This window comes from Lepidochelys olivacea, assembly GCF_965140295.1.
Source record: "Lepidochelys olivacea isolate rLepOli2 genome assembly, chromosome: 1".
NCBI lineage: Eukaryota > Metazoa > Chordata > Testudines > Cheloniidae > Lepidochelys > Lepidochelys olivacea.
Genome location: NC_140411.1, coordinates 38231242 through 38357224, shown reverse-complemented (window position 1 = coordinate 38357224; position 125983 = coordinate 38231242). Strand labels below are relative to the sequence as shown.

Genomic DNA, 125983 nt, shown 5'->3' with positions numbered 1-125983 from the left:
CAGTATCCAGCAGCAGTTGCACCAGTGCCAAATATAGAGGTAAAATAACTGCTCAATTCTTACTTTAAATTCCTCTGATTATGCATCCTAGAATTGCAATAGTTCTTTTGGACACAATGTCACACCGGGAGCTCATGTTCAGCTGATTATCCACTGTGACCCCCAAATCTTTTCCAGAGTCACTGCTTCTCAGGAGAGAGGCCCCCTTCCTGTAAGTATGGGCTACATTCTTTTTTCCCACATGCATTCATTTGCAAGTAGCCATCTTAAAATGCATATTGTGTGCTTGTGCCCACTTTAGCAAGTGATCCATATCGCTCTGTACCAGTGACCTGTTCTCTGCATTATTTACCAACCCCCAATTTTTGTGTCATCAGCAAACTTTATTGATGATGATTTTGTTTTCTTCTTTTTGTTTGGTCTATGTCAGGGGTTCTCAAACTGGGGGATGGGACCCCTCAGGAGGTTATTACCTGGGGGGTCGCGAGCTGTCAGCCTCCACCCCAAACCCCGCTTTGCCTCCCGCATTTATAATAGCGTTAAATATATTTAAAAGTGTTTTTAATTTATAAGGGGGGGTCGCACTCAGAGGCTTGCTGTGTGAAAGGGGTCACCGGTACAAAAGTTTGAGAACCACTGGTCTATGTTTAATATACAAAGAGTGGGACAGAATCCTATAAACGCCTTGTCACTCAATCAGAGGGGCTTGAAAATGCCCCATCTGAAATAAAATACATCCTGCAGAGACTAGTTTCCTGCTTTTCTGTGGCAATGTGACCTGATGAATAACTATCAGTGCTGAAGATGTGAGAAGCACAAGTGTGACACTGGACATATACTCTGGGCGTGCCCCTGCCTAAACTTAATATAGAACTAGATTAGTGAAGTTCTGAAATGCCTACTAGGACTCAACTCACAAGCCTCTCTGCCCCAAGAAAACAGTTGGTAGTTAGTGCAATATAATGCGTTAAATGATTAATGCTGCCCAGGTGGCGCATCCTCTCCCGTACACTAAGAGACTGTAGATGGGAAACAGCATCCTTTGAAAAATTAATAAACCAGCTACATGACAACCTGGCTAAAACCAGGGGGCCCATTTTTGAGCTTTCCATTCCTGTACTGAGCAAAGGAATGGGGAATGGAGGGGAAGGAGGTGGGGGACATGGCTTTAAGCCACCTTAGCACTCAGCCTTTGGGGCTACTTGTGCCCCAGGCAGTTAGTCTCAAGGCTGCTCTTACTTATGTTCCATTTTCCATGCCTCCAAGGAGTCCTGGGTAACTGAGATTAACCATAGGGCAGTTTGCTGTGGCTACCTTCCCATTCTGAGACTTCTTTTCCTTAACTTCAATCCCAATGTGCCCGACACAGGGGGCTGGGAATACTGCCAGAGCAGAATCCTTAAACCAGACCTCAGTCCAGTGCTTGGATTGGGTAATGCAACCTGCATACTTTGTGTTTGGCTGCAGGCTTGTGCTCCAAAGTCTCAGCTTTCATTTAAAAACCAAACTTTCTAGCTGCTGCAGCAAACCCCCTGAAAATGTGACCTGAGTGTCAGGATATGACTGATACTGTGATATGTGCCTGAGTCTGCTGAGAGCCTGAAGCAACAGAGGGTATGAACTGCCCTCTTCACTTCAAGGAGGTGTTAACTCAGGTGCCAATTGACAAAATGTATACACTGTTAATCATTTCACTGCTGCTCAAAGCACATGTGAAAAAGAAAACAGGTTCCCAAAACAGCTTATTTTCCTAATCTAGACAAGGTTGCAGTGAGAAGGTGCAGGGAGAACCCCTAAAAGGTGAGCCTTTCCCTTTCCTACAGGCCATGCGAATGCCTGTTCTCAATTTCAGGTGACATTGTAAATCAGAAGTGGGCAGTATTACCTCCCATAAATGTAAACAAACGTGTTTGACTTAGCGATTGGCTGAATAAGAAGTAGGACTGAGTGGATTGTAGGCTCTAAAGTTTTACATTGTTTTGTTTTTGAGTGCAGTTACATAACAAACAAAATCTACATTTGTAAGTTCTGGACACTCACACCGGGCTTCTGTGTTTGGACTCTGGGCCTATGTGCTTTTTAAAGCACCACTTGGTCACTGAGTAGTCTCTGGCCCACTTCCTTGTCACATTTCAGAGTAGCAGCCGTGTTAGTCTGTATTCGCAAAAAGAAAAGGAGTACTTGTGGCACCTTAGAGACTAACAAATTTATTTGAGCATGAGCTCACGAAAGCTTATGCTCAAATAAATTTGTTAGTCTCTAAGGTGCCACAAGTACTCCTTTTCTTTTTCCTTGTCACAGACTCTCGCTCTGATACCCCTCATTGGAAGTTTGGCCTCACGGCACTCCTGGAGTTTAGGCATATCCTTCCCCAGAGCTCTACCTCAAGGGCACTCTTGTTTACAGCTCCCCTCCTCAAACCATCACACCTGATCAGTTCACCACCCTGGAAGGCTTTGCTTGGATGAAATGGCACAGTATGGAAACCTGTATATTTACAGCATGATGGCAAAAACAGTCAAGTTTAGGCATAAAATTCCATAATTAGCCACCTAAATAAAAGTGACTTGATATTGCTGAGCAACCCCAGCTCCCACTGACTTCAATTGGAGTTGGATTGCTCAGAACCTCGGCAAATCAAGACATTTTTATTTAAGTGCCTTAACATAGATTAAAGTCAGGAGCAGCGGAAGCCCCCTAAAAGTGGGGGGCCACTGGCACCTGAACCATGGCCCCATCCCCCATGCTGCCCCTTTCCATGAGGTCCCACCCCTGCATTACTCCTTCTTCCTGGGCCCCTCCTGTTACATTGCCCTTTCCCCCTGAGACCACGCCCTTGCACCACTCCTTCTCCCTGAGCCCCCACCCTCATGCTGCTTCTTCCCCCCAGAACCCCACCCCCCGCTCTCTTCTCTCCACCCCTTCACACCCTGTCACTCACCCTTACGGCTGGTAAAAAGTGATGGGGCCATGGCCCTCTGGCCCCCTGTTCTGGCACCTTTGATTAAAGTGTCTAACGTTAAGCATCTATATTTGGCTATATGCAGTCATATGTAGCACTATAGATCCTAATTTCTTTCATCAAACAATTAAGGTATCTTTTTGATTTCTTCAGATGTATTTCTCTACTGCATAGGGAGATTTTCGTTGCAGTCCTCAGACCATATATGGACTCATTCTCTTGTCACTTAGGTCAGCCACATCAACTAAGTACATTGTGAGCTGACCCTTTGTAGCTACATTTATTAATACCACATAAGGAAATGAAGGTTTTTCTTCAGTAAAATGTTATAGTGGATTATTCTCGTATACCCTTTGCGGGTCATCTAACCATTCTAATGTTTCTTGACATAGCCTTGTCATCTGAAAGAACAATTAAACCAAACTTTACCTGAAATATTAAACCACAGGTTCTCCACTGTAACAATAATTCATCCAAACAAGTCCTTCTGAAGTCAGATAATGTCCACCTGGCCCTTAATGAGCTCTTGAAGCCGAGAATGACAGGCATTCTGCTGTCTGTGAAATAAATACAAGTTATGAAGTGGTTACCAAGGAAACTTTATAGCGTAAAGAGATACAGTAGCTATGGCAAAAAGATATCACAGAGTGTGCGTTTGCTGCAAGTTGTATTTGTGTTGTCTTTCAGACTTATGGAACTGAACAGTCTGGGAAATCAGCCAAGTCACATGCATATATTGAAATAGACTCAATGTGAATACATGTAACCACAAGCAGCAAAGACAAGGATACTTTGAATGCAGTTCTAACCAAGTACTAAAAGCTAACCTCTCTCTGGGATTTTGGAAGAGGGTTGTTACGAAGATTGATTAGTCATTATCCTTTAGGAATTATTGTTAGGGTTACCCCTTTGTGACTGGAGCGGTTAGCCAAAGTTTGAGGCCCTGCAGGTTGCTTCCGTTAGAAGGAGAAATTGATGACTGGGTCAGGCGCTTTTTTGATGCAATCCTGTTTATTTACAAAGAATATGCCAAGTCTCTCTCTTGAGCACAGGCAGAATGAAACAGCAGGGGTAGTTTCTTTGCTCATAGCTTTAAGACCCTTTCAACAAGCAGAGTGGGCAGAGACTCTGTTCAGTGCAAGTGTATTTAGGTGCTTTCCAGGGAGGAAGACATAGTCTGTGCCCCAGAAGTCTTACAAAGTTGTCACTAGGCTGAAACTGGAGAGTACTAGGCTCACATTGCTTTGGCATAGAAGCCTATACATTGTATTTCTGCCTACTATCTCCTTCAGAGATATGTTCAATGCATTTGATGAAAAATATTGGTTGCAGAGCAGATGCGACGCTGATTCCAGAGTAAGGTTAGAACCCGGACGACTGTCCTTCTTCAATAGCATCTGTTTGCAACATGTGGATTCAGAGTTTCTAAACTCACCACATTGCTCACACTGGCTCTCATCAACCCAGATCACAAAGTCTTAATCACACAGGTAGGTTAAGCAAGAAAAAACCATAATACTAGGTGTTTTTTAATACAATACAGTTTTCTCATATTTTCTTCTGAAGATTCTAGGAAGAAATTTGACCTGGTGCAATGGTTTTATTATCCAAGAACAGTATTTAAGCAGAGGGCTTCCGAGAATCATTTATCATATGGAAAAAGTTATAGCTTGATCTCCGTGGGTGTTCAGAGCCTTTGAAAATCAGGTCATAGATATATTGTGAACTTAAGGCTCTGCAAAAAGAAATAACTTTGCTGTATTTAAAAAACAAAACAATAAAATGTCATTTAATTTTAGGTGCAGCAGCTCAAAGCTTTATTCTTTCTGCCTTTTTGATGTTTTACTGAAACTGTTCCAAAGATTTTGCAAGTGTGAAGAGTAAAACTGAAAGGTTTTTTTCACTTATTTAGTGACCTTTTGGCATCTAGACACATCCAGAGTTTGTAAGACCAGGAAAGGCACAAGTGGCAAACTGAATAAGGACTTAATCCAAAAGCCATTGAAGTCAATGGAAGACAATGAGCTTTGGATCAGGACTTAGAAGAAGGTTATTTTGCAAACTATTCTGTTTTAGCACATCACAAATAAAAATCACACCAAACCTGAACTTTTGCTTTGTTGATAATTTTAGATTTCTCAGGAAGCATAACACCGGCCATACTAGGTCACACCAAAGGTCCATCTAGTGCAGTATATTGTCTTTCGACTGTGACCAATGCCAGGTGCCCCAGAGGGAATGAACAGAACAGGTAATAATCAAATGATCCATCCCCTGTCACAAATTCCCAGTTTCTGGCAAACAGAGGCTAGAGACACCATCCCTGTCCATTCTGGCTAATAGCATTTGAGGGACCTATCCTCCAGGAACTTATCTAGTTCTTTTTTGAACCCTGTTACAGTCTTGGCCTTCACAACACCCTCCGGCAAGGAGTGCCACAGGTTGCCTGTGCGTTGTGTAAAGAAATACTTCCTTTTGTTTGTTTTAAACCTGCTGCCTATTAATTTCATTTGTTGACTCCTAGTTCTTGTGTTATGAGAAGGAGTAAATAACATTTCCTTATTTACTTTCTTCTCACCAGTCATGATTTTATAGACCTCTATCATATCCCTCGTTAGCTGTCTCTTTTCCAAGCTGAAAAGTCCCAGTCTTATTAATGACAGGTTTCAGAGTAATCTTTCCTCATATGGAAGCTGATCATCTAGTTGGATCTCCTGCATAACACAGGCCATAGAATTGCACCCGATGATTTCTGAATCAAGCCCAATAGCATCTGGCTGAGCTAGAATATATCCTTTAGCAAGTTATAAAATCTTGATTTAATATCTCCAAGTGATGGAGAATTCATCCTTTGGCAAGCCTGGGTACTGGTGACTCTTTGTAGAACTTCTATAACCACAAATCAAAATGAGATCACCCCCAAACATGCCTAATTTAAGATTGACTCACAGAGCAGAGGGGAGCACTCCAAATTAAGAATGAGGCAATTGTTTGATATCTAACATTTTTATTTATATAGTTGTATTTACTATATTATTTTCCTGTTGTGGGAGGGAATGTCCTAGATCAGTGGTTCTCAAACTAGGGCCACCGCTTGTCCAGGGAAAGCCCCTGGCGGCTTAGACCGGTTTGTTTACCTACCATGTCTGCAGGTTTGGCCAATCGCTGCTCCCATTGGCTGCGGTTCGCCACTCCAGGCCAATGGGGGCTGAGGGAAGTGGTGCGGGCTGAGGGAAGGGCTGGCCGCCCTTCCCGCAGCCCCCATTGGCCTGGAGTGCTGATCCGCGGCCAGTGGGAGCCGCGATCGGCCGAACCTGAGGACACGACAGGTGAACAAATCAGCCCGGCCCGCCAGGGCCTTTCCTGAACAAGTGGTGGCCCTAGTTTGAGAACCACTGTCCTAGATCATTGTCTGAAAAATATATTGACTTCCTCTAGTCTTTCATCTTCCTTAATGCACGGTTACTTCTGTTCTCTCTTTGCATCGCTCTGCTTAGGAAGTACTCATATTGAAAAGGGGTCTGCCCGGATGATGCTGATGCCTCTGCTGAGTCTCATTAGGGATTAGGATCCAAAATAGGGTGTATCATTATACTAATTGCACAATGTTTTCCTTATTTAGGATAATGTCTCTTTTCTGTAGCTACTAACAATAATCATCATTACGTTCAGGTTTATTTTTAGTCCAGCGGTACCTTTTTGCAATCTATGCACACACTCACTTACCTAGGGTGATAGACAGCAAATGTGAAAAATCGGGATGGAGGTGGGGGGTAATAGAAGCCTATATAAGAAAAGACCCAAAAATCGGGACTGTCCCTATAAAATCAGGACATCTGGTCACCCTACCCTTATCAATCCTTAGTGGAACTACATTTGTTTCCATAAATCTTCCCATGCTCTCTGTGCATCAGAGGGTAGTGAATTACTCCCACATGAAGTTATGTATAGATTTCTATCTACGCCAATCTCTGGCAGGTATTCCTGAGAAAAGATGGAAGCTGTGGGCAGGGGGAAGAGGGCACCACCAGTTCCTCAGGTGGTATACATTGGCATAGCTCTTTTGACTGGCCCATTGTTTGTTTGTGTGAACTGCACACTGTAGTTTAAAGAAGGCAAATTTGGCTGATTGTATTTTTCACACCCTGCCCTCCCTGTTCCCTTTGAAGCAGCTGGAACCCTAAACTTGCCAGGATGGAGCAATCTGCAGCCATCCTCAGGGGAAATAAAGGCTCCTTTTGCTCTCCTCTATCTGCATAATTGTACAAGGGCCAGGAAAAATCAAGCCCTTAATGTATACCTGGTTCGGTGTTCACTTTTTATCTGTCCTTTTAAGCGTATTGATGAGGTCTGATTGGGTCCAGTGTGTATTTCCTAGGAACTCTGTGTAACTGTTGCTGGTTCTGTGTTTGTACAGAGCCTATAAGGGGGCCCATGTCCATGACTAGGGCTCCTTGGCACTAGGGCGATACAAATAATAATAAAAGAGAGCTGAACACAATGTGCTTTCCTTCTTAGTCAGCCTTTCCTGCAAGAGTATGACCTTATGCCTTTCCAGTGCTTCATCCACCAGACGAAGTGCCATCTTACTAAAAATCCTAATCAAAATCCAGAAGCTTATTTTATAAATATTTCATAGATTATAAACAGCTGCTCTCTTGCGGCAATGCTAATAGCATTGCCCCAGTCTGCTGGGATTCTCATTTCCCTGATGCATGTTATGAGCACCGCAGCTCTCTTGTAAACTGCCTCTTACCTGCATTAATAACAAGCACCCAGGGCTGTCATCATCCCCCGGTATAATTTTGTGTCTTGTTTCACTCATCCCCAAAGCATCTACAGAGGAATCAAAAGGTGGGAAACTCTGGGAAATGGACTGGGGAGGGGAAATGCAACCATAGGGTAGATTTGGATTGTGAAACCCACCATCGCCATCACCAAAGGACAGGCGCAGCGGGAGAATTTAGAGCTGAAATTTTGGTTTGGCCTAGGGTAAAATTTGAGGCCATTTGCAAAATTTGTGTCTGGGTTCCATTTTCAACATCCCCTAAACATCATCTGTGGCAAGAGACTGCCCCGGTGTGTTCTAAACTAATCTGTAATTTTTGCCCTAGCCAATCTCTAATATCTAAGCACTGTCTGCAAATCGCAGTAGTTTGTTAGCTGACAATAACGCAGAGAGAGAAGAGAATTGTTTATTTTAATATTTAAATACAAATCTTCAGTTCACATCATTTGGGGCAGCATGTTTCATTTCAGACTTCATGCAGCTCACTCAGGGTAAATGAACTACGTGACTAGACAAACATTAAAATGCACCCCCCACCCCCATGACTTTATCTCTGGGTGTATCTAAACACTTGAAGGATGGCAGAGGGAAGAGAATGACTGCTGAGCTAAGCTCAGCTCCAGCCTTGTTTCCCTTCATACCACTAGAACCTGAGCCTACTTCATGTTACACACACGCTGCATGGCTACAGCTGGCCACGGCTATAAAAGTTCAATGTAGATGTTCAAGCTTGGACTGGAGCCCAGGCTCTGAGACCCCCGCGAGGCTCCCTGCCCCTGTGCCCAGGCTCGAATGTCTGCATTGCAGTTTTTTGCCCCGCAGCCTGAGTCCTGCAGACCTGAGTCAGCAGATACTCAGTGCTGTGGAGATTTTATCACAGTGTAGACATATTCTTAGTGGGCTAAGGAATGGGAGGCAGGCCTATAAGCATGAACGGAAGATAAATGTAGCTGACTGAAACATGGCTGCTTAAATGACGGTCATGTTTGCTATTGCATTTCATATTTCTCTCATTTATTTGGCTTCTGTGTTGCTATAGTTACTTGTTACTGTTGCTCAAAAAAATCCATTTCAGTCCATCAGGGAAATACTGTCTGTAGGCAATTAAAAAACAAAACATAGAAATATGGCTCAAATCTATCAACTGAATACTGCAGGTACTGAGGTAATTTCCCACTTGGTTTGGGCTCATAATATAAGTTATGATCTTTTCTGATTTCTCTGGAGCTATACCCATCTATACCAACTGAGTATCTGGCCTGGTAATTGAAAAGGGAATGTAATAATAACACTGTAATTAACGCCACTTCAGTGAGTGTTGTGAGATACTGGCCTCTCTGGTATTTGGTAGTGTGCTCCGTTTATCACAAGCTTGTAGCTAAGCACTCTAGGGAATCTCACATACTATCTATATTTTTAGGCACAAGTATTTTTCTAAAGCATCTATGATTTTGGTTCCATCTGCCTTTCTCTCCATCTGCTAGCTGTAAGTGCTGACAAATGAGGCAATAGTCCACCCACTTCTGTGTTCGGAGCCACTCTGATTGCCATGCTGTCTTTGTCCAGCCTCTGAGCCACTTCAGGTGGCCTGAAGAAGCTCCAACTTCTCACAGACGTCCCCATGCATTTGCATTGCAGAAGGCAGTGGAATGCTGCTCACAGCCATTATTAATCTGACTCAGTGCCTCCAGACAGCCATAATAAAGCATTAAAGCAGTAGAGAGCTGCACAGAGGATGCCACTTCTGGTGCACGAAAGCTCATGCTCAAATAAATTGGTTAGTCTCTAAGGTGCCACAAGTACTCCTTTTCTTTTTGCGAATACAGACTAACACGGCTGTTACTCTGAAACAGGAAGAAATGTAATTGATCCCAGAAAGCCCATGAACTACGGTACATAGTTCTTCAGAGCCATCTACTGCCACCTTCTCTATTAACGACTTACATATATACCAACACCTCATGTGTAAAGCACTTCTTTAGCACCCCAAGGACTAGGCTAGTCCATTCTGAGTCCAGAGGATACCTTACCTAGGGCTGCCTCAAACTAAAAAGTGCAAATTCCCTAGGCACAATTACTTCAATTACTGTAACAATAAAGATCATCCCAACAGCTCCTAAACCTGTCCTTAGGGCTGTGCAGTACTGGGGTATAAAGGTATCAGAATAATTGGGTTCACCACTGCACTGTCCTCCTGCTGGGCACGTGCATTTGCCCCCCCACCCATCTCCTGTTTGCAGGCTGTGACCTCTGCCCAGCCACGAAGGGAAGGAATGAGCTAGCTGGTTCATTACAACAATATAGGCACCATTAGCCATTCTACTATAAAGTTCTTTGTCTCTGTCCTAGATTCTGGCTCTGCCCTGTGTAGCTGAAAGCATGCCGGCAGTTCTTTCCTTATCCTCTAAAGGTTTTAAGCCAGAAGCCCAGTGTTTATACTCCCTGAGCAGAAGCAGGAGGGGGGATCATAGTAATGTCAATGATGATAGGCACTCCAAAGAGGGGATTGCCTGTGGGGCCATAACCCTCACCCCATCCACATTGGCTGGCAAGCCAGACTGATGCAGACATTACATCTCCAAAACTGTAGGCCCTATTTCTTGGCATGGTCCCTGTAGCACCCTTGAGACATTCTATTTGCCTGTGTCCTCACAGTCAGAATACCTGCAGACACTGTCAGTGGTTTAATGCTCCTCTGAAGTCATCCTTGCAACATGGCTGAGGCTAATCCACCTGCATAATAGCCCTTACATTACAGGCTGAGTGTATCGTACTGCATTGGCACAGCAGTTGGTGGCTACTGTAGCCAAGGATAAAAGGTATCAAGTATATTTAGGATATAGAGGTGAAATATAAGGATTAACTAATGTTGTAACACAGGGCCCACAGGCCTTAGGCCTGTAAGATATTTATCTTAGCAAAATTAGGCCTTAGGGCTTAGGATAAGTTAGCCTAAGTAAGTTAATAACAAAACCTACTAAGCTTATGGCTATGTTGTGGTATGCTGATGTTTTGAAATTAACTGCTGAGTTTGGATAATAATGTCTACGAGAGACCAGCAGACACCACAAGAGGACTGTTGGTAGCCAGGGAGAAATGTTAGAGACTTCCTTAAGGTAACCCACTGGTACTAGGGTGATATGGTCACATAAATGTTAATGAGTATAAGGGGAACTAATGAGTTAGTCTATGAAATATGGGGCATCCCAAAAGTAGTGGGGCTTGGAAGTTCAAATAAGGAAAAGGGGTTAAAACCTTCATAAATATGTATTGACTCCAGTGGGTGTCAGCATAACACATGATAAAAGCTGTTTCCTGGCCTGCATGCCGTGGTGGGGGGAGACACCAGGCTGGCAATCACTGGTGATGATGGTGAGGATGAGAACTAACATCCTCATCAACCCTTGTTGGTTTTTCCACAAGGCATGGTGTGAGTAATGCCTATATTATGCGTTCTATATTGGTCTCGCTCTCCTTTAGCAAATTGCAACGTGTATATTGTTTGTTTGGTTTGGTTGATAAAAGGCATTATTACAGAAAGAGCAATATGCATTCTCTGCTGTGCAGCCAGGGCTTCCCCTTTCTACTGATAACCTCTCTTCTGTAGTCAATCTTGGGGGCTGAACTCTTAGAGACTCAAGTCAGTGTAAACCCTCATCTTTAGGGTGGGTAATTGGTTAAAGTAATCCATAACTATAGATAAGGTTACAGTACACAGTAAAGCAGTGCAAACCTTTCCATGCAGCAAGTACTTACAGGCTGCCTTGTAACTGACTCTGGAGATTTAAGATGCTTGCATGACAGCTGTATGAGTTAGAGCCACACTTAAGAGTAGCAGTAGAGAGCTGCACAGAGGATGTGGCTGCTCATGAGGATAAAAACTGTAATTCCATGTAGTGCCAAAATGTTGTCTGTTAGACACCCACCTTTTGTCCTGTAAAGGAACCAAATCTGTTCCTAGCGTCCTGTTCTTAGTATGAAATCACCTTTTCGATAGCACCACTGCTTCAGTAATTCCAGCATGGTAGTGGAGTGGGCGTTTGGCCTTTTGAAAGGAAGATGGCCCTGTTTGTGGAATAGGTTGGAAGCAAGAGAAGAAACCATGCCAAAGATCATAGCAGCATGTTGTTTTTTGCACTGATTGTGAGAGTAAGGGAGAAAGACCTCGGGATGGGTGGGAGGCTGAGGAGCAGAGACTTGCTCAGCAGTTTGAGCAGCCAGCAAAACATCCAAAAGGAAATAGAAACAGCTGGGGCAATGCTATCGGGGATGCCTCGTGTTCATACTTCGAGTCTCAGGGATGAAAATGTGCAGCTATACATTCAGCCATTAACCTGTGGAGGGGGATTGGGATGGATTGTGAGCAATGCAGTGTTGTTCATGGGTGGTAGAAGTTGAACACTGTGGCAGCCTTTACCTTGTGTCTGTGCCTAGATGCGTTTGTAAAGCTGTATGAGTTATTTAGAATCTATGGATTTTTCTATGTAAAATGCATTGACGACTCTATAAATGAATTTTCAACAGTTTTTATTATTAAATGCTGCATTATATTGCAAACCTCAATAAACCTCAATGAGAACAATAGTGAAACAAACACTGGTTCTCAATCAGGGGTATGCAGAGGTCTTCCAGGAGCTACATCAACTCATCTAGATACTTGCCTAGTTTTACAAGCAGCTACATAAAAAGGAGAAAACCTGGATTTGTGCTGGAAATGGCCCAACCTGATGCTCACTTTAGATAAGCTATTACCAGCAGGACAGTGGGGTGGGAGGAGGTATTGTTTCATATTCTCTGTGTGTATATAAAGTCTGCTGCAGTTTCCGCGGTATGCATCCGATGAAGTGAGCTGTAGCTCACGAAAGCTCATGCTCAAATAAATTGGTTAGTCTCTAAGGTGCCACAAGTACTCCTTTTCTTTTTATAAAAAGGACTAGTGAACTCAGTACAAACTAAACTTTCATGCAATGACTTGTTTATACTTCTCTATATACTATACACTGAAATGTAAGTACCATATTTATATTCCAGTTGGTTTATAATTATATGGTCAAAATGAGAAAGCAAGCAATTTTTTTCAGTAATAGCGTGCTGTGATACTTTTGTATTCTTATGTCTGATTTTGTTAGCAAGTTGTTTTTAAGTGAGGTGAAACTTGGGGGGTCCACAGACAAATCAGACTCCTGAAAAGGGTACAGCGGTCTGGAAAGGTTGAGAGCCACTGGTCTAGAGCTGCAGAACATGGCTGGGTCATGGTTTACAGCACTGCATTGCTTGCTTCCCTAAAGGCTGTATGTGCTGCAACAGAGCATTCTGGCTCTGTATTTTCTCTAGAGTTGCTGCTCCATCTCCCTGTCTTTTTCAATGGTGTCTTCTGCCATGACTGCTCTATACCTGGCCATTACGACACTGTCTCTGGCCACTCTGACAATCTCTCTGGAGAACTCCATCTTTTTATCTCTCTCTGACCTCAAGCACTGCCTCCACCTTTCTGCTGTTTTCGTTTTTCTTTGGGGATCTGCAGTGATGTCCATGAACATTGCATCCTGAGTTTTCAGTTTCCCCTGCCCCAAGGTTAGCCAGCTGCTCAGCCTTGAGGGTCTGGCTGCGGCAGGAGCCATGGCTATGAGAGTAGGAAAAATCCCACAAGTGATTATTGTTCATATTCCAGAGGGGCTGTGATAGCATTTTTATATGCATTTCTGACTTTCCTTCCCCAAGACTCTTCCCAGTCTTGGGGAACCTCAGAGATGGGAAATGATATGTGCATGAAAATGGCTGCAGTGGGATTTTTGTCTGTGCAGTGTGTGCTGTTTGGGTTTGCTGTTGTATCAGGGAGGCTGGGAAGGGGGGCTGGGAATATGTTCTCAGTTTGGGTTTGCTTATATGCTGTCAGGCTAGGATAGTGAGGGACAAACTGGATAGTAATTATCTCTACATCCCCTTTAGGCTGTCCTGACTCTTGAAGAAGTTACACTGAGTCAGGTGACTAGGAGGCAGAGAAAGGCCTTATTCAGAAAGGCAAAGGGTAAACCAGTGAGCTATGCTGTGAAGTTATTCACCAAGATGGTCCCCACAGAAGTGCTGCAGGAGTGGAAGAGAGTTGTGAGCTATATGAGGGAGCCATCCCCAATAATGTTCAGCCCAAACTAGAACAATTTCTCAGTGTTAGATTCTACTTTATCGCCACTGCAGACATGCTGAAAGTGCAGAGAAAAATATGTAGGGTTCTGCAATGATTGTCCGAAGCATTTCAGCGTTCCCAGTGTTTCTCTACATAAGCCTGAGAGAAGCCATTACGTGCTTTGCCATCCCTAAGGTAAACATCTTTTCCTGTAAGAATGCATGTGACAGGGCATTTATACCTCACCAGGTACCTGTAGACTTTGTACCTTTATGGGCACGCAATGTCCATATCTACCTCATTGAAAGTGAAAATACTATATAAGAATGTAAGAATGGCCATACTGGGTCAAACCAATGGTCCACCTAGCCTGGTATACTGTCTTCAAGCAATGGCCAGTACCAGATGCTTCTGAAGGAATGAACAGAACATGGTAATTATCGAGTGAACCATCCCCTGTCGTTCAGTCCCAGCTTCTGGAAGTCAGAGGCTTAGGAACACCCTGAGCAGGGTGTTACATTCCTGAGCATCTTGGCTAATAGTCATTGATGGACGTATCCTCCTGGAATTTATCTAACTCTTTTCTGAAGCCAGTTATACTTTTGGCCTTCACAACATCCCCTGGCTGTCCCAGATTGACTGTGCATTGTATGAAGCAGCCTTCCTTACATTTGTTTTAAACCTGCTGCCTATTAATTTCATTGGGTGACCCCTGGTTCTTGGGTTATGTGAAGGGATAAATCACACTTCCCTATTCACCTGCTCCACACCATTCATGATTTTATAGACCTCTTTCATCTCCCTCCTTCATCATCTCTTTTCTAAACTGAACATTCCCAGTCTTTTAAATTTCTCCTCATGTGGAACCTGTTCCTTAGTTTTTGTACTTTTTACAATTCTAATACATCTTTTTGAGATGGGGCAACCAGAACTGAATGCATTATTCAAGATGCGGGCACACCGTGGATTTATATAGTGGCATTAAAATATTTTCTGTCTTGTTATCTAGCCCTTTCCTAATGGTTCTTAACATTCTCTTCGCTTTTTTGACTGCCATTGTACATTGCGTGGATGTTTTCAGAGAACTATCCACAATGACTTCAAGATCTCTTTCTTTAGTGGTAACATTTAATTTAGACCCCATCGTTTTGTATATATAGTTGGGATTATGTTTTCCAGCAAGCTTTACTTTGCAGTTATCAGCACTGAATTTCATTTGCCATTTTGTTGCCCAATCTCCCTTTGTATCTCTTCACAATTAGCTTTGGACTTAACTATCTTGAGTAATTTTGCATCATCTGCAAATTTGGCCACCTCACTGTTTACCCTTTTTTTCAGATCATTTATGAACAGCACTGGTACCAGTACAGACCCTTAGGGGACACCACTATCTACCCCTCTCCACTATGAAAAATGACCATTTAGTCCTACCCTTTGTTTCCTATCTTTTAACTAGTTACTGATCCATAAGGGGACCTTCCCTCTAATCCCAGGACTGCTTACTTTGCTTAAGAGTCTTTGGTGAGGGACATTGTCGAAGGCTTTCTGAAAATCTAAGTACGCTATATCCATTGGATTACCTTTGTCCACATGTTTGTTGACCCCCTCAAAGAATTTGAGTAAATTGGTGAGGCACGATTTCCTTTTACAAAAGCCCTATTGACTCTTCCCCAACATATCACATTTATCTACATGTCCGATAATTTTGTTCTTTAGTTTCAACCAATTTTCTTGGTATTGAAGTCAAGCTTACTGGCCTGTAATTGCCAGGACTGCCTCTGAAGCCTTTTAAAAAAATTTACATCACATTAGCTATCCTCCAGTCATTTGGTACAGAGGCTTATTTAAATGATAGGTTACAGACTACAGTTAGTAGTTCAGCAATTTCATATTTGAGTTCCTTCAGAACTCCTGGGTGAATCCCATCTGGTCCTGGTGACTTCCTACTGTTTAATTTATCAAATTGTTCCAAAACTTCCTCTATTGATACCTCAATGTGGGACAGTTCCTCAGATTTGTCACTTAAAAAGAATGGCTCAGGTGTGGGAATCTCCCTCACATCCTCAGCCATGAAGAGTGATGCAAAGAATTTATTTAGTTTCTCTGCAATGACCGTATCTTCCTGGAGTGCTCCTTTAGCATCTCGATTGTCCAGTTGTCCCACTAATTGTTTATCCAGCTTCCTGTTTCTGAGGTACTTAAAAAATTGTTGATGCTAGCTTTTGTGTCTTTTGCTAGTTGCTCTTCAAATTCCTTTTTGGCCTGCCTAATTATACCTTTACACTTTACTTACTAGAGTTTATGCTTCTCTCTGTTTTCCTCAGTTGGATTTAACTTCCAATTTTTAAAATATGTCTCTTTGTCTCTAAATGCCTCTTCTTCTCTTATATAGGAGGTCAGACTAGATGATCACAGTGTCCCTTCTGGCCTTGGAATCTATGAATCTGTGAACTATTACAACTTCTTGGACAAATCTTGTAGTCCTTATTCAGTAAAAATGTCTATGAAAACCAAGGACTACAAGACTTGGTGCATAATATTTAGATTCCAGCTAGTGTATAGTAGAGAATGAAACAGGCTATCTACAGAATTTTAAAGACCAGTATTTTGTAAATTTGACTTCTAAAATATGCTATGAGTGGTTCGCAACCCTGTTTGGTCTGACCTAAAGAGTGATTTTAAAAAAATCATCTTATGATCAATTAAATCCCACAATCCTTTGCAGCTGTAAAAGCTTATGGATCATGATAAGAAACCATAGGTGGGGGGATGCTGGTGCTGAAAGAAGGTAGAAAGTCCTCAGGAGGGGATAGCTAATGCTGGGGAATGATAGCTCTTGGGTCAGAATGCTGGTGGAGAGATCTGTCCTACAGTATCATTGGGGAATGGAGATGCTATTGCAATGGTGATGGAGGGGTGCTATGGCCACAGGTGCTGACTTTTATTTTTCCCCGTGGGTGCTCTGCCCCCGCTCTGCCCCTTCCCCTGAGGCCCCACCCTTGCTCTCCCTCTTCCCACCCCTGCTCTGTCCCCTCCCCGAGGCCCCACTCTCATTCTGCCTATTCCCGTCCCGCCCTGTGCCCACCTGCAGCTTGCTGCTCTCCTCCCTCCCCCGAGCACCTCCAAACAGCTGTTGGGCGGCCCCACCGAACAGCTGTGGCTGGTGGCTGCTGAGCACCCACTATCTTTTTTCCATGAGTGCTGGAGCCCCAGAGCACCCATGGAGTTGGTGCCTATGGCTTTGGCTGCTGGAGTGAAGGGGGGGTGAGCTGTGCTGCAAGTGCTTCTCTTCCTTCCCACTCCACACCGTCCTCTGAGCACTCTGCTCAGAGGCAGCAGCACTGCTTCCCCTCCCCGAGGCGAGTATCGTGAGAGTGGGGATGGAGAGGCAGAGGAGCAGCCTCAGGCTTGCATGTAAGTAGAGCTGGTCAAATAATTTTGTGCAGAAAGTTGAAACCAACATTTTTCACAGGAAAATGTCAATTCTGATTAAAAATTTTTATTTTTCTCATGGAAAATCTCAAAACTAAAGGTTTCATTTGGAACTGATCTTTCTAAATGAAACAACGATTTTTCATTTTGACTTAAACTGTTGATTCCTTTTGGCTTTTCAGTTTAAAAAAATGACACAAAACAACATTTTATGATGAAGTGTTGATTGGAAATGACAGTTTTGGTGGAACTTTGCTCTCTCCCACTCTCCGCTTGTGGCACACAGTTTAGTCTCGTGAGGACTGAAATGTTTTAACCTAACTAAAATCTCTAGGGCCAATATGGGGGTATCCGGGTGAAAATTAATGCAGGAGGTCAAGCTAGATGATCTACTGGTCCCTTCTGGCCTCATACTCAATTAAACTATTTTGACTTAAAAAGTTATGTCTTCTTAAAACTGAAAAATGAAATGACATTCTGAGTTGAAATGAAATAAAAATTGTTGGTCTGTTTAAAAATGTTGATTCTAAACAAACATTTTTCGTACAAATTGGTTCAGAACTTCCTGAAGGAAATCCCCAAAATTTTGAACCTAGATTTTTCACCTGAAGTTTCTCACAAGAAAAATGTTGGTTTTAAGACCAGCTCTTGGTGGGAGTCAGAGCAGGGCTGGTGCCGAGGATGCAGTAGCATGCGATCGATGAGGGAGAAAGACAACTCCTTCCCTCCCCTGCCTTTGCTCTTAGTGAATGTTGGAATTTGCTATTTCTCCCTCAACCGGTAGAGTACATCCCATTGGGTGGCTCCTCACAAATCCTGTTCTGGTGATCCCCATACCAGCACCCTTTACAGGTCTTAGAGCATTTCCACTAATTCTCTTTTATTTACTTTTTGAGTGAAAACTTGCTGCACGCGGTCTTAGTAAATAAGACCATTTTAGTTCCAAATTTTACTTATGTAGGCACCCACACACCATTCTGGGTACTTGTAAATAATAACAATGCAAATGTGCCTGCCTGTGAGGCATTACTAGCTTCAGGTGCTAACAGTGAAATCTACCAAGTTTTTTAACTTTGTTCATGAAAATACTTTAATAAATCAGAGCTTAAAAATAACGTTTAGCATTTCCAGAACACTTTACCTGTTCAGAATGCTCTACAGATATTGACTAGTACTGGGGGATAGGTAATTAAGTATTAGTGTCGCAATTGTAAAGTTGTGGAAACCAAGGCCAAGAGGTGGATCAAACCTACAATTAACTGGTGGAGCCAGGATTAGAACTCAGGATCTCGTGACTCCCAGCCCTCACTTCTTCTAGTAAAATAGCACCAAATAGTTGATGATAACATGTAATGGGCACTCCTGCTCTGCCTACTGGTTGGTGGCCATTGTACAATTGCTGAGATTGTTCCTAGTAAGCCCATGTTCCAAGTAACCACCATTGACCAGACCATGTCAAGACAATTGCGACCATTTTTCCTGGATGCAGTAATCTGTGCCTTGGTCCCTTAAATCTGGACTACTGAAACTTGCTTTTCTAAGGGTTAACTCTGAGTGCCTGTCAACAGCTTCAACCAATGCAGCATTCAGCATGCCCGTGTGATGCCAGGAAGCACAGAGGGAGCATCTCACGGCAGTTTTCTGTTCACTCTGCTAACTGAGTGTTACCTTCCAGGGTAAAATTTATGAATTGATCATGATCTATGAAACCTTGAAAGGTCTGAAACCCAGCTATCAGAGAGATTGTTTCCGGCTTATTCCCCCACCAAGAGTGAGATGAGAGCAGGTTTCTGTGCTCCTGGAATTCAGTTCTGCTGGATATATGTAGCTTCACAACATGAGATGTAAAATACATATTTTTGCCTAGACTTTCCACAGCAGGGGAAGCCTCTTCCTCTGATATTTAATTTCCTAAATGCTATCCACTGTCTCAAATTTCCTTGAGGCAAGACAGTTAGCTGCAGCTGAGGGTGAGGCAATATGTGCTTCTTATTCTTGTCATGTCATTTAGTTCTTTTTAACTTGTTTGAAGGGGGGAAAGATAACATATTGGTGGCACCTTAAAATATTTCTGAAGATTTCTTTCTGTTCTCTTAACTGGTGGCACATAAGTTTTCCTGATAAAGAAAAAAATCAATTGGTATAGTTGTGCTTACTTATTATTCTGGAGTCTGAATCTTAACGCTGCAATGCCTGTTAACAGGGGAAAGGGTGGGCACCTTGCAGGAGAGTTACATTATGAAGATGGAGTGGGGGTTTTTCTCCCAGCTATGCCATCTGGGAAATGGGGAGTATTAATGCCTTAGGCATGCCTGGTATTGAATGTAAGTGAATGGCCTGGTGGCTATTCGGTTTACAGGAGTAGGACATATATTGAGTCATGCCTTGCCCATGCCTTGGTCATTTCTGCTGTAACCTCCTACTCTGAGGCTCTCTGCTTCTCACCCTCGTCTCCTCCAGTCTGTTAAAATTACTGCTGCTCCCCCTCCCGCCACTCGGACCACATCACCTTGCCACTTACTCTGAAATTCCACAGGGACAGGGCCTGGCCGTAGCAGGACAGGTCAGAACAAAACACCTATACACAAGAGAAGGGGCATCATAGAATGGGCTGTGGTCTTTGAAACTGTAATGCCTCATACACCGAGAGGATTTTTGAGTAGCTTCCTGAAAGAGAGAGAGGGTAAGCGGCAAACACTAAAGGCCTGCTCGTGTTTCTTTTGAAGTTTATGGGAGTTTTGTTATTGACTTCAGTGGGAGCAAGATTGGGCCCTAATTGTGAGGCTTACAGGTTTATGAGGCTATATAATGGAATCAAATGGACCAGTCAATAAATTATGAAGTACATATACTTCATTTTATCTTATTGACATGGTGGTTTTTCAATAATGTGGTGCTGTCAGCTTAGAAGGACTTTTAACTGTCAAAGCAAATTCAGAGACCTATTGCCTATTGTTAATACGCTGAGTAATCTAACTTGGTGGGTATTTTTATGTGCTTATACCCGGACATGGTAATTATATGCAACATACTCACACCACTGATTTATGTACCTTACAACGGCTTCATGTTTACCTTTGCGTGTATAGTAAGAGGTCATTTTTTCAAGTGGATCTTTCGGCAATACCCTTCTGTTACACTCAGAACAGAGATTCCAAGGCCACCATTGCCCAGACATTGACATTTAAAAAAACCCTCTTAATGAGATTTTATTAAGAAATCTTAAGACAGTCTCCCCCGCAACAATGAATGCAGCCTTGTTATATAAGAATTACTTGGAAAGATTACATGGTACTTGATGTGTAGTCTAGAAAGAATTTGAGACAGACACAGCAACTTTAAATATAGACCAGAGCCTTAAGTTTGAATATGTAAGGCATGAGGAGGGAACTTTGGCAGGGTGTATGTGAAATTTTAGAACCACCAAATCTGTCAAAAGAAAATCAAATGGCCAACAAAAGAACTATTTAATACATCACCAAAACCCAGGACTAGTATTTAAAATGTAATCATTTACCTCATCCTTTGCCTTCCTTCCTCTCTCCCTTCGTCATTAAATGAGGTTAACTCACTAGATTAAATAAAGCATCCTCTTTTGCTACTGCCTTTAAGGTCTTTCACACTTCATAAAGAGCAGGGATATAGTCTAGTGAGATGGCTCAGAGGTTGAACTCAGAGGTGATTTTAGACTGCAGACTAAGCTGTGGCATACATAAGTCAGAAAAAGTGCCAAACATTGCTTGATTTATTTTCTTTCACAGTTCAAGTCAAAAAATGTTCCCCATCTTAATAATATGTAACATGGTGCTCATTAAGCTTAAGGTCTTTTTGCAAGCCTTGTAGGTATCCTGCCAGATGGCACAAAATCTAAATGTAATACAGTAGTTTGTCTCTTCTAAAGTTACTATGGACTATATCTGCCAATCAAAAATGTTCTTCCTTTGCCAGCTGTGTCTTGTGGTGATATAAAAAGTTCTGTCAAATGAGTTGTCTCAACGTTGCCCATTGCAGGAGAAAAAATAAATTCCTTCTGCCTTGATGAACATATAAAGCAGAAAGCCCTAATTAGAGCGTTATTGAATTATATTTTGTATAGTGCCAAAAAGTATGCCCGATACTTTCTAGACAAGCATATATATGGGCAGGGTCCCTGCTCTGGAAAGTTTACAGTGTAAAGCCCCAATCTTGCTAGCAGAGATGCAGGGGTGGGCCCTTGTATTGAATACAATAGGACTCCAGGCGGGCATAAGCCTTGACTCTTGTGCCTCTGATTGCAGGATTGGACCTTAAAATCAGATTCTGTCAACCTTATTTGCATTGACTAGTATTTTATTCTGTAAGCAGTCCCAGCGAAAGCTCACTGAGTAAAGTCCTATACCACACAAATAAGAGTGAAGGATCTGATCCTATTTAGACACTATAGAAATAACGGAAGGAATACAAAAGAAGTGGTGATGTTTAGCATGTGACTGGTTGGTTCCACATTTATAACATTTTGTGTTTCATTAACACTTGGAGGAAGAGAGGGCTAGGTATAGAGATCTTAGAGGAACTGTGGTTTAAAGCAGGTCTAGAGGCAGAAAGGATGGCAGGCCAAATCAGGAAAGGAATTTCAGGAATAGTGTGCAGCACAGAAGATGTGGAGATGAGGGTGGTGGCTGGAGTTGCTTTTATCATCATAATGATGATTTTTGATGGAAAATATAGTTTCTGGCAAATAAACATTTTCCATGGGAAAATTTCAATTTTGCCAAAAATTTTCAATTTCAGTGTTTCCCTATTGGGAAACCAAAATGAAATATTTTGTTTTGGGCTGGTTTGACTCTAATCGAAATATTTTAGTGTGTTGAAGTGACCTGAAATGTTTCATTTTGAGTCAGGTCTACATTAAACTGCATTTCCCTCTGGTGCCATGTGGGAACTATAGTTTGGGTCTCTCATATCCCCCGTCCTCTCCTATGGGCTGGGCTGATGATTAGTTGTGTGACTTGGATGGAACTGTATTACTTGTTCTGAAATGTCAGTAAATTATAGAGTACAAACTGGGAGTCAATAGCTATTAAATGCAAAAAGTCAGTGAAACATTAAAGTTATTAATTTAAATGCACAACAGCCATGTGAGTTTGTAAATAATTTGTGTAATCCACAATATGTAGTTTTTGGAAATAATTGCAAGGGACTGATTTGAATATCCTTCTGAACTTGAACCAGATTCTGATACACTGACTCATGCTGGGTAGCTCCTTATTCAGTAGTGGTCGCATTGACTTAATAGAAATATTTGTGGAGTAAGGTATTCAGTGTAATTGAGGTGTCTGAATTTGGCCCAGTGGAGTGAGGATGGTAGAATCTTGCCCTAATTCTGTATTATGTCATACTGTTCTATTCTCTTTCAAATTTATTTGAGAAAAATGCTTTTCTATATTTTAATAATATTTTTGTTGATGTGTGTCCATTTTTACAGCTGCCAAGGAGCAAAGCTAAGGTAAGGTGGGCAATATAAGTTGGCTGGACTTTAGAGCAGTGTAATTTAGGGGAAGAAATTCCACATTTGGTGAGAATATATTTTATTGCAATTTTTTTTACTGGCAACTCTTTCAAGTAGCTCAGGGGGTTGGAATGTTAGAGTAAGTCCCCGGGGAAATGGGCTAATAGGCAGAGGGCAGGAGAGGCAGTTAATGGGGCATGACTAATGCAACTGTCCATGATTTTCAAATACTTTAATTTATTCCCAAATTCTTATGTCCAGTAAATATTATTTTATTTAATTACTGCATATCCAAGTGCAAAAATATTTTGCTCTAGCTGTCTCTCTCTTAAACTAAATGTATAAGAACATGAGACGTTGTAGAGACTATAATAACTATGTAAGGCAGCAACAGGTGACTGTACTTGTAAAGTAAACAATGTAGCCCGGACTTTGTTCAGTTTCTAAAGACTGGAAAGCGTCTTGTACAGATCCTGAAAATGAATATGGAGTATTTCAAACACCTTTTTTTACAGTACGGATGAAGATACTAACTGGTGAACTTGAAGCACAAAAGAAACATTTGTGAAATCCAGTTGGTTCCAAAGGGTTTGTACATGTCTGACATTAAAGCAACTCATCAGAGGAAGAAATGAAATGGTCATATGCGAATCCATCCATATGCCCAAATGCATAAATAGCCCTAATTGAATCCTGAGGCCCAGCATAGCCTTTTTAAAATATTTAGTTGGTGATGTCATCACTTTTGTTGCCAATACGCTTGTTGCTCTCCTCCCTCCGACTACTTTAGTTCCAACACAGAGACTGGGAATCCAGACTGCACTGGGAGATCGGCAGAAGCTGAGGAAGAAATAGTATCTGATTGACCTAGGGTTCCAGAAGCTGCAATACCATTTCATTTATCCTCGTCAGGTAAATCATGGGCTCCTTTTTAGATCTACTTTTCCTTTGTACAAATAAAATATGATGCTGATAGAGCAACATGAGGACAGGGGAATTTGCATAACTGCATTACCACATATTGAGCTTTTAATATTTCATTAGTAAACTAAGACAATTTCCAGTTAAAGCCTTCTGTCGTCTTCATGGTACGATACTGACCTTGCTCTTGTGTTCATCATAGATGTTACTTTCTAATGTAGCTTCTCCTTTAAGAGTTTGTTTGCATGGCTGCATTTCTTTTTTTGCCCAGAGCTTAGTTCTCTTTGTTTTTTAAAAAAGTTTTCATATTTATTACACAGCACACAAATAGGATTAGGCAACAGGGTACTCATCACAAATGTTATCACTTCTCTGTGTGTGCCCAGGGAAACATACACAAATCTGGACTTTCTGTGATTAAAGTGAATCACATAAAAACAATAGCTGATTAAAAGTTTTTGAATATAGCTCAGGAGGCATTACTATTTAAGAGAACTGTAGCAACTTGAAAGTGCAGACAAGTCAGAAGAGTTCAGAGAAAACCTATTTAATCTACTAGCTTTAGCCCATGAATTTTGATGTTTTTCAGAAACAAAACTGTATAACTGCACCTCTCCCTTTTTAGTCATAACAAAAATCCTTCAAGTTGTTTTCTCTTCCAAGCACTGCAAAGAAATGCTGAATTTAGTGATTCTTCCAAGTTATACTTGCAGTATTAAAGTAAAACTAGTAGTATGGAATGAAGAGAGAGAGAGGAAGAGAGAGAGATGTAGAGTTTAAGATTTGAATATCAGAGAAAAATTTCTAGCTATTTTAAAATGATACAATAACAAATATTTGAATGTTAGTAATTTTAATAGTAATATGCTTACAGTAAGTATCACTTCAAAAGAATATGGCAGAAGTTTTTAAAAAAATAACGGTGCAAGTCAAAGCTGACTTCCAAGGATTGCTTGTTATGTGATAGATGTATTTTGGGGTGACACTGAGAACATGTTTTCTCAAATGGTGGAAATCAAAGAAGGTGATAAGCTGGTAGAGATACTCTTTGCTTTTTAACTTCTGCAGTGCACACTAACTTTTAGCAATAGAAATAACATTTACTTATAGTAATATACATACCTATTAGGCTTCTTAGCTTCATATGTCTGTTCTGTTGGTGTGTTTTTTTCAGGAGAGACTCTGACCTGGAGGCTGATCTCAAGGACACTCTTGGAGGATTCCCTGAGGGTTTCCCTTTGCTTCAACTGTTAGCCTCCGTGCTTCCTCTGATCATTCTTGAAAATGGACCGATCCACGCAAGAGCTTTTCCTCAACTTCATGATTGTCCTCATAACTGTGCTCCTCATGTGGATTCTGGTGAAATCTTATCAGGAATAAAAGACTGTGGCATATTCCGTGAATGCATTTAAGTTTGTGTCTGCAGAAGTATGTGACATCTACTGTATAATTGTGTGATTAGCTTCATGTAGATCTAGAATGTAAACTTTTTTTACTCTAAAACACCTGTTGCCTGAGATAATGTGTGTTTTACATGGGTCTATGATGATGTAATTATTTTATTCTTTGGCAATCCAGCTGTAAAATGTACAAGGCAAGATCTTCAGTAGTTGTTACATGTTATTGTCCCCCCAACAGTTACTGTCTCCATAAACAGAGACAAAAGAAGCACAAACCTACTGAGATGAAAAATGTGGAACCTTTTCATTTGCTCACCATTGTACTCTCCTGAATAAAGAAGAAAATGTAAGACATGTTTTGTAGTAATTTTTATCCTTTCCTTGATCTGATTACTTTTCAGGGAAGGATATAGTGTGTTTACTTGAGAAATACAGGACAACAGCCAGGGAAGTTTGGTGGCTTGATTGCCTTTAGTTAAAAAGTACAAATAAAGTTCCAGTTAATTGCTACTGAGTCCCAGTGGAACTCATACTGAGTCACATGAATACCAAATGACTTCATCACAATAGTTAGTACAGTAAAATGGCCAGAGAATTTTCATGGCTAGACCATTATTTATGCTACCAGTTCTGTGAACTTAGACTTTAAAGAAATCCTTTGCCTTATTGCTGGCATTGCCATATAATTGCATCTTCTAGGGATGGATTTTGGATGTCACCTTTAGGGTCTAATTCTTTGATTTCATAGAATCATAGGGTTAGAAGGCTGTGCAGGGAGCATCTAGTCTAGTCACCAAACTGTGATTGGCACATGAGGTGGAGGGAGCAGAGGCATGGGTTAGTATAAATTATTACAGCAGCCCCAAGGCTGCTCTAACTTCAAGAGTCTGAAAGTTTCCATTGCAGCAGCCAGAGATCACCAGAGCACAGAGGCACTCCAGTTGTGCCTCCTTGCCCTCAGCACCTCCCCTATGCAAAGGGCTGCGAGAGAGTGCTGTAGAGTAGCTTGGCTGGTTTTATGCTGCTTGGAGTCTTCCAGCAGTAGAGGACGCATCAGTTATCTTCTTTGGCCAACTTTGGGACTGTTACACAGCAGTGCTTAGGTTTGGACCCAGGCAGTCCCTTCCAACCCTCTCATCTGTCAATCAGCAGCTAAAGTCTTCCCAAGAATTCAAACATGCCATCCTAATGGCTTCAAAAGATGTAACATTTTAGATAAAATGAGGCTTGCATTAAGAAGTTTGGATCATTTAAATACATCTCATTGTACTTACATTGGCTTGCTTCTTGGCTAGGACACTTAAAGGAATGAATAAAGGTCAGGAGATTAGGTGCATGTTATCCAATGATGATTTGTTATACTTTTATTTAGAAGCATGATGGTAAGCATGTTTTGAGAATCAGGTTAGTGCTTTAAAGGACAACACTGAAAATCTCAGGCTGCATGGCATTATTCCATCTGCTACAGTTATCTGTTGTTTAAAAGTGGATATTAAGTAAGTGTCATTTTTCTGTTTAGTCTGTACTTTCCACACTGCTCTATAGTTTTCCTCCTCTGTTTCAAAGATGATTGCAAAGCTGTTTCTGCAGTTAATAGACTAAAACCTCTCCTGTAAAGAAATCCTCTCTTTAGCAGGACGCTTGTTAAACTATGCAGTGTAGTCGTAGGTGTGTTGGTCCTGGGATATTAGCGAGACAGGGTCGGGGAGGTGATATCTTTTATTGAACCGGCTTCTGTTGGTGAGAGACAAGCTTTCGAGCTCCACAGAGCTCTTCTTCAGGTCTGAGAAAGGTATTCCGTGTGTCGCAGCAAAATGCCAGGTGGAACAGATAGTTTAGCATAAACTATCACATAGCTTAGCATAGCTATCACATAATCCTAAAGGACCATTCAAGGTAGAGAGGCCCGTTAACACCTCTGCTGTCATAGGACAAAAAAGGGAGTTAATGGGTTACAGATTGTTGTAATAAGCCATAAATTCAGAGTCTCTGTTCAATCCATGATTTTTAGTGGCTAGCAGAGTTGTGAATTAAAGCTCCCAGCCTCATCTTTTGAAAGTGTTGTGCATGTTTCCTTTGAGGATGAGGACTGATAAGTCAGATATAGAGTGAGTGTTTTGTGAAAAGCATTCACTCACAGGGTCTTTTTGTCTTTTATTGTTTTCCTGCGTGAGTTCATTTGAGAGGCTAGAGATCGTCTGGTTTCACCCACATAGTTCACTGGGTGAAGTACACCACATGTTGTGATAGGCATGAGTAGGATCCATGGATCTTTAAAAGGGTGTGGTTGCTGGGGTGTTGATCATTTTGCTGTGATGCCCCCAATGAGCAGTGGTAGCTATGTCGGCAGGAGATCATCTCCTGCCAACATAGCATTGTCCACACCAGCGCTTCTGTTGGTGTAACTTATGTCAGTCAGGGGTGGGGATTTTTCACACCCCTAAGTGATATAAGTTTTACCGACAGAAGTGCTAGTGTAGATATGGTCTCAGGCATGTGAAATTTCTTGTGAGAAAGCTGAGATGGCATTAAATTAGCCTGTGCCAACAAAAGCCGCAACCTTGGGTTTTGACCCATCTGACACCAGGAGCTGCCATGATTCCACTAATTTACACAATTTGTTTGCATTCCAGCGGCACATCTGAAACAGGCAGCCAAGTCTGGGGAAGGACATGGAAAATCTATTTTTAAATATAGTGAATACCTGATAATTCAATATGATTCTCATCTTTCACATACTGTGCCTCTCTCATCCGGTATTATCAGATCTACACTGTGGCTTAAAAATAGATTTTCAGATTCTCTCGTGCATCACAGCTTAGGACTTAGGACATTGCAGCTGTACACCCAACTCTTGCCACTTCAGCGGTAAGAAACTCACTGCGCACCACTTGGGTTGGAAGAATCTTTCCTGTTGATTAGTATATTGCATAGCAACACTTTCAGTGGCATACGATACGGAGCCATCTAACAAGACACAGTGATAAAAAATTACAGATACTTCACTGTTGAAGAAGCTGCTAACTATTTTGGCCAGAGTTTGGGAACTGCAGAGCAACCCAACTCTCCCTGAAGTCTATGGGAGCTTTAGGTGCACAGCACCTTTGGACATCAGCCAATATGAGTAAATAGATATGTTATAAGTGCCTCGCTTTTCAGGCATTTCTGACTTTCTGGAAAAATTTGGATGAAATTCCTCATGCACGTTCTCAGCGCAGAGGTGCATTGTCTTTGAAAATGGTCATTTTTTCAAAATGCAGTAGTTCAAAAAAGACCAAATGGAATATTATCAATTGACCAGAGTTAAAGCAGGATGTTTTAGTGGTTAACACTAGGACTCGGATCTACAATCAGTTCTGCCAAGTCACTTAAGCTGTCTGCTCTTCATTTCCCAGTGGATTATTTCTAAAACTTCTGGCCTGACATGGAAAAATACTTTCAGGAAGAAATTTGCTTTACAAACACAGTTTAGCCATTTCCAGATAAAGGTGCTGTGCATGCAGCTATTGGAAGCATTATATACTGAATACAGTGCACACATTTATGTAGTGTATGAGTGTATGCTATCCTCTATGAATCTGAAAACATTCAAATAAACATAAGGCCATTTATTTGAGTCTGAAGTCACAAACTCAGACATGTTTATGGGAAAGCTCCTTCAACTCTATCTAGGCCAAAAATTTCAAACTGGGCATCTGTCAGGGTTCCTTCCCCACTCTGAACTCTAGGGTACAGATGTGGGGACCCGCATGAAAGACCCCCTAAGCCTATTTTTACTGGCTTAGGTTAAACTTTCCCAAGGAACAAACTTTGCCTTGGCCTTGAACAGTATGCTGCCACCACCAAGCGTTTTAAACAAAGAACAGGGAAAGATCCCATTTGGAGACATCTTTCCCCAAAATATCCCCCCGAAACCCTACACACCCCCTTCCCTGGGGAGGCTTGAGAATAATATCCTCACCAATTTGTACAGGTGAACACAGACCCAAACCCTTGGATCCTAAGAACAATGAAAAACCAATCAGGTTCTTAAAAAAATAATTTTAACTAAAGAAAAGGTAAAAGAATCACCTCTGTAAAATCAGGTTGGAAAATACGTTACAGGGTATTCAGATTCAAAACACAGAGGATCCCCCTCTGGGAAAAACCTTAAAGTTACAGAAAACAGGAATAAACCTCCCTCTTAACATAGGGAAAATTCACATAAAACAAAAGATAAACCAATCCGCCCTGCCTGGTTTACCTATACTGGTTGCAATATTGCAGACTTGGATTAGGATGGGTTGGAGAAGATGGATTTCTGTCTGGCCTCTCTCAGTCCCAAGAGAGAACAAACACGTAAACAAAGAGCACAAACAAAAGCCTTTCCCCCCAAGATATGAAAGTATCTTGTTCCCTTATTGGTCCTTTGGGTCAGGTGCCAGCCAGGTTAGTTGAGCTTCTTAACCCTTTACAGGTAACAGGATGTTGCCTCTGGCCAGGAGGGATTTTATAGCACTGTATACAGAAAGGTGGTTACCCTTCCCTTTATATTTATGACACGCCCCCCAAATCACAGATAGGGTGAAACACTGGCTGTGATTTCTTCCTGGAGCTCTAGGAGAAAACAGAGTTAGTAAGACACATGCATCTCTAAATATACTACTAATGTATAAAGACTAACAATATTTCCCACATCTCAAGGATGATTTGGACCAGTTGATTCTGGGAAACTTTCATGGGAGAGTGCATCAGCCACTTCGTTAGAAGCTCCTGAGATGTGTTGTTTGTCGAAATCAAAATCTTGGAGACCAGTGGCTTTCCCTCTCAGACAGCTTCTTGCTGAGAAACACGACAGGATGAAACTCTTCATTCAGTCCTTCCTGCATTAAGACTGCTCCCACACCATGCTCGGACGCATCTGTGGTTACTAGGAATGGTTTGTCAAAGACTGGGGCCCTTAGCACAGGGTCAGACATGAGTGTCGCTTTAAGCTGGTTAAAGGCCTTCTGACACTCTTCAGTCCACTGAACGGCATTTGGCTGTTTCTTTTTGGTTAGGTCTGTCAGCGGGGCGGCGATTTGGCTGTATTGAGATACAAATTGCCTGTAATATCCGGCCAAGCCTAAGAAGGATTGGACCTGTTTCTTTGACTTTGGGACAGGCCAATTTTGGATAGCATGCACTTTGGCCTGTAGGGGGTTGATAGTTCCTTGACCCACCTGGTGTCCAAGGTAAATCACTCTGTTTAGGCCTATTTGACACTTCTTAGCCTTAACAGTTGGTCCTCCTTCCCTTATGTGCTCAAAGACTTTTTGTAGATGTTCCAGGTGTTCTGCCCAGGAATCTGAAAATATGGCTGCATCATCAAGGTAGGCGACTGCATATTCTCCCCATCCTGCCAGGAGACCATCTACAAGTCTTTGGAAGGTGGCGGGTACATTCCGCAGCCCAAAAGGGAGCACATTAAATTCATACAGCCCAACATGTTTAGTGAAGGCTGACCTTTCCTTGGCGGAGTCATATAGCGGTACCTGCCAATACCCCTTGGTTAAGACCAAGGTAGAGATGAACTGGGCCAGTCCCAGTTTCTCCAATAGCTCATCTGTGAGTGGCATTGGATAGTTGTCTGGGTGAGTTACAGCATTTAGCTTACAGTAATCCATGGAAAAACTTATCTCCCCATCTGGTTTGGGAACTAGAACCACTGGAGATGCCCATGCACTGTCAGAGGGGTGGATTACACCCATCTGTAGCATATCCTGGATCTCCCATTCTATAACAGTTTTAGCTTGAGGAGACACCCGGTAAGGTTGGGCTCTAATCGGATGAGCATTACCTGTGTCAATGGAGAGGTATGCCCGTTCAGTCAGTCCTGGGGTGGCTGAGAACATCAGTGCGTAGCTAGTGCACAGCTCCTTGATCTGCTGTCGCTGCATACGCCCAAGGGTCATGGAGAGGTTCACCTCTTCCACGCCACCAGCACTTTTCCCTTTGTAGTAGACACCTTCAGGCCACTCAGCGTCATCTCCTCCCTGGGCTGTAAACTGACAAACCTTTAATTCTCTGAAATAAAAGGGCTTTAGAGAATTAATATGATACATCTTAGGCTTTTGGTTTGAGATTAGGAATGCTATGAGATAATTAACAGCTCCCAGGTGCTCTTGGACTGGGAATGGCCCTTCCCACGACGCTTCCATTTTATGGGCCTGGAGCGCCTTTAAGACCATGACCTGGTCTCCTACTTTGAAGGAACGCTCTCTGGCATGTTTATCATACCAGGCTTTTTGCTCTTTTTGAGCATCCTGTAAGTTTTCTCTAGCAAGGGCTAAAGAGGTTCGGAGGGTGGTTTGTAGGTTGATTACAAAGTCCAGAATGCTAGTTCCTGGAGAAGGTGTAAACCCCTCCCATTGCTGCTTCACCAACTGTAATGGCCCCTTAACCTTTCGGCCATATACAAGTTCAAATGGTGAAAACCCTAAAATGGGATGTGGTACAGCTCTGTAGGCAAAAAGCAACTGCTGCAACACTAGGTCCCAATCATTGGAGTGCTCATTTACGAATTTACGTATCATGGCCCCCAAAGTTCCATTAAACTTTTCCACCATGCCATTTGTTTGATGGTGTTAAGGAGTGGCAACCAAGTGATTTACCCCATGAGCTTCCCAAAAGTTTTCCATAGTTCCTGCCAGGAAATTAGTTCCTGCATCTGTGAGGATGTCGGAGGTCAAACCTACCCTGGCAAAAATGTCTGTTAGTGCCTGGCACACACTTTTAGCCCTGGTGTTGCTTAGAGCTACTGCTTCCGGCCATTGGGTGGCAAAATCCATGAAAGTCAGTATGTACTGCTTTCCTCTGGGTGTCTTTTTTGGAGAAGGACCCAGAATATCCACAGCTACTTGCTGAAATGGAACCTCAATGATGGGGAGTGGCTGGAGAGGGGCTTTGACTTGATGATTGGGGTTTTCCCACTCTTTGGCATACCTCACAAGATCGGACATAGGCAGAAACATCCTTGCCCATTCCCTCCCAGTGGAATGACCTCCCCAAATGGTCTTTGGTCCTGTTCACCCCAGCACGGCCACTAGGATGATCATGGGCTAAGCTCAAGAGCTTGACCCAGTACTTAGTTGGAACTACCAACTGTCTCTGAGGATGCCAGTCTTCCTGGTGCCCACCAGAAAGAGTTTCCTTGTATAAAAGTCCTCTTTTTACAACAAACCTGGATCGATTAGAAGAGCTGAGAGGCAGTGGGTTGCTCCATGCCTCTGTCCAAGCTCTCGGGAGGCTTTCATCTGCTTCCTGTTCAGCCTGGAACTGTTCCCTTGATGCTGGAGACATCAGTTCCTTAATGGATTGTGGACCTGGGCTTGGTCCCTCTGGAAGCGATGCAGGTGATGGGGCTGTTTCCGTTGATGGTGAACTGCTCTCCGCTGGTGCACTATGGGGTATTTCAGGCTCTGGCTGAGCCTCTTGTGTAGGGTCATCTGCTGCTGCTGCCAGTGCAGGTTTGGTGGTGCCCTCTGGTGTTGGAGCTGTGGATGGGGTTGCAAGCACTGGACTCAGTGCTGGCAATGGTTCTGGTGCTGGCTGCTTCACCAGTTTCGGTTCAGGGACTGGCTTTGGCTGGGTCTCTGGGACTGGCTCCACTATGGCCATTGTAGTTGTTGGCAGGGGATCCGGTTCCACCGTCTCCATCTGGGTCTCTGGTAACACAGACAGGGGGCTGGTGGAAGGCTCAGGAACAGGGATAGGTGTGGAAGCTTGCTTAGTCTGGCTGCAGGTGACCATTCCCACCCTCTTGGCCAGCTTTACCTGGTTGGCCAAGTCTTCCCCCAGCAGCATGGGAATGGGATAATCATCATAGACTGCAAAAGTCCACGTTCCTGACCAGCCCTTGTACTGGACAGGCAGCTTGGCTGTAGGCAAATCGGAAGAGTTGGACTTGAAGGGTTGAATCGTCACTTGGATCTCTGGATTGATTAAGTTGCGATCCACTAAGGACTGATGGATAGCTGACACCTGTGCTCCAGTGTCTCTCCACACTGTAACCTTCTTCCCGCCCACACTCACAGTTTCCCTTCGCTCTAAGGGTATCTGGGAGGCATCTGCGCCTGAGGACCTTTGGTGTGACCCCAGTGCAATGAACTGTAATCTGTTGGGGTTCTTGGGGAAGTTGGCCTTCACATGCCCCAGCTCATTACATTTAAAACATTGCCCAGTTGACTGGTCACTGGGGTGAGGTGGGTTGCTGGAGAATGGTGTGGTGGGACGATAAGGTGTCTGGGGTTTTCCTTGGGATGTAGGTGGGGCCTTGGGTTGCCCCCGGTGTTAGGATTTTGTTTCAGGTTACCCCTTCTGATATTCGCTCCAACTGCTACTAGTTTTTTTCTTTTCTGCCACCTCCACCCATTTGGCTCCAATCTCCCCCGCCTTGATTACAGTTGTGGGCTTCTCATCTAGGATGTACCTTTCTATTTCCTCAGGAACACCCTCTAAGAACTGCTCCATTTGCATTAGGAAGGGCAACTCTTCTGGAGATTTAACACTTGCTCCTGATATCCGGGCATCCCAATGTTTCACAATGTGGTAGGCATGTCGGGTAAATGACACGTCTGGTTTCCACCTTAGGGCTTTGAACCACCAACGGGAATGCTCGGGTGTTATCCCCATTCTGACTCTTGCCTGGGTTTTAAAAAGTTCATAACTGTTCATGTGTTCCTTAGGCATTTCAGCCGCCACCTTAGCTAAGGGTCCACTGAGCTGTGGCCTCAGCTCTACCATGTACTGGTCTGTAGAGATGCTGTACCCAAGGCAGGCCCTTTAAAAGTTTTCTAAGAAGGCCTCGGTATCATTGCCTGCCTTGTAGGCGAGGAACTTTCTGGCATGGGAAGCGGTACCTGGAGAAGAATTGCTAGGATTGGTTGGTGTATTCTGCTGAGCCCTTGCCTTCTCCATCTCCAGTGCATGCTTCCTCTTTTTCTTTCTCCTCCACAGCTCTCTTGTGGGCAGCTTCCTCTGCCTCCACAGCTCTCTTGTGGGCAGCTTCCTCTGCCTCCACAGCTCTCTTGTGGGCAGCTTCCTCTGCCTCCACCCTGGCTTTTTCTGCCTCCACCTCCAAGCACCTTAAGGCCATCTTTCTATCATGCTCTTTTTGTTTCTCTTCAGCTTTGAATCTGGCCAGCTCTAGTTTATTAGCTGCTTCACTGGTAGTCATTTTCCTGCTTTCTTGTGCTTAACTCTAGCTATACCTGAGAGTTAGGGGGAAAAACAAACAAACTTGTGTATTTCCCTGCAGGAGGTTAACTACCCTGCCTTTAGGTAGAGAAAACTCCAGCTCAAAAAAGAAAAATCCCTTTGTAAAAAAACTAACACCTCTGTCTCCAGGCAAATAGACAGAAAACCCTCTAGCTGCCCTCAGCTTAAAAATACCTCTTCGGGTGTGTGCTTTTGGTTCAAAATGATCTCTGGTTCAAAATGATCCCACCGCTCTGCCACCATGTCAGGGTTCCTTCCCCACTCTGAACTCTAGGGTACAGATGTGGGGACCCGCATGAAAGACCCCCTAAGCTTATTCTTACCAGCTTAGGTTAAAAACTTCCCCAAGGTATAAACTTTGCCTAGGTCTTGAACAGTATGCTGCCACCACCAAGCGCTTTAAACAAAGAACAGGGAAAGAGACCACTTGGAGACGTCTTTCCCTAAAATATCCCCCCCAAACCCTACACCCCCTTTCCTGGGGAAGGCTTGATAATAATCCTCACCAATTTGCATAGGTGAACACAGACCCAAACCCTTGGTTCTTAAGAACAATGAAAAATCTATCAGGTTCTTAAAAGAAGAATTTGAATTTGAGAAAAGGTAAAAGAATCACCTCTGTAAAATCAGGATGGAAAATACTTTACAGGATATTCAGATTCAAAACACAGAGGATCCCCCTCTGGGCAAAATCTTAAAGTTACAGAAAACAGGAATAAACCTCCCTCTTAACATGGGGAAAATTCACATAAAACAGCCAGGTTAGCTGAGATTCTTAACCCTTTACAGGTAACAGGATGTTGCCTCTGGCCAGGAGAGATTTTATAGCACTGTATACAGAAAGGTGGTTACCCTTCCCTTTATATTAATGACAGCATCCAAATTTAGGCACCTAAATAGATGTGGCTAGATTTTTCTGAGAGGTGCAGAACATCTGCAGCTGCCAATATCAATGGGAATTTACTTTGGAAAATCAGGCCACTTTTATATAAGTGCCTAAATATGGATCAATTAGCCTGTTCCAAAGCCCATTGATTCAATGAGTGTCTTTCTATTAGCTTCAGCAGGCTTTGGATCAGACCCTAGATGTCTAATTGTAGACATCCAGGTTTCAAAGTTTTGGTCTCAGGGCTCAATTTTAAGAAGTGTTGAGCACTCATCACTTCAGCTGAAGTACTCTGGAGCACAGGGTGTTCAGTGATTTTGAAAATCAGTTGACTGATTTGGGTGCCTAAATACGGCCAATCGTTAGGCATCCATATTTGAAAATTTTAGCTTACTTTTTCAATTATGTTTTCCCAAAGGCTATGAAACTGGAGAATAGGAGTGGTCAAAAAATTTCCATGAAAAATATTCATCAATGAAAAATTGTTTTTTTTTTACTAAATTAATTTTTTTGCAAAAAGTGTCTGCTTTCTGTGACAAATTTCACTTTTTCTTTGAAACACTCAATGCCTGAAAACGGAAACATTCGGCTTTGAATATGCTGCCACAGTGCTTCATGGGAATTGTAGTTCAGTTGTCTCATATCCCCATTCTCTTCTATGGGCTGAACCCCCGCAGCCAGACTACATTTCCTGTGACGCAACATGGTCAGTGACTCCCATGATGAACTGCTTCCCTGCTCCAAGAGAAAGAAACCATGACGCATCATGGGAAATGTAGTACAACCAGGGAGCCTCGCCTATAGAGAAGATAAAGGCCATGAAGCATGTAGTCTTTAGCTCCCATGAGGCACTGTGGCAGTATTTCCAAATAGAAACTTTGATTTTTGGCCAAAATTTTTTAAGTTTTCAAAGTTTCATTAAATTTTACCATGGAAATCTTAGGAAAATATTGTTTGTGTGGGGGGGGGGGCGGTTGGCAAAATATTTCACATACAACTCCTTCTGACTCCCAACTTTCTGACCATTTCCACTGGACATATCAAGATAGCACTACAGTTTAGGTATATCATTTCTTTCTGGACCATACCAAGACAATGTTGAGTATCTTGGTCCAGCTCCCCAAAAGGATCTAGACGCCTAATGCCCATTAAAGCCAATGGGAGTTAGGTACCTAAATACCTTTCAGGATCTGAACCATTTAAACTACTGTGGTACAAAACAATGCAAGCATGGTTCTATTTATACAGGTCTGTTTGTAAATGCCTTAAAGGCATTGGAACATTCTTTGCTTTGCAAAGTTGTTTGCTGATTCAATCGATTGTTTTTACTGGGGCCAGGAGTTAAGTAAGATCAGAAGTCTGACAAATGCTGACTCTTTTGGATTATATGGCAAGGGGCATTAAATCATTCTTCACTCATACAGCTGAGATGGTCTGTCCTCTGTGCACAGGGCTTGCTCATAGATTAGCAATTTAATAGTCTGGACTGGAAAACCATTTGGCATTCTTCCCAAGGCCATAAAATACAGATGTGCAAGCCAATCAACTCTGACTTCACAGTTTAAAGGTTCAGCTTCTATTTTTAAAGCAGGAACAGTTTTTTGTGGCCAGTAACTTGCTACAAGACTCTCCTTTCTACTCGCCATGAGTCAGATCTTTGGCTGGTGTAAATCAGCATGCCTTGGAAATGAATGGGGGGGGGTACACCAATTTTATATCAGCTGGCCCTTCATACAGAATGGGTTCTCAATAGTTCTTCATTTTTAAGGATTAGGATGAAGAAGAAGAGTGATAGTTTAGTGCAGATAGAAATTTTAGCTGTGGTTGCTATTATATTTTCTCTTACTGCAGTTAGTACTTTTGCTATATGGGCTTCATATACAAGAAACTCAGGCGCAAAGATCATTTAACTTTGTACACATTTCTCCACATACCCAGAACATGTGTAGAGATAAAATCATAAGGCCATCTTGAATTCCTCTAAAGGACAACTGGGTGTCCATCTTGTAAGCCCTTCTTGTCCCCTCCTAGCTGTAGTTTGGCGCTTTTTCTGTTTTGGCGGGAAATAACAGTAGCTGTCAATCACCTAATCTGCCTAGTGATCAAAAGTCTATATAAGGCAGTGTTCAAATCAGATCGGGGCTGCCCATCTGAGTGGTAGTGTCTGGTGGAGACAAACTCAGTAATTGAGAGTAGGCCATTCACCCCACAAGGGTTACTTGTCATATTTACCTACACACGCCTGACCCACCGGTATAGGATTTACTCACCACACACACAATGACGCAGGATAGGGAGTGGGAGGGTTTAGAAGCACTCATCTGATCCTGTTCCGGGTTCCCTGGTTCCGTCTGAGGGATCCAGCAGTCTTGCTGTGCTGTGCTACCCTAAGGAGAAGACATCAGTGAATCAAGCTGCCAGAAATGGTATAGTAACCATCACTTGGTTGTATCCGCCGTTGCCTTATTGGTACAGCTTGCCTTATTTTGTAATTTGCCTGATCATTATCTGTTTATCTGGTTTATCCTGGGAGTTCTTACCATCCCCTTTAATAAATTCTGTTGTACCTTTATTGGTTTGAGTTTTATGTAAAGATTACAAGCCCCCGGTGATAGATACAGGTAGGAGACGAACCTGAGACTGAAAGATCTGGGCCACTTTTAATTTCAGCTCCTATTTTGGTGAACACATGGGCTGAGCATGAGCTTAAGAAGAACTGTAATCTTGGTCCAAAATGCCCATTTTCATTTTGTTTTATATCCCTTGTCTTTGTAAAGCAGTCAACAGCTCTGTAACTTTCTGCCTTGAGAGGAGGAAATCAGCACATCAGCCAAGAGAAGTATGTGATCCACCCCTTTGAACTACCACATCCCATTCACATCGCTGTACTGATTGCCCTGCCAACTTATAATGAGGTACAGAAGGAGTGCAGCCCAGATGGCATATAGCTTGAAATTCAACTGTATCATAGCACTCATCATTGACCCAGATATTCAGTAACTTTCTCACTTCCTTAAAAGGGGTTTACTAATCTACAAAGTTGTGCCAAGAGCTATGTACTCCTGGAGTGCTTCCCATTGGATGACTGTTGGAATCTGTACATTCCTTCAGACTCACTATGTGACACTGGCATTTCACTATACTTCAGAAACAAACCAGCCTAGGCAAACAATTCTAACTAATCAGCAGGAGTGACCCAACTTTTCAACCTAAGCTATGGAAACAGACTGAGTAATAAATATCTAGGATGAATTACTCTTTGCTGAAGTATTTATACAATTTAAATTAAGTTTCTTGTCCTTATTTACTGCTTTCAGAGTAGTGACATCATTTTTAAAATATCTGACTTGTAGTTTTGCTGATGGCTGCATAACTCAGTATAAATAATCTAAGCCTTTCAAGAGTGATGGGAAAGCTTCATCTCTATGAACAATTGGCCAGATCCTGAGCTAACTTCAGTGGAGCTACACTATTTTATGCCGCTGTGGATCTCTGTATTTGTCTTTTTGTGGTATTGCTTTATTTTCAGTGGAAGTCTATGCATACATCAAATGAAGGAGGTAGTTTGGGCTAGAATGTACTATTAGACTTGTTGCTTAATGCAGTGTTGAATAGAAGGATTTAACTATAGGAACTCTTATACCCTGTGTTCATTAAACTAAATTCATTAATATATTAATGAATGAACCTACTCCTCCTGCCCTGAATCCTTCTTGAATTTCAGATCTTGGCTTATGTCACGGAAGCAAATTCTCATTCAGTTTGCATTGTTTGGTACATGTTTAGATGCTGAATAAAATATGTTCAACTGCAGAGTTTTTGCAATGGCTTCTGGTGGAAGGTGTATCACTATTTATAGTGGGAGTAGATTCATAGCTCTTAAGGCCAGAAAGGACCATGATCATCATCATCTAGTTTGACCTTTTGCATAACCCATTCCACACACTTTCACCCAGTCATTCTTGCATCATGTCCACAACTTCTGGTTGAGCTACATCATATCTCTTAGAAAGATATCCAATCTGGAGTGAAAGACTTCAAGTGATGGGTAATCCACCACAGTCCAAGGTAAATTGTTCCAAAGGTTAATTATCTTCATTAAAAAAAATCTTACCTGATTTCTAATATATTGTGCACTTAATTATATATTATGAGATACTTTGCAGTTCTACCTTCATTACTAAGCATCCATATTAAAACATTAATCTCAAATAACTCTTGGATACCAGTTACAATAAATTTCTTGCCATGGTAAGAACTTAAAATAGCACTGTAGTAATTGTTAATAAATGGCCCATTGACATGATAGATGGCATTGTAGAGCTGGAAAACTACTAGATATATTGATTTCCTAGTATTTTCTTCTTGCATTGCACAAAGAAAAGATAATTTAGGGAAGCATTGTAGGAGTAAGAAATTTCCCAAGGACAAACAAACCACAGCAAGTAGTACACTGGTGAAAAAATATCTTGTAGGGAGATGATTACTATGAATAACCATCATGAAATTGTGATGAATAGTTCTCACTGCACATTGACTGGTGGTGTGGATTGAAAGTGTTTTATGGGTTTCTTTTTCTACCAGCACTAAATGCTTCAGAGAAGCCAACATCATAAGTAAATTAGGAAATGTGTCTGGAGGGGGGCGGGATATGATAGAAGACGATAAAATAATGAATGTAGAGAAAGTGAATAAGGAAGTGTTATTTACTCCTTCACATAACACAAGAACCAGGGACCACACAATGAAATTAGTAGGCAGCAGGTTTAAAACAAGCAAAAGGAAGTACTTCTTCACACAACACACAGTTAACCTGTGGAACTCTTTCCTAGGGGATGTTGTGAAGGCCAAAACTATAACGGGGTTCAAAAAAGAATTAGATACGTTCATGGAAGATAGGTCTATCAATGGCTATTAGACCAGATGGTCAGGGATGCAACCCCATACTCTGGGTGTTCCTAACCTCTTCCTGCCAGAAGCTGGGAGTAGACAATAGTGGATGGATCACTTGATGATTGCCTGTTCTGGTCATTCCCTCTGAAGCAGGTGCCCTTGGCCACTGTGGAAAGACAGGACACTGGGCTAGATTGCCCATTGCGCTGACCAAGTATGACCATTCTTATGTATCGGGGTGGGAAAGTGACTCATTATTCTTGGAGAACACTCTCCCCATAAATATTGCCAGACCACCCCAGTGTAAGCTGATTACAGCCATTACAGTACTCTCTGTGTTCAGAAGTAGGTAGTAAGCATAAAAGGAGATGTTTGATTATTCCCTCTAGACAGCTTGGAAAGAATGAGAGCAGTTTGCTTTGCTCTCACAAACAAAGGATGCTATTGCAGGTGTCATTGTAGCAAATAGCAAGGGTAACCCACTCAGCTTCTTAAAAGGTCCCAGATCCCACCAACTCAGTTAGCAAGAGAGTGAGAGAGGGGAATATTTGAGGCTAGGGAAGTATATGAAGGGAAAGTGGCACTGAATGGGTTAAATCAGAGCACTGAATATTCTAATAGGATGATCAAGGACTGCAGTTTTCTTGATTGTTTGGACAAGCATTTAGCTAATTGACAGTCATTTTCTGCAACCTCAGAAAATAATCTAATTTGACATGGCTGACTTCTTCATGGGACACTAAACAAACAATCCAAAAAGCAACCAGTCTAAGGCAGACGTATTAGCTACAATAGATCCGAACATAATATGTAGCTATAAAATATTCCTTTTCGCATACAACAGTGAAACAAATATTTAGAAATGTGATTGTTCCACCTGCACACAGATTTCCTACCGGTTCGAGATGGTACTGCTGCTCTCATCTTGCAGCAATAAGGCAGAGAGCTGTCCAAGGTACTGAAACAAAACACAACGGCTACCTGGTTATGGCTATTTTTGTAGTGCAATAAATAAGCATGGCACTTTACTGACAAGAGAACAAAATATATATCTCAGCACGATTACAAGATATATAATTGTACACACAAGCATGAGCCATAGAAGGGAAAAAGAGGACAAGGGCTAAGATAATGTGGTTGATAAAAATGTTGCTGCGTGCACCTTGGAGGTGGTGTGTTACATTATTTGCCATACAAAAAATATCTTTTCTTGGACCAACTTCTGTTGGTGAAAGACAAGCTTTTGAGCTTACACCTGAAGAAGTGCTTGAAAGTTGTCTCTTTCATCAACCGAAGTTGGCCCAATAAAGCTATTGCCTCACCCGCCCTGTCTCTCTAATATCCTGAGACCAGCTCAGCTGTAGCACCACTGCAAATTACTTCTCAACACATTCTCAAGTGTATGTGCCCAAACACCCATTCTAAAATGGAAAGAATAGATTTTGGAGCCCTATGAGAGGAAAATGTGTTCTGAGAAGGAACTTACAGATTAGTAGACTCCAAGGCCATAAGGGACCTTTGCAATCATCTAGTCTGACCTGCTGTATAAACACAGGCCATCGAATTTTCCCAAAATAATTCCTAGCTCATATCTTTTAGGAAAACATTAAATTTTGATTTAAAAATGATCCATGAAGAAGAATCCACCATGACCTTTGGTAAATTGTTAATTACCCTCACTGTCATAAATTTATGCCTCATTTCCAGTCTGAATTTGTCTAATTCAGGGGCATGCACAGGAATTTAAATTTGACCCCCTTTTGAAGGGGCACATTCTGCACCCCTCTCCCCGGTTACCCAGAGTTTTCAGAACCCCCAACAATGGTAACTTAACTATTTCACTCCAGGCAGTGTCAGGAATAAATGAACAGCAACTCAGCAATTCTGTCTAATCAAGGATTAAATGCAAGTAAGCGTGCTCTTGTCTAACACTGCAATTTATTAGATTTAAGCACATACAGACATAAGCAATAGGTTTAGAACATCCCAGATATTTACCTAACATCTGGAATGGTATTGAATAATTAACAGCCGGTTCACAGTGGCCAGTTGCTCACCCACCGGGGAAAAAAAGGTGTCAGAAAAACATCTCTCAAGATGGCTTCTTCAGAGTACACTGTGGCTCCAAAGTACACTGTATTAGCTAATCTTTTATAACTAACTTCTACAAACCACATAGGTCATGACGACCTCTACTGGATTATCACTTTCCTAACTTTCAATAAACTCAATATCCGAGGTGTCTAGATTCAAGGTTTTCCAGCCACCAAGGTTTTCAGTCTCAATTGTTTACTTGTCTGTCCCCTCCTCCCATTCTGATTAACAGAAACTGTAGCTAATTTTGACCTTGCTTCTGAAAGTCTCTCTTCAAATTAACCCTTAACTATGTGGTGTTCTATTTCATTAATTCAAGGTGACTGAATGCACATGATATGGTTGCAATTAGCTTCATCACATTCTGGGGTATACACACCTCTCAAACCCAGGGCAACATCCCTGCCCCAAGAAGAACTTACTCTGCCCCCCTCCTCACTTCCGCCTTTGCAGGAGCTCACTCTTCCCTTCCCCACATCCCTGGGGCCAGAGGAGTGCTCTCAATGATTATGTGTGTGTGTGCACGCACACGCCCCTGCTTGTCCCCCCTTGTGCACACCCCTAATGTGGATCATGTTATACCTGTCTCTGTCAGCTTGAAGAGACCATTAACATAGATTTGTTCTCCATGTAGATACCTATAGACTGTAATCAAGTCACCCCTTAACTTCTCTTTGTTAAGCTAAATAGATTGAGCTCTTTGGTCTATCATTGTAAGGCAGGTTTTCTAGTCCTTTAATCATTCTTGTGGTTCATCTCTGAACCCTCTCCAATTTAGCAACATCCTTCTTGAATTGTGGGCACCAGAACTGGACACAGTATTCCAGCAGTGGTCGCACGAGTGCCAAATACAGAGGTAAAAACCTCTCTACTGCTACTAGAGATTCTCCTGTATATACATCCCAGGACAACATTAGCCCTTTTAGCCAGAGTATCACACTGGGAGCTCATGTTCAGCTCACTATCAACCATGACTACAGACTTTTTCAGAGTCACTGCTTCCCAGGATACAGTCCCCTATCCTGTAAGTATGGCTTATATTCTTTGATCCTTGAAGGAGGAGAGGGTGAATCAGTTCAGGCAGCAAGTTCCAGGCATATAGACTACAGGGAAAGGATGTGGCAACAAGAGTGGATGAGAGAGACAAAGAGATAATTAGATTATTATTAGCACTCCAAGAGTATGATGAACAGAAATCATAGAAAGACATGGTCCCGATCTGAAAGATCTTATCTAAATTTTAGATGTTACTCAAGGGAGGGATTCAACTTTGTTGTTTTTTTGAGGGGGATTAAGGAGATAAGGAGTTCTACCTGCCTTAACAATGACTTTTCCAGATGATCATAAAGCGGAACTGATGGCCCTTGAAGAAAGTCCTAATCACTCTTCTTTTCTCATGGCTAAAGCAGTCAGGAATCCTGGGCTTTCGTCCTGATTCTACCAGTGACTCCCTGTACTTTATGGCCAAATTAACCTATAGACTGTAGGTCACTTTGCCCTCTGCCCTCCAACTATAGGCCTGTTAGTTTGACATCTGTAGTATGCAAGGTCTTGGAAAAAATTTTGAAGGAGAAGGTAGTTAAGGACATTGAAGTCAATGGTAAACGGGACAAAATACAACATGGTTTTACAAAAGGTAGATCGTGCCAAACCAACCTGATCTCCTTCTTTGAGAAAGTAACAGATTATTTAGACAAAGGAAACGCAGTGGATCTAATTTACCTAGATTTTAGTAAGGCATTTGATACCATGCCACATGGGGAATTATTAGTTAAATTGGATAAGATGGGGATCAATAGGCAAATTGAAAGGTGGATAAGGAATTGGTTAAAGGGGAGGCTACAACGGGTCCTACTGAAAGGTGAACTGTCAGGCTGGAGGGAGGTTACCAGTGGAGTTCCTCAAGGATCAGTTTTGGGACCAATCTTATTTAATCTTTTCATTACTGACCTTGGCACAAAAAGTGGGAGTGTGCTAATAAAGTTTGCGGATGATACAAAGCTGGGAGGTATTGCCAATTTAGAGAAGGACAGGGATACCCTACAGGAGGATCTGGATGACCTTGTAAACTGGAGTAGTAGTAATAGGATGAAATTTAATAGTGAGAAGTGTAAGGTCATGCATTTAGGAATTAATAACAAGAAATTTAGTTATAAGCCAGGGACGCATCAATTAGAAGTAATGGAGGAGGAAAAGGACCTTGGAGAATTGGTTGATCATAGGATGACTATGAGCTGCCAATGTGATATGGCTGTGAAAAAAGCTAATGTGGTCTTGGGATGCATCAGGAAAGGTATTTCCAGTAGGGATAAGAAGGTTTTAGTACCGTTATACAAGGCACTGGTGAGACCTCACCTAGAATACCGTGTGCAGTTCTGGTCTCCCATGTTTAAGAAGGATGAATTCAAACTGGAACAGGTACAGAGAAGGGCTACTAGGATGATCCGAGGAATGGAAAACTTGTCTTATGAAAGGAGACTCAAGGAGCTTGGCTTGTTTAGCCTAACTAAAAGAAGGTTGAGGGGAGATATGCTTGCTCTCTATAAATATATCAGAGGGATAAATACCAGAGAGGGAGAGGAATCATTTAAGCTCAGTACCAATATGGGCACAAGAACAAATTGATATAAACTGGCCACCAGGAAATTTAGACTAGAAATTAGACGAAGGTTTCTAACCATCAGAGGAGTGAAGTTTTGGAACAGCCTTCCAAGGGAAGCAGTGGGGGCAAAAGATCTATCTGGCTTTAAGATTAAACTCAATTAAGTTTATGGAGGAGATGGTATGATGGGATAACATGGTTTTGGTATTAAATATTCATGGTAAATAGGCCCAATGGCCTGTGATGGGATATTAGATGGGGTGGGATCCGAGTTACCCAGGATAGAATTTTCTGTAGTATCTGGCTGATCAATCTTGCCCATATGCTCAGGGTTTAGCTGATCGCCATATTTGGGGTCGGGAAGGAATTTTCCTCCAGGGCAGATTGGAAGAGGCCCTGGAGGTTTTTCACCTTCCTCTGTAGCATGGGGCATGGGTCACTGGCTGGAGGATTCTCTGCTCCTTGAAGTCTTTAAACCACGATTTGAGGACTTCAATAGCACAGATATAGGTATGAGCTTTTTGCAGGAGTGGTGGGTTAAATTCTGTGGCCTGCGTTGTGCAGGAGGTCAGACTAGATCATAATGATCCCTTCTGACCTAAATATCTATGAATCTATGAAACTTCCCCCTCTGTAAAATGCAGCTGGTACTCATTGAATTAATTCCCGGCTGTAAAGCAAGGTGAGGTCCTTGGTTGAAAGATGCCATGTAAGTGCTCAGTATTATTCTTTATAAATTAACATGCACATTTATGTTTATTTATATTAGCCAGGTTACTTCAAAATCCTGCTTTCTTTTATTGCCAGAGATCCTGCACATGTTTTTCTGCAGCAGGGCTTGCTGCAGGTAATTTAATAAGAAGGAAGCTAATTTTCCACAATCTTTTTTGGTCCTAAAAAGCAGTGAGTTGAAGTGTCCTGGAATTAATTCCTGGCAGTTCAAAGCAGGCATAGAATGGTAACTGTCACATTCAAGCATGCAGATAATACATCACCTGCCATTTCAATTTGCCTATGGATAATTCAAACCTGCCTTCTTTTAAAGACACAAACAATTACCAGAACTTCTGATCTGACCCAAATGGACATCAGATATCAATGGCATGCCATTGTGCATGCAAGGCACACATTGCATGCCCCAGGACTGGCTGTGCCCAGGGGTTAAATCCATATGGCCTCTGAACATACATGGAAGATGCTATTTTGAAGAACAAAATTAATTCTGCAAAATGGCATCCTCCGCACAGTGTGACTTTGCACGCACTGCATATATAAGGTCAGTCTGCATGGAGAATGCCTGTTTGCAAGCAAGGATTTAATTGCATGCCTGACTAAAAATGTCACAGCATGACTCTGCTAGATGTCAATTTTATACAGGTGATTACATTTTTAGTAGTATCAAATTATATTCCCCCAAGTAGAGTAGGCTGCATTTCTTCACATTGCCTTACACACTTACTGCCATTCTATTTTAGGGTTTTTTTTTTCCTATAACACTTGACAATTTACTATCCAAGCACAGTCATCATGCTATCTGTAGAATGATGAACAAGGTCAGCTCCCAGACTGCTGCACTGGGCAGCACAGCATGGGGAGGAGGTGACCAGCCCTCTGTGAAGAAAAAAGTAGTTTGGGACTATTTAGAAAAGCTGGACCAGCACAAGTCCATGGGGCCGGATGCGCTGCATCCGAGAGTGCTAAAGGAGTTGGCGGATGTGATTGCAGAGCCATTGGCCATTATCTTTCAAAAACTCATGGCCATCGGGGGAGGTTCCGGATGACTGGTAAAAGGCTAATGTAGTGCCCATCTTTAAAAAAGGGAAGGAGGAGGATCCTGGGAACTACAGGCCAGTCAGCCTCACCTCAGTCCCTGGAAAACTCATGGAGCAGATCCTCAAGGAATCAATTCTGAAGCACTTAGAAGAGAGGAAAGTGATCAGGAACAGTCAGCATGGATTCACCAAGGGCAAGTCATGCCTGACTAATCTAATTGCCTTCTAGGACAAGATAACTGGCTCTGTGGATGAGGGGAAAGTGGTGGACGTGTTGTTCCTTGACTTTAGCAAAGCTTTTGACAAGGTCTCCCACAGTATTCCTTCCAGTATTTTAAAGAAGTATGGGCTGGATGAATGGACTATAAGGTGGATAGAAAGCTGGCTAGATTGTCGGGCTCAACGGGTAGTGATCAATGGCTCCATGTCTAGTTGGCAGCCGGTATCAAGTGGAGTGCCCCAAGGGTTGGTCTGTGGCTGGTTTTGTTCAATATCTTCAGTAATGATCTGGAGGATGGTGTGGATTGCACCCTCAGCAAGTTTGCAGATGACACTAAACTGGGAGGAGAGGTAGATACGCTGGAGGGTATGGATAGGATACAGAGGGCCCTAGACAAATTGGAGGATTGGGCTAAAAGAAATCTGATGAGGTTCAACAAGGACAATTGCAGAGTCCTGCACTTTGGATGGAAGAATCCCATGCACCGCTACAGACTAGGGACCGAATGGCTCGGCAGCAGTTCTGCATACAAGGACCTAAGGGTTACAGTGGACAAGAAGATGGATATGAGTCAACAGTGTGCCGTTGTTGCCAAGAAGGCTAATGGCATTTTGGGATGTATAAGTAGGGGCATTGCCAGCGGATCAAGGGATCGTTCCCCTCTATTCGACATTGGTGAGGCCTCATCTGGAGTACTGTATCCAGTTTTGGGCCCCACACTACAAGAAGGATGTGGAAAAATTGGAAAACGTCCAGAGGAGGGCAACAAAATGATTAGGGGACTGGAACACATGACTTTTGAGGAGAGGCTGAGGGAACTGGGATTGTTTAGTCTGCAGAAGAGAAGAACAAGGGGGGATTTGATAGCTGCTTTCAACTACCTGAAAGGGGGTTCCAAAGAGGATGGATCTAGACTGTTCTCAGTGGTAGCAGATGACAGAACGAGGAGTAATGGTCTCAAGTTGCAGTGGGGGAGGTTTAGGTTGGATATTAGGAAAAAATTTTTCACTAGGAGGGTGGTGAAACACTGGAATGCGTTACCGAGGGAGGTGGTGGAATCTCCTTCCTTAGAAGTTTTTAAGGTCAGGCTTGACAAAGCCCTGGCTGGGATGATTTAGTTGGGGATTGGTCCTGCTTTGAGCAGGGGGTTGGACAAGATGACCTTCCAACCCTGATATTCTATGATTCTATGGAATAGAACACGTGGAACAGAACATACTTAACATAATACACGAGAATGGTAGATAATCATTATAGACATCCATACCACATTTAAGGAAATTATGTACAATGCTTCTGCTACAAATGGTGTTTCATCTGCATGTACTGTAGAAGAGGTAGCAGAGTAAGTGACAAAGATTCGGTCTCTGCACAATTCCGCAGATGAGACATGTGAGTGCTGTAGTTTTCCAACGGCACTGCCAAGTCTCAAGGTAATGTTTGGTTCTTTATTGAATCTGAAAGGAGTTCCACATTCATACAGCACTGGAATTCCTACAGGATACCTGAATCACTGAACGGCTTTTCAAGGGGGAAATCAAGTATTCATGAGATACTCAACTTTCATACTGCAGCTCAGAGACACTCATTTGCTAATCATGGGATGGGAACTTCTTCTGCCCTATTGAGCAGATATTTGACATTTCTATCATTGCCTGGGAAGGTAACTTTTCACCTGCCCAAGGGAACGAGTGTGCTGTGTTTTGAACGCTGCTCCTTAAATATATTCCTGTGCTTATGGAGCTGCAGCTCCAGGTATGAGCTAAGTCAGGATTACCTTTCCATCACCTGTAGCTGCTGACAAAAGGACAGATCTGCACCTGATGTGAACTGCTCCATTGCAGTCAGTGCTGATTTACACTAGCTGAGGAGTTGGCTCATGGACTGGAAGAATGAGTCTTCTCTTCAGCTGCTGAATAAGGGCTGACATCCCACTACTCAGGGCATGAGGATGCTTGAGGAGGGGCAGGGCAGTACCAAGCGGTGTGTGACCACCAGTACCACACAGCCTGCCGCCTCAGTGATGGAATCCTACCCGACTCCAAGGGAACCTCTGAACTCCTTGAGCTGCCAATGGCCCTTGTGAGGTGGGCAGAACAGTAGGGTACACCAGCCCTGAGAGGAAGTAGGGAACAGAGGGACCAAGGTATTTGAACTGCAGCAGTTCTCCTGCCCACACTACAGCTGTGACCCCCAGGTAGGACTGATGCAGGGTGGGAGGGGGGAGCATCTGACAGCTCCTGCTAAGTAACTGATCCATCTGCTTTAAAGCATCTGATCATTGTGGGAGCAACACAAGAGGGGATGCTGCCCAGACACCCTTTCATGTAGAACTCCTCTTTTCTGCTCCCTCATGGATATGCAGGTGCCCCTCCTCTAGAATGGCTCTCTTTGCAAAGGTTGGGTGGGAAGAAAAAGATCACAGCCACCCTGACACCCAATTCACCATAGTTTATACACACACTCCCTACTCCAAACATCTGCAGCAATCCCAATTTACAATGTGCTGAAAATTCCCTACTGGCTGGGAATTACTCTGGCCAGCATTTCCACTCCACCATCTCCCCTGCAAGGTCTCCTGGGGCAGATGGCACAGCATCTCCCATGTACACCAATCATAGGGGCTCTTTAAAATCAGCTGAATGCTCAAACCTATGGTAGAGCAACATCCTCCACCTTCCTCCCTCCACCCTGGGCAACTCTCAATGCAGCTCTGGTGCAGGAAGAAGCCAAGGGATAGCACATTCCAAGAGCTAAGGCTCCTTCTGGAGACATGTATGTATACACAAAAATAGACTTGTGCCAGCAAATGAGTAAAAACTGCTTTCCCTTGGAAAAGAAAAGCAATCAAAGAAAAGTGAAACTAACTCTGAGCTATTGGACAAAATAGTAACAACTTACTAAAACCCAAAGAAAGCTAGAACTCCAGATGAAAAGCTGATACCTAACAGCAACACCTCCCACTCCCACGCATCATCTATGTGGGGCTATAAGCAAAACAAGAGCCTCACACTGTCATAGCTCTGTAGTAGTCAATTCCCTGCAATGCCGTAGGAGCCCTGACAACAGCTAGAATTCAGAGCACAACCAAATCCATTTAAGTCCAGGGGTTTATGTTGTGGCAGCTGAATTAATCTTGGCATGGTCAGAAAGGTTGGAAACCCCCATGCTATTTCACACGGACTTAAGTTAACGTGATGTCACTTATTTCTTATGGCCCTTTCTTCATTTTCCGTCAGTAGCTCCACGCTTCTGTTTCTGCAGCACACCACACTAAACCTTTCAGTGCCAGGGCGGTTTTCCCATAGCCACAACCTTCCCTGGGTGTGGCATGTAACATGAAGCAGTCTGTAATTATCTGCCAGTGCAGTGACAGAGAAAGAAGCCCTATGGGCACTGAGGCCTTTCACAGCGCTGGGATGCTGCTGTAGAGCACTTGGCAACAACAGCCTCTGGGATCTGTCTCAGCATCCTATTTACTCCAGCACTGGTGGCTGGATATAAAAATACATAGGACTTATTTAGCACTTGTGTTAAACTATGGAATCTAAGCTTGGGTATCTTTTAAAGAGAGATCCTCAATTCAGCCAGAAGTTATAGGTTAAATTCTATAGCCTGTGGTATATAGAAGGGCAGACCAGATGATTACAACAGTCCCTTAAAATCTTTTATTCAAATTGAAGGAGCAAAAGCCATAGATATCGAGAAAGATAGGATCTAAGACATCCGATAATAGTAAGTGAAATTAGCATTTCACAGCTAAGGCTTTTCTCTACTCCATGAGTAAGTTTGAGATATTTTCAGCACAGCAAAATGGGCCCAATTCTGTTCCCATAGAAGGCAACAGCAAAAAATGAGACAAATCCTTTAGTTGCTTACATTCTCTGTTTTCTCTCCCTGCTTATAAGAAGCTAGCATCCAGTCAAACGTCTCCTGTAAAGAAGGTTAACCACAACAGAATAGAACACAATAGGGAAGTGCATAGAACAACAAACTTTCAGCCCCAGAAACAAAGCGCTGAAGAGGTCAGAAAAATAAAAACACAAATTAATTCAAGTCTAATACAAACACCAGAAAGTAAAATCACAGAAAACAAATGGACACCATCAATTTGAATTTGGGCCAATTTTTGCAATTTTTGTTTAAAAAACACAACAAAACCTAAAACCAAGAGGAAAGTTTCCATGATTTTTTATAAACCCTGTTTTCAAAGGTATTCTCCAACACTGTATACACTAAACATTGTACTCCTGGGGGAATTCTGTGCTACTGTGCACACACAATTAATGAGCCATGCATATTTTTAATTTTTTGCGCAGAAAAGAGAGACTGCTGAGTTGTTGCTGCAGTTCTGGCTTTTGCCCACCTATTGCTGTGGCAATAGATCAAAGCAGTTGCTCCCAGCCAGCTAGGGAAGGGAAAGAGCCTGCCTTCTTCACAGTGCCTGCCTGGGCCAGGTCAGGAGACAGGGGCTATTGGGAGACAGGCAGCATGGGGTGCTGTGGGGGGGATTAGACAGGTGCTCATAAGGGCTAATGGGGGAGGACAGACTGGGGCAGGGGCTGAATGGGAGAAGTGCAGGGCCACGTGGTGATGGGCGTGGGGATGCAGGGCCATATAGAGACTGAGGATGGCTGAGTGGGGGCACAGAGACACATAGGGGATGGGGGAGTGGGTGACTGAGTGGGGGGTGCAAAGACACAAGGGGACAGGGGAAGATATACCTGACTGAATGGGAGAGGCTAGGGGTCAGCCAGGGTCTGCATGGGGGAAGCTCCCTAACAATCCCTCTCCGCCCCCCCACCAAAAAACTGTTCCATACTTTCCCCACCCATACCCAACAATCCTTCAAGTTCACATCAAGGCTCCTTCCCAGCAATTTACTTCCCTCTGCCTCAGTTCCTCTGTTACTCCCAACTCCTCCAAACTTTTGAACTACTTCTGAGGGGTGCGGGAAATACAGTTCTGTATTGTAGTTTAAATAAATTATTACTCAGAGTTCTATATTAATATGCCTAGTAAGGAACCTATTTGTCAAAAAACACTTCCTGAATCTTTTTTGTCATCTGTATTGTTACAGACATACTTGCTGACAGGTATTTTGAAATAAATGACCACAAATAATTAAAATTGGTGTGATTATATTGTGTTATTTTGACAAATAAAAGATGCAGAATTTGGCAGAATTTTAAAATAGCGTGTGCAGAATTCCCCCAGGAACACTGCAACACTGAGAACCTGAAAGTGAAAATGATTAGGAACAGAAGCAAAACAAGCTGCAAGAAATGCCAGGAAAACAGTATAATCAGTGACATGGGAATTGAATTTCAAAATTAGTTCAGTCTAATCTAAAAGGTGTTGATATCAAGTCAAGAAATGTGGGTTCACCCCGTCCCCCGTGGTGAAGATGCTGCTTCCTTCACCCATGTTTAATACCACCTTACTCTGCAAATTGTCCCACTGACTTCAGCTGGGCAACTTGTAGGGTAAGGAACGACTCAACAGGATTACAGGCAGCAGAATCTGACCCAATACAATTTGACAGCATCCCTTCAAGTGCAATAGAAACCTCTCTCTTTGTCCTGAGATGCTGAGCACCCACAAATCTCACTGGAATCTATGGGAATTTTGACAGTTCAGCACTTGTCAGGATCAGGGCCAAATGCCATTTTCTATAGTTCATGTTATATCTGGAAAAAGAACATGGTTGAGCTGCACGCACAGTGTGGGGGAATAGAGATACACAGTTGAAGTAGAGGGATTCCACCAGCAAAGTGCTCATGAGGTATCCCTTAGCTAAACACACTCATGTTATAATTTGCGCTGCCAATAGTCTGGCTTCACCACCCTTAGCTCAGCTAAATTGCCACAATACAGTGTGTCATTTAAGCTAAATACTACAAGTAAAATGGTTTGTTTCTTTGCATCAGTAGTAACCCAAGATGATCTAGCTGACCAATTAGTTTTCAAATCATTTAAAGTATTTCCAAGAAAAGAGAGGGACAATGTAGTCTACATAACTCACTCTTACTAGCAAACGTGAAGCTAGTGGCTCAGTTGCAGTGCTCTATGCTGATAGACACAGGGACCCAATGTTACATTTTTAATCAATTCAATCTCTTGGTCCCATGACTGGCAACAAGGACTAGGAATGCTGCAGGAGTGGCTGGAGATTGCAAGGTACCAACAATCAGAACATTTAGCAAATGCAGCATTTTTCTTCTTAGTGTTAGACAAACTTTTTTTTTTTTAATTGTAAGCCATGACCAAGAGTAAGCAAGACCCTCATTTTACAGATTGGGAAACACGGAGATTAAGTGATAGACCCACACAGCCTAAGAGGCAAAGGCACAATTCACACTGGGAAGATCCTGGCTCACAGTCCAGCGCTCATCTTTCCAGTCATCACGGCCTCTCTGGAACGTTGGTGACAGACTGTGATGGAAAACCCTTCTGGGTTAGAAAGATGGTGGCTTTAAGATCTCAATATTTCTCAGTTATATTGTGGTAGCACCGAAAAGGGCACAACTAGGTTGGGACCATTTGTGCAGGGCACTGTGCAAAACAAAATAAATGACCTCTTCTCAGCAAGCTCAGTGGAAAGTCAGCTACTGCACCATTTCAGGGGATGGATGGAGAGGAGCAAGACTGAGCTTGTTTTCTTGTGCGGCAGGATCTGAAGTCAGATCTCAATAGGACAAAGCACACAGAATCCCTGAGCCACCCTCTCCAAATAGCTCACAGTCATCTTGATGGAGCCACTCTGCTGCAAATAGGACAAGAACAGGAAGAACAAGGGTGCTGCCTGTCAAGACTGAGGAAAACATGGACTGCAAAAATAAATAAATAAAATACACAAAACAAAAATAGTGGGGCTTCCTTGGTGACAAAGGGGATATGATGGGTCTCTAAGGGAAAGGGAAATTACATGTTTAGCACCATTGAATCCATCTCTCTGCACACTACTCACTGTTATTGGACCAACTTCTGTTGGTGAGACACACCAGCTTCTAAGCTTACACAGAGCTCTTCTTCTGGTCTGGGAAACTAACCCAGACCTGAAGAAGAGCTCTGTGTAAGCTCAAAAGTTTGTCTTTCTCATGGACCGAAGTTGGTCCAATAAAAGATGTTCTCTCACCCACATTGTCACACTAATATCCTGGGACTGAGATAGCTACAACACTGCATACCACTCTCGCTGGAAGATAGCAGAAGTATCACGAAAGCAGCTGGGTCATCATTATGCTAACACGTAACTGGATGTTATTTTCGGAAGGTATAGGCACCTGGAGAAAAGACATACCATAGCTGTGAAGGTCACACTATTAGGGTGAGTTTACTACTACTGGCATAAGACGACCTAAGTTACGCATAGGTGCTGACTTCTACTGGCGCCGGTGGGTGCTCGACCCTCCCCTGCCCCTGGCCCCGCCCCAACTCCACTGCTGTCCCGCCCCCACCCCAACCCTTTCCCCAAAGTTCCCACCCCAACTCCACCCTCTCCCTGCCTCTATTCCAACTCCTTCCCCAAATCCCCACCCAGGCCCTGCCTCCTCCCCTGAGCACACCACATTCCCGCTCCTCCCGCCTCCCTCCTGGAGCTTGCTACACAGAGGGCAAATGCTGGGTGGGAGGTGGAAGAGCAGGAACGCGTCGCACTCAGCGGAGGTGATGCGGGGAGGGGAGCTTGGCTGCCGGTGGGTGCAGAGCGCCCACTCATTTTTCCCCGTGGGTGCTCCAGCCCCGAAGCACCCATGGAGTCAGTGCCTATGAAGTTAGGCTACTCCAGCTATGTGAACATAGCTTAGGTCGACTTACCTTGGTGTCTTTACTGCGCTGTGTCGACAGGAGACGCTTTCTGGTTGACTTCTTTTACTCTTCTCAGAGAGGTGGAGTACCGGGGTCGACCGGAGAGCGCTCTGCTGTCTATTTAGCGGGTCTTCACTTGACCTGCTAAATTGACCCCTGCTGCACCGATTGCAGCAGTGTCGATCTCCCAGGAGTGAAGACCAGCCCTTAGAAAGGTAACACTGACCTGGATTTTCTCTTGCAAATTCAGATGTAGAGGATCAAATATTGTGTCTTCTTTTAAAATCTCAGCAGGCTGCAACTATGTGCAAAACATTGCAGCCTGAATTTGATTGCTTTGCTCAATTAAATGTGGGGAACGGGGAAGATAGAATTGTAAAGCATCAAAAGTTATAATCCTGACGCTGTTTTAGATGCTTTTTGAGTTTGAGACAGAAAAACATCATTTAAATATAAAATGTTGCTGGCATTAACATGCATTGTCCTCACCAATACTGTAAGTAATCTCTCTCCAAATCAGTGCTAACCAAGAACCAAAAGAATTGAACAAATATTTCTCCCATTTTCATGCAACCTTGTGTGCAACAGTGGGTATTCTGAGTCTCTCTAGTTTCTAAAGTCATTGGGGGAAAATTGCAGCCTCAAAGTCAATGGGAGATTTGCTTTGGATCAGGCCCATATTGCTTTTCATGTAGGCCAGAGAGAAGCGCTGCTGAGATGGGTATGTTCCCTTTCACCCAATGACATCCCTGAAAGCACAGGAACATTCATTTTAATTTATGTGTAGGTACCTTAGAAATAAAATCCCATGCTGTTTCCCTGTTGAGAATGACAGATAATTTATTCATATAATTCACACAGTTGGGCAATACTCTACATTTTATCTCAATACGCAAGTGGTAACAAACTTGGACTGATACTAAAATTGATTGTTCAGAAGGCAAAAAAATATCCAGGGTATGAAATGCCCCGGTAAACACTGGTCAATCACAGTGACAGACACCTTTTTTAAAGTGACCTGGGAAACTTGTGTGGTTTTCTTCTAAACCTTCTAATCAACTAGATCTCTCAGTTCATAGAATCATAGAATATCAGGGTTGGAAGGGACCTCAGGAGGTCATCTAGTCCAAGCCCCTGCTCAAAGCAGGACCAATCCCCAATTTTTGCCCCAGATTCCTAAATGGCCCCCTCAAGGATTGAACTCACAACCCTGGGTTTAGCAGGCCAATGCTCAAACCACTGAGCTATCCCTCACCCCAATTCCCTCCTGGGAATTGAGTTGACAAAACAATAAGTAAAGTTTTCAGTACTTCCAACACATGATCAACTCATGCTGCATTCAGACATGTGACATATTAACCCCTTGCTTTCAAAGCAGTGCACTGGAATTTAGACGGGCTAGTGGGTACTGGGTGGCTATAACCCTATGTAACTTTTTGTAAAGACCACCTGAGATGTTCAGTCATTATGAATATATTTGCTCTTCAGTGGGAATGCAGCAAAGTCTTCAGCTCTTTTCGTATTCATGCAGCTGTGGAGTCCCATTGCAATTCTGCATATTTTAAATAAATTGTTCCCACTGACATTTGTCTCAAACCTCATTAATTTTTCATTAAGCATATATGATTGCATGGAAAAAATTGGTCTTTAATGTGTTTTTGTGCATTAGATTAAAGTTACATACATTATCTTCTAGATGAAATCCAAACATGTACTTTACTTGAAATGTCAGTCGTTATCACAAAACATATCAATAAGTTAAAAGGTTTTCACAATACAAGATTCAGATAATTATTCCACATATACAAAACAATGCTAGAGAAATACAATTCTTCAATGCCGAATTATGGGGAAAAAAAGGTCTAAAAAAATAGAAAACTCTTGATACCTGGACATCAACTCAGAACGTAACACTGCATAATGCCGCAATATGAGCACCCATTTAATGAGAAATCCCCTGGAAAGAGACATGTAAGGGGATCTAATATTTATGACAAAAATAGATGAATACTGCACCAAAAGGCATGCATACAATCGCCATGGTCATTCAATATGTTAGTGATGATCTAAAGTGTGACGTAAGAGAAGAGTGAGGCAGTGTTCTCAAATCAAATCAAGTGAATGACTACATGTTGATTAAGCTTTCTGAGGCAGCAAAGTGAGGGCACAGAGCCATGTCTGGATTCTGGAGCTGTTTTAAAATTTGCTTGTGAAATTTCTCTCGCACACGGTTAAACTCCATTATGTCCAGTGGATCCTCTTCAATCCAGAATTTATGGAATTCATGCATCAAATAGCCTAAAAAAAATTCAATATTTAAAGAATTGGAACACAGGTAAAGATCTTCTCTTGTCTACAGAATAGCAAGCACTGCAATCAGACATCATAATGCATACTGTGGGGTAGGTGAAACTAGTACCATTGAAATCTGATGTATTATTTGATGAAGCTGTGTTAATCATACTAAGAAATAAAGCACTACAGCATACAATATTAAAACAAGCCTCTAAGAGGCATCTTCAAATAATGAAAATGAAATAACTTATCAAGATGTGCTCGCAATAGTAATGGAATTACTATAATGTACTACTTAACAGAAGAAAATATACTAATTCTAGGACACAAAGAGCTCCCATTCAGGAGGACATTTACTCATGTGTTTTAAAGCTTTCCCAAATTGGGATGTTGTCTTGAATTAAGGCCTGAATTTAGAGAAGCACTTTTGAAAGATTACTCAATTGCTAATGCAAACTTTAAATATTTTTATTGTTACCTATATCAATGAAATGGCCTAACTTTACCAATAAATTACTAAAATAAAACTCTAATTACTAGATCTCTCCTCTCTTGATATGCAGTTATAAAATTGTTAACTTACGCCTGGATAAAACAAGTGAAATACAAAATATATTTTAATATTAAACTGCAGGCTAAAAGTATTAAGAGATGACATTATTAATAAGAATCAGTCTTTACCAAATGTCTTTTGTTTATATTCAGTTATTCTCATGCTCAAATATCTATGCAACAACACTTACTCTATATTATAAACAGCCTCTAGGGAAGTGTCGATAATAAAATATTTACTGAACAAGCCCTACACTTAAAAACCATTTAATTTATGAATTGTGAGTGACCTAACTTACAGTCTGAAAACAACTAGTTACTGGATCTTTGCCAGGAACATTCAGTTTTACACGTCTTTCTAAACACGAATAAAGGATTCCACCATATTGGCTTTGCACATAACCGTGGCTAGACAAATGCCAGGGGCAAGAAATAATTGGCCTTGGAAAACCCGCCTTGTGTAGGGAAAAGGCATGAGATAAAACATATACCCTATGATACCTGCCCTGATAAAGGCATTGTTTTTATTCTTTGCTCCCTCTGTGATTTCTGCATCACTTTTCCAGCAGTGGTCTGGAGGTAGAACATTGTCAATAAACAGCTCTGTGTCAAGAAATACTATGGGTTATGTAGTCCAGTTCAGCAAAGCACTTAAGCATGTGCTTGAAGCCAACAGGCCTTACACACAGCCTTATGTGTTTTCCCGAATAGGGATGGACTTAAACATATGCCATGGGCTTTGCTCAATCAGGACTTATTCCAGGACACTTTTGTTATGTACTTTATTCCATCTTTGGTTTGATAAACATCTCACTCAGTCTATTCACTTCCAAAATGGTGCCTTATTGCTAGACTTTACAAGCTACACAGTGGATTCCATGGTTAATTTATAAACAATACCATTTTCATGTACTTGGGCAGACAGATACTCCTCTTAAAGCTGGAAGGTTTTTCTTTGATGGAAAAACCTAGCTCAGCAAAACACCCTTAATAATTATTATTAAAGGGAAATATATCATGGTTGTGATTCTCATGATCCAGGTGTTTCAAAAGTATTATTATTTATACAGCATGAGAAGTGGCTTGGTGTTCAGCATGAACGGTTATTTTTATTACATCAAAAGGAACTTCATATTAATGAACGATACAGAATTGAGTGCATTGCTTGTAGTATCAAGAGATTTCAGTGCTGCCGTGGGAATGGTGAGTCAAATTCTGCACTCAGCTACGCCCAGGCAAACCCACCAAAGTCCAGGTGGACTGGATGGCTGCAGACGAGAGCAGCATTTGGCCCAGTATTGGAGAGGTCAAATCAGTACAGCTATTGTATTCTTTCACCTAGAAAGAGTGCTTGCTGTGCATTGCAATTTTGATTTTCAGATTCAGACATACAGCCTTCAGGCATTTACTGCAGCCTAATTGTGTTTCAATTTTTCTCAGCTGCATTCAATTAGTTGAAACCTAGGATGACTAAGGCCGTGGGGGAAAACTGTCTGAGTGTGTAGTGCGGAAGAATACAGAACTGTGTGAGTGAAAAACTGCGTGAAAAAAACAATTCATAATGCCCCCCACTTCCCAAACAAACAACAATGTATGTTTGGCTTGGTCAGTCTGTCAGATATTTGATCATAGAGAAAGCAGCACTCCTTCCCTACATATATCCTGACTTTCTTCCCACACACAATCCCACCACCTTGGGACCACTCCAGCCACCCCACATCCCCAGCAGCTCCACCATCTCCCCAATCAGCATGGGAAGTCTACTCCACCATGGAATTCTTAGCCTTGTGGTTTTTATCCTCACTGCAGCATTAAGCTAGGAGAGAGGGTGGTAAATGTAATTTCTTAGCGCTATAGTGCCTGCTCCCAAACGGTCTCCATGTCTGGTCAGGGAGCTCCCCTGTTTTTGTAGGCACACAGAACAGGCAGTGAAATAAGATGGAATTGTAGAGTCAGTAAAGATGGGAGCAGAAAGAAGCATCTGCAATGGGATCACCAAGCAGAACAGTGACATCTGGTGGCTGGAGCTGAGCACTGGCAAACAGAAAACAAGCGGTCACCTCTGGAAAGGCCTTTCTAAAGTGTAAAAATTACTTAAAACTTTGTGGATTTCACAAGACTTTGAGGATGCAGCAACACTGGAGATAACAGACAATGTGAAAACAACATGGGCCTATCCAGAAGATCCACTCACTCACTCAAAAAACTAAGGCACACTGGCCAAGAAGGGATTTGCAGAAACTGATGACTGGACAGCGTCAATGAGAAAGTCTCTGAAAGTCCGCTGAAAAAGAGCCTTTGAAATGTTGAAGTATCTATTCCTCTTTGTTTGGCAAACAACTCATTGTAAACTGACCTTAAACACACACATTCAGCTGTAGTCTGCAGAGATTATAGTGGAATCTTTGTATCTGTCACATGCCACACAGTAAGAAGGTTAGCTCCCCTGAATTTATGCTAGCCTGCTCCAGCCAGCTGTGACAACCCAGAATCCATCACAAAACCACAGGGGCTGATCCTTGCTGGTGTATGGAGCTTGCCCACAGGGTAATGAGTCATCTTATACAGGAGCACAGTTCTGAAGAGCATTAGTGAATATTTTAAGCACTTTAAGATTTATTATTTACTATATCTACCAGCCAGAAGCATGTTAGGCACTTTACAGACATAAAATAAGACTGGTCTCAGCCCCAAAGATCTTATTGTAATCTAACCAAAACATTAGAAGGGGGGGAACAAGCAATATAGTTATTGACACTATTTCCATTCCGTTTGTCTCTGATGATCCTACTTGAAAAAAAGAAATCTAACACCTTCAACTTCCTCTTGTCAAATGCTTGCTTATATTATTTTCCATTTTATTTTCAGCTCCTTCTCATTCTAACCCATATCCCCCCGCTCCTCCCCCCACACACTTCATCCATTAATTCATTCCCTTCTCTAACCTCAACCATCAGACGCTACCAAATGCTGCCTACTAGTTAACTCCAGATCTTACTCTTTCGTAGTTCAGGCAGACTCTCCTTTCCCTGTACCATCATCAGGAGCTCCAAACCATTTACAGGATTTCTCATCCTGAAAAGCCCCTTTTTGTAAGTTCAATTTTTAATTTTTCTTTAAAGTTAAATTCAGATCCTAATTCACCAGTTGTGCTGAGGTAGTGGAAGGCCCTATACTTCTGAAAAAGGTCCAGCTGCCAATGCATCAGTTCATCACTCCTATTTACAGTGCTGAGTTCCTGCTCCGTAGTATCCGTATCATAGATGTTCTGCAGGTAAGCACTGCAGAGTGGATAGGAGATTATATCGAGAAAGAGGGGTCTGGCTTGGATAGATGGGAGGAGTCCTTCTGTATGATTCTGTCATTCCCCTCCCCCCCCACATCTTTTTCCTGAACTGGTTCACCTGTCTGTTTTGCACAACAACATACATAGTATGCTCTGGGGTCCAAACATCACAAAGATAAAATAATAAGATTAGGATGATGCCCACCCGTGCTGCACCAACGTTCTTCACTGCAATTCACCATCCGGGAGTGGTTTTAAGGCAGTGTTACTGGTAATGCAAACAAAACGAAAAACTTACAGAACGTTTGTTGGAAATGGGATAACGTCGGAGCCTCTGGAGCAACATTGTAGAAATGGGTCTTCAGCGCGCCACTCACAAGCAGGTTGTACGCAAGGTCAGTTATGTTAATGCCAACAATAGCAAAAGAGTAGCTGGAAGAAAAGTAAAGAGTAGGATTTATTGGAAATGCTGGTGAAACTAAAAGGCTGGGGGAAGTAAATTCCCACAGATTTGGCTTTTAAGAATAATCCTTGACATTGGTTATTTCCCCTTATCTGACAAGGCTCTTAGAACAAAGTAACCGAGAACAAAAAATATTTATCCTCTGTATTCTGTACATTTTAATGGCAGTATTACACCTATGATATCTGCCTGTACCACACTGAAAATAAGAGTTTCATCATCTTGCTAATCATTTCCACAGAAGCACCATGGAAATATTTCTGTGGAAGAAGAGTAAGACCTGCTTATTAACGTCTTGGTGTTCTTGAACTCATTGTAGAAAAGGAGTGCCACACATGACACAGTTTTCATTATGACAAGTAATTTGTTATTATTACTGCCCTGCTACACTTTAAACTACCACTTGTACTATACGTACAGAGTTACCCCGATAGTGAAGAATGTCAGCTCTGGACCAGCACGAGATTAACAAAACTGCCTAGAAGGGTATTACACAGTCTCTTTAAACATTTTAAAAAAAAGCCAGTTGAAAATATGCATAGGTTCCCTGCTTGTCCTAGCAGACATTGGAAATGATAAAAATGGATAAAAAATTCTTTGAATGCCCACAGGTTTACTTTGCTGTTGGAAAAATCCCAAACAACATGTAAATAAATCTCTAGTATAATGATTAAGTTACCTCACTATAGATCAAAGACCTGTTTGAAATGGAAATGAATTATCTGCATAATGGTGCAACATCCTACACAGTCAAGAAAGTGAATGATCAAGGAAGATGTATTTTAATAAGCAGTCAATATGGCCCTTGTGTTAAGAAAAAGGACATTATCCCTTGATTTGTGATCCTCATTAAACAAAGGAAGTAATGCAGTCATGCCTAAATCATGGCTAAGAAATCCCACATCACTTATCCCAGGCCACACATCCTGTTAGTATAGTTGGTGGCAAGTGGCCTGTTAATAAATCACAACTTTGCCTGTGCCACAGTCAAAAGTGAGACCCCCACCTCATGAAGTTTATTCAACCCTTCATATGTGCAGTTACACAGTCACAAGTAAACGCTTATCATTTTAAGAAGTCCTTCCAGTTACTAAGAAGCAATTAGAAAAGTAGTACATTAGATAATCAACGTATGGCTAAGATAAGCATAAAATAGCAAATGGTGTTGTTAATACTGACATTTCATTAAAAATTGAATTAAAAAAGTTTTTTATAAAGAGAACAAATTTTTACATGTACAACATCAATCAGCATCATTGTGCTTATGTCAACTTATTTTTAAAGATCTTGTACTTACCCAATTGCCTTATCAAACTTTTTCTTCTCCCATTCAGCTTTGCTGAATTGGCTGAAAAAATGAATTCAGATGTTACCATACACTGCTTTCCAATTTGTTTTATACTGTAATGTTATCTAGCACAGGCTGGGTACTTTAAGTGCAGCGGAGCTGTCTAGTAGTATTTTTCTTTGCTTCTATGATTTTGCCGCAGTTTGATCAAACTCGTATAATAGGTTTGAAGTGAGATTAGCTTCCTTGACTTATAGCATCATCCGTGTATTGTTCTCATCAGTGCAATCTGAAAGGAGGCTGTGGCTATGCTATTCTCCCAGTCAAAATCAATTTATTCTGTAACCTCTTCAAAAAGATGGTCCACCTCACTTAAACTTGAACAAGTGCTCAAAACCCTACATTTCTTTTTAACTTTGATCAAGGATGACTTTAGCCTTTGGTGTTCTCCAAGATATACATGACATGAACCACTTGAAACAAACATGAAAAATAGTACTTCTCCAATAGAGAATGGATAGGAGAAATGTTACCTTAAAGAATATGTTTTTATTAATCTGAGTAAATTAGCAGCTACAATTTAAGGAACATTCAAAAGCAGCCATATTTAATGCCTAATAATTACAAGTCTAGAGCAGTTTTTAGATGCTTATGCATCACTCAAGAGAGACAATTAACAAAGGAACTTCTTTATCTTTCAGGATGAAAGATAATACAAACGAGGATTTGACAATGGAAAGATTTGTAGAAAAGCTAATTTGATACAGTTTACAGAGTGTCAGTTAACTGAGGTTTCACTGGTCATAGCTGAACTGTATATGCCAAATCCCAATGACATTAATGGGAGTTTTGCCGGAATAAGCACTCAGGAGAGTTTTCATAGTTTGGACCCACTATAGGGAAATATACTTGAGTGCAAACAATACAGCCACATGCCATGTTTAGATTGCACCTGAATTGTGAGAACTCAGACTATATTATACAGTACATACTTCCATGTACATATCATTTAGAATAATTTTTGCATGATTATAAATATCCACATTTAGTCCTTCAAAAGATATTAAAGATATTAGCAGAACAAGGATTCGTGCACACATTCATCAGAATGCTGACCCACTTATCTTCCCAATCTACAAAACTATTTTTCATCTCATGCAAGTGGTGAAAGCCTGAAGGGGGTTTATTCCTGGCCCAGTGAAGGAGACACCATATTTAAAAGGTGTTCACATTTAGTGTCATATCATCATAGTGGAAGGTGAAACAGGCTCAGTGGTGTCTTCAAATGAAGATAATGAATTGCTAAATGAGAAGATAGACCAGTAATACAATTCAATAGAAACAAACAACATTCATCATCATCACACGAACACCAGCACAGCCACTAAAAAAAGCACATCAACAACAAAGAGCATCACTAGAAGCATTTTACTCTCTGTGGGTGCTCTTTCAAGGATGGAGCATGCATTCCAAAAGGTTTCTAAGTAACATAACATATAAATGAAGAATATTAATGGAACTGATATTCCCTGTCTCACAAACGGGCCATTGGAATATACATATTGCTCGCGTAGCTACATTGGTGTGAAATTCCCTAGCATTGAAAGGCTCATAATCCAGATTCAATTTGCCATGTAAACTAATGAAAATTTTAATTAAGATCTTTTTTTTTTCCACATTGAAGGACAAAACCATTTAAAAATAAACACGACATACCCTGTTCATTAGCAAATACAAGTTTCCTTTCATGAAGATGCTAATGGTAAAAAACAAACAAACAAAAAAAAACCCTGTCCCCCATCCACAAGGTGGGCAATATAAAGATTAGGTAGGACCAACTGGAAATGAAGCAAACTCTGCTAAAAATAAAACAAACAAAACTTAATAAAGAGATTAAAAAGAAGTCGCGTACAATAATTAACTGACAGGGTGCCTATAACTTCTGTATGGACTTCCCCCCCCTTATAGCTTAAATCAAAATAAATAAGATATAAAGACTACCGGCCTAGGTGCCAGGTGGTCTCAAATCCTATTCCTGTTCCTACTGCTGGTTCTGACAGGCCTTCATAATACTTTGCGCTTCCATTGTATACAACACAAACATTTAGCGAGGAGATGAATTAAAGGGGACACATGATAGATGTATATAAATTAAGGTATGGCCTAGAGAAGTTAATTGGTCGCTCCAATTTTCATATTCTCTTACTACAAGGGGATGTCCATTGACACAAACAAATTTTAAAATAACACAAACTGCTTTTTTATGCAATGGATGTGGAACTCATTGTCACAAGGTATTACAGAGGCCAAGAGCTTAGCAGGACTAAAAAATGGATTCTTTACGTGGATAATGAGAACACAAGGGATAAACATTTTTGTTCTTTTGGGCAACTAACTACCTGCATGTATGGAGGGTGGGAGTGGGGAAAGAAACTTTCCCTACAGATAGTCTTTTCCATTATTAGCCATTACATTAGCTTTTTGCACCTTCTTCTAATATATCTGACACTGGCCACTGGCCAGATCTGGTATGGCAGTGCCAAGGTAGCCAGGTGATCACAATTAAGGAATACCAGACAGCTGACATGAACAACTTGTAAGCTTAAAATTGTTAGCCCAAACTATTTGGCAAATACATATGACTAGTAAGTCAGGGTCACAGAAGTCTGGAACCATTTGCATGACCTAAGAATTTTAATTAAAGAGCTAAATTTGTACACATTTTATTTTCAACAAATAATTTGACCAGTTGTAGCTACAATATGCAGAATCTTCTATAAATATGAAGCAAGGCTGACATTTGATCTTATATACATCAGCATGTTTAATTGCATCATATCCTTGTGCAGCTAGCAAGATTTGGTGACCACTGCAGCAGTGAGCTGAAGAAGGGAATATATCAAGTAAACCCTTGAAGAATGCTTGCATAAATGATGGGTTTACTCCAAATATGGTTTGATCTTTATTTACATGTAAAATCTTACAAAACTGAAAGGAAAGAAAAAAATACCTTAGCTCCTCTTTAGTGACTTCTCTTCATTGTGAAAGACAAGAGAGAATTAAAGAAAAGCACATAAAAAGATAAGTAGCTTAAAATTAAAAGAATATGGAATAAAATGAAAATATTTAGCAATACAATAAACTATATGTCAGATTCAGTACATGAAATACATGAGTTTGTCCTCTCAATCTGATTAATTTACAGTAGCTAGCCATGTTAATTTAGAGACAGGGCTGGTCTATAAGGCGAGCTAACTTTTCAAACAGCAGTAAGTCAAAGCACACTAGGGAACTTTTAGTACATGACAGGAGGGTCCGTACGGCCACCTGATGTGCAGCAGGCTGGGGTGCTGAAGATTTACACCCCAGCTTGCCGTGCATTAACTCTCCACATAGACAGCCCCAGAGACAGCATATAGCAATACTCAAGCACACAAGTCTAACAAAAATTTATTTGAAGCCAATTTATTGTTAGCCTCAAACATTACCTGTATTTCGGCTGAAGGGAATCGGAGAGAACTTGCTGAGCTATTGCAGCATCCCGTTCGGCAAAATATCTGTAGGTGCACACATTTAAATATTTAATGCAATTTGTGAACAAAGTCAGGAAATTCTTAATGCTGGTAAGCTATACTCATACAATTGTCCCAGTCCTTTCAAATATTGCCAAGGGCAGTTCTGCATAGGTACGATGGTATATAAAATGCTTTAATATATTGATAATCTATTTTAAAAACTATCAGTGTGTATATATAAAGTATCCAGATCTCTTTATGTACATATTAAGGAGTGCGTGTTACATGTCCCACCTCTGTCCCTGATGCACACAGGATAGGAGTCTGTTACAGCCCCAGCTACAGAGCCGTGGCACTTGAGCTCAAAGTGTAGCAGCTCCTGTTTTTAGCTCTGGAGAAGCCCAGTTCTATTCCCAAATTTTCAACTAAGATATTGGCCGTCACAATATCACAATGAGAAGTAGAATGGGAACGATTTCTCTTGTGATTAAAGCTCCGAATTCGGAATCAGGAGCCGGAATTCTAAGATAAGCTCTGCCACAGACCGACATGGCTGAGTCGCTCAACCTCTCTAATTCCCACTCGGTACCATGAAGTAAACACTTCCCTGACCTCACAGGGATGCTGTGAAGCTGAATTTATCAAATAATTGTAAAATACTTAGATATCTTTAGATCGAGGAATGGGAGAAGCACAGGACTTATTTAATACTGACAGAGATGTCAAAAATCAAACGGCCAGATATTATGTTTGCAAATAATGAAAATTTAATGGCTGTTTAAAATTCACCAAAGCAATCATAGCTACATTTCTTTCAGCACCTAATTCTAAGGTTGAATGTGATGTAACTGCAGACAACAACCAACAGGGACTACATTTGATCAGTTCCAACCAAGAAGTCAGAACAAAACTCCCAAAAGGAGAAAACATATGTAGACAGACAGACAAGTTTTTTATATTTTGTACAGAGTGTATCTTTACACACAAAGAATACTATAAAGCAAAATAAATGCTATATGCCTAACGGAAATGTTTCTGAACTCATGTTTAATTAATGTTTCACAAATGCGTCCAAACACAACATAAACACAATTAACAGTAAACCATGGGGGATTGTCTAAATTTCAGGATTCATGGATTAAGTAAAATAGTTTTTTTTTTTTTTAAAAGAAATATTTCCATCTCAAGAGAAAATTGGGTTTTTTTGGCACAGTTTTCTGAGATAAGAGTCTTCAATGTTTCAGGAATTATGCCTACAAACTGTTAACAATATCAACATTTGTGTTATATTTGTATAAATTGCATTACATCTTCAAACTCAGGTATCTGTATATCTACTTACAACAAATTATATAATCCCAGTAGGCCCATCCCTCTAAAATCTGTTTTAGGATCGTCTCCTTGGAAACCAATTTCACACCACTGCTTCGAAATCCGAGCTTCCAATGGGCAATCAGGCTTCAAACATTTCCATAACTAGGAATATTACAGAGAAGTTAATGATTAAGTTTTCGTGCATATAGTTGGTCTTCATTTTTATGAAATTCTCCATGCAACCTAAGTGCATCACTATGCATAGAATTCAGCAACTAGAGCCTGTGGCCAGGTACCAGCCCCTAAAAGTTTTTCTTCAATACTGTGAACAGTTCAAATACTACCCTAGAAAACCCCCTTTGACCTTACACAAGAGTTGTACAAACCCTCACAAGCACTCCTTTCTTTATACTTTATGCTCCCAGCTCCCAGACTGCTGCGCTGGGCATCACAAAATGCGGAAGAGATGGCCAGCCCTCTGTGGAGATAGAGGCGGTTAGGGACTATTTAGAAAAGCTGGACGTGCACAAGTCCATGGGGCCGGACGAGTTGCATCCGAGAGTGCTGAAGGAATTGGCGGCTGTGATTGCAGAGCCACTGGCCATTATCTTTGAAAACTCGTGGCGAACCGGGGAAGTCCCGGATGACTGGAAAAAGGCTAATGTAGTGCCAATCTTTAAAAAAGGGAAGAAGGAGGATCCTGGGAACTACAGGCCAGTCAGCCTCACCTCAGTCCCTGGAAAAATCATGGAGCAGGTCCTCAAAGAATCAATCCTGAAGCACTTGCATGAGAGGAAAGTGATCAGGAACAGCCAGCATGGATTCACCAAGGGAAGGTCATGCCTGACTAATCTAATCGCCTTTTATGATGAGATTACTGGTTCTGTGGATGAAGGGAAAGCAGTGGATGTATTGTTTCTTGACTTTAGCAAAGCTTTTGACACCGTCTCCCATAGTATTCTTGTCAGCAAGTTAAGGAAGTATGGGCTGGATGAATGCACCATAAGGTGGGTAGAAAGCTGGCTAGATTGTCGGGATCAACGGGTAGTGATCAATGGCTCCATGTCTAGTTGGCAGCCGGTATCAAGTGGAGTGCCCCAAGGGTCGGTCCTGGGGCCGGTTTTATTCAATATCTTCATAAATGATCTGGAGGATGGTGTGGATTGCACTCTCAGCAAATTTGCGGATGATACTAAACTGGGAGGAGTGGTAGATACGCTGGAGGGGAGGGATAGGATACAGAAGGACCTAGACCAATTGGAAGATTGGGCCAAAAGGAATCTGATGAGGTTCAATAAGGATAAGTGCAGGGTCCTGCACTTAGGACGGAAGAACCCAATGCACAGCTACAGACTAGGGACCGAATGGCTAGGCAGCAGTTCTGCGGAAAAGGACCTAGGGGTGACAGTGGACGAGAAGCTGGATATGAGTCAGCAGTGTGCCCTTGTTGCCAAGAAGGCCAATGGCATTTTGGGATGTATAAGTAGGGGCATAGCGAGCAGATCGAGGGATGTGATCGTTCCCCTCTATTCGACATTGGTGAGGCCTCATCTGGAGTACTGTGTCCAGTTTTGGGCCCCACACTTCAAGAAGGATGTGGATAAATTGGAGAGAGTCCAGCGAAGGGCAACAAAAATGATTAGGGGACTGGAACACATGAGTTATGAGGAGAGGCTGAGGGAGCTGGGATTGTTTAGCCTGCAGAAGAGAAGAATGAGGGGGGATTTGATAGCTGCTTTCAACTACCTGAAAGGGGGTTCCAAAGAGGATGGCTCTAGACTGTTCTCAATGGTAGCAGATGACAGACCGAGGAGTAATGGTCTCAAGTTGCAGTGGGGGAGGTTTAGATTGGATATTAGGAAAAACTTTTTCACTAAGAGGGTGGTGAAACACTGGAATGCGTTACCTAGGGAGGTGGTAGAATCTCCTTCCTTGGAGGTTTTTAAGGTCAGGCTTGACAAAGCCCTGGCTGGGATGATTTAACTGGGAATTGGTCCTGCTTTGAGCAGGGGGTTGGACTAGATGACCTTCTGGGGTCCCTTCCAACCCTGATATTCTATGATTCTATGATTCTATGCATCGAAATAGAAACTTCCTCCATAAGCAGAGTCAGAAATACGTTAGCATTTTGCTGCAAATAACTGACATGCCAGCAGGCAATCAGCCCTCTCAGTTCCATAAGGCTCTGCAGCAATCTTTTCTCAGACATCTTTTGCAATACTCTAGAATTATCGGAAATTGAGAGTGCTACACTAACACTGCACTGAAAATATAAAAGAGAAAAACCTAAACAGGAATGGCATAGTTTACCCTCCATACTTAATTCAAGGACGAGGCCTTCACTGAGCTCACATAAAAACAAAAGGAAAAATTACCATGATTTAAACTGGTGTAAATCAACCTAGCTTCACTGGCCCACAGTATCTAGTTGTGGGTACAGATAGTCGGAGAGATTGGTCATTTTCATAGGCATTTTAGATGCCTTTGCTCCTACATATCTTTTTACAGTCACCATTTTAAAGCTGTTTATGAAAGCACATCCACAGTGAATACCATGCCTAGATACAACTGCAATGCGCACCCAATAAAATGCTTAAATTGGCAGGATTATTCAAATAAGAGGCACACAATGTACATATTTCTGTACCATGGTATAAAGCAATACATTTGCTCATTCTGATGTGAATAAGACAACTGTTAATCTAAAATCTACTGACACCATATCATCAGCTCACTCATATACTCTTGACCAATGTCTCAAGGAGCACACTCATGAAGAAGTATTCCTGAAGTGCAAAAAGTCATTAAATACTTGGGGGGGGGGGATGAAATTCCAGAACTCATAATTTATAATATTACAGAAATTTCACATTCTAGAATTCAAAATGCATTTTTTAAAACTTTATAAAACCATTTGTTCAACTTTTAAAAAATTAAGCTTTATCTTTGTTAACATTTCCTGTTTTATCATGGTATGCAATAGCATGAGATATTTTAAGCACATTTCCTAATTCTTGCTTATACAGCTAGCAACAGTATTCAATGCATCAATGTTATTCTTCACTAGTTCAGTCACATTAGATAAATCTTTACCTTATCTCACAAGATAACTTCTGGTAACATGAATAAATAATAACCATTAAGAACTTGGAGAATTTCCCACTGGAGAGATCATTTAATCAGAATGTCTAGAAACAATGAGGAGGAATCAACATAATCTTTCCTGATGTGAATTGAAAACAAATCGAAGTCCCAGACAGACCGCTATTTGGTATTCACTAACTCTTATGTCAAAAGCATGTTGTAAACTGATCCTTGATATATGGTATGGGAGGCAAATAGTGGAGAAGGGACATCAAAGTCCTTATTTTAAAAACAGGAAGAACTTTACTGTTTAAAAGGAAATATGCAGAAATGTTCCTCTCATTATCATCAGTTTCCATCTGGCTTTAGTTCTAATTTAGGAGAAAAAAAATTCAAAAGCACCTTTGTGATTTAGGAGCCTACATCCCAAAGAGATTCAGGCACCTGGGGGAGGCCAAGGTTTTAAAATTATTTAGGGACTTAAAGATGCAGATAAATGCCTACTGGCATTTTCAAAAGCACTTAGGCAGTTAACTCCTGTCATAAATATAAAGGGAAGGGTAATCCCCTTTGAAATCCCTCCTGGCCAGGGGAAAGCTCCTCTCACCTGTAAAGGGTTAAGAAGCTAAAGGTAACCTCGCTGGCACCTGACCAAAATGACCAATGAGGAGACAAGATACTTTCAAAAGCTGGGAGGAGGGAGAGAAACAAAGGGTCTGTGTGTCTGTCTATATGCTGGTTTCTGTCGGGGATAGACCAAGAATGGAGTCTTAGAACTTTTAGTAAGTAATCTAGCTAGGTATGTGTTAGATTATGATTTCTTTAAATGGCTGAGAAAAGAATTGTGCTGAATAGAATAACTATTTCTGTCTGTGTATCTTTTTTGTAACTTAAGGTTTTGCCTAGAGGGGTTCTCTATGTTTTTGAATCTAATTACCCTGTAAGATCTCTACCATCCTGATTTTACAGGGGGGATTTCTTTATTTCTATTTACTTCTATTTTTATTAAAAGTCTTCTTGTAAGAAAACTGAATGCTTTTTCATTGTTCTCAGATCCAAGGGTTTGGGTCTGTGGTCACCTATGCAAATTGGTGAGGCTTTTTATCCAACATTTCCCAGGAAAGGGGGGGTGCAAGTGTTGGGAGGATTGTTCATTGTTCTTAAGATCCAAGGGTCTGAGTCTGTAGTCACCTAGGCAAATTGGTGAGGCTTTTTACCAAACCTTGTCCAGGAAGTGGGGTGCAAGGTTTTGGGAAGTATTTTGGGGGGAAAGACGTGTCCAAACAGCTCTTCCCCAGTAACCAGTATTTGTTTGGTGGTGGTAGCGGCCAGTCCAAGGACAACGGGTGGAATACTTTGTACCTTGGGGAAGTTTTGACCTAAGCTGGTAAAGATAAGCTTAGGAGGTTTTTCATGCAGGTCCCCACATCTGTACCCTAGAGTTCAGAGTGGGGGAGGAACCTTGACAACTCCCATGGATTTCAATGACTCCCAGGTGACTCCTTTTAAAATGGGACTTAGGCATTTGTGAAAATTTTACCCACAATGACTCACCCTTGGCTATCATTCTGCAAAGTTACAAATGATGTTGCAGAGGATGGTGCTGCTATTCAGAAACACCAATTATAAAACAATCAAATGTTTGTTTTTTCAAAGCCTGTTCAAGTTTATTCATGATGAGAAAAGCTTTCAATTTCAGGAGTTTGCTGGGTGGGATAGGTGCATTAGGAGGAAATTTTTCCTTGGGGGCAGGTTATCCCCATACCATTTATTGCAGAGCTTCTGGTTCCTTCTCTGAATCATTTGGTCCTGGCCACGGTCGGAGACAGGATACTGGATTGCATGAAACATTGGGCCGAATCATTATGGCAATAGATACTTTCTCCATAACTCTACCCCTTCTTCAGCTCTGACTGCTACAAGGAAGGGGTGTCTGCTGCCCTATCCCATCCCACAGCTTCTGTTTTTGAGCCCTGTTCTTCAGTGAATAACGCGAGTGCCTGCTTCTGCTTAAGCACAGGGCTGTCCCCAAATAACTGCACAGTGATTCTGATCTGATTCCTATCAGTTTCATTGCTGCCAACAATGATTCTGAAGAGCAGCACTGAAAACTCACTAGACTTGTCAGTTTTGGCTCTATGTAACCTGGAAACCAGAACTGACTGACTGCATTATTACTTTAATTGTATATTATTACATATGAGTTTTTATACATCTATTCAATGCCCACACACATACCTGATTTTGAAATAATGATAGCTAGAGATCTGCTTCTGGTGTAAGAGGCCAACACATTCAAAAACAAGAGAATTTACTTTGCCTAATGCTGGAGAAAATAAGCTCGGTTCTTTTCTTGAAGGAAATGTTCACAGTCCTTCACTACAAAAATGACAGCTCAGTTCTATTGCCAAAGTAAGCAAGAGCATGGGATTGTCAGTCAGGTAAGTGACAGACATCTGTGGGCTCGTCCTAATGGCAGAACCTATTTCTAGGTTTTATGTTTATGACAAAAGTGGGAATTTTTGGCATGGTTTTTGTGAACATGTGTCTCCCCCATCAGACTTTGCATTCTTATCCTCTGGGAGCAGAGGGGTTAAAATGCTTCTCCTAGAACAGAGGTGTGACACTGGCAGACCAGGTGCCAGGCCATGCCAAGGTCCCCAGGCCTCAATTGAATACTGACAAATACACAGCTGAAATCAGTCTGGCTCACCTGTGTGTTAGTAATGTTAAAATAGGTGTGAGAATTACAAGAATATGTTTAGACTTTACTGAATACTTGTGAGTTGCTGCATGCATTAATCTCACTTATAACATCTGTATCCCACATTGTAAAGTAATATTTAAGCATTTGCACTGTATGCCTTTTTAACTGTGTAGATCACCAGACAGGAGAGAGACATTAACTACAGTAGAACCTGACAGTTGCGAACACCAGATTTATGAATTGACTGATGAACCACACACCTCATTTGGAAGTGGAAGTACGCAATAAAAAGCAAATACTCTATAGCACAGTACTGTGTTAAACAAACTACCAAAAAAAATAAAGGGAAAGTTTAAAAAACAAGATTTGACCATGGAAGGAAACTCTGCTGGTTTCATTTAAATTAAGATGGTTAAAAGCAGCATTTTTCTTCTGCACAGAAAAGTTTCAAAGCTGTATTAAGTCAAGGTTCAGCTGTGAACTTTTGAAAGAACCACCATAATGTTTTGTTCAGAATTATGAACATTTCAGAGTTACGAACAACCGCCACCCCTGAAGTGTTCATAACACTGAGGTTCTATTGTAGTGTGAAATGCTGGTCTCCAACAGAAGGTGTTCTGTCCTGCCCAAGGAGGAAGGTCCATTGACACCAGAAGGGTTACAACGGAACATTAAAGAGGACAAAAGACTTGGTTGTTTACTCTCGCTCCCCCAGGAACATGAGTCTTGCAAGTGGATTCCTCCCATCAGCTGAGTTTGCTGCTCAAAGCAGAAGGGGGGAAGGAATAAAAACCTCTAACAAGGAAGAAGTGTATGTTTATGCTGCTCGGACTCTAAGGAGCAAGAATTACTAGGCATAAGCAAAAGATCCCCAGTGCTTACCCTGGATTAGCCCTAAAGGACATATAGAGCTTGCTTATTACAGAAGTTTCTATTACTTTTTTGAAACTTAAGATTGGAACTCATTTGTTTATGTATGTTTATCAGCTTTACCTTGTAAGTAACTCTCTTATTTCCTTTTCTTTTTATTAACTCTGTACATAGTTTATGATAGGACTGGCTACAAGCGTTGTCTTTGGTGTGAGATTTAAAGTGCAATTGACCTGGGGAAAGTGACTGGTCCTTTGGGACTGGGAGTAGCCTGAATATTGCTGTGATTCACGATGTAAGGTACTATCTCTGTCACAAAGGAAAGCTTACCTGGGTGGCAAGACAGATTGGAGTACCCAAGATGAGAGTCTGTGACTCCATGTTAAGGCTGTTATAATGCCTCAGGAATTTACACTTGATTTGTTGGTGAAATCTAATTACAGAACCCACAACCAATTTGGGGTTTGTGCCCTAGTTGGTAACAGTCTGCCCTGAGGTTGGTACTCACGCTCTTGATCCACAGCATGACAGCTTGACAAGAGGAAAGGCATAAGGTGCTTGGATCATGTAGGTGTCCGGGGTGGTATGAATTCACCATCAAGAGCTGGCTGGAATCAACATATTTGAATGGAAGATTCTACAGAAAACCGCCATGACTGAAGATTAATTCCTAGTGCAAATAACTTCCTTTCCTCCACCTTTCTGAAGGGAAGCAGAGCTCAAATCCCTAACCAGAGAACAATGGAGTAAAGGTGTCAGGGGCCTGTGACAAACACAGAGTTCTCAGACATACAGGTGCTCTCACTTAGGACTGAGAGACAAAGGGATAGTGTGAGAGTGCTAAAATGGATTCCAGTACAAGCTTGCCTAATGGAGCCCTGGCTTTAGCCAATATGAATTCTGTCTTAACCTTTGGTTCTCTGTACAAACCTAAGGACTTCCCAACACTGTATTCCAGTTGACTATTAAAACCTACCCTGTTTTGGAAAAGATTTCCTGTTGTTGATGGTTCTACTTACTAATGTGCACTGATCCCGAAAGGGAGTGGAAAGTCTCTGAACAGGAGTCTACCTCAACTGGATTCACAGTTCAGAGCTCATGCCGAGAAACAAGGATTGTTGGATCCCGAAGGCCAGTCTCGGAGGCGTTGAGGCCATGTGGCCAACCATTCTGGAAAACTGTGAGCCCCTGAAGGTCTGACTGTTTAAAGGCAGGGGCATACCACAAAGCCTGTAAATCCATGACAGTGTTCATAAATAAGTGCAATGTAGCTGCATGCCTAGCAACTTACAACCTATGTTGACGAATACTGCTGTAATATGCCATTTTAGGAGCGTATGGAGGAAGTTAAGACATACCTGTGGAAACTGTGTATGACACTTTTACAAATAGGGCATGTGGAATCACCAGGAATCAAGTGTTCTATGCCAAAGTGATTCCAGCACTCACCTTTAGAAGCTTCTCTTCATGTTGGGGATTCTCTGAGTCATATGGCTCTCTGCGCAGCTTTTCAACCTCTGCAATCAGATTTCTGTACCCTACAATCTGTAGGAGACAGGCCTGAAGAGATACTCCTAACCTAAGCAAAAAGAAGTCAAACAATGATGAAGTGAACTGTAGCTCACGAAAGCTCATGCTCAAATAAATTGGTTAGTCTCTAAGGTGCCACTAGTACTCCTTTTCTTTTTGCGAATACAGACTAACACGGCTGCTACTCTGAATACTGTACACAGCCACTTAATTTATATGAATATCCTCAATGAATCAAAAGCTTTAAGCAATAAGTTTAATTATGGTGGAAGAAATTTAATGGGGTCAATTCTTCTCACCAGAAAAACTACATTTAAAGAGATCGTGTACACTGCACAATTTTGCTATTTACTAGCTTTCTTTAGTATTTGGACTTTCTTTTGTAAGTTAATACTCCTCCCTATCCCCACCCCGAACAGCAGTGAAATCTCTCTTATTTGTTAACATCCCATTCTGACTGTATACAGCAGCCATGTGGATGCCTGCTGAAAGGACTGCATCAAATCTTTCCCTTCATGCAAACCACAACTTCTCAAAAAAAAAAAAAGCCCTGAGACCGGCAATGAACTAAAAAAATCACAGTGAATTAATCACTGAAACTATATGTTTTGTTTCCATGTCACAAAAGCCCACACAATACAGGAAAAACCTGAACTAATGCGTCTTATGCAGCCTTTATGGGATCTGCCCTTAGGTTGTTATTTTTTGCCTCACATGCTGAGAATTGCCATAATTTTTTTCACTCTGTATTGTAAGTCAAAACATTTTAGATTTTTATGCACCATTTAAAAGTCACTAGGCTTCTAATGCTTTAAATTAAGGCAATTTATTCAAGTGTTAGTTTGGACAGTCTACAGCATATTATTAAATGCAATTAGATACTGAATGTTATTGAATACCAATACCTTTCGCATCTCATATGGAAACATGCTATGAATATTTAGGCAGGTATTTTAAAAACATTTCCATAAAATCTCAAATTAATATAATCCCTAACATGAGTAAGGAAAGCACAATCAGCTTAATTTCAATGCTGTTTGCGTGCCACTAAATCATAGATATCAGAGATGATAAAGATCTATTAGGTTATCTTGTCCATCTCTCTAAAAATGCAAGACTGTCCTGTTCAGTACTTCGTTTAATCTATTGTAGTATTAAATGACTTGAGCATAAAGACTTCCACTTCTTATCTTTGAAGACTATTCCGTGGAATGTAACAGATATCACCACTAGGATATTTTTCCTTGCCTCAGTTTCATACTAGGACTTCTAGTTATACACGCTTGGTCTACCCTAAACAAGTGTCTTCTCCTCCTTTGGTGTTTACATGCTTCACTTTTTATACGTTTCATTTTTATAGTACCTTTCATTCCAAAGGATGAAAACATGCTTCATTAAACTACATGTGAATGCTTTCACCTCACTGCTAAAATGCTGCCACAACTGGGCTTAACCACAGCTATGACAAATCGCAGTTTAGAGCAGGGAACTAAGAATACCATTGGCAGCTGAAACTGCAAGGCTAATTTAGATAGACAAAAAGTAATTATTCAAATTAGAATTTTTTTAAAATTAATATTTATACAATTTTTGGACACACACTTTTAAAATTTGTAGTATACACACACTATATCTGTCTATAGATAGATGTATGGATAGATTCCAAGGTCAGAAGGGACCATTACGATTATCTAGTCTGAAGTCTGGTATAACACAGCCATAGAACTTCCCCAAAATAATTTGTGTTTGAACTAGAGCATACCTTTAAAAAAATCCAATCTTGATTTAAAAATTGCCAGTGATGAGAATCTAAACACTGTATACACAAAAAGTCTCTTCTCCATCCCCTCAGCCCCTTGTCCCAGTCTTCCCCCTCATCTCTCCATTCCCTGACCCGCTAGGGCTGGCTCCTCACACCTCTGCATTCCAATCAGGCTCTTTTCTCTTTCTCATTCTTGCTGCTAGGGTGACAGCAGGGAGAGCACTTAGAGCAAAGGACTGGGAATCTTTCTGTTCTTAAGTTCTTTTTCTTGGCACCTAGCTGGCAGGAACAGCAATTGCAGGGAAAGTCCCATTCACCTCTGCAGCCCTGGGATGGAGCACACCCAGCAGAGATGGAATCTTTGGAAAACTATGCCACCAAATTCTAACAAGTCTCTATTGAGTAAATGTGCAAACAGATTTTCAGAGGCATATAAACTTGGCTAAATTTGAATGATTTTTTACAGAGATGGTAAAAGGCATATCTCCAGTGCTAGGACAAGTCCCCTCCCTCCACTGCCAAATTATAAGTCCTTGCTCCAAAGCACTGGGGCACTAGAGCTTCTCAGCGACATAGTTTTTAGGTTATTTTTTAACATGGATAGAACAATATTTTTCCTCATCTCATTCAGAGAAATGGCTGAACAATTTTTCCTGAAATTTCCCCAACAAAATTCAGCCCAAGGTATACATCCGGCATGTAAATTTTCAGCCCAAATGGTTAAAATCTGACTAAGTTATAAGCAACTAAAAGCAAGATCTTGAAATGGAAAGCATTTGGCAACCTTAACTATAGTCCTTGCTACCTGTGCTGCCTCTCTCTCTCTCACACACACACACACCCTCTATAAAATATGCACGCTGTTGGAGGCACTTTCTTTCAGAGGAGATATTTAATCAAGGGCTAGACAAATGATATTCAAGGCTCAGACCTGCAAAGTATGGAGCATACCCAAATCCAGAAAATCACTTATGCACATGCTTAAAGTTAAGTATGTGAGTAGCCCCTGGGCAAAGTTTAAAATGTGCTTAAATGCTTTTCTAGATTGGGACCAGCGCTCAGTGCTTTGTAAGATGGAGCCCTGAAGCTCTGGTTTGAGCGACCACTGCTCATCTGGACCTTGACTTTACATCTCTTCTGAAAGACAGCATCTCCAGTAGCATAGATCCCACAACGTCATGTTGCGTCTTTGCCACCAAACGCCAGTTCCTGGGTTTTCCTTGGAGTTATCCCATCAAAGTAACAAAAGGCTTGCTTAGCCCATGAGAAAAGTGAAATGCCAGAATTGGCCTGGCTATCATATCAGCAGTTAATCAAGCCATACCTATCTTTTTTGTGGTATTTACTCAGTCTTGTCTAACCCTTTACTATTTTGCTCCTCTGAATTTACTCCAATATATCAAGGTCTTTCTGATACTGAGGTGTTCTGAGCACTGCTCAGTACTTGAGGTGTACTCTCATGAGGCATAGGCAGAAGGTATGACAAATGAGATAGCATCCATCAATACATCATTTTTGCTACAGATGGAGTTACTGAACTGAAGATTTTAAGGCTTTGATGCAGAGGCTGACCTGTTTCCTAACAATTATTCTAGGGGCTGCAAAGACACAATATGGGGGATAGGGGAAAGAGAATGTTAATTTGGTTGGAGATTCACAGGTCAGTCTGGGACATGAAGGGCTGTCAACATGTTAATAAACACCCCAAGCAGAGGAGAAGAAAACAATCTCAACTATACATATAAAATGATGGGTCTAAATTAGCTGTTACCACACAAGAAAGAGATCTAGGAGTCATTGTGGATAGTTCTCTGAAAACATCCACTCAGTGTTCAGCAGCAGCAGTCAAAAAAGCTAACAGAATGTAGGGAATCATTAGGAAAGGGATAGATAAGACCGAAAATATCATATGGCCTCTATATAAATCCATGGTATGTCCACATCTTGAATACTGCATGCAGGTGTGGTCACCCCACCTCATAAAAAGATGTATTGAAATTGAAAAAGGTTCAGAACAGGGCAACAAAAATGATGAGGGGTATGGAACATATGAGGAGAGATTAATAAGACTGGGACTTTTCAGCTTGGAAAAAGATGACTAAGGGGGGATATGATAGACGTCTAGAGGAAAAAGTAAATAAGGAAGTGTTATTTATTCCTTTTCATAACACAAGAACTAGGGGTCAACAAATGAAATTAAAAGGTTTAAACAAAAGGAAGTATTTCTTCACACAACGCAGAGTCAGTTTGTGGAACTTTTTGCCAGAGGATGTTGTGAAGGCCAAGACTATAACAAGGTTCAAAAAGAACTAGATAAATTCCTTGAGGATAGGTCCATCAATAGCTATTAGCCAGAATGGGCATGGATGGTGTCTCTAGCCTGTGTTTGCCAGAAGCTGGGAATGGGCAACAGGGAATGGATCACTTGAGGATTGCCCTGTTCAGTTTATTCTCTGGGGCACCTGGCATTGGCCACCGTTGGAAGACAGAATACTGGGCTAGATGGACCTTTGGTCTGACCCAGTATGGCTGTTCTTATGTGTGTGAGAGAGTGAGAGTGAAAGAAGGGGAGAGGGGGAGAAAGGCAGGTAACCGTACTGTAGAAAGGAGCTTTCAAAATGGAGTTTTGAGAACAGATTAAAGCACTGACCAACACACTACATCTATGCAAACATTGGGGTGACTACGCAGATACAAGCTAGGACTCCACAGATAATATATTAATGCAAACTCACACCTGCCTGTCTGAAACAGTGGGAAGGTTAACTGGCAGGGCTGAGGCGCACGGAGGGTACATACAGAGGGTAGAACACTTACTCAGTGGGAGAGCTACCGAGACACTGAATTGCTGACAGGAAGAGAGAGAAAGATCCTGATTTCATATGACACAAACAACCGAACCCTAAGGTGTAAAGTAAATACCTGCTGAAATCACTGTGCTGTCACTACAAGAGCTGTAAACTCCATGTGGCATCTTAGGAGACTAACAAATCTATTTGAGCATAAGCTTTTGTGAGCTACAGCTCACTTCATCGGATGCATTCAGTGAAAAATACAGTGGAGAGATTTATATTCATAGAGAACATGAAACGATGGGTGTTACCATACACACTGTAACGAGAGTGATCACTAAAAGGTGAGCTATTACCAGTTGGGGGCGGGGGGGACCTTTTGTAGTGATAATCAAGGTGGGCCATTGAATCAACTTTTAGGTCTGTAATCGAGTGACCGAAGAGATTGAAGTGTTCTCCAACTGGTTTTTTAATGTTATAATTCTTGACGTCCGATTTGTGTCAATTTATTCTTTTATGTAGAGACTGTCCGGTTTGGCCAATGTACATGGCAGAGGGGCATTGCTGGCACATGATGGCATATATCACATTGGTAGATGTGCAGGTGAACGAGCCTCTGATAGTGTGGCTGATGTGATTAGGCCCTATGATGGTGTCCCCTGAATAGATATGTGGGCACAGTTGGCAACGGGCTTTGTGCAAGGATAGGTTCCTGGGTTAGTGGTTCTGTTGTGTGGTGCGTGGTTGCTGGTGAGTATTTGCTTTAGATTGGGGGGCTGTCTGTAAGCAAGGACTGGCCTGTCTCCCAAGATCTGTGAGAGTGATGGGTCGTCCTGCAGGATAGGTTGTAGATCCTTGATGATGCGTTGGAGAGGTTTTAGTTGGGGGCTGAAGGTGATGGCTAGTGGCATTCTGTTATTTTCTTTGTTGGGCCTGTCCTGTAGTAGGTGACTTGTGGGTACTCTTCTGGCTCTGTCAATCTGTTTCTTCACTTCAGTAGGTGGGTATTGTTGTAAGAATGCTTGATAGAGATCTTGTAGGTGTTTGTCTCTGTCTGAGGGGTAGTGAAGGACACTATCAGAGGCTCGTTCACCTGCACATCTAACAATGTGATATATGCCATCATGTGCCAGCAATGCCACTTGCCATGTACATTGGTCAAACTGGACACAAATCAGACGTCAAGAATTATAACATTCAAAAACCAGTCGGAGAACACTGCAATTCTTCAACAAAAAAACTTCAGAAACAGATTCCAATGAGAGACTGCTGAATTGGAATTAATTTGCAAACTGGATACAATTAACTTAGGCTTGAATAAAGACTGGGAGTGAATGGGTCATTACACAAAGTAAAACTATTTCCCCACGTTTATTCCACCGCCCACCTCCCACTGTTCCTCAGACATTCTTGTCAACTGCTGGAAACGGCCACCTTGATCATCACTACAAAAGGTTCCCCCCCACTCTCCTGCTGGTAATAGCTCACCTTCAGTGATCACTCTTGTTACTGTGTGTACGGTAACACCCATTGTTTCATGTTCTCTATGTATATAAATCTCCCCACTGTATTTTCCACTGAATGCATCCAATGAAGTGAGCTGTAGCTCACCAAAGCTTATGCTCAAATAAATTTGTTAGTCTCTAAGGTGCCACAAGTACTCCTTTTCCTTTTGCAAATACAGACTAACACGGCTGCTGCTCTGAAACCTGTTATTACGGAGAGAATTTTACACTGATCACAGTTTATTGGATATGATTTTCTCTCACCTCTTTTCTAGGCACTTTGTTTTAGCTAAGATCCCTGGGGTTTAAAACCACTGGGAATGGGAATATTCCCCATCAGATGTTCCCAGAAGTGAAGGGGAGATCTGGACTATAATGTCCCTCAGGTCCCTGGTTGAAAGTATGGACCAGAAGGTCCTGTTCCCCAAGGTTGATGTTGCTGCCCAGGTTGGAGGGAGTGTAAGGCCTGGGGAAAGCTGAAATATGAGGGGTGAGGAAGAATTTAAGTGGGAAAGGGGCTATTGCCTCCCTAGTCTGGAGCATGCTATCATATCACAAGTATTATCATTACTGTAGTGCCTAGAGACTGGGGCTCCATTGTGCTAAGCACTGTACAAACACATAGTGAGAAAGTCCCCAAACAGACAAGACAGACAAAGAGGTGGAGACCAAAGACAAGCACACTGAGGTTAAGTGATATGCCCAAGATAAAGCAGCAGGTCAGTGCCATGTCTGGGAATATAAAGCAAGCCTCCTGAGTCCCAGCCCTATTCTTTGAACCACACTGCCTCACAATGCAATCTCTCATATCTATTTGTATTCATCCTTCTCTTCAACAATTCTCAGTTTGACACGGTCTGTGAATTTTAATCAATGTACCCCTTCTAGATCACTGATAAAAATGTTAAACAACACTGGACCGAATACCAATCAGCAGGTCCCTACTAGGCATCTTTTTTCAGCTGAATTCTTTGACATTTACCTTTAACCTTTGTTTATGGTCTTTTAGCCAGTTTTCAGTCCACATGGACAGTGTTAATACCTAAGCCAATTTAAATGTATTTTCTCTCTCAAATTAAGCGCCAGAGCTCAATCCCTATTTCCCCAGCAATTGATGAAGCCATATTTTCATACTGCCCTAATTATTGCCATTATCACTGACAGGATTTGAACCTACAATGTGATGAACATGATGGCATTCTTCCCTCCAAGTTCTTACTGTACTCCCAGCCAAGAACCCAGGGGTATTGTGCTGTTGAACACATTGGCCAACATTTTTCAAAAGCGGCTAGTGATTTTTGGGTCACCCAGTTTGAGTCATCTTCACAGATTTTTAAAATCAGAAGGGACCATTGTGATGCTCCAGTCTACATAACCTGCAGGCTACATCTGTGTTATACAGATGACCTGCGTAACACAGACCACATTATTTCACCCAGGGCTTCCTGAATCTAGTCCATCCACCTGTGGTTAACCGCAGTATCTCTTGCAGGAAGCATCCAATTTTTGGCTTAAAGAAAAGAAAACCTTAGAGGGATCCAATTTTCAGAGGTGCTTGTCACTTTCTTAAAAATCAAGCCCCTGTAGGGTGTCATAAATTGGTCACCCAGAAAATCGAGGTAACCCAAAAATCATTACTCCTTTTTGAAATACCATCTTTTGCATGCGAAATAAAACCAAAGTCCTGACCATTTTTGGTCAATGACATCTTGTGGCATTTAAATAAAAACAAAAAATAAGAGTGTTAATCACGTTGCCCCAGTCAAAATTCCAACTTGGGTAATTTAAAGGAGAATTTTAGTTAGAAATCAGAATATTGTTTGAATTGCTTACGGTATGCTTCTTTCTTCCCTGCGCTAAACTGCTATGTAATGTTGCTGTGCGTTGCTAAAAAGCCACCATTTTTATTGCCATGAACACCAACCACAGCTGCATTTTATCCCAGGGGGAAGTGACCACTATATAATTTGTATATCAGTTTATAAAAGACAGCAAGATTCAGAAAACCACCAAGTAAAGAGGCACAGGACTGCTGCCAATTATAGGCACCATAAAAGATTACTTATTTTTCAGTAGCATTATTTGGACAAGAAGCACAGAGCAGATTCACACTGAGAAATAAAGTTAAGCATGAAGGCCTGATTCTCCAGGGAGACAGGCAGTAAAGACAGCAACAGTTCCAAATTTTCTGATAAAGAAAAAAAAAAAAAAAAAAAAAAACTTACTGTGGATTTATATCTGGATTAATCTTTTTCAGTTCCATGATGTCATCTATAGTTTTTTCAATGGCATCTGGATGAACACTTACTGAAGTTTGCAGCAGCTGGAAATATATTTTAACATAAATTAACTACTATAAGGTGATATTTAGTGGATACTCATTGCGGTGGAATGTGATGCACATGAGAACTTCTAGATTGACAGCTCAGGAAACCCAACTTTCTATATGCACACAGAACAAATACACCCTGGGCAGCCCTTTCAGTGTGTTTAATTCCCATACCTTGACCCTGATCATCCTCCCTCCTAGTGAGGAGCCAGGTTACCTTCCCAGGCTCACTCAATCCTGTACATCTCTATGGTGGTTGCCAACTGTGAAGATATTTTGTATTGTGGACTTTGGTCTAATACGAACTAGACTGAGACCACGAACTCCGAAAATATATTTGCATTTCTGGCCTCCATACGGTATTAAAATACCAGAGCATATGGTATACGAGTTTTGTGTAAGGTAAACGGACACACTCCAGACATATAGCAATAAAGCAAGAAAAATGTTTTTTCCCCCATGTATTTCAAGTGATCCCACTAGCAAGATTAGAGATGCACAATCGCTAGAGTGAATTAATAAGAAAGACCCTCTGAACCATCAAATTATCAAAACCTAGCAAGAACTCAGAGAAGTTCAAAATGGATTAAATCTTTTGAAAATCTGCTCTGGCAACCTCACTTGTCACTTGCACATATGCAGGTATTCAGTGTGTAGAACAGATTCACAGAAACGAGGTCTAGAAGGAACCTCAAGAGGTCAGCTAGTCCAGCCCTGCATACTGAGGCAGGATTAAGAATACCTAGAGCATCCCTGACAGCATCCAGCCTGTTCTTAAAATCCTCCAAGGATGGGGATCCCACAATCTCCCTAGATAATCTGTTTCTGTGCTTAAAACTACCCTTATAGTTAGAAAGCTTTTCCTAACACCTAACCTAAGTCTTCCTTGCAGAAAACTAAGACCATTATTTCCTGTCCTACCGGCAGTGGATTTGGAGAAAAATTTATCACTGGTCCTCTTTATAACAACCTTTCACATATCTGAAAACTGTTATTACATCCCCCTTAGTCTTCTCTTCTCTAGACTGAACATGCCTAATTCTTTCACGCTTTCCTCATAGGTCAAATTTTCAAAACTTCTCACAATGCAGGTTCATACTTTCCATTAGCTACACTGAAACATGTATAGAGTAGATGCCATTTAGTTTATTTTGTGCAATTTTTTTGTAATGCAGATATAAATAGCATGCTTTCCAATGACACTGAATTTCCCTTCCCAGACAAAAGTGTATAGTTTGAAAATATAGTTTTTATGTTCTCATGCTCTTCTCTTTAACTCATGCAATGTATTTAGAATAACAGAATTCTAGTTTTACAGTTTGAGGAGAAAAGACTGAGAGGCTGTTTTAAATATTTGTATGAACATTCATAAAAGTGAGGGACAAACACCACACTGCCCAGGTACTTCTACATGTCCCCCAGTCACCATAAGGTACAGAAGTAATATCCCCAATTTTACATATACAGAAACTGAGGCAAAGGGTGATTCAATGAATTGCCCCTGGTCACCCAAGAAGTCTTTGGGAAAATCAGGAACTGAACCAAGGACTCCTAAGTCTTAGTCCAGTGCCTTAACCACAAGATCATCCTATCTCCCTTTTCTTATTTGTCTCCATTACTGCCTACAATGCACTAAGCATTTTATAAAACACAAACAGTTTCCCAATATAGTTTTGTTGAACTCAATCTTATCTTGCAAAGCCACCTGCTACTCTAGCCACAGACTTCTCCTGAGGAGAGGTTGCTATTTATGCTACAGTGTGTCAGTCTTTATATAGGTTTTGTGAGGTGGGAAAACTAGTGTGCTAATTTTGACAAGTGAACACTGTGATGGGGTGCCTACCCCACAAAAGCATAGAAGGGGTTAATCATGCCCTGCCCCAGAAGGAGCAACGGAGGTGAGTCCCCCGAGCATCCCAGAGAGGCTGTGTGAAGCACAGCCATTCGGAGAGTAGTTGCAAAGAGCACCCAATCTAGGCCCGGCAGGCTGGGATAAAGGGGAGCTGCAAGGTCAGTTGCTGCTGGGAGCCCAGGGAGAAAGGACTGTGTCCCTGGAGGGCTGAGAGAACTACGCACCCTGGACAGAGCAGCTACTAGCAGGGACTGGGAGAGTGAGAGGGAGCTTCTGGCTGTCTGCTGGGACTGAGCAGCTGAGTGCCCTGAGGTAAGGTGAAGAAGGTGCTGGGGCCATGGGGAAAGGGGCCCAGGGAAACATAGCAGCATTGACACAGGTTACAGAGGAGCAGCAGGAGGCTGCTATTTACAGAGTCCCTCGGCTGGGGTGCAGAGTAGTGGGCAGGCCCGGATCCCTCCTCGCCACTGAGAAAAATGGCTGGACTGTTGGACAGTTATCCTCTCCCTTCCCCTCCCTCGGAAGGTGGAAACACAGACTATGGCATAGCCTGAGGGCTGAGTCGCAAAGAGGATGCTGCAGTTCTGGGAGCCGAGAGCGGAGCAGCAAAGAGAGTGCCGGTGTACAGACCACGGACATGGGCACTGGCCTTGAGCTAATCTGCAGCACGACTAGGAGGCAGCAGCGCCAGTCTGGGGACGAGGGCTGCACCCCGTGACAAACATGTTGTCATCTATTTTACAAATTGGAAAGAGGCATGCTGTGAAATGCTGAGTGGAAAAGTATACGAGAGAAAGAGGGAGAGAGAAGTTCACTCACCTTATTTTTTGAACCCCTCAGTGATGTCTCTGTTAAGGAAACAATTATTTAAAAACATAATTATTTCAGTTCATTTTTAAGCCAAACAACATACACTGTGCGTGTGTAATGGCCACACTTATAGACAAGAACAAATACCAGGTATTTTACACTTACCTATCTTCATAGTTCTGCTGGCCCCAGGTTTGATATTGTAACAGATCCTTTGTAATTCACATCGTCCTGTTAATTTCCTCACCACAAATTTCAGACAGCGCCACAAACATTTACAGTAGAAGAACAGGCAGACCTGGACAAACATTCTGTCAAAGGAAATGTTAAAGTGAGAATTTGGAACTGAATTTGTCTAAACAAAACAGGCAGGATTTTAAGATGCCTAACTGTGTATCTGAAGGACAAAACTTTTATACAAGGAACAAATGGAGTCTTATTCTGCAATAGATTACTTATACAAGTAACTTTTGCAGAATCAGGCCCTTCAGTTTTACCCAGTTAGAAAAAGCCAAACCACGAATCAGCTCAGAAAAGAATTCCCAAAAGAATTTTAGTTCTATGAAATTTTCCCCCGCCTTAATATAGGAGTTTGTGTGCATAAGTCTTCTTAATGTCAACAGGAATTATGCCCATATAATAAGGGGTGTACAGAGCTCAGAATGATTATAGTACTGTAAAGTCTAGTGAGCCACAACTCCTTAATTCCATATCCCACTTTGATACAAACTCTATCCCCTTGAGCCAGTCACTCAACCTCTCATCTTGACTGAGAGGTTAAAGGATTATTAATACTGATTAATACGACGATATCTAATTCCCAGGGCATGAGAATGAATGGCCCTAATTAGGGAAAGCACTGAATGTTCCTTTAATCATGCATTTGAGTGGCTGTCCTGAACAAGGATGATTCCTGAAGGGCGGCCAATGTTTGTTCAGCCCTTTGAAGATGGGGAGCAGCCACACAGCAGTGTTTATAATAATCACAAGGTCACAGAAGTCTAGGTACGCTGCAGTTCTGAAGAGGATTCTATTTTACATTCATGTCAATATTTTGTTACTAAAATAAAAATTCTAACAATATGTTTTATTGCATTTATTACGGTACTGCTTAAGGACCAATGAAGGATGTACAAACACAGGCAAATAAATGGTCCCTGTCCCCGAAGAGCTTACAGTCTAAATAGGCAAGACAGACAAAGGTGGGGAAAGGGATATAACACACAGAGTGAACTATGTGATGGCAGCAAGTGTTCCACAATTATTATTATTATTTGCTGTGTTTAGTTAGGAGGGGATTAGATAAGTAAAGCCACAATAGCATGCCTGCATTTAAATTTTTTTTCCACAGAACTGTGACTATTATCTGCAGAAAAACCTTCAGACCCAAGAAATGCATTCTCTGAGCAAATCATCCATGTAGTCCTTTTACTGCTGTGGATCTGAAGGACCAGATCCTGCAGACTGTCAAATAACTCTTAACTCCCATTCGCTTCACTAGGAGTGGAGGGAAGTGCAGGAAGCACTCAGCACTCCAAAGGATCAGACCTTAATTTCAGAAGCAACAGTCTAATTACAAAAATAGTTCTGATAATTGGGAGAATGACTCACTAGTTTTCAATGGTATTATGTTAAAAGGGCTCAAGAAGAGCAACCCGTTAAGTTCCACGTCTCTCATTCTACTATAATTTTATATAAAAGGAAGTAATGTGATGAATGCTATGTAAGTGCCAAGAATATTTGGAAAACAGATTATACAGAATTTACATATTTGGCAACAGACCCCGAATTTAAGCTTATGTGTCAAGTTCTTGAAATTAGTTATACTGAAATACGAAAGCCTTGTTTACACTTCAAATGCTTTGGCAGTATAGCTATACAAGCAGAGTCCCTAATGTAGTACTCCTTTTCTTTTTCCTAATGTAGATGTGACTCACGCTGCCAGAAGGAGTTTTCTGTTGACACAGTAACACCATGTCCCCACATGACAACAGCTATTCCAACAGAAGAACTATTCTCTCAGCATACCTGCATCTACACTGGGGGTTTGCAGACATAGCTATACCAGCTAGGGTGTTGTTTTGTTTTTTTTTTAAACACACTCCAGACCAACACAGCTAAGCCAACAAAACTTTGTAGTATAGACCTGACCACTGTGTAAGATACTCAACCAGTGTAAACTGGCTCAGCATTAATAGAGCAGTATCAATTCACAACAGGTCAAGATCAGTCCCTACAAGCACATTTACACAGAGACACTAAGGCCTGCTCTACACCAGAAAATTAGATCAGCATAACTAGGTCACTCAGGGGTGTGAAAAATTCTGCACCTCAGAGTGACCTAGTTAAGTGAACCTAGTCCTAGTTTCCTCTGGGGTAGGTGGTTTACCTATGCCGATGTTAGCATATGTAGTGTCTACACTGAAGGGCTATAGCTGTGCCACTGTAGCATTTTAAATGTAGACATACCCTAAGGAAAATTAAGCCACAATAACTAAAGATGTGAAGATAAAAGGTGCATTAAACCCCTGTGTGGGTGCTTAGTTTCCTTTAGTTTAATCCTCTTTGAAGGAGGATTAAGCTAAAACTAAGGAAAGCCACTTTACATCTGAATGAGAGCATCCACATGAGGGTTAAATGCACCTGAACTAATGTGCTTTGACTTTACACCATTAGTTAATTTGTCTTAACTTGCCTAAGTGTCCTAGTGTAGACGCGCCCTTAGTATTTATCCCACAGGAAGTCTGTATTTTGGATTCAGTCAGAAAGCCTGATGACTTTTAAGGGTTTGTCTACACATACACCGATGCAGCTGTGCTGCGTATGGCGAACATGCTCTATGTCAGCAGGAGAGCCTCTCCTGCCGACATAGTGCTGTCCACACCAACCCTTATGGTGGTGTAATTTATGTCCCTCAGGGGGGTGGTTAATTCACACCCCTGAGAGACAAATTATGCAGACATAAACTGTAATGTAAACATAGCCTAAATGATGTGTCCCCTCTGGAATCAAATATACACAGATATGGAGAATACCCCAATTGCTAGCACTTAAATGTTCTTGCACATTAAAAGCAAAGTGAGGATTTACTCCAATATATGCCAGGCAACCAACTTCTTAGTATTAAGAGAGCAAACAAAACAGCAGTCAGGAAAAAAAAAATCCCACCACTAAGCAGATGCACAGATATTGCTAAGGTCTTTGCAGCAGTCTGAAGTATAAATCAGGCGAAAGGAGAGAATAAAATGTGTCATACGAAGGCAGCCAATGTGTTCATCCATAATCTTCAATTCTGCTCCTGCAAAAATAGACTCTAAAGCTGGACATTTCAGTACTCCAGCAGTCACATATTCCCCATGAGTCATTGTGGTTGTTGCTATCCTAGATTAGGTCACTATCTTCAAACAACAAAACAAGCACAACTCAGCAACAGATACCTGATGAAGTTGATGGAACGTTAAAGTGCTCATCTGCATCCCTACTAAGGCAGAACTCCAATGAAGTAAACGAGAGTTCTATCTGAGAGCACTGCTGGCTGGGACCCAAATGGAGTAAGACAAAAAATTTGCTTTTTGATCACTGATATGTGCTGTAAATGAATATCACATACTATTTGGTGTGCAGTGCATTTTACGATTCCAATGTACTTCTGTTACAGCAATGTCCGTAGCCCACAGTGGTCATCTCTTCTTTGCATATAGAAGAAAGATCCATTTATCTCCAAGCAAGCTGCTCAATCAAAATGTTTATTTCCAATGCAGAGAATTACTCTTACAAACAGCATAGCTCCTTTATAAAAAACTCTATGGTTGTAGTTAACTCATTCCCTTGGAGCTTAAACATGACAATCCATCTTTCATTACTGGTAAAAATCTGGTTTTATGGAGAACAAGTGTTCCTGGAAATGGATAAAGTCTCAAAAACTTGCTAGTTGTGACGTGTTATTCTGGCACTGCCTTCAGGTTCAATGATGAAACATGCTTATAGTGGTATAAGGAGTTTGGCCTTCACAGCTGTTTTTCCCTCGTTTATGTTCACCATTATAATTTTGTGTATGGCTTGTACTAAGCATGGCTATCCCCGCCTATAAATGGGGATAATGATACTGACCTCCTTTGTACAGCATTTTGAGATCTACAGATGAAAACAGCTAGATAAATGCTAGGTTATTTTTATTATTAACCAAAAGTACAGCTATTAAAAATAGACTACAGTGCTAAAGAAATGAAAGACACTGCAAATGTGACTTACCATAGAACGTTTGACAGTGGCTGTTTTTAATAAAGCAGACTGCATTAATTATAACTAGGCACCTAGAGTAAAAAAAAAAAAAACTTTGTTTTGTAGATACCTGTAATGTTATACTACTCGTCCATCTTAACCTTGTGATAGTGGAAGTCTTCTTTACAACGAGAATGGTATGAACAGTTACTGAAATTTGTTTTCAATTATTTTTTTTTTTTTAACAAAAACGAATTCTTGCTTGCAGAAATCCTGTAATGAAAGCACACTGCTGATGAAATGGGCTAGGTTTTTATTTTAAAGTGAACTGACAAACTCCTAGACACCCACCAAGTGAAACAAAGAGATTGAGAATTTAAATAAATATCTAGTGCGGCATTACAGTATGATCACTGAATTAGGTTGGATGACACACACGACTGCCTCTGGCAACATATGCCAATACCTTCCAAATTCTTGTGGAAATAGATTCCCCTTCCTCCCCTCCCCCAAGCTTGCTCTAGGTCTGGCACATGTTTTCTTTGCACAGAAAATGTAGAGCCTGATTCGCCACTGGCTTGTGTAGCCATTTACACTTGCTCAAAGTGGTTCCAAAATGATAATCAAACTTCTCCACGCAAGTGAGCATTAATTCAACATTAAGGTTCAGAAAACCAAGTATGCAAAACTTAGGACATTTCTAAAAAGTAGGGTTTGTTCTCCCACAGCATGAGCTCCACAACACTGCACACACGCACATTATCACACACATATGTACAGTCTACGTTATGCATACTTAACAGAGAAGGAAAGCCTTCTGTCTTTTTTAACCCAAAATTCCTAGTTTTACAAAAGCTATTTGCTTTTTTACCAATTTTCATTCTTATTTTGGACCACTGAAGTCTATGAAAATACTGATTATATTATGAAAATCCAATATGTTACATTAGGTAGAAGATTTTATGTTAATAATAAATTAGTCTAAGTGTAAATGCGAGGCAGTCTGTTAAACTAAGGCAATGTACTGCAAGACACACATACATGCGTGCGTGTCATATGCATAGATTGGTGATTGAGTCTGGATGGAGAGATGGCGGCTTGACAACCTGTGCCACTCAGTACCAAGATGCCATCTCTATTTATTGCTTTTTTCTGTCCTCCTGTCTCAATATTTACCCTATTTACCCAGAAAACTATTCAGTTAATTTTTTGCCCTGATTTTCACCTTTTAAAATTTTTTGAGAAATTCCTAGGAAACTTTAAACAAACTACAAACATAAAATGAAGAGCCTCGCACATAAGTTAGCAGTACCATTTAATCAGGAAAAACGCAAAAAGAAAATACTGTCTAATATGCATGTGGCCATGTTACAAACGTAAACTAGTAACTGTAAATGTCTTAATTGTGAGTGCTTGATGCCTGAACCTTAATGATGCATTAATACTAGTACGCACGTGTATACAGACGTGTATACAGACGCGCACGTTACCTTGCATAAATTTCTCGTGCGAGCGTATGTACCTGCGTGTGCACACACACAGGAACTCCATCACTTAGCCCAAAAATTTTGAGTATTCAAAGTGATTTGTTACATGCAGAGTAATATATTAATGAAGCTCGACGTAACTGGGATAACATGGCTTAGAAAAGGTTACTCGGACCTTAAGAAAACATTTCATCTCTATTTCGGGCTCCAAAAGGGGGTTTGGGGGCAGAGCTAGGGTGACCAGATGTCCCGATTTTATAGGGACAGTCCTGATTTTTGGGTCTTTTTCTTATATAGGCTCCTATTACCCCCCACCCCCGTCCGAATTTTTCACATTTGCGGTTTGGTCACCCTAGGCAGAGTTAACTACTCAGAACTCTCTCTTCCTCTCTTTACCCCCTGCTGCTGCCTCCCATACCACCTCCCCCTTTACCCATGAATGTTGTCCTGGTCCATTGTTTTCCTGCCACACACACGCCTTCCTCCTGGCACAGCAGCTCCAACATGCCTCCCGCAAATACTTTATAGCTTGAAGGGTTAGAATTCTTCAAGATCAGCAAGTGTTCAAAGGGAAGCACCAGTATCAAGCCTCCCATTCTGTCTCAAAAACCAGTTTGATAAACTGTAACCTGCACATGAATTGTTACGTATTAGAATTCTAAGAACCTGCCGGTGCCTCGCACTGATTCTACCTGAATGGCAAGGAAGTGGAATAGGGTGTCATTGCTAGCACACAGCTTCCTGTGACACAGCAATACCCACATGGGCAAGCTCTTGCTCTCAGCAAAGACAGAAATTCAAAGAGGTAAAAAACATACGGATTTTATAAGAGAAGTCATTCATTCATAAGGCAGTTGTGAGGTCTCACTGGAGTGCTGTGTCCAGTGGGTGCCACACCTTCAGAAAGATGTGGACAAACTGGAAAGAGTCCAGAGAGCAACAAAAAATGATAAAAGGTTTAGAAAACAAGACCTATGAGGAAAGAATTGAACATGTTCAGTCTTCAAATATGTAAAAGGTTGTTATAAAGAGGATGGTAATCTACTGCTCTCCATATCCATTGAGCACAGGACAAGAAATAAACTGGCTTAATCTGCTGCAAGGGAGATTTAGGTTAGCTATTAGGAAAAACTTCCTAACTATGAGGATAGTTAAGCACTGGAACAAGTTACCTAGGGAGGTTGTGAAATCTCCATCACCTGTGGCTTTTAAAAATAGGTTAGACAAACACCTTTCAGGGATGGTCTAGGTATACTTGGTCCTGCCTCAGCACAGGGGGCTGGACTAGATGACCTCCTGAGGTCTCTTCCAGCCCTATGTTGCTATGCTTTCCCACCCCTTAAGATATACTGTGTACCTAGGAACAGGCTCACACAGCAATGTCTAATAGCTGCAGAATACCACTCAGTGGTTTGAAATGTTACAGGGATTTAATTATAATTTTTAACTATAATCTTTCCCATACTATTTCAGATGACAAGGGAATTTCTGTGGGAGTTTTCTCTCTGGGGTTTCTTTGAGTCACTAGACTGACCATGGGTATCACATCCCTATCTCACCTCTTTCTTTTTCTTGCTCTTCCACTTCATCAAGTCTTCAACTCCCTCAAGCTTTCCTTTCTGCATGTCACTCTATTCTTCTTCTCTGGGTCTTCTCAATGTTCATTTTCTGCCATGAGCTACTTCAACAAAGAAAGGAATTGGGCATATAGCCTTACGCTGTTGTTCTCGATTTTCCTTGCAGCACCAGCAGCGCAATGAAACCAAAAAGCTACTGTGAAGGAGCACAGCAGTGATAATGCTAACCATGGAGTCTCTTCCATGAGTGAGGAAGTGGAGAGGAGAAAGGAGGGTGCTAGAAGCTATAGAATTCCTACAATCTGATGTCAGATTTAAAAGTATGGGAAGCAATAACCAATCAGGTCTGTAAGGCGTATCATCTACCAATGACATTCAGTGATGTTAAGACGAATTAACTAAAGATGCAAAGTTAATGTGCATTAAACCCGCATGTGGATGCTCTCATTCAGAAGTAAAGCGGCCTTAGTACACTGTAACGTATTCCTCCTCAGATTAGGTTACAGCAAACTAAGGACACAACTTCTGAATTAGAGCTTCCAAATGAGGGTTTAACATGCTTTAACTTGCATGTATTACCCATGTAGCTAACTCCTTAGACTATTATGATCTAACAAACTAAGTCGAGCTGGTCCTGAAGAGTAGCTGAATAGGAAAGCTCTCAGGAAGCTTTTCTGTTCAGCATGAGTGTGGTGATAACTCAGATGATGTTCTTCATTCTGAAGCTATCCACATGAGCATTTTCAGCTAAGCTTGCAAAGGGTGTCAGATATTTGCTCTCAGTTAGCCCCATGGTCCTTTCAACTTGTGTTAAACATCATTATCCTAATGGAGTGGATAGTGTCCTCGGAGTTTGATAATCGTCATAGAAAAGCCTGCTTGATGTGGTGTTTTCTGATCAGGTCAGTCAGACTTCTATATAAAGGGTAGTTTAACTCTGCTGATCTTCTCCATCATAGCAAGACATGGGGACCCATGTTTGTCGTCCATTGTCAAACACAGACTGAAAATCTGAGAAAAGACTCAACCAAAATTAATACTGAAGCCACATCTCAACTTGATTAATAATCTATCCAAAGTTTCCTTGCTCTTTCCCTCTGGTCCTAAACCATTGTGCAATACAGTAAAACTTCAGATTTACGAACACCTCAGGAATGGAGGTGTTCATAACTCTAAAATGTTCATAACTCTGAATAAAACATTGTGGTTGTTCTTTCAAAAGTTTACAACTGAACACTGACTTAATACAGTTTTGAAACTTTACTGTGAAGAAAAATGCTGCTTTCCCTTTTTATTTTAGCTTACGTTTAACAGTACTGTATTGTCTTCGTCACTGCTGCCCGATTGTGTATTTCTAGTTCAAAATGAGATGTGTGGTTGATTGGTCAGTTCGTAATTCTGGTGTTTGTAACTCTCAGGTTCTACTGTATGCCCATGCTCTGTTAAACAAATGCTGTGTCCCATCCAAAACATGGCTGAATGTCAATGACTGGTGAATTAACTGCCTGTTCAGCCTTTCAAATACTACGAAAGGCATGAAAAATGCAAGTTAATCATGATTGAGTTCTCTTATTGCAGACAAGAGTACTTGTTTTATCCATGTTAAAAGATCAAATCCTCTTTTAACTCGAAGATTTCCCAAATTCCCTACTACATCTGAGAAAATCCTGTCCTGCAGGAAGTAAACCCCCCAGGAGTTTAAAGGTGGGATTTTCAAAAAAAGCTCAGCATTTCAATGATTTCAGTGGGAGTAACTCAGGCCAGTGAGGAGAGCTTTTGAAAATCCCACCTTAAGTTAATGAATGGAACAAGCCCGATTCTTCTGGTCTCAAATGATTTTTCAGAGCCGTAGGAAGATTAGTATTTTCAAAGCCAAGAACAGATCAGTATTGAACAAATTCAACTGCCTGAGTCCTTGGTAAACTGGCTTTTTTAATTAGATGCCCAGTGCTGATGACTAAGTTTGGTATAAATTAAAACAAACGTTCTAATTTAAAAATCCATCCCATAGATCCACAGTTTGCCACCCTTACTATCTTCCCTTCATGCCTAGTTTTACATACTGCAGATACACAAGAGACCTATGCACTACTTTGTTCCCTGCAGACATACACAAATCAGTGGAAAAAATGTTATTTCTGTCACGTCAGATAATGGATGATGTTTATTCATTTTGTCTGCTGGATGCTGGTGCAATACACTGAGAGCTGCTCACTGTACCGTTACTGGGTAACTGCACTCCGATTTTAGCTTGGAAAAATAAGACTTCTATATTCCATCCACAGACCAGCAGCTTGTCCAAGTAAGAAAAACCCTTTAAAAATGTTACACTGTACTTTTATGAACAATTCAATTTGACTGGTCCTCGTTTTATTTGTGTAACTTTCAGCTGTAAATAAGGATCAACAGTAAGGTTCTCTGTTGGCCATTGTTACAAGGAGAATTATCTGTCTGCCCCACACAAACCTGATAGCTCCTTTTTTTAAAACAACTGTACGACATATCAGACAGTTTTTCAGACATAAGGAAGACTGAATTCCAACTTGCCCATCCACTTATACATGGAGGAAAATCACTATAGCAACCAAGGAACACATCAGGACAGAGTTATTCAAAAGCATTCTATATTGGGAGCTGCACCTTCGCATTCCCTACCTTCAACTGCCTCGGTGATTTTTATTTTACTTGATGGGATCAGGGCAAGACATATAACACATTGTAAAATTTTGCTAGTGCTTGGAGGCTGTTTACCAGTAGACCAAGGGAGGGTGACAAATTTCTGAGATTTACTGAGAAAAACTGCACTCCAACCAACTTCAGCAGGTGTTAAGTACAGTAAGTAACTAATTATATTTTAGTATCTCAAATAATAATAATAAACAACAATAAAAGGAAGTGACATCCTGGCAGCCTCACCAAGACCCAGTTGCGAGCAGAGCTGGTTGAAAAGTGGAGACGTTTTCTATGAGAATCTTTTCCCGTTTTTGCCAAAATTTCAAACTTCAGGAAATTCTCCAAAATGTTCCTGCTTTTGTGTTGAGCCAGGAAGTCAAACTGAAGTAAACAGAACAAACCCCAGACTATGCACATGTGATAAGAATCAGAAAGTGAGAGCAAGAAACAACCCTCCCTTCTGGTTGGCTTATCAAATTCACACTTACTTCTAAATTATCTGAGTGCCCAGATCTAATGAGCATTTCACATGGGTTTGTCCAACAAATGAAGGCGAGAAACTAACGAAAACAAAGACAGCTCTGGAGAGGTTATATTAATCCCTCCATGAGAATGCTCTCTGCAATATTTATAAGTCCTCTGTTGGTGCTGCACAATAAGAGAGTGAAGGTTCAGGTGCATGAATCAATCTGAGCATATGGACAGTCCCAATTCAGGAACAGCATCTGTCCAGTTTTTAAATTCTCAGGGAAGTCTTCCCAAAGCAAAAAGGGATGTTAAAAGACAGAATGTGGAAAGTTGCAGACCCAAGCAGATCCCTTATGTACAATGAATACTACATTGTCTTTAGTTGGCTGGACCACAGCTGGAATGTGGAATAGCCTCACGCTTTCACAAGCAGATGGTACCTTCTACCACTCACCCCGCAAAATGTGCAAGAGTTTCAGCATTGCCAAATGGTCATTAAATGGGTTGGGGTTTGGTTACCTGAGAAACCCAAGGTGCAGCACTACAACTGTGATCAGCAGAGACATTTAGGGTGGAGTCCCCTTGCTTTAAATAGGATGGACTGCTGGCAGGGCATTCTCCATGAGAAACCTTGGCTCTGGAATTTGGTACTCCTTTGGCTCACCAGAGGCAAATTGATTACCCTTCCAAACACGCCATAAAGTCCATTTTCTCTCACTGGCAGGGTCATGGGAAGGGCCTGAACGGATGAGTTGATCAAGTGGACAAGGAATGACTGAAGGAAGGGTTTAAAATCAAACATAATCTATACAGAGAAAGATTGATTGTGCTTTTTAATCTCTCAAGCATTGCAAGACTTCAGTTTATTAAATGAAGTGTCACTAAGCAGCATCATAACTAATTTCTTCGTAGGAATCTTTCTACCTTAGTCCTACATATAACAACTTAGTCTCAATGTCAGCAAGAGGTACAATGCCAAATTTATATGTCCTACATATAACAACTTAGTCTCAATGTCAGCAAGAGGTACAATGCCCAAATTTTTGAAAACTTTTCTAACACTAACCCACCATCCCCCCTCCATGTGGAAGACAGACTGCTTCACAGTGAGGAAAGGTAATTTTTGAGTTCAGCCATTTCTGAGTTGTGGGTAAGAAGCGCCTTTAAAGGATATTTTCCTCTTAAGCTTTGCCTTTTTTTTTTTAAAGTGATCAATTTTTTAAAATCTATTTTTGACAGAATACACTTTAAATAGTATGCCCTGAAAATTTTGATATTTAATTAAAACAAACCATATTTACAACAATCACCACATCAAAGGAATGGGTCAGGATTTTAAACAGATTATAAAAATAACCCAAAAACAATCCATCAACAGAAAAGGAACAGATTAAAAACCACACAGAACCCAATATGAAAATTACAACATCTTCATCCTTACTGAAAACTTGTCCTATATAGACCCTTATATTTGTCTTGTTTAGCCTCATCAGGACGAGAATTAGTGTCTTGTACTCGAGTAGCACCTAGAGGCCCTGTTATGTATATGTACAGCACCTAGCACAATCGGAGATGGCCCCTATCCTGAGGGCCTTACAGTCCAAGTAGACAAGACAGACGAAGGTGGGAGAAAGCAAGAATTGTACTTCTCATTTTACAGACAGAGAAGAGACATCAAGCAATTATGTGACTTGTCCACAGTCACACAAAGAAGTCTGGGGCAGAGCCAGAATGGATTAGAGCTCCTGAGTCCCAGTCCAGTGTGTTAACCACAAGGTCATCCTTCCTTTCCACAAGACCACTCTAACGTTTTACTTCTAATACACAAGCCACATCCACACCCTAAACCTACCTCCGTAACTAATGGAGAGAATCGCTCATGCCACAGGCTCTGAACTTACATAGACATGTTTTATCATATGATCTGCTCTTTCTAGAGCCTATTCTGGTTCTCAGGCTCTCTCCCCAAGTCGTCTTTATAATGGCTGCCACTCTGGGAAGTCCACAGTTTCCATTTTGCTTCAAATGAACTCCCTCAGCAAGAGGCAGCTTCAGCTTGTCACCCTCAGTTTCTACCCAGTCTCCTTACTCTAAAGCAGTGGTTCTCAATCTGTGGCCCAATCAGCACACAGCTGCAGCCCATGTGACATCCTCAGGGCCACACAGGTATATATATATTGCGTGGATGTGGTCCCCATAATGCATAGAGAGCTGCATATGTGGACCACAATGCTAAATAGGTTGAGAAGCACTACCCTAGAGCCTACCTGGAAAAATGATTGCACTAAGAGGCAGTTCTTTTACCTTGGCAAACAGTAGATATCAGCTTTGGAAAGTTCCTGTTCTGCCACTCTTAATTCGATCATAGATGTCTAGCATTGTGCACAGTTTCTAGGTGTTATCTCACTAGTGCTATTTAAACCGGAATGATCACCTCCAAACTTCATTGCATTTTTGCAATCATATCCACTATATGCTGGTATCCAGTTTGCTGCTCACTATCACCCTAAGTCTATTTAACAAAGCTGGTTGAAATTTTTCAACTTAAAAACATGTTAACACTGGAAAATTATTTTGACAAAAAAATTCAGAGAAAAATGTCAATTTAGATTCGTGTTTTGGATTTTATGATGGGGGAGATTCAAAATGAGACGTTTCATTTTGAAATGTCAATTCAAAAATGAAAGATTTCATTTTGAAACATACTTCAAAACTGTCCCCTTTTTCCACTTCAACATTTCCAAATTGAAACTTCTCAGAATTTTCCATTTTGCAAAAACTTTTTGCTATTTTGACTTTTCAATCCAAATGAGAATGGAAAGTAATTTCAAAATGTTAGACTTTTCCATGAAAGGGAAAAATTGTTTCCCAAACAGATACTTATTTGGCTCTCACCAGTATAGTATCTGAGTGCCTCCCAAGTAAGTAAACAAGACTCTCTCTCGCCATTCACTGCCTTTTGGAGCATCATAATATGAAGTCGAGAGATGGCAGTTTCCTTCTGGACATCCATAGGAATTTATTTTAGTTTCTAGTGTGCCCATCACCATGCTCACAATGGGCAATGCCAACCCTCCCTAATTAGTCACCCAACAGGAAAAGAATCAGAAACAACAGGGAAGTGGTTATATGGGTCAAAATGAAGGCACTGTCTATCTGATTTGGGCTTGACTAAAACAGGAGCTTTACTAACAGCACATTAAAATCAGAGCTGGCTGCGTGCATACAAATCTAAATCAGCAGCAACACTCCCCGGGGGCTTATATACAGTCAGTGACAGATGGGGTGTTGTGGTGCTGGAGTGGTCCGGAGCATAGCTCCGGCACCTGAAATCCAGGACAGAGCAACCCACTGGCACTTCACCTGGTGAACGGGGTTCCAATGCCATTCCCATTTGACCCGGCCACCCTTCCTTCAGGGCAGGGAACAGCCGGGCCAAATTTGAGCAAGTGCCATTGCGACCTGGCACGCAAGGTTGCAGTGTCACTCAGGTTTGGCCTAGCCGCTCCTTCATCATGATGGAGGAGCAGCCTCCTGGACCAAACCCCTAGTGACGGTGCAACCTGGCGCTCAATGTCAGTGCCGCTCAGGTTTGGCCTGGCCTCCCTCTGCCTGCACCAAACTGGACTGGCACTGTGATCCCATGTGCAAGGCCGCAATACCACTCATCACTCAAATTTGGCCTGTGCTGTGTGTGTGTTAGCCGGGCGATGGCAGCTAGCGAAGCTGCTGGGTAGCTGTGGTTACGCACTATGTGCTGGTGAATGGCCAGGAATGTCCCAGGGGCGGTGGGTGAGCAGCAGGAGGGAGAGTTGTCGGTGGGCTAAGGGGTGAACAGGGAGTGTTGAGAGCCTGTGGGATGAGGGGCTGCAGTGAACAGGGTGTGTGTCACAGCTGCTGGGATGTCGATCAGGATAAGTGGGGGCTTGTAGAAAACCACTGTCACCCTGGTCTGATTAGCCAGTCAAATCAGGTTTATGGAGTACTCACAAGTAGCTGGAGCAAACCAGTGAATCTTCCCCTTATATGAAGTTTGCAGAGAACATGAATGTTGTAAAGACAGTATTTTACATGTGCTGCCAGTGGGCTTTTTGACTAACAACACGTGTGCTTTGAATGTCCCTTGTTATCTAGTTTGGCCAATAAGAAGTTTGGCAAATAAAACCGGAGTTGTGTGTGTTTCACGTTGAGACGTATGTGTATTTATTACCAATGCATGAAGGCTCGCAATTGCTGTTGTGCAGATTTTCCATTAGATAAAATTTCTTGGTAAAACTTTAGCCTCCAAAATCTAAAATCCTTGTGTCACCATAAGACAAAAGCACCCATATTCCAACCCTATCGCACATGACAGAATTACTAACTTGAGATCCCCTCTACAGGGCTCCTATGCTATAAAATTTAGCAGTACATCACTGCTGACAGAAGTAGTGAAGGAAACCCATTTAAACAAGAGAGTCATGGCAGCAAGTTTGGCTTAGGTACCAGATCATTATGGATGATCAACCTCAAGTAACAATACTGAAATCTGCAGTACCAAAGGGATTCTCTGCCATTAACGGATCATTCTTTAGTTGTCCATTTGTGAGTTTCTTCAACTTTCCTCTGAAACATCAAGTACTGGTGACATGCCACTGATCTAATTCAATAGGCCAGTTCCAATATTCTGTATAACTGAAAATGAAGTTTTAATAAAATCTAACATTTTGACAGTTTTAATTAAATGGTAGTGGCAAAGTGGCTGAAAAGCAACCAATAATAAGTTGTATTCCACTAGTAACATGGAAGATTATGGCCAAAATACAGCAAAATTGTTCTACAATGAAACGAGTTATCATTAGACATGGTTTTGGAGAAGGGTTACCTCAGGAAGTGCTTCATTGTGGTGGCTTTGATGTTCCAGACACACAATCCTTCTCAACTGATCACAGATAAAGTTGTTCTTGCAGAAATAACTAATGCTGTAGAAAAAAAAAAAGACATATTGACTAACAGAGATGTAATAGTGTCTCAACATTCTCAGTTGGTCAGTGTATTTCTTCTACATACCTCCTGCAATTGTTTTATGAATTCTAATGCCAACAAAAATAGTAAGTTTATGTTCAAGTCCTCAGCCTGAAATCTTACATATAATACTTTGCTCTATGACTTTTTCAGGTTACAGATTTTCTTAGATAAAGCCCAGGACTAAGAGCAAGAATGCCTGGATTCCCAACAAAAACTCTTTCATAGACTTCCTTGGAAGTTGGGAAGTTGCAACATCCTCCCCATTTGTAACTGCAAAAAAAATGTACCTCACCTCACATGGGCATTGTAAGCCTCTGTTCTTAAGTATCTGTAGCAGTATTTGAAGATCCATGGATGAAAAGCACTAAATAAGTGCAAAGCATTATAATTGGATCCTGATTTGAGACATGCATGGGAGACATGAGACAGGTAACTACCCTTCCAGGCAACAAGACCCCTGAGGTGATAGGTTTACTGTCTTGCAATTTATTTCCTCACATTTTTCTCAGCATCTCCACTAGACTCTTCTCAGACCTGCAAGCCTAGATAAGTTCCATTGTGATTACCAGCTAGCTGAAAGCAGTGGGTGGAATTCAGATAAGAAGTCTGTTTCTGGGAAGCAAGCCTGTACACGACAGATTTCTGGGACTCTCCCCAGCAACCTCTTTTCTCCATAAGCTTCTAAGATGTGGCATTGTTTTCACCCTGAAATAACACTTCCAATAGGATGTAGAATTTAACTATCAATTTTACACAGCAAAATACTCAAAAGGTTCAATAAAACATCTCTTATTTACCTCCTTTCATCCAGGAGGATCTAAAAACACTTTACAGGACTTCAAATATAGGGACCATTCATCCATTACCGAAAGGGAACCACCAACAAGGTGGCATATTCTGCTCCAGTAATAACTACATCACAGTTTTTAAAAGACAGAGGAAGCCAAAATGTCTTGAAAAAAAATCTAATTACCTACAAACCAGATTTTCAGAAGAATTCAGTTCTCATTTAGGCTTCTGATTAAAGGCCAGGTTTTCACACAATTGGGCACCCAACGTTTTGAAAAGAGCGCAGCATCCTTTTGAAAATCTTACAACTTAGTTTGGGGCTAAGTAAGGGAAGCTGAACCCTGGAAAATCTGACACCCTGTACTTTTGCAGGACCAAATGATACTGCTAATCTGATGCAAACTTCCTCCTCCCCCACTCTCCTTCTTCCACCTAGCGATCATTTTCCTTTCCTCTTGTTGACCTCTCTGAATATTATACTGTCACCTGCTATAAAGAAAAGATCAAATGCTCCATTTATAAAAACACAGCTATCTGGTTGGATCACATCATGCTGCTGGCTAAAAATATATAATCCCTAAACTGTGAAAGCTTCATTCCATTTACATTGTTTTTGACTGGCTGAATCATGCTGCTGTCCCCTGAATACAGCTGTAATTGCTACTGGCTGCTGTGACACCTGCTTGAAAGGATGGACAGAGGCTAACAACAAACTCTGGTTCATTAATGAACACAGCAAGCAGGCTTCTAATGCTCCCTAGAGAAGCTTTTGATGTTCCTTAGACAATATCAAGTGCAGGTGAAATGGGAGGAGAAGGGCAAAGACTGGAGGGGACATAAACTGCCCCCTCCCCCACAATAGTTTTCTGTCTAAAGATATAATCTGTACAGCATCTCACTGCTGGGTCTTAGCATGAGATAAATGAAACAGCCTTTAGTCTTAAGATATTTTAACCCTTAATGACAGTAGGAGCAGGAACAGGACACAATCTAGGCCCTCTACTGGCTGTCATACACCACCCCTTGCTAAGCATATATGTTGCCCTCTGAGCATCCCCAATCAGTTCCTTCTTGAACCTGGTCAGTGAAGGAGCTTCCTGTTGGAGACTGTGCTTCTCTGTTACCAGAGCTCCAGAGGGAAGATCAACTGCACTTACGGTTCTGCAACCCAAAATTCAGAGTAGCAGTGGTAGGACTCATTAGTATTACGGGTTTGTGAAACTTTCTGTCTTCATGGGCCAAGGGCAGGTCCTGTGGAAAAAGTAGAGCTGGTCTGAAGTTTTTGAAAAGTTTGTAATTAAAAATGGTTCTGTTTCAAAAAGTGGTTTTTAAAAGGTCAATATTGGTTTGGGGTTTGTGTTTCTTCCATTTTTCATACCAGAGTTATTATTTTAAAAGCAAACACCTCAACAACATATGTTTATGAAAAACTCAGTTTTGGCAGATGAAAAATATTGATAATTAGGACCATAGCAAATTCACGGTCCATTTTGGTCAATTTCACGGTGATAGGATTTTAAAAATAGTAAATTTCATTTCAGCTATTTAAATCTGAAATGTCATGGTGTTGTAATTGTAGGGTTCCTGACCCAAAAAGGAGTTTGGGGGGGTCACGAGGTTACTGGTGGGGGGTTGCGGTACTGCTACCCTTACTTCTGCGCTGCTGCTGGCAGCGGCGCTGCCTTCAGAGCTGGGCGCCCGGCCAACATCGCCGCTCTCTGGCTGCTGAGCTCTGAAGGCAGAGCAGAAGTAAGGGTGGCAATACCGCGACCGCCCTAAAATAACCTTGTGACCCCCCTGCAACTCCCTTTTGGACAGGACGTCCAATTTGAGAAACGCTGATCTCCCCTGTGAAATCTGTACAGTATAGGATAAAAGCACACAGAGACCAGATTTCACAGTCCATGACACATTTTTCATGGCCCTATGGATAATGCTTTAGATCAGTGTTTCTCAGACTGGGTCCGTGGACCCCTGGAGGTTTCCGAGGGGGGTCCACGGGCCCTGCTGATCAACTCCTCCCCCTCCCTCCCTGTGCCTCCTGCACCCTAAAAATCTGGTGATGCAGTGGGGCTAAGGCAGGCTTCCTACCTGCCCTGGTTCTGCACCATTCCCAAAAGTGGCCGGCAAGTCCCTGCAGCCCTTTTTGGGGTGGGGGGACAGGGAGTCTCTGTGCGCTGTCCCCACCCTGAGCACCAACTCCGCAGCCCCCATTGGCTGGGAACTATGGCCAATGGGAGCTGCGGGGATAGTGCCTGCAGGCAGGGGCAGCGAGTGGAGACCACCTGGCCCCCACCTAGAGGCCACTGTCAGAGAGATGTGCCAGTCGCTTCCAGGAGCTACCTGAGGTAAGCACCTCCTGGCGAAGCTTACACCCCTCACCCCCGCCAACCCCCTGCCCAGAGCCTGCACCCCGCATCCAAACTCCTTCCCAGAGCCCACACCCCCTCCTGCACCCCAACCCCCTGCCCCAGCTCACAGCGCACACCCCCTCCTGCACCCCAACTCCCTGCCACAGCCTGGTGAAAGCAAGTGAGGGTGGGGGAGAGCAGGCAGGGGCAGGGCCTCAGAGCAGGGGCAGGGCCTGAGCTGAGCAGGGGAGGGTTGGGGGTCCCCAAACATTTTTTAATCAAAATGGGGGACCTCAGGTTGCTAAAGTTTCAGAACTGCTGCTTTCGATAAAAATGTCTAAAAACTTAGACCTTGGTCCACTTAGAACCATTTGAACCTTAAACGGCTTTGAAATTACTCACAAAACTAGTTTTTTTTCTTTTTTAAACCAGTTCTAGGAAAAAAAGAAGATAGATTAGGGTTGAAATTCTACCCCCATTGACATCAATGGCAAACACTCATTGACTTCACTGGGTCCAAGATTTCACCCTAGGAACTTTAAAAAGCTATAGACCCAAATGCATAGACCTGGCCCAACACCAAGTACGGGAAGTCTTTGGTGTGAATGAGATGGCAGCAAAGGCTACTGCCTCAAGGATGCACATCTGTAGCTCTGCTTAGCTACAGGCAGGCAGCCAGACTCCATCCAAATGACCAAAGAGAGCAGAGCAGGTAGAGGGCCTTTCAGCAGAGGGGTCTCTTGGTCCTGAGTCCCATCTCCCATGTAGGTGTAGAAACTTACTGTGACTGGCAGGCAGTATCCATAGTCAGCATGGGATGGCCAGTCAGGGACCCAGACTTTGCTCTTGCTGCCTTCAAGCAAGTTAACCCACCCCCACAACACTAAGACCTAAGAGACTGCTGCCATGCTGGGAAACTAGGCTGAGAGTTCTGTAAAATGGTATCTTCAAAGAAGCAGAATTACAAAGTTTTCCTCTTAGCTAGATCACCCCCTTAAATGCTGTTATTTTTGAGGAGCCCAGCAGTGTTAGCAGCATTCACTTCTAGAAAGTGGTTTCTTACACTACAGGAAGACGTACCTGGTCTTGACTGGATACGTGCTATGCTATTCATGAAATTACAACAAATTAGAACAGCCAGAACTATCCCCTTACAATTTCTTTTCGCCCAGAATCTTTATAATGCATTTCCACAAAAATGTAACCACTCAATAGTGTATCGTCTGCTTCCAGCAAAACTAACATGTCAATGATTTTTTTAAAAGCCACACACCATAATTTTAACCAAAGTATGCTACTTATGAACAATGTGATTCAATTAGATTGAAACATTTCAGCTAAATGTAATTCTAGGTTTGGGAAAGCGTCCTGCAATTGTGAAAAAGACTCAGCTTGTGGTCTCCTGTTTTCTGATCAAAGAAATATCAAAAGGAAATTGATAATTTCTCTTTAAGTTCATTGCCTGCAAGTCAAGAATGCTTACATTTCTGTCTGTGCCAAAAAATAAAAATAAACAAAAACCTCTGTGGGCGATATGGTACAAGGGCAGCACACACTACCAGATTTGTTGGAAGAGCCAGAGACGAAAATGCTATAAATAAAGGTTTACAGCACATCTTGGATTAGCAGCAATGAGACACTTTTTAAAGAAAAAATATTTTTTATAGCAAATATTGACTTTTAGCTCTTAAATGATTCTTACGGTTGATTATATCTTGCCATGCTAGATGGAAACAAACAGCAGTCTGAAAGGTTAAGATTTGCTAGAGGCAGAGATAAATCAAAGGTAAACTGCTAGATTTCACATCTTAACTCTAAAGTCCTGGTTTTGTTAAGAAAAAAAAAGAGTCCCCTAGACACAACTGAAGAAAGAAAATCACCCTATTCAAATACAATTTAATTTCACAAAGAAAAAGAAAGAAAACCAGCACAGTTTTGTTTGTTTCACAGAGGCCTAAGCATGCATTTGACTAGCAAACTCATCTGACTCACTAATGCTTATTCTAGAATTTCAAAGTCTTATGTTTGAGTCATAAGAAAACATCAGTGCTGAAAATGCAGTGTACTGATAATACACAGGTGACCCATGATGAAGGCGTAGAGGTGACTCCACATCAATAGAAAACTTGTAATTGTTGCTGGTCTGTTTTTTTAAAGGGATGTAGCTAATCAGCACAAATCATGTCATTTGTTGTTGAAACTGCCTTGCTAAAGAAAATATGGGAGTTGTACAAGGTTGTTTGTTTTGGTTTTGAGAGTCAGCCATTTTAGAATCTCCAGAATCTAAACTTTTTCATTTAAAAAGTATTAAGTCTAGTCCTTATGGTTGCAAAGTAACTGTCACATCATGAACTGAGTTTAACCAACATCGTGATCTCTGCCTCAGACATGGTCTACACTAGCAAAATTAGTCAGTTTAACAACATCAATTAAAGGTGTGAAAAATCTCCACACCCCTGAATGGCACAGTTAAGCTGACCTAAGTCCCCGTGTAGACAGTGCAAGGACGACAAAAGAATTCTTCTGTTGACGTAGCTACTGCCTCTCGGGAAGTGGATTACCTGTGCCAGTGGGAGAACTCCTCCTACTCCCATTGGCATAGGTGTCGTCTATGCTGAAATGCTGCCGTAGCATTTTAAGTGCAGGCAAGCCCTCTGCCTGCAGATGGTCTGGAGCAGTATCTGTAAAAGGTGTGATGCCCCTCATTCACCGCAACAGTGTTTGTGAGGAAGGACTGTCCACTGGTTAGAGTGCTAGCCTAGGGCGTGGGAGACCGGCATTCAATTTCTGCTCTGCCACCAACATCCTTTGACACCCTGGGCAAGTCACTTCATCTCTCCGGTCCTCCATTCCCCATCTGTAAAATGGGGATAACAGCCCTTCCCTGCCTCCCAGAGGCATTGCAAGGATAAATATGTTAGAGATTGTGAGGCGTTCAGATACTATGGCAATGGGGCCATGCAAGAACCTTAGATAGGTACATAACTGAAACCTAATGATGTTAGTTCAGTGGTTCTCAAACTGTGGGTTGGGATCCCAAAGTGGTCATGACCCTGTTTTACTGGGGTCACCATAGCTGAAGCCCGAGCCCAATTGCCCACGGTTGAAGCCTGAGGGCTTTAGCCCAGGGTGCGGGGGAGCGGCGCTCAGGTCAGAGGTCCCCTGCCTGGGGCTGAAGCCCTTGGGCTTGGGCGCCAGGGCAGTGGGGCTTGGGCTTTGCTCCCCCCACCCCCACATGGGGCAGTGGGGCTCGGGCAGGCTCAGGCTTCGGTCCTCCCTCCTGGGGTCATGTAGTAATTTTTGTTATCAGAAGGGAGTCATGGTGCAATGAAGTTTGAAAACCCCTGTGTTAGTGTGTATGCCAACAGCATTAACTATTTGACAAATAGCAAAAAAAAAAAAAAGAGAGAGGTCAGCTGACATCACTGCATGCAAAATATAACAGGGAACTGATTTATCACGAAGACAATCTGCAGGCAATGGTGTTTTGGCATCTCAAGTGGCTGGCAGCAGCATGGTTTGTGGGTGGAGCTAAAACTACACAATTTCCTCCCTCCCTCAATTTGGCTCCTGAGCAAACATTGTATTAGTTGCTTCAAAATGGATACAATATTACCACCAAGGCAACAAACAAAAACAATCTAGGGATCTCCAGTAGCAACACCAGGCAGTTAATTGGGAAATCAAAGCTTAAATTTTGACTCATTCAATCTTCTACTTCCTGAATCTGTAGAAGACTGAGCATTTCAAATTCATCCTGCAGCATCAGAGCTTAAGTTCAAACATTGCATTTCCAGAGCACCCCTTTGTCAGGTGGTACATATAACGTCATAGATGGTGCCAGATTTAAACTCAATCTTTCCTAGCCCTGTGCAGATTTTCCCATGGCAGAAGAACAGGTGATGTATGGTTTGGCTGGAACAGGAAGCTGAGTAACCATGACCAGGTTTTACATTGTGAGATCAAACTCTTTTCCCTTGCGAAGGACAAAACTTGCCTAAATGAAAGTTTATTCGTCAGAAAGCAGCAAAAATTTCAAAACCTGACAATTTCAACACTCTTCTTTCATAACTTCTTTCCCATGCTAAGTAATTTATAAAGACATTTCAAAATTAGCTGGTTTCATTTACGAAAGTCACAAAGGTGCACTCATAGCAGTTCATTGTTATCATGGCTTGTTCACAACAGTATGTTTTTAAAAAGTTCACAACGATCATCCAATGTGTATTATTCTTGTCATTTGTATTTATATAAAGGGAATGATAAATGGTATTTTGCGTACAATGTCTGAGATTTGACTTCTTTAAAAATATATATATATACACACACATATGTCCATGAATTTTGCCTCTTTTACTCTAACTTCATTGTGTCCTCTGTTAAAGATTGCCCGGGCAAAAGCGAAGCACAGTGGTACGGGGATACCATCACAAGCACCAAGCAGCCATTTGGACAACTGTTCCAAACTGCAAAATGCTGCTGCCCAATTTTTATTTATTTTGCTTTCTTGGTCCTCTGCTTACTGTCGACAAGAGTTGAAGACCATGGTACCTTTGCTCCAGTTTTGTCCTCATTACTGACTCCTAAAAGCAACTGAATTCTAGGATTGCCTGAGATCTTTGACAATTCCTTGTACACAACAGTTTATGGGAATGATAAGCATTGGCATCCTTCCGATAACAATGGGTCAAAGGGACAAATGCATCCCTGGTGTGACTCAGTTGAATTTGGTGGAATTATACAAAGGACAAGTATCTTCTGTGAGGTTTGCTTGTAGCAAACAGGATTAAATTAACCATTCAATTAATGCTGAACAAGTTGCCAGTCAATAAGCACTTTAATTGCCTTCACACTGATTTTGGGTAACAACTGACATGAACATCTAAGTCTTACCAAAGAGATGCAACCGGACACTGCAGGACAGCCCTTTAAGGTGAAAGGAAGATAATGCAACAGCACCATCTAGAAATTCAGGGAAACTCCAACATGATTCGTGTTGATCGAGCAGAAATCCTTCATATAGTGAAAAGCTCTCCTACCATTGCATCCGGAATGCTTTTGTGGTAGTGACAAATTTACCCTGATGCTACAGGAGGCAGACAAGCTGAAACGGGGTGCGAGAGAGAAAACTATCCTTGTGTTAACATTTCATGGAGCCAAACGACTGCAGCAGGACCCAGGATGTACCTTACTCCAGTAAAGTGAGCCACTACACAACAGTTCTGCAGACGGATGGCACAGAGGAGCGTTATGTTTCTGAAGCACTGATATCCTCTGGTGGAAAGTGCTAACTATTTACTATAGTGCCTCTATGGATTGCAGGACTCCAGACACAGCTAACGAGCAATATACAATGAACCTCTCCTGATGAGTCTGCAGTTGAGCTGACTCAGAAATGAGAAACAGTTCTTTAGGAAATTCTGTGGCCTATTGATTTGGTTCCTACTTGGTGCTCAATGAGCTGTTCTGCATGCCGCGGAAACCAGAACAATTCTGTGTGTATGTATGTGACCTTGCTGGGAGCCCTGACTGTGTATACAATGCACAGCAAAGCACATTTTATGGATTACATTGTCGAGCAAGCTTTAAGTCTTTTAACAGGGTTGGAAAGAGATCTATATGCCTATGGTGAGTAGGAAGTATTCCCAAGCAAGTGTCTTCAACTTCTGCAGACTGTAAGCTTTAATTTTATTTTAAATGTTTGTAGATTGCAAAGCAAACATGCCAAATGTGAACCTGGTATAAACTGATTTAGGGGCATCTTCCCAAGGCTGCAAACAGGCTCAGGGCTTCTGCTGCTCCTGATCATTTCCCCAACCTGCAGCAGTCACCATAGTCTTGCCAGTTTTCACTGTCCCTATTCACAACCCTCTGACTAACCATGAACTGAGGCGAATTAGGTCAATTTCACTCTTCTGCTGCTTGAGATCCCTGAGCAGCACCAGAGGCAGGCACTGAAGCTAGTCATAGAAGAAGAAAACCTGAACAAGGAAGCTATGAGTTGAGTAGGGTAGTGGGAACATTTACAGAGAGTAGCAGAAACAGCCCACCATCACAGCAGCCAGGCAACTGAGACCTCAGTGGGGCTTGAGGGGACTAAGAGCAGAGACAGAGAACGTTTTTGTCTCCACTGCAGAAGAAAGAAGGTTTTGGAGACCAGGAAAGAGATTCCAAATTGTCAGTCAACTAATAGGCAGAGACGGATATGAAATAGAAAGTCATCAAGCGGGGTCCAGGAACAGCACCCTGGTAGGAATCACACACCATGCTCCTTTCCCAGCAACTGAGAAAGGGATGTGTGGAAAGAAAGGGCTGTTTCTCATCAGGGTGTTACCTCTGGTCAGTGACTATTCCCACTCCCACCCCCCTCTTACGCTGTTAAGTGTCTGGTAAAATTTCCAAGCTACATGTGAGAGTTGGTGTGTGTGTGGGAGGGAGATATTGTGTTGACAAATAGATTTTTAGTGTAAATAGAGTCAGGAAGAAGGCAAAGAACACAATATGGCAGGGGAAAGAGAACGCTGTAAGTGATTAAAGGGAGATAAAAGGAATATAAGAGATACAACATGATCTACTGAAGGAAAGAAGAAGCAGGGTAAAGTCAGGAAGAGTAAGGCCTGGTCTACACTGGGGGGGAATTGATCTAAGATACGCAACTTCAGCTACAAGAATAGCGTAGCTGAAGTCGACGTATCCTAGGTCGACTTAGGATCACTTACTTCGCATCCTCGCAGCGCGGGATCGACGGCTGCCGCTCCCCCATCGACTCCGCTTCCGCCTCTCGCCGTGGAGGAGTTCCGGAGTTGACGGCAGAGTGATCGGGGATCGATTTATCGCATCTACACTAGATGCGATAAATCGATCCCCAATAGATCAAATGCTACCCGCCAATCTGGCAGGTAGTGTAGACGTGGCCTTAGAAGCTATAATTAAAGCAAGAGAATCAGCAGTAAATGACTTTTTTAAAAAGTTCATTAAATAGAAAGTTGATTGACAGCTTTACCATTATATTACTCAAAATCCAATTGTACACAAACACAACCATAACTCTGCAAAGGATATGTAGGTGAAGATATTTTCAGCCCACCAGTAGGTAGGTATTGGGCAAAATTTTCAAGCTTTGTCTTTTTATCACTTTACATAGTTGTATTTTCAACATTAGTTTCATAGTCTTTTTTATTGAAAAGGAAAAAAAGTGAACAGTCACAGAAGCCCAAGTCTCCAGAAAATGTATGATAGGAAATATGATGAGAATTCAGTAAGGATGTACAGTCCATGCCATCTTAGAGATTGTGACCTACGTGCTGAAGCTGATAGCGATAACCTTGGCGGGAGAAAGATCTTATAGTTGCATTGTAGCGAATGACAGCTGTGATCCTGCATCTTTGTCATATTATGGAATGAGTCCTCTTGGACTGTATATACAACCAAATAATTTGTTCATAGAACATAGTAACACCAATGTGGAAGTTCCAGACTTCACAAGAATAGGAGGGTTGAATTTCTTATGAGCACCAGCATCGCTTGTGAAAGAGAGTCTAACACTTCACAAATATCTGTAGGGAAAGTGATCTGGGCCTATGTCACGGAGTCACCAGGCCAATGCTCTGGAACTACTCCATACAAAGCCAGTCAGGACTCTGGGGTAGCATGCCTCCTCTCGCTGAGCATACTGTCTCCAGGGCAAGAAGCTTACACAGCTTTCACCTTCCCAGGTCTGACCTCAGAGCATTCAGCATCCCCTTCCACCCCGTGCGCTTCCCACAGCAAATCCGCCCAGGCGGGGCTCCTGGGGAAGCCAGAGGGGCCTGCACCCCAACTCCCGCAGTCAGCAGGGACTCTCAGCCAGCATGGAGAACAGAAGGGTTTATTAGTTGACAGGAACAGCGTAGAACAGAACTTGCTACCACAGAAATCAGTGACTTTCAGCCAAGTCCATCTTGGGGAGTCCTGGGCCAGATGCCCTGGACTCCCCCCCATTCCAGTTCCCCACAGCAGACTGACAGATTCCAAAGACCCAACCTCAGACAGCCCATTGCTCCTCCTTATTCTCCTTGTCTCGCTTCCTAGGGCAAAGAGTCACCTCGTCGCATCCACCTATTGGGTCTCAGGTTACAAAGGGCACCGGTCAGAGCATACTTGCAGACAGCGGGTGCAGCCTCACCTCCCCCACAGGTCTCAGCCAAAGTCACATACCCCTATTCCCACCACTGAGGTATTTGGGCAGCACACAGGGAAACTGAGGCACACAGTATTCATGCGAAACAGTAAAACTCACATAGGTTCACATACAACATAAGGGAAAATCCTCACTTTGTCACAGCCTGATCTCCCCAGGAACTTTTACAATAGCTTATGTGATAATGTACATGACATGAGCTATGTTCCATCAGTTGCTCTTGTGATGAGGAAACTCTGCAAGATGAAACTCACAGAATTCCCTCCCTTTCACTTGGATTTCCCCCACAGAAACCATGAGATGTCTCTTCATTTGTAAGTTTCAGTTTCATTCTGCATACTATGATTTTTTTCCTTCTCTTTTTCATAGGAAGCAGCTATAGCTGCAGCATGCAACCTGCAGATAACACAATGAATGTTTCAGAGCTACATTTCCCCTTCTGCACAACACAAACAAGGCTGAATAAGGTTTTTCATTTTATCTTTATCCAGTGCCAGGTACGGTACAAACACAGAGTGATCATTCTTGCCCCCAAGAACCTGGAATCTACACAGATAAGACAGGCAATGGGTGGAAAGAGAAACATGGCTGTCTCACAAAGGCCCCTTGAGTTTTGACCAGGGTGCCCTTGCGGAGTGGTTTCCATACACAGTAGGTACGTGGGAGGCTTGTTGTGAAGTCATTGTTCCCTTTTTAGCTCAAGCCCAGGGTGTAAAGATATGGGGGCGAGCACAATTCCATATTTCCTGATAGAAGCAAAGGGAGAGTTCCCCTTCTCCTCCCTGGTTTGGGCAAGCTATGCTCCCCTCTCCTCTTTGACTGGTGCGATGAGAGTTCCCCTCACTCTGTCCCCTAAACCAGCTCTCCTCATGTCTTCTCACCATTGCCTGTGCCAGGGACTATCAAATCTCCATAAGTTAACAATGGGGAAAGATCTGCTCAAAGAAATAATTCTCTCGGTTATGTTCCAAAGAACCAGAACCTGTTTCATTGTACACGTCCAGGTCACCAATGTTATTGATACCTGCAGGAAACAGGGTGACTGAAAAATGTCAGTTATCAGCAGTGCTGTAGTTTTGTCAAGGCAAGTTTGGAGAAAAAGCTGTCCTGTTTAGTATGATGATCGCCATGTCAGAGTCACAGAAACTGAGAATTTTCAAGAACTACAGGCATTGGTTTCGCAAAAAGAAAAGGAGTACTTGTGGCACCTTAGAGACTACCAGGCACTGGTTTGTACCCAAAGTGTTTCCATTCTTAGTAAAAAGAAAAGGAGTACTTGTGGCACCTTAGAGACTAACACATTTATTTGAGCATAAGCTTTTGTGAGCTTCAGCTCACTTCATCGGACGCATTCAGTGGAGTGTAACCCCCAAGGAGATTACCTAGATTCCTGGGGCTCTGTCTGCCGGCCGCTCAGGGAGAGGCACGCTGTCCCTGGTACGGAGGGGGAGCCAAAGCAGACTCAGACTCTGCCTGGGAGTGAGATGCCCTTCCCAGGAAACTCAGGAAAGGGGAGAAGTCATTTTTTGAGACAGTCTGGAGCCAGCCAGGGCAAGGGCAAGACTGGCTGTGTGGGGAGCTGGTGAGTCCCAGGCCTGCATGCAGGGTTCCCCCTGAGAACTGGCCTCTAGGGACCTGAAAGCAAGATCCCTCAGCTGGGCTTTTCCTTCTCCACTGATGACTCCCAGTCTGTAGAGTTTTGCTGGGAAACTTCCCCAGCCAGGCTGAGTTAGCTCTCCAGCTCCCTAGGGGAGACCGGTTACCACATGGTCAGCTCCGCTCTGTCTGCTAGTCCAGGGCTGCTGCCTGCTGTAAACGAGTCTGGACACTGGGGTAGCAGACTACAGTTTGGATTTTAGTACAGTTGTGTAATCTGCACCTTGAGCCCTGCACCACTTTGTGGTGAGGGGAGATCCTGGGACCGAAGCAGCCTGATTCCTGCCTGAAGAGGATCCCTGCCAGCAGAGATGAGCCCCTCCGCAGTGACCGAGTCCAGAGTCATCTCTGAACCTGAGGATCATTCATGGAGTTTGTGAGTGCACCATCTTTTAGCCAGTCAGTCAAGGAAATTGTTTTGGTGACTCCCTACTCCCTGAACTGTGTCCTCAAGCCAGGGAGTAAGGGTTTGGGGGTTTTATAACCTGCTGCATATTAAACATGTGGAGGGACTTACCACCTCCTCCCACTTGTGAGTCCTTTGGGTTGTACTGAACCCAGTCAGCCAGACTGCTAAACCACTGCAGAGACAATATCGGGGTCATAGGTCACCAAGGGCCCCAACAAAGTACGCGTACCAATGGGACACTAATTTTACATTTGCTACATCAGGTCCTGTGACTGGGGAAAGTCACGGGTATTATCAGCATGGGCACCAGTGACCCTAAGAATCGTGTTTTACCCTGTTATGTTATATTTGTCTTCTGTTAAATACATACAATGTATTCAACACAGTAATTATATTAGTGCTATTTCCTGGGGGTCTCCAACTATCAAGTAAGTGGGGGTTACCATATGGTTAGAATTTTCCTCCCAAGCTGCCCTGGTGACCAGGAAGGGGCAAAGGGGGTGGAGGCACCGCCAAATAAAATCACAGGGAAAAATAAAGAAGATACACCCTGCTGAGTGAGTGGCAGGATCCAGACCTGTCCATCAAAACCTGTAAGCAGATTGGCATTAAAGAAGGTAACTGGGTGGAGAGGGGGCACTACATTAGCATGTACCAGTCCTCCTTGTTGGCACTGTGATCATAAAGGATAGTTGACATACAAGTTGCCACACTACAGACGGATATACTCTCATGACCTGAAACACTGTGGAGGAGGGTGAGAAGCAGATCCCATATTTTTTCTTTTTCCATCATATTTGCATGATATTGTTTATGCAAGTAACGGATACCAAGGCCACTTAGTCAATGCAAAGACTTCCATTAACGTCTATGTATTTTGGAAATGGCCCATAAAGCAACCTGTTCCTGGTTCATGCAGGGCAGCATCATGAACACAGGATGACCTGGAACCTATTTGCGTTCTTTTCCTTCTCTAAATTGAATGACTTCAGACACGTACTACTGGCTGTAATTAGAGACTTGTTTATATGTATTATGTAAGAGGTAAAAGGTATCAGCTAGTGCAGTTCCTTTTTATTTAGGTTTAAATTTCACAGGCATGCTATGTTTTCCCCAGTTGATGTCTTCCTTCCCCAATCACCTCCATAAAAGCATTAATTGTGGATGAACAATGAATTAATGAAGAGCCAGCACGATCCAAGGGATTGTGGCCTGGGCTACGAGCCAGGAGTTCCTGAGTTCTAATCCTGGCTCTAGCATGGATTTGCTCTGCAGCCTTGGGCAAATCACTTAATCTCTGCACCTCAGTCTCACCAGCTATAGCTGATGGATAATTACAATTACCTACCTCACAGGGCTATTGTGAGGATAAACCAACAACAGTAGATTCATAGATATTAAGGTCAGAAGGGACCATTATGATCATCTAGTCTGACCTCCTGCACAATGCAGGTCACAGAATCTCACCCGCCCACTCCTGCAATAAACCTCTCACCTATGTCTGTGCTATTGAAGTCCTCAAATCGTGGTTTAAAGACTTCAAGGAGCAGAGAATCCTCCAGCAAGTGACCCATGCCCCATGCTACAGAGGAAGGCGAAAAACCTCCAGGGCCTCTTCCAATCTGCCCTGGAGGAAAATTTCTTCCTGACCCCAAATATGGCGATCAGCTGAACCCTGAGCATAGGGCAAGATTCACCAGCCAGATACCCAGGAAAGAATTCTCTATAGTAACTCAGATCCCACTTTGTAAGTATTGTAGCACCGGGGGGGGGGGGGGGAATAGGTGTAAGACTACAAGTACTATTCATTTTGGGTGCAGAACCATGATTCCAGCACTCCTGTACCTGCTAGTCCCCCTCCAAGTCAGTCCTACTCCTCCAAGCACCTCTAACATGTCACAGTATCCCTCTCTTCATACATCAAGTCTGCAAACCATCTTTTGAACCTCTCAGCTCCTTCTCATCACCTCCCTACCCCACAGACTCTCTTCTCAGACCCTCATCAACCTACAACTCTCAGGGTTACCCTCACCAGTATCAGTTATCCCCACTCTCCAGCTTATTTCACCTAAGTCCAATCGTCTGCCTTCATTTTATTCACTCCCCATTTTGGATCTCCTCAAATCACCTGGTTTCCTTCCCAGGACCAAGCAAGCCCCTTTCACACCCGCCCCCCTGGATTAGGACTCTCCTTCCTTCCATAAACTCCTGAAAATATCCTTCTCTCCCTCAGCTTGTGGTCTTATTATGATCTATACCAGGCGTGGGCAAACTTTTTGGCCCGAGGGCCACATCTGGGAATAGAAATTGTGTGGCAGGCCATGAATGCTCACAAAATTGGGTTGGATGCTGGAAGGGGTGAGGGTTCTGGTTGGGGCCAGAAATGAGGAGTTCAGGGTGCGAGAGGGGGCTCCGGGCTTGGGGGGTGTGTGAGGGCTCCGGCTGGGGATGAGGAGTTTGGGGTGTAGGAGGGTGCTCCAGGGTGGGACCAAGGGGTTCGGAGGGTGGGAGGGGGATCAGGGCTGGGACAAGGGGTTGGGGCGCAGGGAGAGGCTCAGGAGTGCAGGCTCCAGATGGCGCTTACCTCAAGCAGCTCCCAGAAGCAGCAGTATGTCCCTTCTCTGGCTCCTACACAGAGGCATGGCCAGGTGGCTCTCCACGCTGCCCCATCTGCAGGCACCGCCGCAATAGCTCCCATTGGCGGAGGTTCCTGGCCAATGGGAGCTGCGGGGGCAGCACTTGGGGTGGGGGCAGTGTGCAGAGCAGAGCCTCTGGCTGCCCCTATGTGTAGGAGCTGGAGAGGGGCCATGCTGCTGCTTCCAGGAGCGGCCCTCAACCCTGCTCCCTGGCTGGAGTGCCAGAGCGGGGCAAGCCCCAGACCCTGCTCCCCAGAGAGTGCTTGAGGGCCAGATTAAAATAGCTGGCGGGCCAGATCCGGCCACCAGACCGTAGTTTGCCCACCCCTGATCTATATCATCAAGCAACAAAGACTACCGAGGAGCATCAGACAAACCTTCTTCTCAATGAGGCTTAGCAGACATTCATGAATGGTACAGAGACCAACTCTCCCAATGACCCAGTGGGCATTTAGAACCAGTAGGACTTGGTCTCCAGCCAGCCCAGATTTTTCTTCTCGTATCTTTGTGCTAGGGCTGCAAGTGGTCCATGGAGCAAACAAAGATCTCCTGTGTCTGGTTTTGTGCATCTTATACCTCCTCTATATAAGCCACCTGGAACCTTGTGTACCTTACTGCTCCCACTACTGAGCTACATTGCTGCTAGCAACGGTGGGAGCGTTAAAAGAAAAGACAGCTAGTGCAGCACAGCCTTGAAGTGCCATAGCTGAAGTATGGTTTAGCATTCTGGTTGTGTTAGCAGTACTAGTCTCATCAGGTTATGATTCTGTGGCAAGGACAACAGAAAGATCTTTTGTCATTTAACAAAATGCTTTGCTACATAGAACTAAGGACAGTATCTATCTACTGAAACTTTGTGCAACGCCTGTCCTGTGGGCTCTGACTCACAAAGGGTTAAGAGGCACTTTCTACACTGCTACATGATAACTCGATATACAGACCGATTCCCTGAAATGCAACAAAGCTAGCAGGAAATTTAAACGTGTTTTGTGGGAAATCTGTAGCATTCATTCATATTCAACGGTTTCCTGAAGTTTTTTCTACAAATGGCCATTTGTCTTAATGTGAAATATAACATCTCTGAAAAACAATGCCTAGCAGTTTCAGGCAAGAATCTAGATAGGCAATAAATAATCTATTCCAAAAGATGAAGTTGAAAACCACACTTAACATTTCTAGCAGCAGCGTTCACCGAAATAATACACCAACTCTAAAAACTAAGACATCTGGATTCTTCATGCTTGGCTTAGAAATGTGACTATCCCAAAGATAATTTTAAAGGTAACCACAGAAAGATGCTATTGTCTACTGTATCACTGCTCCTAAGATCTAATTTATTTATCACCATGTAACAGGATGAAAGGCATGCAATACATCCTCCCAGAAATTACTACACGTAGGCATCAGTACTCAATTAAGCAAGACGAGCAGCACATGCATAGTGAACCATTTCAACTATTCATGGCTGGACAAGTACACAAAATAGTTCTTTCACGGTGTAACCAGATGTTTGTAACAGGAGATAACAATAAACCAGCAGCAGTGCACCTGGGAAATATATGTCGTAGAGAAAGGAAATTTAACTTTATTTCCTCTATTTTATTTCTATGTTACTTCAGTTTTCCGCTCTCCAAAACCGTGTCCCCAATTTAAAAGTGATCGCTGGGTTTACAACCACAAAAACATGAAGATAAATAATTTCTCTCAAACATTTTCTAAAATGGCTCCTTTGTTTCAAATGCCTTTGTCACCAGAACTGTTTGTTATCTGAATGTTGAGCTGCTGGGTCTCGGACCGTAACAGTACTTCTCATCAATTATTGAATACACTGTGGCCTCTTTCCTCTAATACTTTTTTTTAAAAAGGTAGGAGAGGTCAAGGAAAAGGGTAGAGGTTGGTGGGGGATATAAACCTGAAGATTACAATTATGTTGATTCCGAGCAAACTTTAGAATGAAGACTGTAATATCTCGGGGGTTCGCATGACATAAGCACCCCAAGGGGCCTGATTCTGATCTCATAGCAGTATAATTCCATTGACTCCAGTGGAGTTATTCACAATGGTGCAATGGAGATCAAATCCGGCCTCAGGTGTTTCTCTCTGCTTTCCACCATATTGGCAACTCCACTTGTATTAGGATGGTTGTCAAACCATCTGCATGACACAAACACTGCAGAGCTGCAGAGCAAGGCACCTGGATATCTGCCCAGAATTTGCTATAGCCCCCTCAGTGCTTTAGGATTTTTTGTTTGTGTGCTTAAGTCCAAGAAGCAACCTAATTTCTCTACCACATAAAATCCAACTGAAATCCCAAAGTCCAAAATGTAAAGGGACAAACTTTAACTCCAAAGATTTTAATGACAGTTACTCAACTAAATTCCAAAAGAAAAGGAGACTTTTCACGCCAGTTCTAGAGGATTATGAATGTGTGTCACTGGGCTAGACACTCACAGTCACTATACAAATGTAGAGCATTCTGCCAAGGATAAAAATAAAACCCTCTTTTCCCCAGCACTTACCTTCGCTGGCTACTCCCTCTCCTGACAATGACCTGGGAAAGGATACGGCCGTGAGTAGCTGACCTGGTACGAAGACAGGCTGGAACTACAGTAACCAGAGTCATCGGATAATCATAAGCTCAAAGAAATTGCTCCACGCACTAGTGTTTACAGCCCTGCCACAAGCCTTCAGCGATCACCGCAGCATCCCCCCGTTCCCGGCCCACGGAGCAGGCAGGGAAGCCGCTGCCCATCTGGCTGCGATGCGGATGGCACCGGGGGGCTGCCGGGCGAGACCCCCCCCCGCACCCTCTGCACCCCGGGAGCTCGCGCCTCTCCAGGATCCGATACACCGTCGCTAGGCGACCTGCACGGGGCTTGCTGCTGCTGAGCCCAGCCCCAGCCGCTGAGAGCAAAGAGCGGGAGGCGGCTGCTCCCGGGCTACAGGATACACAATGCACCACGCCCGGGAGGCTGCACAACCATAAGCGGGGAGCCATGCAAAATGCGCGGGGGTGAGGGAGGGGGTACGCACTGTTGCTGGGTCTGTCTGGCAGGGCACCCTGCCGCCAGGCTCCGTCCAGGGCAGCGCGGCCGCGTGCAGGGGGAGGGGGGATCTGCAAGGCGCCCGTGCGGCTCCCTCACCTCTCTCCTGCCCGCGGCGGGTGCTAGGGTCCCATCGCGCCGCGGAGCCGCCGCCGCCGCCGCCGCCGCCCCCACTCGGCAGCTGCCGCAATGAGCCGCTGGTTCGGCTGCCCCGGGAAGAGGCTGCACGGAGGCGCTGCCGGAATGTGGGTCAGCAGCAGCCTGGGCGCGGGGCGGGGCTGGGGCCGCACACGCGCTGGCGGGGCGGGCGCAGGAGCCGCGGGCGGGGAACGGGGCGCGGCTGCCACCTACTGGCGAGGGCGGAGGCGGAGGCGCTGAGAAAGGGGGTCAAGCGCCTGCGGCTCCTGCGTGCCCTGGGGCAAGCGGGGCATTGCCCGAGGCCCCTGCGTGCGCTGGGGAACGCCTGCCATAGCGCCTCCCCCCCAGCAGAAAAGATAGAAACTGACATGCCTTGAGGGAGAGGTTTTCCCTGGCTGACATTAGCCCTTGACGTATCCCCAGCGCTCTACAGACAGTAAGGGATCAGGGCTGCAAGGTGAGACCGTTCTGGCCCTCATCCACCAAATCATTTAAGCACCTGCCTAACACTGAAATTAATGGGCCTGCTTGAAGTTAATCATGTGCTCAGGTGCTCTGCTGGATGGAGGGCAGGGTGCTCAGCACCTTAAAAGATTGACGCGTGAGCGAGGGTCTGATTTTATGGGCACGGTTTTGCACTGGGGATAAACGGCGTTCACTGTTCTGTGCCCACTGTGAGTCCATGCTTTTTTCCCTGGCAATGTGTTGCGTACACACTTTATTGTAGGCATTGAACTGCAAGCTCAGCAAAAGTATGATAAAAATGCTACATCCAAAAATAATTCTTTGAGTAGTGGACTACAGCAGTCTTAATTGCATTAGTCATACTTACTGCCTGCAGGCACTAGAAATGTGCTGGTGTACTTTGTACTGTATATGACTTTTTGGTTCCCTTTTCCCTGGGCTCCTACTGAGTGGCACTTACACTTAACCAAGTGTAAGGGGACTGTTGCTCCCTTGCTAACATTCAGTGGGGGTGTTTTGGTTGGCTAGCTCCCAGCACTAAAAGGGGAAGGGTCTATGGGAAACCAGGACCCTGAGGTTGGTAGTCCCCAGGAACAATGGGGAGAGGCCAATGCTCCAGGTTAGCCTGAATGACAGGGCGGGCAAGCTAATCAGAGAGTCAGGAGGCCCCATCCTCCATGTGATCTGGAATTGTCTGGGTCAGGCAGAGTGGGGTTAAGCTACAGAGAAAGGAGGGGCGCAAGCTGAGCTGGGAAGCAGAGCTGTGCCAGATCCAGAGAGAGCAGACCCTGTCCTGGGAGCAGAGCTGCAGCCCCAAAGCCAGAGGCACAGCCCTGAGAGAGCAGACTAGCCCTGGGAGGAGAGCTGCAGCAACCAGAGCCAGAGGGGCCAGAAAAGCAGCCCAGGAAGCAGCTCAGTGCTGGGAGCAGAGTCACAGAAGCAGCCTGCAGAGCAGATTTGTCCTGGGAGCAGAGCTGTAGCAACCAGAGGCAGAGAGGCCAGAGAAGTAGCCCAGGGAGCTGGAGGCAGAGCAGCAGCCATGCTGAGGCAGAGTGGTGGAGCTGGGGCAGTCCAGAGCTGGGTGCGGTGAGAGTGAGGGGGACCCTGGGCAGTGGGCCCAGCACAGGGAGACGCCTCAGCGAAGAGGCTCTGCAGGCCAGGCTTGGATCGTAACCCCGACAGGGCGAGGGTGACTCTGGGAAGAAGGGTCCTGCCACTTAGAGCCTGAGACCACCACTAGAGCAAGTGTCCAACCCACAGCACCCCTGCAGCACAGCCAGGGCCTGAGAAGAAGGTTTGGGACTTTCAAGGAACAGACTGTGAACTGCCCTGACATTCCAGAGACACTGTTTGTGATGTTTCCTGCCACGGAGCAGGTTGATGTGTTTCCTTTAACCTTTCCCATTTTTCCTTATTCTTTTTAAAATTAATTGTTGATTAAATAACTTGCATTTGCTTTAAATTGTATGTAATGGTCAGTGGGTCAGAGAAGTGCTCAGTGCAGAGAGAGTACCCCGGAGTGGGGACACCCTAGCCCCTGTTCTAGGTGACCACAGCAGGGTTGGAATCCTGGCCCCTGCCTTGTTGGGGTTACGAGGACTCTGCCAGACAGGAGAGTGGAAGGGGAGTGCTCAAGGGCAGGGAGGCCACTGGGTAAAGGAAGTGGGAGCGAGGACTCAGATCCTTTCGCTAGCCCACTTCACCGGGGTAGTGCAGAAACCAGGAAAGTTCCCCACAATAGCGGGACTATTCCCCCACTTACACAAGGCAACCCTCTAACAGGTATCCCCAAGTGCCCTTCTCAGGAAGGGGCAGAAGGTTCTCTGCTCTTCAAGGACCTAGCACAGGGACTGAACCTTAAAAACAATCGAAGGTCACAGTTCTGCATTCTGATCTATGCAGGCATTCTGCTGTTCCCAGGCAGAGCCCCATTGATTTAAAGGGGGCTTCACGTGGGTGCAGCAGTCTACTCGGTTAGGATCGATTTGCTCTAAATAGAAATGAGGATAGAGGAAAAAGAGGATTAAAGCAAAAGAAATGGGCTGCATAGCATATCTAGTCCTGCAGCTGGCAAAAAATAAACTGATGTTGGTACAATTCAAGTCATTACAGCATTTATAAAGACCAAATAACTTCTAGCCAGCCTGTCCCTTTCTTCTATGTCCCCTTTATTGGCTAACCTGCCAGTGAGATGCCCCTGCCCACTAGCTAAACTGTCATCTGCTGCTTTCCCCTGTCTCCCACCACCATGCATATCAGGTGTCTTGGATCCCTCCCCCTCACCACACCCCTATGGTAGCCTGTGATCCTTTTGATCGTCAACCTGTTCAACATAATCCCAGGCATTCAAGCAAAGATATTTACATAGGTGTCCCCTTCAAGGGAAGATGACAATTGTTTCTTTCATGAAATGTCCACAGAATGCTTTAAAGTCTCTCACTATTATTATAATTGCCATTGGTTAAACAGATCTAGATTCCAGCTTTTCCTCCAGTTAGATAGATTTCTCCAGCTATTTCTCTGAAGCTGTATGCATGCAGACTTTCAGCCCACATTGGTATCCATCCACTGTCCAATTGCTTGTCTGGTGTTGGAGGAAGTCCCTGGGGAGGCTAATTAACCTCTTTTCAAATGTTTCCCATCCCTGACCAAAGATGTGACCTCGAAAATAGCTCACTGCCTGCCTGTTAAAGAGGCAAGGCTTATATTTCTTTTAATTCCATTTTTACCAGTTATTTTTTCTCTATATCCAATATTACGTCCACAAATCTTTGCTAAAAATGTTGAGGTTGCAAAATCAGGTACTCAGTAGTTAGGAAATGCCAGAATTAAGGCTGTATGTACAACTTTAATTCAGCTCCCTTGTGTGTATACATTATGACACAATCACATATTGTGTTTTTTCCACAGAAGTCCTGCTCTCAGTTCTGATACTTCATCCCCAGCAGCTGGGAGAAGCAATTGCAGGGAAAGCCCTGTTCAGCCTTGTGCAGGCCTAGGCTGGACTCTGGAGAATAATCAGTACAGATGAACACTTTGAGGAATTTAGCTGCCAAACTCTAACAAATCTTTACTGACCATGTACAAACTGGGATATTTCAGAGGCCTATAACTTGATCAAATTTGAATGAGTCCTCACAGAGAGAGCAACAAGCACATCCCTGACACCAGAGCAACACTCCCGACCCCTTCCTGAAATGTCAAGCCCTTGTTCTAAAGCATGGATGTGCTAGAGCTTCTTACGAAAATGATTGTAAGGTTTTTGGTTTTTTGTTTTTTGTTTTTAAACATGGTCAAAACAGTGTAGTGTTACCCCTGAGTGGCTAACCAAAAATTTGGGGGGGGGTTGTAGGTGTTCCAGTTGGGAATAGAAATTTACAGTAGAGTCTTGTGTTTTCTTTGATGCAAACTTGTTTTTTATAAGCAACATACAGTCCTTTTTCTGTGAACACACAGGGAATCAAGTAGCAGGATACAAACAGTTCCCTTGTTTGTGGTTCCAAGCCTGCCTTTCCAGGCAACAATCTGTACCGGAAAAGCATTTTCTGTTAGCTTTATCTCATGGCTACATCATTATGCTTCCATGCTTTATCTGCTTAGCTTTTTCGCTCTGCTGTTTTGCTTCTGTCTGCCTCTGCTTGTGTATTCTGTCTCTGTCCCACCCAGACACACTCACATACGCAAAGATTGTGGTGCTCTCTCCTCAAAGTCCGAATTATTGGAAGGTCTTGCACTTGCTCTTGTTTTGGGTGGGGCTTTTTAGCTATTTTTCATCTAGTGGAGGTCAAAATAGTTTATAAGAGGTTTAACCCAATCAATTTAACAGTATTTTTCCCTAATGTTATTCTCAGATACATTCCTTTGTTTTAACTGAGATTAAAACAAAAAACCTTAGCCTGAGGCAGACGCCTGGCACGGAGAATTTCAGCTCAAATGGTTTAAGTTTGGCAAAGTGATAAGCAACTGAAAACAGATTCGTACCATGGGAAGTGTTGGCCACCTTAAAAATAGATGGTGCTTCCAGGCCCTCCTATAATGAATCATTCACAGATTAAAATCAATAGGCCTGATCAGGGCCGTCCTTACCCATACGCAAAGTATGCAGCTGTGTAGGGCACCAGGAAATTTGGGGCACCACCCTGCACAGCTGTGAGCTGCCCGTGCCCCACCCCCCTGAGCTCTGCAGCAGGGTGGGGGCTGCACTAACCAGCAGTGGGAAGTGCAGCGACCCTGCCCCAGCTGTGCCACCGGTGAGTGCTGGGGGGTGGTTCCCCCCTGTCCCCAAGCCAACCCCCACCAT

The 125983-nt window shown here is 42.6% G+C and overlaps 2 protein-coding genes across 10 annotated transcripts; one reads left to right on the top strand and one right to left on the bottom strand.

Moving 5' to 3' along the window:
- The first annotated feature begins 23569 nt into the window (after positions 1 to 23569).
- Positions 23570 to 25460, top strand: SLN (sarcolipin). The gene is made up of 2 exons (XM_084617547.1): positions 23570 to 23707; positions 24891 to 25460. Exon 2 carries the CDS (start codon positions 25001 to 25003, stop codon positions 25094 to 25096), a length of 96 nt encoding a protein of 31 aa, XP_084473673.1. The 5' UTR covers positions 23570 to 23707; positions 24891 to 25000; the 3' UTR covers positions 25097 to 25460.
- A 29991-nt stretch (positions 25461 to 55451) lies between these two features.
- On the bottom strand, positions 55452 to 121347 carry ELMOD1 (ELMO domain containing 1). Of its 9 annotated transcripts, XM_084639954.1 has the most exons (15): positions 121180 to 121347; positions 120556 to 120640; positions 103963 to 104056; positions 101874 to 101970; positions 90935 to 91077; positions 86749 to 86894; positions 86593 to 86621; positions 83818 to 83915; positions 75453 to 75582; positions 67371 to 67504; positions 66002 to 66070; positions 65524 to 65547; positions 62523 to 62573; positions 61061 to 61194; positions 55452 to 56927 (listed from the first exon to the last, which is right to left on the bottom strand). In XM_084639954.1, exons 6-15 carry the CDS (start codon positions 86891 to 86893, stop codon positions 56755 to 56757), a joined length of 987 nt encoding a protein of 328 aa, XP_084496080.1. In that variant the 5' UTR covers position 86894; positions 90935 to 91077; positions 101874 to 101970; positions 103963 to 104056; positions 120556 to 120640; positions 121180 to 121347; the 3' UTR covers positions 55452 to 56754. The 9 variants fall into 9 exon arrangements, with proteins under 9 accessions (XP_084496080.1, XP_084496076.1, XP_084496075.1 ...); XM_084639950.1 differs by lacking the exons at positions 90935 to 91077; positions 103963 to 104056 and adding an exon at positions 111876 to 112079 and having other exon boundaries at positions 121180 to 121346; XM_084639949.1 differs by lacking the exon at positions 90935 to 91077 and having other exon boundaries at positions 121180 to 121346.
- Positions 121348 to 125983: the final 4636 nt, after the last annotated feature.

What these genes read in the sequence shown, in the direction of transcription:
- SLN (XM_084617547.1), top strand. Translation starts at nt 25,001, where the DNA reads ATGGACCGATCCACGCAAGAGCTTTTCCTCAACTTCATGATTGTCCTC.
- ELMOD1 (XM_084639950.1), bottom strand. An exon ending in TCCCTTCAGCCGAAATACAG is followed by an intron (nt 65,548 to 66,001) that starts GTAATGTTTGAG and finishes TTCACAATGAAG; the next exon opens with AGAAGTCACTAAAGAGGAGC. An exon ending in GTCACTAAAGAGGAGCTAAG is followed by an intron (nt 62,574 to 65,523) that starts GTATTTTTTTCT and finishes TCATTTTTTCAG; the next exon opens with CCAATTCAGCAAAGCTGAAT.